Below are 144179 nucleotides of genomic sequence, written 5' to 3'. Positions count from 1 at the left end.
GCTAGTGAATCAGGAGAAGCCTCTATCCTGATCCACAGACTTGAGACATTCCAGCCTCTACAATCATGTGAGTTGGTTCCTTGATATAAACCTCTCTCTCTCTATATATATGTATGTATTTATACGCTTTACTGGTTTTGCTTCTCTAGAGAGCCCAGCCTAAGACACCTACACACACACACATATACATAGACACATAGACATACACATACACTGGACTGTCACAGTAGATTACCATGTCAGAGGCGGTAGCTCTGGTGTTAATAAAGCAGAAGATATCTCTGTAGAACAGAATGCTCCAAAGAAGTTTTCTTATCAAAGACTTTATGTATAAAGTCAAATCTTAGCAAGGCCTTTTCAATTATCCCATATCTTCTTAATCAATCCGTAACCAGAGAAGTTCATACCTGGTAACGTTGGGATTTATTTTGATCTTGGGATATTTCTCAAAGGCAGTTCGATTTTGCAAAGGTGAAAATACCTCATAGCTTTAGGTTCTTTTTCTAGGTAGTATTACATTCCTTTTTGTTAATAGGTGAACCAAAGATATAGAAAGTTAAAGTGTCTTATCAAATCTGAACAGTCACGTTTTGTTTTATAGAGATGACACTGGTCAAATAGTTGGCTAGTCTTGGAAGGAAGATAAATTCTGACATCATCCTCTGCCAAATAAATACCCATAGAGCTCTCAGCAACATGCAATTATTTGAAGAGTTAATACTTTGAGCAAAGGCCTGAATTAATTGAAAAGATGAGCCATGCAGAGATATAGAGAAAAGATTATTCCAGAATGAGAAAACAGCAAGAGCATACTTGTTGTTTTTAAGGAACAGCAATATGGGCAGTGTGGTTGGAGTGCGGTGAGAAAGGAAAAGAGTGGTGGGCAGTGAGGTCAGAGAGGGAGCTAAGATCAGATTGTGTAGGGCCTTGTAAGGTTTGAATTATAATATATTTTGAAGGTAGAGCTGACAGAATTGGATGGATTGAATGTGATGGTGAGAAACACAACAATCAAGGACAAGTTATACTTGAGATGCTCAGAGATTTCAGAGTCATTTCAGACCTAAAGTCAGCAGGACTAGTTGGATTGGAGTTAGGAAAGAGGGGAAAAGCAGAAAGAATCTGTGTCTTGAGCTTGCTATGTTTGGCACCCAGATGATCAATTCTTAATACATTCAGGCTTTATCCAGACACATAATCAATACAACCAGGACTGAGAATCTCTGATTTACAAGATTACTATGTACTCAGACTATTCCCTATAGTAATTATAATAAGTTGAGTAAAGACAACTTGTTCATATTAAACTATAATTTCTTACTTAACTGAATAAATAATCCAAACCAAACCCGTTGCCGTCCAGTTGATTCCGAATCATAGTGACACTGTAGGACACAGCAGAACTGCCCCAATAGGGTTTCCAAGGCTGTAAATCTTTACGGAAGCAGACTGCCACACTTCCGCCCCTGATGGATTCAAACCACAGACCTTTTGGCTAGCTGCCAAGTGCTTAACCACTGTGCTACCAGAGCTCCTTTTTAAATAAATAATAGCCATTAGAGAACACATCTTTTTTTCTTTCCAGAGGTAGTCACAGTTTCTTTTGGATTATGTCGCTAAAAGACAAATATTGTATTAAAATCACTGCCATCATAGTTATCTCATATTTACTGTAGGTCCTGAGTGTGTATAAGCAACAAATATTGCAATAAATATTCAGTGAGTGCAATACACATTCAGTGAGCAATTATTATAACTGTCATGAATCACTGTGGGAGAATGACAAACAACAAAATAGTTCTTGCCGTAAATTACCTTACAATCAAGTTCAGAGGCCAAGAATAGGAAACAATTAGAAAACAGACTCTGAACTGTGTGGCATTCAGTACATATTAAAGTACAGTTCACTGATGAGCAAGGATAGTGTGGGATGCAGTAGCTAACGAGGGCCTCATGAAGCAAGTATGTCTTGAATTAGACATTGGAAATGGATAGGCGAATGGGAGGCAGATAGTTTATTTCAGACAAAAGTGTGGAAATACATTAGCTTGGAGGGCACTGGAGCCTTGAGGAGATGGGACTGACTAGAAAGAAGATTATATTCATGAGGGTCAAGAAGAGTAAATTTAAATGCCAGAAGCAGAAAAGTATAGGCAGTCCCCAACTAGCAAGCAACCCGTAATTACAAATGTCCACCAGCTTCTTTAATACCACACACATATACAGATATCTCAGCTGATGACCTTGCTTCTCACCTCCTGAGAAACTTGAAGGAACCGGAAGAGAACTTCCCTAACTTACTTCCACATCGCCCAACCTACCGGCATTTGCACCCGAACTCAGCCTTCTTCCTGTCCTGAGGATGAACTGGAGAGGTTCCTGTTTAAGGCTCATCTCCCCATTTAAACATCAGATCCCTTCCCCTCTCTTCTACTCAAGGTCGTTACTCCAACAATTCTCCCTGTAGAGGATATCTTCTATTTGCCCCTCCAGATCCATTTTCCTTCCTTGTCTTCTCTGCTCTGCTGATAGGAGCCTAACCTAAATCAACAGGCTCTCCTGCCCTCTTACTTCTAGATTGGTTTGGCCAGTGAAAAGGACTGGGGATAAAAAAAAAAAAAAAAAGGGGAGGGGGGAGGCTAGGGATGCATAGGAAGATAGAGAATGAGATTGGGACATTCATTTCCCCAGTTCCCTCTCCATGAGCTAGCTCTGACCATCCACCAAATGTCTCAAACAGGCCTCTGCACAGCCTCTCCAGGTTCTGGTAACCTTTCCTGTCCCCTTTTCCTTTGGGGCAAAATATAGTATTCATGCAATGCTCATGCTAACCCTGGTGTACTGCACCACCCCTTGTGGTTTCCTTACACCCTGACCACAACTTTGCGTAATAAATAGTCCCTTTTAAAACTCTCCTCAAATTACCCAATTGTGTGTGTCATCTGCTTTTTCCCCTTTTCTGATACATTGGCCTTTTCTCTCCTACACTGTCAATTTTTATCTCTCCATTGAGTCATTCCCATCAGTAAACACGCATGCTGGTATTTCTCCAATATTAAAAACAAAAAAGGGGTGCTAACCCTACTTTATGTGGCCCTGGTGGCACACTGGTTAAGAGCTCAGGCTGCTAACCAAAAGGTCAGCAATTCGAATCCACCAGACACTCCTTGGAAACTCTATGGGGCAGTTCTACTCTGTCCTATAGGGTTGCTATGAGTCTGAATCAGCTCAATGGCAATGGGTTAACCCCACTTTTTCCTATAGCTACCACAGCATTTCTCTGGTCCCATCTATAGCAAAACTCTTTGAAAGAGATGTCTTACCAGCAGTCTTAGTTCCTCTGTTCCTCACCTGTCAGGCTTTCACCCCCACCACTCCACCAGAACTGCTCTTCTCAGGTCACCAATTAAATCTACATTCTTAGCCTTCATCTTACATGACATATCAGCAACACGTCAGATGATCACCCTTTCTTCTTAGAGACACTTGCTTCCCTTGTCATCTAGGACACAGTGCTCTGTTTTTCCTCCAAACTTGCTGGCTGCTCCATCTCTGCTTCCTTTTCCTTTATCCCAGCCTCTTGATGTTGAAGTGCTCCAAGGCTGACATTTTGAACCTCTTCTCCACATGCATTAGAGTAGAGAATGTCATGAAATTTTTCACACCATTAATAAGATCCAAACCAAACCCATTGCTGTCAAGTTGATTCTGACTCATAGCCACCCTTTAGGACAGAGTAGAACCACCCCATAGGATTTCCAAGGAACAGCTGGTAGATTCGAACCGCCGACCTTTTGGTTAACAGCCTGACACTTAACCACTGCACCACCAAAAAAAGACCCCATTAATAAGATCAGGACTCCCAAATTAATATCACTGCTCCAGACCTCCACACTGAAACCAGATTCTTGTATACAACTGCCTCTTCACAATTGTAGGGTAATGCTATTCAGCTATATGCATCCCCTCCTAATGGAATCAGCTTTGCTCTTCCCCAAAGCATGCTGGGGATGAATTCGGGATGGACTCAGGCTAAGGTACAATGCTGGAAGTGGCATGACTGGGCCAGGGGCCAAGGCCGAGGAAGGCCTTAGCAACAGGAAGGAAAACACTGGGCCTAGACGTGAAGTCCCTGGGAACACTGACTGCCCAAGGATATAGAAGAAAAACAGTGAGCCTTGGTCCCAGCTCGAATGTTATAGAAGCTTGTGTCCCTTGCTAGGTGGTTGGGGAGCACTAAACTGGGCCACGGTCCTGTAAGTAAGCTTCCCAAATAAACCATATTTCTTGATCACTGGTTCCAAAGTCTTTCTTTGGTCTCTTGGAGATGAGGCTGGCCTTGGGTTCAAGTGCCGCTGGGTTGTTGCTCAACAACAATCCTACCTGCAATTCTAATATATATTTTAAATTTAGTATGTCTAAAACTGAATTTATTTTCTTCTGCTAACCTGCTCCATCTATAATTTTTCCCATTTCAATTAACGGCAACTGCATACTTTCAGTTTTTCAGGCTCAAATTTCAGTATCATCCTTGACTCCTCTCCCTTTTCACATCCAATCCATTAGGAAATCAAGTTGACTCTACACCCATAGGTACCCATTGTTGTTGAGTCGATTCCAATTCATAGAGACCCTAAAAGAGTAGAACTGCCCCATAGGGTTTCCAAGGCTGAAATCTTTACGGAAGTAGACTGCCACTTCTTTCTCCCACGGAGTGGCTCGTGGGTTCAAATCGCTGACCCTTCAGTTAGCAGCCGAGTCATTAACCACTGTGCCGCCAGGGCTTCTTCATGTTGACTCTACTACCTTCAAAATATAAACAGAATTTGAACCCTCTCACCACCTCTACTGTTACTATCCCAGTCAAATGCACCATTATCTCACCTGGCTTGTAGTGATATCTGGATTATAGTGATAGGCTCCTAACTGGTCTCCCCTGCTTATACCTTTGCCCTTCTGTAGACTATTAACAACAAAGTAACCACAATACTACTGTTAAAACACAAAGTAGATCCAGTCACCCCTCTGTTCAAAACTCTGAAATGGTGCTCTGTTTTACTCAGAGTAAAAACCAAAGTCCTTTCAATTGTCTACAAAGCTCTGCACAGCCAGGTCCATTGTTTCTTCTCTGACATCCTCTCCTATTCTGCTCCAGCCACGTTGGATGCTCATACACACCTGACATGCTCCTGCCTTAGGACTTTTGCCCTGGCCAATTCCATTTACCTGGTATACTCCTCCCCGACATGTGAACCTGGCTCACTCTCTCCTCACCTTCAAGTCTTTGCTGTAATGTCACCTTCTCAGTGAGGCATCCCCTGACTTTCCCATTTAAATTGCACCCCACCCCTACCCTCCGCTGGTATTCCCAAAGCTCTTTACATTACTCCCTCATTACCTTTCTAACACATTACATAATTGAATTATTTATGGTATTTATCATTTTTATCTTCACCCATCGGAATGTAAGATCCACTCACTATAATGTAAGCTTCATAAGATACATCCCCACGGCCTAGAAAAGGGCATAGCACATACTAGGTAATCAATAAATATTTGTTGAATGATTGAATGACTAAACAGTTGTTGAGCACTGTGCTGGATATTTTCCATTTGCCTCTCCAGATCCATTCTTCACCTTACTCTATACACCAAGAGGCAGATTTCTGCAGACTGCCTCAACAAGTGCCACACACATGCCTACTTAATCCTTTCCACAAAGCTATGAGGGAGATAATTTTTATCATTTCCACTTTATCAATGAAGAAATAGAGGCCTCAAAGGGTTAAATAACTTCTATTTGAACCCAGTCAATTCTAAAGCCACTAATTCACAAGCCCTGCCCATGAGTATCAGTGAGTTTTGTAAGGAGACATAAGGAACCCAGAAGAAACAGAAATATTGCAGGGAACAGAAAGAAACATAAAAAATATTCAAAGAAATAAAAAGTATTCTGTTAAATAAAGAAAATACATTGATGTGAATAAGGAATAAGAAATAATCCTTGAATTTAAAAATATTATAGCACAAAGTAAACATTTTAAATAGAAATTTTGGAAGATGAAGTAAAAGAAAAAAGAACTATAAGAAAGCAGGACAAAAAAATCAAGCAGATGGAATATATATGGAAGAACCAATAAGAGATTCAGAGGATTGAGTTAAAGGATCCAATATTTAAGTAATAGGAGGAGAAAGAGAGAGAGAGCAAGCAGTGAAAATACAGATGAAGGATATTCTCAATAAATAAATAAAATAACGTAAGCAAATTGCTCAAAACCAAAGCTCATTAATCTCCAGATTGAAATTGGCCCATCAAGTGCTTGCCACAATGACTGGTCCCAGGTAGATTGGTTATATTTCTTTGGACAGTGTTCAGGTTTACCAGCAACCTGTCTTGAGAAACATGTCAAATAAAGGCAGCCTTCCTTTTGTCCTTGTAAAAATGGCATGGAGGCGGAATCTGACCTTCTCTCTCTTCACAAAGGGGAAGGAGAATCAAGATCAACAGCCCAAGGCTGATTCTTATGAGGCAGAGGTCAGACATGCCTCCTCTCTCCACCATCTTTACCAATTCTGACACCAACCGTCCCTCCCACAGCACTCTCTACTTCTCTGCTGGGTTTGGTAATTTATTGCAATGGCCACACAGAACTCACAGACAATGCTCATGATTACAGGGTTTATCAGGGAAGTAACAGGTTACAATTCAGGTTCAGTAACACTCAGGATGCAGTTCTTCATCAGCACAGCCTCTTTTCAGCTGTGCTCGCAGGTACACCTCTCTCTCTGGCCCTAGGTCTCTGCCTGTTCAGTCAAGTGATACAAAGCTCTATTAGCTCCTGCCAATAAGTCCTCAGGGGCACCCCAGGCACTCAGCTTTCTCACTCTGTGGGCCTGGAAGCCCACTGCGCTGTCTCCTGCCACCACTTCACACCATCTTCAGAGCTACAGCTTGCGCTCTCTCTCTCAGCCTTCTGGTTCCAGGAACTTCTCAGCCCAGGGATTCTGGGTCCAAAAGGACACAGTCTCTGCTCCTGGTCATTCTTCTTTGGTGGTGGTAAGAGCCTCTCTTTCTCGCCTCTAAGGTGGCTCATTTCAAACCCAGTGGGATGGCAAAACTGACCAATCTCTTTGATGGGTCACAATTACCCTATCACACAGTTCTACCAAATCACTTGGATGGGAGTTACAAGGCGATGGCTAGAAAGGCCACACAAAAGTGATCCATTGCACCACAGTTCTAATAGTGGTCCAGGCCTACAACACCTCCTCCAAGTTGAGTTTTTCATCAATTGGCTCACAGGCCACCAACAAAGTCCTAGGCTCTGTCTCTTTATCCATCTTCCCAGCTCCTTCCAAGAGAGCCTCAGGAACTTCTGTATCGTCTTCGACTGAATATGATACAAAATTTTCCCCTTCTTCTTCTTAGGCATACTATATCATATCCTCCTCAAGCCCCACAGGCCTGGCCTAGTCCAAAGGAACTCCCTTAGAAATCTCTAAACTAGGCATCAGTTTTTATATTTATGTTTGCCCCAAACTACAAGGGACACAAGCCAAACTCTCCAACATATTCTATTACATATTTCCATCATAGCTTCAAAATGGTTCTACAGGTTCTGCAGTTCAGCAAGCATCTAACTGAGAAACAAGATACTGATCTTTACCTTCTTGCAGGCATACCAATCTTTTTTTCTAACTCTCGTAGAGCAAGTAAATTTTTGCTTTTAAGTGTGCACACATGCATGTGCACACACACACACACACACACACATATAATCTTCACTGCAGGGCAACTCTGCACTCCACACAGGACTGCTTCTACTCCTCACAAACTGTCTCTGACAAAATTCCACCCCTCCAGTCTTCCTTCAAACAAGGGCTTCAAACTAGTTCATTCAGATTTGAACCCCAGCTGAAAGTTTGCATTTCTAACAAATTCCCAGGAAATTATACATAAGAATCACCAAAGGAACTTATTCAAACATAGATTTTGAATCTGTATATCTGGGGTGGAAATGCAAATTACCAGCAGGGTACCTGTTAGAAATGTAAATTCCCAGCAGGGTTCAAACTGGAAAGAATCCATTTGAAGCCCTACTTCAAACCCTAGGTGGCAGGTATCTAGCCTAGTTGAGGGCTTCCTTTAGAATATGGAGAGCTTAGTGCCTCTTGTCCTCATATCTGTGCCTTATCTGTAAATCTAGGACAAAAAGAAAAACTCTCACTCAACATCCTTTTACAGCTGAGACCCAGAAAACAGAATTTATCCTAGAATTCCAGCAGGGTAAAGTCCCCCATGACCCCTGTGAAGCAGGCTTAGAAGGTGCTTAGTCCTGAGTGGAGAGAGGAAAAAGAGTTCCAGGAGAGAGGTCTCCAGGAGCAAAATGGTGACAGGAAAGCTGCTGGTATCATTGAAGGATAAGTTTGTAGGATGTGATACCATGTATTTCTTTACAGAAATACATTAAATGCTTAAAACTGACTTCACAAACTTTTCAAATAAATTTTCCAGAAGTCAGATATGATCAAGGGGATGATGAGTTAGAGGGAGAGGCCAAATACACAGGTGGAACTTCCGGCCTTTCATTCTCACTTGAGAGCAGTTCTAGTTGAATCTGGATAAAAGGGTGCTCTGCCATAGCTTAGTTTTATTATTATCAGCATTATCATTTTGACTGCCCTGTGCTTGCAGATGGAGCCCTGGTGGCATAATAGTTATGAGCTACTTAACCAAATGATTAGTAGTTTGAATCTACCAGCTGCTCTTTGGAAACACTATGGGGCATTTCTACTCTGTTCTGTAGGGTCTCTATGAGAATTGACTTGACAGCAAGTGGATTTGGTTTTGGTGCTTCCAGAACAACAGGGAATAGGAGATAATCTTGGAAAGGATGACCTTTGCTCTGCAAAGTCAATTGAATAGCCTATTTTAGCTATGTACCTATAAGGCCAACATGCTCTTAGTTCCAGAGAAAAAGTATGTGAGAACTCATTATTAGCTTAGCAAAGTCAGACTCTCCTCTTAGTAGATCTGTGGGGAAGAAAATTGTGCTTATGGAAACTTAAGACTTTCTGTGAGGGAAAAGATTAGTACCCTATCCCCTTTACTTTGTGATTTGAAGTTAGAGAGCCTGGATTTAGACTAGTCAGGGAAAGTCAGAGAGTTTTCTGTAATAAAGTTATCATACAAGGATAAGGAGGAAACCAATGCCCGGCACAGAGCCCAATACTGAGACAAAGGAGGGGAAATATTGATGTTTGAGCCCACGAGGCTGTGCATGATAGAGTCCACCCTAATCCAGCTCACCTGAGGAAAACATGCGCACAGGTGGAGTAACTATGTGTTATTTCAAAGAGTTAGTCACTGAGGTTTAATATTTACAGACCCAGGCTTACTGCAACAGGATGTCCATGAAGTAGCAGACACCAAAATCTGAATCGACCCCACTCTCCTGGATGTTGTTGTTGTTAGGTGCCATCGAGTCGGTTCCGACTCATAGCGACCCTTTGTACAAAAGAACCAAACACTGCCTGGTCCTGCGCCATCCTCACAATCATTGTTATGCATGAGCCCGTTGTTGCAGCCACTGTGTCAATCCATCCCGTTGATGGTTTTCATCTTTTTTGCAGACCCTCTACTCTAACCAAGCATGATGCCCTTCTCCAGGGACTGGCCCATCCTGATAACATGTCCAAGGTATATGAGATGAAGTCTCATCGTCCTGGCTTCTCATGAGCATTCTGGCTGTTCTTCCAAGAGAGATTTATTCCTTCTTCTGGCGGTCCACAGTATATTCAATATTCTTTGCCAATACCGTAATTCAAAGGTGTCAATTCTTCTTCAGTCTTCCTTATTCACTGTCCAATTTTTGCATGCATATGCGGCGATTGGAAATATGATGGCTTGGGTCAGGTGCACCTTAGTCCTTAAAGTGACATTTTTGCTTTTTAACACTTTAAAGGGGTCTTTTGCAGCAGATTTGCCCAATGTGATGCATTCTTTGATTTCTTGACCGCTGCTTCCATGGGCATTGATTGTGGATCCAAGTAAAATGAAATCTTTGATAACTTCAGTCTTTTCCCCATTTATCATGATGCTGCTTATTGGTCCAGTTGTGAGAATTCTTCTTTTCTTTATGTTGAGGTGTAATCTATACTGAATGCTGTAGTCTTTGATCTTCATAAGTAAATGTTTCAAGTCCTCTTCACTTTCAACAAGCAAGGTTGTGTCATCCGCCAATCCTGATGCCCGGTTCTTCTTCATATAGTCCACTTTCTCAGGTTATTTGCTGAGCATACAGATTGAGTATGATGAAAGGATACAACCCTGACATACACCTTTCCTGACTTTAAACTATGCAATATCCCCTTGTTCTGTTCGAAGAGCAGCTCATGGATACAAGTACAGGTTCCTCAGGAGCACAATTAAGTGTTCTGGAATTCCCATTCCTTGAAATATATCCATAACTTGTTACGATCCACACAGTCGAATGCCTTTGCATAGCCAATAAATATCTTTCTGGTATTCTCTGCTTTCAGCCATGATCCATCTGACATCAGCAATGATATTCCTTGTTTCATGTCCTCTTCTGAATCCAGCTTGAATTTCTGGCAGCTCCCTGTTGATGTACTGCGGCAGCCACTTTTGAATGATCTTCAGCAAAATTTTACCTGTGTGTGATATTAATGATATTGCTCAATAATTTCCTCATCCTATTGGATCACATTTCTTTAGAATGGGTACAAATATAGATCACTTCCAGTAAGTTGGCCAGGTAGCTGTCTTCCAAATTTCTTGGCATGGACGACTGGGCATTTCCGGCATTGTATCCATTTGTTGAAACATCTCAATTGGTATTCCATCAGTTTCTGGAGTCTTATTTTTCGCTAGTGCCTTCAGTGGAGCTTGGACCTCTTCCTTAAGCACTAATGGTTCTTGGTCATACGCTACCTTCTGAAATGGATGAATTTGACCAATCCTTTTTGGTACAATGACTCTGTGTATTCCTTTCACCTTCTTTTCATGCTTCCTGCACTACTTAGTATTTTCCCCGTAGAATCGTTCAATATTACAACTTGAGGTTTGAATTTTTTTTTAGTTCTTTCAGCTTGAGAAATGCCGAGTGTGTTCTTCCCTTTTGGTTTTCTAACTCCAAGTCTGCACGTTTCATTATAATACTTTAGTCTTCTTGAGCCACTCTTCGAAATTTTCTGTTCAGCACTTTTACTTCATCATTTCATCTTTTTACTTTAGCTAGTCTCCATTCAAGGGTAACTTTCAGAGCCTCTTCTGACATTGACTTTGGTCCTTTTTTTCTTTCCTGTCTTTTTAATGACTTCCTGCTTTCTTCAAGTATGATGTCCTTGATGTCATTCCACAGCTCGTCTGGTCTTAGGTCATTAGTGTTCAATGCATCAAATCAGTTCTTGAGATGGTCTCTAAATTCAGGTGGAATATACTCAAGGTCATACTTTGGCTCTCATGGACTTGTTCTAATTTTCTTTAGCTTCAACTTGAACTTGCTATGAGCAATTGATGGTCTATTCCACAGTTGGCCCCTGGTCTTGTTCTGAATGATGATATTGAACTTTCCCATTATCTTTTTCCACAGATGTAGTTGATTGATTCGTGTGTGCTCCATCCAGTGAGGTCCAGATGTGTAGTCATTGTTGATGTTGTTGAAAAATGGTATTTGCAATGAAGAAGTCATTGGTCTTGCAAAATTCTATCATGTGATTTCCAGCATCATGTCTATCACCAAGGCCATATTCTCCAACTACTGATGCTTCTTCTTTGTTTCCAACTTTCGCATTCCAATCACCAGTAATTATCAATGCATCTTGAGTGCATATTTGAGCAATTTCAGTCTGCAGAAGGTGGTAAAAATCTTCAATTTCTTCATCTTTGGCTTTAGTGGTTGGCGGGTAAATTTGAATAATAGTTACATTAACTGGTCTTCCTTGTGGGGTATGGATACTACTCTGTCTCTGACAGCGTGAACTTCAGGACAGATCTTGAAATATTCTTTTTGATGATGAACATAATGCCATTCCTCTTCAATTTGTCATTCCTGGCATAGTAGGCCATATGATTGTCTAGACACAAAATGGCCAAAGCCAGTACATTTCAGCTCACTAATGCCTAGGATATCAATGTTTATGCAGTTCTACTTCATTTTTGATGACTTCCAATTTTCCTAGATTCATTCTTTGTTCATTCCATGTTCCTAGTATCAGTGGATACTTGCAGCTGTTTCTTCCCATTTTGAGAGTTGTGCCAAATCAGCGAATGAAGGTTCCGAAAGCTTGACTCCATCCACATCATTAAGGTCAACTCTACTTTGAGGAGACAGCTCCTCCCCAGTTATATTTTTCATGTCTTCCAACCTGAGGGGCTCATCTTCTGACATTATATCAGACAATATTCCACTGCTATCATAATGTTGGAAACTCTGGTGGCGTAGTGATTAACTGCTACAGCTGCAAACCAAAGGGTTGGCAGTTCGAATCCACCAGGCGCTCCTTGGAAACTCTATGGGGCAGTTCTACTCTGTTATAATGTTTTCACTGGCTAATTTTTTTTCATAAGTAGACTGCCATGTCCTTCTTCCTAGTCTTTCTTAGTCTGGAAGCTCAGTTGAAACCTGTCCTCCGTGGGTGACCCTGCCGGTATTTGAATACTGGTGGCATAGCTTCCAGCATCATAGCAACATGCAAGCCCCCAAAATATGACAAACTGACAGACATGGTGGTGGGGGGGGGGGACTGTCCTGAATAGATCTGATAAATTCAAAGCCTAGAAAAGTGGTTGGAGGAAAAAAGGAAAAGAATGATGCTTCTGGGGCTATAATCAGTTTGAATGGACACTAGATTAGTGAGATTGTCCACCCTCAGAAAGCAGCTACTGCTGGTCCTCTGAACCCCTTGGCAGCCCTGAAGTAGGGAAGTTCACCCCAGTTATGCAAGGGAGACTGTCCAAAATGAGGATAGGGTATCTGCACTGCAGACTTTTCACCAGGATAGCATCAAGCTGGCCTGAGTCAATCTCACGGTCACTCTCACTTGTTCCAAGGGGCTGATAATAAGTGCACAAAGATCCTGGACAAATAAAAGGAGGGCCTTGAGGAAAATTTACCAGAATTACTGCTCATATAGGTAGATTTTTGTAGACTACTGTAGATTCCTATGGTCTATGTTCTGTAACATTAATGGGTGTTATTTCCATCCCAAACTGTAAAAATACTCATCTCAAATATGATTGTTTTAAATATTAGGGTTTGAAAAGAGAGTTTCACAACTAAAAATAAATTGGCCAACACAGTGTTCTTCCACACCCTCAGGCAGGCTCCATCCATTTGATACAGCTGTCTGCTGAAGTCTGCCAAGAAAACAGTTAAAAATAGACTGCCAGGCTACTTTAAAAGATATGCATGATTGATTTATATAGTCTTCCATATTTATTTGTCCTAGGTCAGTTGTCTCTAAACTTTTTGTGTCCCACAAAATGAAATATTGAAGTCCTAACCCCTGGTACCTGTGAATATAACCTTATTTGGAAACAGGGTCTTTGTGGACATGTAGTAAAGATGAGGTCATTAGGGTGGGCCCTAATCCAATATGACTACTGTTTTCATAATAAGAGGAAAAGAGACAAGGACACAGACATGCAGGGAGAACACCATGTGAAAACAGAAGCAGAGATTGGAGTTATGGTACAGCTTCAAGTGGAAAATGTCAAGGATTTCCAGCAACACCAGAGGCTAGGAGAGAGGTACAGGACAGACTCTCCCTCAGAGACCTCCAGAAGGAACCAACTCTGCCAACAAATTGATTTCATTCTAGCCTTCAGAACAATAAACTTCTGTTTTTTTAAGCCACTCAATTTGTGATACTTTATCAGAGCAGCCCTTAAAAGAATTTTGAAAAACTATGTATCCTTCACAAATTTTTTTAATTGACCAACAATACTTTTAATATGTTCAAATAGTTGCAGACAGCATAATTGCTGATATGCTGACATTTTAAAATAAAGCCATCATAACACTTTTTTTAAATATAATAGAATCTATATTCATAATGATTCAATAACTTCAAGGATTTCATTTTAGTTGGACCCACAATCAATGCCCACAGAAGAGCAGTCAAAAAACAAAGGATGTATTGCTCTGGGCAAATCTGCTGGAAAAGACCTCTTTAAAGTGTTAAAAAGCAAAGATGTCACTTTAAGGACTAAGGTGTACCTGACCCAAGCCATCATATTTTCAATCACCACATATGCATGCAAAAATTGGACAATGAATAAGGAAGGTCAATAATTTGAAAAATACATAAACAAAATGTTAAATGTAGAGTTACCATATAAATCCAGCAATTCCATTCCTAGGTACGTTGCGTTGTTGTGGTTAGGTGCCATCAAGTCAATTCTGACTCATAATGACCCTATGTACAACAAAATGAAACTCCGTCCAGTCCTGTGCTATAGACACAATCGTTGCAACGTTTGAGCCCATAGTTGCAACCACCGTATCCATTGATCTCCTTGAGTGTCTTCCTCTCTTTTGCTGACCTTCTACTTTACCAAGCATGAGATTCTTGTCCAGGAACCGACTGCTCCTGATAATGTGTCCAAAGTAAGTGAGACAAAGTCTTGCCATCCTTGCTTCTAAGGAGCATTCTGGCTGTACTTCTTCTAAGACAGATTTGTTCGTTCTTCTGGAAGTCCATGGTATATTCAATATTCTTTGCCAACACCATAATTCAAAGATGTCAATTCTTCTTCACTCTTCCTTATTCACTGTCCAATTTTTGCATGCATATATGGTGATTGAAAATATGATGGCTTGGGTCAGGTGCACCTTAGCCCTTAAAGTGACATCTTTGCTTTTTAACACTTTAAAGAGGTCTTTTGCAGCAGATATGCCCAGTGCAACACATCCTTTGTTTTTTTGACTGCACTTCCATGGGCATTAATAGTGGGTCCAAGTAAAATGAAATCCTTGACAACTTCAGTCTTTTCCCCATTTATCATGATGTTGCTTATTGGTCCAGTTGTGAGGATTTTTGTTTTCTTTATGTTGTAGTGTAATCCCTGCTGAATGCTGTAGTCTTTGATCTTCATCAGTAAGTGCTTAAAGTTCTCTTCACTTTCAGCAAGCAAGGTTGTGTCATCTGCATATCACAGGTTGTTATAAATGAAATGGAATGCTTGAAATACCCTAGGTATTAGGCAGCTGAATTGGACGGTGTTGGCCACTTTGAATAGGGCAATCGTATGGCCTACCGTGCTGGGAATGACAAATTGAAGAGAAACAGCATTGCATTCATCATCAAAAAGAACATTTCAACATCAATTCTGAAGTACAACACTGTCAGTGATAGGATAATATCCATACACGCACAAGGAAGACCAGTTAACATGACCATTATTTGAATTTACCCAATAACCACTAAGGCCAAAGACGATGAAACTGAAGACTTTTACCAACTTCTGCAGACTGAAATTGATCAAACACGTGATCAAGTTGCATTGATAATTACTGGTAACTGGAATGTGAAAGTTGGAAACAAAGAAGAAGGACTGGTATTTGGAAAATATGGCCTTGGTGATAGAAATGATGCTGGAGATCTCATGACAGAATTTTGCAAGACCAACAACTTCTTCATTGTAAATACCTTTTTTTCAACAACATAAACGATGACATATGTGTAGACCTCACTGGATGGAATACACACGAATCAAATCAACCACATCTGTGGAAAGAGATGATGGGAAAGCTCAATATCATCAGTCAGAACAAGGCTGGGGCCAAATGCAGAAAAGACCATCAATTGCTCATATGCAAGTTCAAGTTGAAGCTGAAAAAAATGAGAACAAGTCCATGAAAAGCAAAGTACGACCTTAAGTGTATCCCACCTGAATTTAGAGACCATCTTAGGAATAGATTTGACACATGGAACACTAATGACTGAAGACCAGACGAGTTGTAGGATGACATCAAGGACATCATACATGAAGAAAGCAAAAGGTCATTAAAAAGACAGGCAAGAAAGAAAAGACCAAAATGGATGTCAGAAGAAACTCTAAAACTTCCTCTAGAACTTAGAGTAGCTAAAGTGAAAGGAAGAAATGGTGGCCAAACATTGTCCAAAAATGTTCATAGCAGCCTTATTCATAATAGCCAATAAGTGGGAACACCCCAAATCTCCAACAACTGAAGAATAATTAAATGTGGTATATTCATGCAATGAAATATTATTCAGATAAAAAGGAATGAAGTACTGATACATGCTGCAACATAGATGAACCTTGAAAATAGGCAAAGTGAAAGAAACCAATCACAAAAGATCATGCATTACATGATTCCATTCAAATGAAATTTCCAGAAAGTAGATTAGTGGTTGCCTAGGGCTATGAGCGTATGATGGGAATGAAGAATGACAGCTAACTGGGTATGTGGTTTATTTTGGGGATGACAAAAATGTTCTAAAATTGGACTGTAATTATGGCTACGCAATTATGTAAATATGCTAAAAGCCATTGGATTTAAACAGTACAATGAATTGTACATTTTAAATGTGTGAATTATATGGTACACAAATTGTATCTCAATAAAGCTATTAAAAATATTTGTACAAAGATTTTGAATTGGAAGGAAAAATTGTGTACCAATTATCATTGGTACAGTGTGGCTAGCTGCCTCCAAGAATAACTGCCTCCTTTGCCATGAGACCAGAACTAGACGGTGCCCAGCTACCATTACCGAACACTTTGATCCAAGATTCTAGAAGAATCCTGATCAAAAGGGGGGAAATGTAGAACAGAATTTTAAAGTTTCATAGAATCTACACTTTCTGTAGCCATTGAGGCTGAATAAATCCCTGAAAATATTGTGCTGAGATAATCTTTAAACATTAAACAAAAATACCCTCTGAAGTCTTCCTAAAGCCAAACAATAGTTTAGCTTTACTAGTAAAGAACGTCTGCCTTGAGCATTGTGCTGTTTTAAGATCTATCTGTACGGGTTCAAACTGATAACAGCAACTTTACAGGTTAAACAGGAAGCTTAAGGGACACTGAGTTTATGTTAATTGGGGAGGAACAACTCAGAAAAGGAGGGTGAGAATGGTTGTACAACTTGAATGTAACCAATGTCACTGAGTTGCACATGTAGAAACTGTTGAATTGGTTTATGTTCTGCTGTGTATATTCTCAACAAATCATCAAAAATAAATTATTTTTTAAATTACCATTAGCCCTAAGGTAATTTTTTTTTTACAGCAACATTTAAAAAAAAAAAAAGAAGTTGGCTGGCATAGCAGCACATGTAAAAATACCTCACAGGGGAGGAAGAGGTTGGCAAACAGCCATACGAGTCATGTGTTATTTGTGTAAAAATATGGAAATAATGTAAATATGAATATTTAATAAATTCTAAACAAAAGGTAAAATTAACTGGAAATTAATTCCTTAATGATATGGAGTTGGGTGGGGTTTTTGCCTCCAATTACTTCATTTAACTGTGGGTTAATACCACTTTCTTGTCAGAATGAGTTGAGATTTAGCTATTTTTGTTTATTATTTATAATTGCAAGTGCTAAAAAAAAACAAACTTGCTCATAAGTAGATGAGAATGGAAGAAATTTTATTAGCAATATTACTCAACTCTTTAAACTCCTTCTAAATTAAGTATCAAGGATCACATAGTGATCAATTGTCAAAAAAAGTTTTAATGATCTATTTAGATAACAGCTTAGTTAGTTCCACTTTAAACTTTTATACAAGCAGGGAATCGGAAACCACCTGACTTGCAAAATTGTTTATTACCTAGCCATTCAAATCATTTATTTTCAAGTTTCTGGGAAATATACAAGAAATGTTTTATCAAGACTTATCCAAAGACTATGATTTGATTGTTTCTCTTTTACTTAGAGGTATCTTGTTAAACAAAAATATATAAGAAATGTTTTATCAAGACTTATCCAAAGACTATCAATCTGATTGTTTCTCTTTTACTTAGAGGTATCTTGTTAGAGCACTAAAATTAGACGAAACTGGTGTAAAAATAATCTCTTGAATTAGAAATTGTACATTTCTGTATTTTTGTTATTGGCTGAGAACAAAGTATATATATTTGGGACAAACTTCAATCTTAGGTCAATTTTAGCGCTTTAGAAAGGAGTTACATCATTTTTTAGGAAGCACTGAGTGGCTTTTAATGGTGATGAAAAATTTGGCAATGGATACAGGTAATGGTTGTACAATGTGCTTGAAGTCACTGAATTGTACGTGTAAAAAAATGTTGAATTGGCAAATGTTACACGTATTTTACTACAATTAAAAAATTGTTGGCAAGATGAACAGAACAAGCAATTGAAAGACCTGTGTTATGTAGATACAGTCAAAATTTCTTTTTATGACCTTTTATGATTTAAAATGATTAAGTCTGGTCATTAGAATAACATATTAATATCTGGGAAAGAAGAATAATCTTAATAAAGCTGGTTTTCTAAAATTTAAGGCATTATCTCATAGGTTGTATTTTTGGAATATTGTATTCTACATCTCATATATATTATTATACAAACCAAAAAAAAAAAAACCAAACCCAGTGCCGCCAAGTCGATTCCAACTCATAGCGACCCTATAGTGAGCAGGGATGATTATCCAAGAGGCAAGGTAAGCACAGTGCTTACCAGATATGGCAAATCCCAGGTGAAATTTTTCACTACAGATTAGTAAGTAAGCACAAATAAACCTGTGCTTACCTTGCTTACTGGGTCATCCACCACTGTCAAGGACTGTAAATTTGAAAAGGGGCTTTGATTCTGCAGGAAGGTGCTGCGGGGTTGAGAGAAAGACAGATGCCAGCCATACCTAGAAGCAGAATCTTTGATGTGGTGAAAAAATTTTCACTGCAGATGAACTGGTTAAAAAAAAAAAACCCAACAAAAAACACCTTGCCTATTGGATAATCTGCCCCTGATAACAAGAGAAAGAGGGGGACAGATTGAGAGAGAGAGAGAAAAGATACCAAGCCCAGGAATGGTGTCTTACTTATCTAGTGCTGCTATAACAAATACCACAAGTGGGTGGCTTTGACAAACAGAAATTTATTTTCTTATAGTTTAGGAGGCTAGAAGTTGGAATTCAGGGTGCTGGCTCTAGAGGAAGGCTTTCTCTCTCTATGGCTCTGGGGGAAGGTCCCTGCCACTTCTCAGCTCCTGCTCCTGGGCAATCATGGTGATCTTCATGTGGCATGGTGTCTGCCTCCCCCAACCTTGCCTGCTTGCTTGTTTAATCTACTCTTCCATATTGTCAAGGAAACTGATTTAAGACACGCCCTGTACTAATACTGCCTTATTAACATAACAAAGAAAACCTATTCCCATATAATACCCAGATCAGGATATAATTTCCCTTCCCACTCTGCATGTCCAAACTCTTCAAAGCCAATCTTTTTTTTTTTTTCTTTTAACTAGAAAATTTTAACAAAACATGAATTTCAAATTTCTTGTTAAGGGGAAACAATGATCTAATTCGGGTTTCAAAACCTTTATAAACATTACAAAATAAACTTTTATTAAAAAGTCATAAAATACAAGTTAAAATCAGCCAGATATTTTGAGTAAATCTTGCACTTTACTGAAAAGATCAACTGTTACAAATGCTTGTGGATTTTTATTTACAGTAATTCCCTGAGGATTTTGTTTCTACATATATCAAGCCCTTTCTTCACGTCCAATATGAATTATTTACTAAAAAAAAAAAAAGCAGTTCTCTGCTAAGCATTAAACCTTCAAACATTTTAAATTGCTGGCCCACAAGCTTCAATCTAGTGATAGCTATTTATACAAAAAGAAGGGAAATATATTTGAACATAGATGCTTAAGAGAAAATAGCTCCCATCATTTAGATTTTGGAAAGAAATGTAGCTTTTTAGTAAGCATTGGGGCAAAGCAGGGAACCTGTTTCTTTCCAATTGCACTTGGGTCTTTGCAAAAGTCCACCCAGTGCCGAGGAACTTATCTGTTCACCAGCGTGAGTTCTGTGAACTCTAAGGAGGAAACTATTTTCCCAACACGTCAGGCAAATCTTGAACGTGCTGTGACCTGGTCACAGTTTCTGGGTGAGAATAATAACCTTCTGCAACACAGGAACACATGAAGAAGTTTGCTCCAGCAGGTAGCCTGTAAACAGAGGCCGCATCCACCTCAGTTACGTTCGTGTCCAGCTTGTCTGTCTGTGGATTCACAACATCCAAAGCAATGACTGGCACATCGTGCTGGTCTCCTTGACCCGCCTGAATAATGAGTATCTTGGGTTTTCCAACCAGGCTCTAACATTTGTCCCTTTTGAACAAACCAGTCAATGTCTGAATTTCCATTTTTGTATCGTATGCATAAATGTGCCTGCCTTCACCATGGCTCAGGAATACACATAACAAGCAATCAGTTTCTATAAGGTCAGAGGTCAATACCTCTTGAATTTGGAGCAGTAGTCCTTCCACTTTAAGGTCCTTAAAGCGTTTCACTTCAAACCCTAGGTCTCAAAGCCTTTGTTTAAGATTGTCTGCACTGGTGCAACACCCTTCTGGTAGTGTTAAGCTCCAGAAGAACCTCTCATGATGGAAAATTAAAGCGATTCCTCTTTTCCAGTGGTCCATTTACACTTTTCTGCTAAATCAAATGTTTCACTTCTATAAAAGGCATGTGTTTCTGTCATGTTTTGTTCCCCATCTGCAAGCCAAGTTCCCTTCAAAGCCAATCTCAAAAGCCTCTTTCTATGAAATTTTTGACAGACTCACTGAAGTGGAAATGTTTTCTCCTTCCTTTGAATGATACTACTTTATCAATACCTCTTCAAGACTTCAGATTTTTTACATTGAATTATCATTGGTTATGTGGCAGGGTTCTTTCTGAGTTTATTAATGTCAAATAATTCACAGTTATTCAAAGAAAATCAGTGACCTAAGTGTCAGATAAATATTCTCATATACATATATGTATATACTTCTTACATATTCATTGCAGGAATTTTAATTTTAATGTATTGTCCAAATTTGTAATATTTTAACTCAAAGACTGTAACTTCACTGATTTGGTTATAATTAAATCAATCAGCATAAAATAATGTTAAAATTCTTTTTGAGTTAGGAAATCACCTGTTTTTCTCCTTTCATTAGTTGTGAAAGTAAAAATAGTAACTACAGGTAGTCTCTGACTTACGACATATTTGAGTTATGACGAACCACACTTATGACTGCCCTCTATTTTTTTTTTAACATCAGCATATTACATGCTGCATCATTGTATGTAGTACATATTGCTAACCAAAAGGTTTTCAGTGTGGACAAAACAGGCTAGTTTTGGAAAAAGATACCAGAACAGACCTATATTCACAAAGAGGTGGAGTCAATGCCTGGTTTAAAGGCATTTAAAGATAGAATCATGCTGCTGCTTGGAGGAAATGCTGCTGGATTTAAATTAGAACCTTTTCTTGTCTATTATTCTGAAAACCCCGAACATTCAAAACCATTGACAAAAATAAGCTGCCAGCCTACTACAGGGGTAACTCCAAGGCCTGGATGATGTTACTGTTATTCGAAGACTGGTTTTTACATTGTTTCATCCCAGAAGTGCACGCCTACTGCCTTGAAAAGAGCATTCCTTTCAAGATTCTGCTGCTACTTGATAATGGCCCAGGACATCCTCCTCATGTAGGTGATCTAAATCAAGATATGAAAGGGGCGTATCTACCGCCCCAAACAACAGCTCTGATTCAACCTATGGATTAAGGTGCAATCACCACCTTCAAGGCATACTACCTACAGACAACATTTGCTCAGGCAATAGCTGCAAGAGATGGAAGTATGGTAATGGTATATGATTTCTGGAAGAATTATAATATCCTTCAGTGTATCTGGAACATTGAATTTTCCTGGAGGAAAGTTATAGGAAAATGTGTGCAGAGGATATGGAAAAAATTTCTGAGTTATGTGAACACACTGCAAGTATTTGATCAACATAATATGATGGAAGAGATCAGTGGGAAAATCATCCATATGGCAAAAACTCTGAATTTAGAACTTGATATTGCCAATGGTAAACAGCTCACAAATCACGAAGAAGGAGATTTAACAGATCAAGACTTGATGGATTTTGAAGAAGAAAGAAATAATGAGGAAGAGGAAGAAAAGAATTTGTCAAAAAATTTTTATGGTGAGGAGGTGAAGCCAACGTGGTGCTCTGGACAGAAGCACCATGCCGTCCCTCTGTAGCAAAGACCCAAAAAACTAAGTAAAACAGATACAAACATCAATCCTGGAACCATAAACATCAAATGAAGGGATAAAGAATTGTATCAAACATCAAATGGAAGAAGAAACTGACAGAAAACAGAGAACAAGGAGAGATACAGAATGGAGTCCCCTGCCAACTATCAAGGCACAGTATCACCGTCTTGAAGCACAACCAGCAACAACCCAGAACAGGGAGTATGGGAAGGCAACTTAACAGAGCTCCCAACAGGAGACAGAGCACCCAGTAACCAGAGAAACATGCTTTCTCACCCCTCACCCTTCTGCCCCCATACGCCACCTACCCCCCTTCCTACTGGCCCCTGCCATGCTGCCACAGCTAGAGCATCCCTGGCACTCAGGCCCACCACTGCACCAGGCTCAAACCGCATCTCTCTTTCTGCCACTCAACTAGCTGTGGAATGGAGAGAAACGAGCCCATACCGCTTCCCATCTGACACACCCACCCATGTGGCAAGTGGCTGTGAGCACTCCCATACCACTGCACCATCAACAGGCAAACAGCACCCACCCAGTCTTCCCTCAGCCACTTTGCTAAACCAGTATACAGCAAAGGAGGAACATCCTGCCTGCTGCAGCCCTGCGCACCTGGACAAGGTGACGAGAACTACTGTGCCCACAGATGAGAAAGCAGCCAAACAGGCCCAGCATCCCCACCCACCTACCCACCCGCCCGCCCGCCCTTACATATCAAAAAAAAAAAAAAAGCAGGACAAAACAAATGAACATACAATCAACAACAACAACAAAAAATACCTTCATGTCTCAGAGACAGCAAACAATGTCAAAACATATAATAAAGCAGGACAACATGTATCCAGCAGAATTCTGCCAAACATTCAGAACACAGCTTGTACCAGTACTACTCAAACTATTTCAGAACATAGAAAAGGAAGGAACACTTCTGAATTAATTCTATGAAGCCAGCATAAGCCTGAAACCAACATCAAGCAAAGATATCACACAAAAAATGAAAATTACAGACCAATATCTCTCATGACTATAGACACAAGAATTCTCAACAAAATTATAGCCAACAGAATTCAGCGACATATCAAAATAATACTAATAATATGCCATGACCAAGAGGGATTCATACCAGGTATGCAAGGATGGTTCAACATTAGAAAATCAATCAACATAATCCACCACATAAATAAAAGAATCACATGATCATCTCAATCAACACACAAAAGGCAGGCAATAAAGTCCAGCATCCATTCCTGATAAAAACTCTCAATAAAATAGGTATAGAAAGGAAATTCCCCAACATAACAAAGTGCATCTTTACGCAACCAACAGCCAACATCATTCTTAACTGAGAGAGGCTGAAAACACTCCCCCTGAGAACAGCAACAACACAAGGATGCCCTTTATCACCACTCCTGTTTAACGTTGTGCTGGAAGTCCTAACAAGAGCAATAAGGCAAGAAAAAGAAATAAAGGGCATCCAAGTTGCTAAGGAAGAAGTAAAACTATCCCTATTTGTGGATGGTATGATACTATACACACAGAACTCAATGTACTCCACAAGAAAACTACTGGAACTAATAAAAAGATTTAGCAGAGTGGCATAATATAAGATAAACATACAAAAACCAGTTGGATTCCTATACACCAATAAAGGGAACTACAAAAATGAAATCAAGAAAACAATACCATTTATAATAACCCCTTAAAAAATATAAAATACTCAGGAACAAATCTAACCAGGGACATAAAAGACACATTCCTGATAAAAACTCTCAATAAAATAGGTGTTAGAGGGAAATACCCCAACATAATAAAGGGCATCTACACAAAACCAACAGCCAACATAATCTCAATGGAGAGAGGATGAAAGCATTCCCTCTCAGAAGGGAAATAAAACAAGGATGCCCTTTATAACCACTCCTAATTTAACATTGTGCCAGAAGTCCCAGCAAGAGCAATAAGGCAAGAAAAAGAAATAAAGGCATCCGAATTGGAAAGAAAGAAGTAAAACTCTCCCTATTCACAGATGGTATGATACTTTTTATGATACTATACGTAGACAACCCCAAAGATTCCACAAGAAAACTACTGGAATTAATAGAAAGGAAGATTCAGCAGAGTGGCAGGATACAAGATCAACGTACAAAAATCAGTTTGATTCCTATACACCAAGAAAAAGAACTATGAAAAGGAAATAAGGAAACAATATCACTATAAATAGCCCCTAAAAAAGATGAAATACTTAGGAACAAATCTATTCAGGGACATAAAAGACCTATACAAAGGAAACTACAAAACACTATTTCAAGAGATCAGAAGAGACCTGCATAAATGGGAAACACACCATGCTCATGGATAGGAAAATTCAACATTGTGAAAATGTCATTTGTACCCAAAATGATCTACAGATATAATGCAATCCCAATCCAAATACCTACAGCATTCTTTAACAAGATGGAAAAGCTAATCGTTAACTTTGTATGGAAAGGAAAGATCCCAGATAAGCAAATCATTATTGAAGAAAATGAACAAAGTAGGAGGCTTCACACTACCTGATATCAGAACCTACTATATAGCCATGATATTCAAAACAGCCCAGTACTGGTACAGGGTCAGGCACATAAAACAATGGAACAGAATTGAGAACCCAGACATAAATCTATCCACCCATGGTCAGCTGATCTTTGGCAAAGGACCAAAATCCATTAAACGGAAGGAAAAGATAGTCTTTTTAACAAATGGTCCCAGCAAAACTGGATGGCCATCCGTAAGAAGATGAAACAGGACCCATACCTCATACCATACACCAAAACTAACTCAAAATGGATCAAAGACCTAAATGCAAAACCTAAAATTATAAAAATCATGAAAGAGAAAACAGGGACAATATTAAAAGAAAAAAAATTTTTTTTTTCTTTTAAGGGGCCTAATAAATAGCATAAATACAATACAAACTATAACAATGTCTGGACACCAGAAGATAAACTAGATAATTAGGGGCTCCTAAAAATTAAAAACTTACGTTCATCAGAAGGCTTCACCAAGAGAGTAAAAGAGAACCTACAGACTGAAAAAATGTTTGACTCCAACATATCTGACAAGGGTCTAATGTCTAAATCTATAGAATACTTCAACAACAAAAGGACAAATAATCCAATTAAAAAATAGGCAAAGGATATGAACAGACACTCCACCAAAGAAGACATTCAGTCAGCTAAGAGGCACATGAAAAAATGTTCATGATCATTAGCCATTAGAGAAATGCAAGTCAAAACTACAACAAAATACCATCTCACCCCAACATTACCGGCACTAATCAAAAAAACCCGAAAATAACAAATACCGGAGAGGTTGCAGGGAGATTGGAACTCTTATGCACTGCTTGTGGGCATGTAAAATGGTACAACCACATGGAAAACAATATGGCACCTCCTTTAAAAGCTAGAAATAGAAATACCATATGCTCCAGCAATTCCACTCCTAGAAATATATCCTTGAGAAATAAGAGTCATCACACGAATAGACATATGCACACCCATGTTTATGCAGCATTATTCACAATAGCAAAAAGTTGGAAACAACCTAGGTGCCCATCAACTGAAGAATGGATAAACAAATTACGGTATACACACACAATGGAATACTGTGCAACAATAAAGAACAACGATGAATCTGCAAAACATCTCACAGCATGGATGAATCTGGAGGGCATTATGTTGAGTAAAATAAGTCAATCACAGAAGGACAAATATTATATGAGACCACTATTACAAAAACCCCAAGAAAGGTTTACACAGAGAAAAAAATTTTTTTTTACAGTGAAAGGAAGAGCCAGATTTTTTTCCAAACTAAATAAGGTGCTTTAGTTGTTTAAAAACATGGACCCAAACACCACTTTGTTAAAATCGATAGTAGATTTGGGAAGCAGTGCAATGTTACTGCAAAATATATGAAGAAAAAAAGAAAAGGACCATGTAGAAAACTCTCACCAATTTTCTGACTAGAAATGCCATCCCCCCGTTTCTAGGGACAATCCAGAAGATTCAGAGCCTTCCACAAGGGGAGTTATTACCGCAACTGACAAAATGCCAACATTGTCCATCTCTTCTTCATCGTCAGAATATGTTTTTATAATCTGTGTATTTTTTACACTTGTATGTATTAAAATACATCTGTAAGTATACACGTAATGTTTCCGACCCCAAAGACTAATAATAAAGATCAAATTTATGAAGATACTGAAAATAAAAGGCAATTATAACGAAAACTAAAAAAAAAAAAAAAAATGAGTTATCCGACTTAATCCAGAACCAACTTACAATGCAGCCTTCAGAAAGAAACCCCGTCCTAATTTGGGGACTACCTGCATAGGAGAATCGTTTTTTAGACAAAACGAATCTCTAGGTTTTTGTTTTTGTTTTTAGAATCTCCACTTTTTTTTTGTCTACACAAATGGTCTGTAGAATTTTTTTTAAATATATTTTGCATTTATATAGCATTTGTTTTTCCCAAACACTTTAATTTGTACATTACTGTGACATGCCTACTCTGTATCAGACACTGTGTTGGCACTGAGAATAAAATAATGAGCAAAAACAGCAAGAAAAATGAAAATTAAATTTGTTGAAAATTACAGGGGACACTTACGTAGTGCTCACTGTGTTCCAGGCACTGTTCTAAGCATTTGATTTACATTAAATCATTTAAAGTTAAATTCTATTACTATTCCCTTTTAAAGATGAGGAAATAGAGGCACTAAGAAGTTAAGAGCCAGGATTCCAAGTACAATCCCTGCACTTACAACTATACTGTATTCTACTGCCTCCCTAATCGCACAAATATAAAAGCATGACTGTGCTATGTAGTATGAAGGAGATGTCCAAAGGCCTTTCAAGGCCTCCATAATGGGGATTGGACCTGGTCAGGAAGATTGGGAAAGGCTTCCCTGACAAAGTCTGCTTGAGATGAGATCTGAAGGATGAGTTAAGCCGGCATACAAGGGTGAGGGGAGTGTTGTAGACAGTGGGTACAGCAGGTGAAAAAGCCATGTGGTGGAGAATGGTGAGGACATATGACAGAACAAAGGCTCATTGCCTGGAGTAGTAATACAAGAGGGATCTGTACAGAACAAGGTTGATGATGGTGGAGCCTTGTGGGAGGTAGGCCCTTCCAGACTAAGTTAGGAAATATTGTTATCATCTTTACATGTATTATTCTGATTAAGAACTAATTTTCTACTTCAAAAGGTAGAAGTGGAAACAGATTTTCTCTTCCTCTAATGGAGAGGGCCATTACATAAAGACTTACAAGATATGGATAAATTATTGCATCCAGCTTTTTTTGTTACTGTTGGTAGGATCGGTCTCTTTACCATCCTGAGGCCACTTCATCATGGCTCGTAACAGAAGTATAAAGATGGAAATTAAAGCCCTGGATGTGGATAAGGTTTCCAGGTGGCAGAGTATGTGCCTAAAAAGGAGGTTTTTAAAAAGGAAGGAAGGAAAGAAGAAAGAAAGGGAGGGAGGGAGGAAGGAAAGAAAAGAGGGGAAAAAAAGAACAATTTGAGAAGTTGAACGAAAATCAAGAGAATGTTAAGTCATTGGAGCCAAGAGAAAAGTGTTTCAAGAAGAGGGTGTTTAACAAAGTCAGAGGCCAGTGAGATTTCAAGTAAGATGAGAAATGAGATTTAGCATGGTGAAGGTCACTGGTGACCTCGCAGGTGCAGTGGATATAGAACGGTGGTTCCCAACCGGAGGTGATTTTGCCCCACAGAGGCCATTTAGCAATGTCTGAAGACATTTCTGGTTGTCACAATAGCGAGGAAGGGATTGCTACAGGCATCTAGTGGGTAGAGGCCAGGGATGCTGCTAAATAAACATCCTACTATGCACAAAACAGTACTCCACACACACACACAAAATCTGGCCTAAAAAGGCAATAGTGCCTAGGCTGAGAAACCCTGAGATAAAGCAATGCAGGCAGAAGTCAAATTGGGAAGAGTTTACAAATGAATTAATAAATGAGTAAGTCAAAAGAAGTAGAAAACAGTTAAGTACAGAAAACTTTGACTGTGAAAAGTAAAATAAATTAAAAAAATAAGACAGTAGCTAAAAGGGAATGAGAAAATAAATTGAGGGCTTTCTTCCTTTCTCTCCCTCTCTTTCTTTTCACTGGAGAAAGTTCAGGCTGTTTCTTTTTTTGGAGAAAATCGAGCTTTTCAGCTACAATTGATGGAGAGTTTCAATATTCATATTAAAGAAAAGATAATCTATAACTTCAAGTCCTTGAAAAAGTGGGAGGAGTAAAATAAAAGGAGAATTTAGCTGTAAGAGAAATAAACACACCTATATTGACTTTTTATATTGACACAGCAATTGCAACAATGGGCCTAAACATGGCAACGATTGTCAAGATGGCTTAGGACCAGGCAGTGTTTCCTTCTGTTGCGCGTAGGGTTGCTGTGAGTAGGAACTGACGCCATGGCACCTGACAACAACAACGTATTGTAACAGAAGGCAAACAGAATACAGGTAGTCCCCATGGGGTTCCTGTTCTGACCACTACTCCACCGTAAGTTGTTTCTGATGTAAATCAAATATCTCATTTTTTTTTAAGTTTCATTATTATTGCCTTTTATTATCAGTATCGTTGTAAACCCTATCTTTATTTGTCTTTGCAGGTTGGAAACATTACATCTGAAAATAACATCAGCAAATTACATGCTGCAACATTGTAGGTAGCACACATAAAGCAAAAGCAAAAAAAAAAAAACACAGTTGTAAGTGCTGCTCATAGTAATTCATACTATGGAAAGGGGACAGATGAGGGAATTCCCAATTAATGGCTCTTGTTTTTCTCCACAAAACGGGAATAAAAATTATCTTCTGAGAATCATGGAGGATGAGATGAAGAGGCTTGAAATAATCATTGGGAAAAGTGGAAAAGAAAGATGACTGAGAATCGTTCCAGGATAGTTGTGCAATGTTAAAGGCCCATTTGAAGTTGTTTTAATTTATCTGTAAAATCACCATGCGTTACTGTATTACTCTCTCCAGCGGCGCTCTGTTGCTTAGGTACAGAGAAAGCAGAAATTTGATTTTTCCATGGTTGGGGTTTTTGATAGATGTCACAAAAAAAAAGATGTCAAAAAAAAGGTAGAAGGGGGCCAACAAGCACATGAAAAGATGCTCAATGTCATTAGCCCTTAAACCATTGCCACAGAGTTGATTCTGACTCATAGCTACCCTATAGGATAGAATAGAACTGTCCCTTAGCCATTAGTGAGATGCAAATCAAAATGACAATGAGACATCACCTCAGCCCCATTAGAAAAGCAAAGAGCAAAGAAATAAAAACCAACAGGTGTTAGCGTGGTTGTGGAGAAACTGAAACCTCATCCATTCCTGGCGGGAATGTAAAATGGTATAAAAAAATGGTATAGCCACTGTAAAATGGCAGTTCCTCAGAAAGCTGAACATAGAACTACCATATGACCCAGCAATTCCACCCCCAGGTACATACCCAAAAGAAGTGAAAGGAAGAATGCAAACAGAAACCTGTACACCAATGTTCTTTGCAGCACTTTTTACAACAGCCAAAAGATTAAAAAAAAAAAAAAAAAGTCCATCAACGAATGGATAAACAAAATCTAATATATATATATACATACAATGGAATATTGCTTAGCCATAAGAGAAATGAAGTCCTGATGCGTGCCACAATGTGAATGAACCTTAAAAACATTACGGTGAGCGAAATAAGTCAGTCACAAAGGACAAATACTGTACGATCTCACTTATATGAAATAAGTAAATATAAAGAAACCAAATATTATTCAGGGTTGGAGGAAGAGGGTAAGGGGGAGTTTTTGCTTAAGAAGCATCGAGTTTATGTTAACGGTGGGAAATAATTTGGAAAAGGATAGGGATAATGGTTGCATAACATGAAGAATATAATCAATGTCACCAAAATTTACACGTAGAAATTGTTAGGGGAAAACGGCAGAAGGGGAAGGGAGCTTAACTTGTTGGCAAAAATGGTATTGAACATGTCATGGCATCTTAGCTGGTTAAGGAGGGATGTGAAAAGGGGAGACTGATGGACTGGAAGAAAATGTATGAGTTAATGGACATATCTTATCCAAGAAAAAATATGAATATGACCAGTGACTTCAATCCATGTCACAAATATGCAAATGGAGGGTATAGGGCAGTTAAATGAACCACCCCCCAGCTAATGAATGGCAGAGTACCCAGACCAAAGCTTTGATTATCATGAATAAATGTGGTGTATAAGATTGGTCCCTTTGTAGTGGTCACCTGAGGTTCACCAAGACTCAGGGCGCTTTTTACATGATCACTTTGTAAGGGTTAAGAAATAGAGCTTATTGCAGAAATTCAAGAGGTTAGCAAAAACAACAGTTACAGGTTCTTTGATTCTCCCATTTTTCCCATGAAGTGGTATGAAGGGTCCAGGACAATCTGATGGGCAATAAAGTCCAATATTGCAAGGAAGAGATCCCATTCTCCTTTCTTATAGGGTAAGCATGATAGCAACCTTATCTGTAGAAAAAATCAGACAACCTGAATGTTAGACAGTCTGGATTTGTATGTTAGCTATTTAGAGGAGGTGACTATGAAAGCCAGTTGCCCAGCACCTGAGGACAACAGGGACCATTGAAAGTTGTAGTTCTTGCAAGAGGATGAAATAATGCCATCAGTCTTATAGTAAGCTGAGTTTGGGTTTAGCTTCTCCTGCTGGTTGAATGATAATTCCTGGTCTCAGATGACTCATTGGTTCAGATAACCAAGAGTAAGCTCCAGGGTCACTTTCAGATAGTCCTGCTCCTTGAAATTCTGTATATCACTCAATAAAGGACATTGAGAACAGCTTGTTGTAAGTATATTTCAGAAGATTTTTTTCACTTTATTTCTTCATCATCCTGTGTGGTTTTTAAAGAAAAAGAAGAAACAGGGGCTATGGTTTCAAAGTAAAGAGGGTTATTATGAAACAAACCATAAACTAAAAAAGGTTAAAGTGTAACTCACAGAGAATGTTTCTAAATGTGACTTTTGATACATAAGCCAAAATATTGTCTACATATACACCTTAATTTCAACATGGCAACATATTCCATGAGGTGTTTTTTACTCTTATAACAAACTGGAAGAAAAGAATAGAAAACAAAGCTGAGAGAGCAAAGAGGAGTAAACATCCAGTAATATTTTTCCCTTTATTGGTTTAGAATTCTAGAATAAAACAGCAGAAGACCTATGGCTAAGTCAAAGAAAATATAACTGCTGCTGGAAGAAGTATAATTTCTGAGTTTTAAGATTTCTTTAAGATTGTAAAAAATCAAAGAAAATAAGTTGCACACAACAGAAAAAGCTATCAAGTGATTCCTTTAGGTATTTTTTTTTTTTTAATGTAAAAGGTACTCTAAAGCTAACTAAAAATATGCAATATTCTTTTTCCAATAGAATACAACTGTAAACAGAACCTCAGTACATCAATATCATTGAGGGAGATGCCATGAGAAAAAAAAAAAGTCTATGTCTTCTGAAATCTAGAGGTGATGCTTTGTTTCCAAAACCAAAAATCATCAACGGGAAAGAGATAAAAAACAAATAAATAAATAAATAATACAAAATAAAAGAAGTTCCTCTTCTCTGACAAAATAAGGGAAGGACAGCTTAGGTTAAGAAAAGCATCCAGCTGAATTGTTTAGCTGATGGCCTGCAGATTTTGGAAAATTAGGAGGTAGACGATCCCTAAAAATGGAGGTTTAGGAAGACATGAATTTGAGGCACAAATACAACTCATGCTTCTCAAACTCGAATGTACTTCAACGTGCTTACAAACTACCTGGAGATCTTAAACTGCAGACTCTGATTCAGTAGGATGTCAGCTGGATCTTCACTGAAAGCAGAGAACACCAGAAAAATGTTTACCTGTGTTTTATTGCCTATACAAAGGCATTCAACTGTGTGGATCATAACAAATTATGGATAACATTGCAAAGAATGGGAATTCTAGAACACTTAATTGTGCTCATGTGGAACCTGTACATAGACCAAGAGGCAGTCATTCAAACACAATGAGGGGATACTACATGGTTTAAAATCAGAAAAGGTGTGTGTTGGGGTTGTATCCTTTCACCATGCTTATTTAATCTGTATGCTGAGCAAATAATCCAAGAAGCTGGACTACATTAAGAAGAACTCACCATCAGGATTGTTGGAAGACATTAAGAACCTGTGATATGCAGATAACACAACCTTGCTTGCTGAAAGCAAAGAGGACTTGAAGCACTTACAGATAAATATCAGGGACTATAGCTTTCAGTATGGATTACACCTCAGCATAAAGAAAACAAAAATCCTCATATCTGGACCAATGAGCAACATTATGATAAATGGAGAAAAGATGGAAGTTGCCAAGGATTTCATTTTACTTGGATCCACAATCAAAGCCCATGGAAGCAGCAGTTAAAAAATCAAATGATGTATTGCATTGGGCAAATCTGCTGCAAAAGAGCTCTTTAAAGTGTTAAAAAGCAAAGATGTCACTTTGAGGACTAAGGTACCCCTGCCCCAAGCCTTGGTATTTTCAATCTCCTCATGCTTGTGAAAATAGGATGATAAATAAGTAAGACTGAGGAAGAATTGATGCCTTTGAATAATTGCGTTGGTGAAAAATATTGGATATACCACGGACTGGCAGAAGAAGGAATAAATATGTCTCGGAAGAAGTGCGGCCAGAATGCTCCTTAGAAGCAGATGGTACTTTGGACATGCTATCAGGAGGGACCAGTTTCTGGAGAAGAACATCATGCTTGGTAAAGTAGATGGTCAGTGAAAAAGAGGAAGACGCTCAACAAGATGGATTGACACAGTGGCTACAACGATGGGCTCAAACAAAGCAACGATTATGAGGACGGCACAGGACCTAGCAGCATTGCGTTCTGTTGTACATAGGGTTGCTAAGAATCAGAATCAACTCGACGGCACCTAACAACAACAAGAGTTAGGCCTGAGAGTCTGCATTTCGAGGAAGCTCCCAGCTGATGCCAGTGCTGCTAATTCTTGGATCATACTTTGAATAGCAAAGTACCGATAACATAGCACCAGGGAACCCAAAGAGAAAATCTCCAAGTATTCATTCAGCCAAAGAAACTGACAGATCTTCACAAGGTTAGGAAATAGTGGCATGGGGAAACAGAATTTGCTAGCTTTACATACCAGCTATTGAATTAATTTTTCCTTTACGCTAATAAAACGTATTAACATAACCCTGTGATAAGAATACCTGTGCTATTTTTCAGATAGTCCTAGAAACATCGATAAAGCACTATATACTCATCTGGCAACATTCCATGAAAATACACCTGGATTATAAAAACTCATTTGACATAAGAAACATGTGGAAACTTCACTGTAATGTAAATCCGTAGCCTTACTTGAGCAGAGCTTTTCATTTAAGTCTCAGGTAAAGCACATGCCTTGTAAACCGAACCCAGTGCTCAAGTGCTAAATGAGCACCGTTTTGTAACCCTGCCTGCCACTTGTGTGCTGTCCACAGGAAGAACTAAAGACATTTGATCAGCAGATTGAACCCTGCCAGTGAGAATCATGCCTGGAATATATTAAAGGATCTAGAACTAGCTTCTTTTCCCTGTTTCACTTCTGGGGTGGCATTTCCCAACCTATTAAATAGCAGCAGTCTCCTCTCCAAACCTCACTCAGTTCCCACTGTGCTTCACTAACCTTTTAGACTGAGAAATTTCCCAGTCTTGACTGTGTTCCAGTTCTGCAACTAAGACTAGAGCCTGGCAAAGACCCCCAGACAGTATGGCCTCTGGGGCCCTGATAATATGCCTTGTCCTGGTAGACCTCTTTCAACCTTCTTACTGTAGCTGCTATCCGTATCTGCTCCCTGTGGTCCAACTCCCACTCCCAGGAACAAAGATGCTGTCATTTGACTAAAAGTAGTGTAATTAAGAGGAGCCCTGATGGTGCAATGGTTTGGTGCTCAGGTGCTAACTGTTGGGTAAAAGACCTGGCAATCTACTCCCATAAATATTTCAGGCTAGGAAACCCTATGGGACAGTTCTACTCTGTCCTATTATGAGTCAGACTCAACTCGACGGCACACAATAGCAACAGTGTAATTAAGGCTACAGTTACCATGTCTCACGCAATCAGGTTGAATCCTTGTCTGTTTATGCCAGACTGGAGATCTGAGAAGCCCTGGTGGCTCAGTGGTTAAGCACTCAGCTGCTAACTGAAAGGTCAGTGGTTTGAACCCACCAGCCGCTCCCCAGGAGAAAGATGTGGCAGTCTGCTTCCATAAAGATTTACAACCTTTGAAACCCTATGTTCTATAGGGTCTCTATGAATCGGAATCAACTCAACAGCCATAGGTTGGTCGTTGGTTGGGTTGGTTGGAGGAGATCACTGCCCTCTCTAAAATTGTGTTTTTATTCTCCAAAACATTAGTTTCAGGGCCTGTACATAATCCCATAATACCTTGTGCCCACACATAGACATAAGAAAACCTGATCTTTAGTCCCACTTTACTATTTACTAGCCACACTATGATACCCAATCATTTTACATTTCAGGAACCTCATTTTTCTCATCTATAACATGGAGTTCATGGTAGCTACCTTGCCTTGGAGCTCTGGTGGCACAGTGGTTAAGAGCTACAGCAAGCTACGACTGTTAACCAAAAGGTCGGCAGTTCAAAACCACCAGCCGCCACTTGGAAACCCTATGGGGCAGGTCTACTCTATCCAATAGGGGCACTATGAGTCGGAATCAACTCAACAGCAATGGGTATCTTGTCTTCTTCACAAAATTGTTGTGAAAATTAAGTAGAATCATGAATACTGAGACACTTCAAAATCTGTAAAGTACTATATAAGAATCAAATATTATCACTGAAATTACAAGCTTAATTTAGCAGATCAATAAACTACTTTCAAAGGTTACTTCTCCAAGCCTGGAGTAATATAGTGGCAGTTAACATCACATTCTACGTCTGGAACTCCAAGAACTAAGGGGACAGCTTGATCTGTAGTTATGCCTCCAAAATAAAATACAATTAATTTGCATAGGTTTAAGCACTCTTGTGGGTACTGAATAACAAAAAATTGACTTTGTAGAGGCCACAAATCCTGTGGTTCACTTACTCATTGTAGGAAAAGTAATTCTGTGCTTCCTAATTTTGTCTTCTCATTTTTGATATTATAAGCTAGGTATCATTTAAAGATATTATAAGAAAATTAGATTATCTTGCACTAAGTAGGTATTCAACAAGTATTCTAAATAAAGTGTCAAAGAACTTTGTCAATCCAGAGATGATATAACCTATGTTAAATCTAACTATATGAATAACATAGTTTTACTGTATAAAATTTGGAAAATATATATAAAAAGTATAAATTAATTCCGCAATATTCATACACAAAAACAGCACATTGGAACACTACATATTTCTCAGGGTTGCTGAGAAATTCCATTTTGTCCAAGCACACATTGTCTCAAATGAAGAGATGGATGCAAATTAACCTGGGAGGCTGGACACTAAACTTCACAGCTTTGAGAGGTGACGAGAGAGGACAGGTGTGAAGAGAATCCTTAAGCTTACCTGGAGCAGTGCCTGGAGCAGTAAGACCAGCTCCTAACAGGAGTATTACATAGCAGGAAGTGCAATGCCAACACTGGGCTGAGGATCAGACCTCTTTCCTATGTTGTTGACCCCCATGTGGTCCCCCAGGATTCCTGTAACCTCTGTGGAAGAGAGACCTAACAGGAGTCTCAACATCCCTGGAGGCTCTCCTCCCCATTGCTATCCCAAGCCTCTTTGCTTCCCTGAGTGAGAGCATGCCAGGGCTTCCTTGATTCACTGCCCAAAAGCAGCAGTCTCACGAGTTGTGTCGTCCGAAAGCTCTCCAAGGCTTCCTGCAATGCAATGTCATATAACATCATATCTAGCAGAAATTCTTTGGATTTCTGAAATATGAAGAATACCTAACCCTGAATTCTGGTGCTAATGCAGATTTCCCCCCATTTATGTATTCTACATTAGAAATCATTTTATTAACACAAAATTGAGCTCTGAGAGTGACTTCTCTATACAACTAGTTAATGGCTGAGCAGGGTCTACAATCGTATTTCTTGTCACAGACTCTAGTGTTCTTCCTTCTACGTCACACTGCCTCCTAAATAGTCCAGAATTTTGAACATAAGAATGTTTGACACCTTAATTATAATGTTACAATTGAGATATACTAATGTTACTATATAAGACATGAAAGAACTAGAAAATACCCCAACTAATCATTCCTCTGCAATCTTTTTAAAATACCAATCAATAAGCCTAGGGAAGGAGAGAGAAAATTTAACATGAAACCTAGAGAATACACTAAATAAAGATGGCATGATTTACAAAATCAGTTTAAAAGCTAAATATTGAATCTGTTTCTGAATTTAGTGTATATTTCATATATTTGCACTTCAAAATAGCATTATTATCAAAGTTAAGCTTCATACATTTTTTCAATGTAACTTTATTATGTTTTACTCACTACATAAAATATTTCCAGAAAAACTTTTTTTTAATAGACTTTATTTTTTAGGACGGTTTTAGGTTTATAGAAAAATTGTACAAAATATTTTTTTTACAAAAGAAAATGAAAGATTATTAGTATTTTTCTATGTAACCAAAGAAGCAATCATTTGCCTTGACAGGACATGGAATAAACTTTCCAAATGTGCTGATTAATTTATTTTAACCTTAATGTTTTCCACTATGTTGTATTCATGATATACGCAACCCCTTTATCACTGTGTAAGCAGGAAAATGACTCCCAGAGTCACTGTAAATTGAGAAGAGGGCTTTTTTTAAACCCTAGGTAATTAAAATAGATTGGCCTTTGTAGTTATACCGTTGACCTTTCTGCCGAGTCTACTTGATTGGCACTGAAACACTTCCATCAAGTGTTCTGGTAAATTGGATTAGCTTTGGACACCAAACTGGAAATCTATATTGTAAGTATCATATATAGATTATACGTCATCTGATTTATTTTTCACACACTGTGCTATCTGATGCTGTGTATATAATAAAGGTCTACTTTGAGGGGCCAGTCAAAGTGCTTCTATTTTCCAGTTCTGGCTCTCTATTACTGTTGGGTCAGATGTCCTCAGACAGTCTATCAATTTAACTATTGAGAACTGAATAAAGCATGAGTCTCTATAACTTTGAAGAGAGAAATTCATCAATAATGACATGGTAAAAAGAGTTCAGTCCTCTCTTAATACCAAACTCCAAATCTTTCGATTCAACCATCCTGAGTTGAAACAACATAATTTACAGAACTGGGGTACTTCCATATTTATACTTCATGGTAAATGGACTATATGGAAATTACTGAGTTTAATGAAATCTTTCTTGGGGAAGGGATAGGGGAGAAAGGGCAAGGGATACGCTGGTGATTTTGATTCCTTCCCAAGTTGTTGTATTAAGTGTTGGCGATACACTTTTTTTTTTTTTTTTTTTTGTATACACTAGGCACTGTTCTCAGCACTGGTGATTCAGGGGAAAAGATATTTTCTCCCCTTAAGGAGCTCACTCTCTGGTAGGGGAAACAGACATATAACTGTTATTGTCGGCATGTCTTATGAATTCTTACAAATTCTTCCACTTTGAGAGCTTTGAGAGTTTTATTTCTCAAGAGGTTTGAACTGGGCAAAAGACCCACCAAATCAGCTATCCTATCAACTCCTATTCATAACTGAGAAAATAAGAAACCCAACCAAAATTAATGAGAAAAAGAGTGCTACTTTTGAAAAGACAGCAAGTGCAGCATTGTGAGTACTATGCTAACCATGGGCTTACTGTACTGCCATGAGATAGAACAAAGTCATGCTAACCATGGGCTTACTGTACTGCCATGAGATAGGGCAAAGTCATGCTAGCCATGGGCTTACTTTGCTGCCATGAGGTATAGCAAAGTCATGTCCCTTGGTTTTGTGACATTTCAAATATTAAAAAGGAATGAATGTTCTCAAAAAAAAAAAGAAAGAAATGTACCTCACAGTGCTAGTTCTGTAAGCCCTGTGTTGTGATATATGCAACTATTTATGTGAGAGGGTGAAAAGAAACACAAGGAAAAATATTTAAGTCATCAAAAAAAAAGTTAGCCTGAGTAAATTATTCATTAAGCCAGAAACAAAGCTATATGAATTATAATACAATTCATTCCCTTATTCATTCCTCCCATCTTCCATAAAAAAAAAAAATTTTTTTTTTCTATCTTCCATTCATTAATTATAGGCACTACTGAATGCTTGTAAATGCCAGGCATTATACAAGGCAATGGAGATAGAGATGTAATAGGGATAATATTTTTAAAGATATTAGTATGTTTTTCTCATTTGCCTTTCCAACATATAACACCTTCTCCACCCAGTCTGGAGACACCCATCTCCCTCAGTGGGGGATTTGGATCGTTACAGAATGATGCAAACAGAAAGAGTTCATAATTAACATTTGACATTCAAAATATGATTTTGCAGCAAGATTATAGGCATTTTCTAGAAAGAAAGGATTTTCTAAATTATCTTCTTTCTCATTTAACATAGTAGGGGCTAGGTCTAGTGGACTAGTCCCTGGTTCCTGCTAGGAAGGAAGGGAACCCTATTTTTTTCTGGGCATAAGAGATTGTGAAGATGAGACAAAGAAGAGAGGGAGGGAAAAGAAACAGTCTCATGTGTCCTGATGGAAGCAAGTGAGATAGGTTGAGGGGATTACTACAATACAACCTCCATGGGGGCACAGATTTCTCTGTTTTATTCACTACTGTATGACCAGTGCCTGTAACAGTGCTTGGCACATAAACAAAAACCAGATCTGTTGCTGTCGAGTCGATTCTGGCTCACAGTGACCCTATAAGACAGAGTAGAACTGCCTCATAGGGTTTCCAAGGAGCGACTGTAGATTTGAACTGGCCACCTTTTGGTTAGCAGCTGAACTCTTAACCACTGTGCCTCCACAGCTCCACCTGGCACATAACATAAAAAAAAAAAAATAGTAGGTACTAATTAATATTTGTTGAACGCCTGCAGGGCTTTTTGTTTTGCTCTCTGTTCTGAACTCTGAGCATATGGTGCTATGCTAGGCAGCCTTGTTCCAAGAAGGGGGGTCTTGGAACCTGGTTAAGAGGGTAAAACAATGAGATTAGTCACAGGCAGGGCCTGGGTTTCATTCCCTGCACATATTTCATGGGACCCATCATGGCAGAGGCAAAGCCTTAGGAAGTGGATGCCTTGGGTCAGGGACCAGGTGGAGAATATTTCAGATACTCAGAGTATCTGAGTGAAAGTAGGAACTCAAGGAAGCCCAAGGCAGTTGAAGGGTCTTTAAAGTCCGACCAAGCTAAGAATGGCAGGAAGTTATCAGCTACAGACAGCAGTACCTTATGTCAACAGGATAACCAAGACAGGACTAGACATACCTCAGGTGATGCCAGCCCCTTCACAATGACCAGCTCAAGGTCAGAGAGTTCAAATTCCCCCAATGCAACAACTTCATATGAGCCCCTGCTCTGTATGCCAAACACCACCTTAGAAAGTAGAGAAAAGAAGGGGTATCGGAATGATAGAACAATTGTTGCAATGAGGGTTAAAGAGATTAAATGATTGGATCAGAGCTAGTTTTAAAACAGACTAAAATTATTTTTGTTTTTCCATGCTTACATAGTGGTTAGAGATGATCAACAATTTTTAAAAACAAAGAAAATATATTTTTCTTCTCTCCCCAAGTGTGGCGTGAATAATTTTACAGCTCTGCCATCAAGCAGCAGGAAACAGAGTCCTTGTCTCAAGGACTCTAGTGGGAAAAGGAGAAAAAGAAAAAGGTAGCTATCATCCAACATGATGCAATATATCGTACAACAAAATAAGCACAAAAAGCTCTAGGAACATAAAGGTTCCAGGAGCACTAACCCAGACCCAAGGAATGGAGGGCAGGAAAGTTCCTGAACATTACCTGAGTTGAATGCATATTAGTAAACAAATTTATTGTTGACACCAAAACCCAAAAAGCCTGTTGCCATCAAGTCGATTCCAATGCATAGCAACCCTATAGAACAGAGTAAAACTGCCCCACAGGATTTCCAAGGAGCTGCTGGTGGATTTGAACTGTCGACCTTGTGGTTAGCAGCTGAGTGTTTAACTGCTGCACCCATATACAAAGTCAGCAACTCTTAAATTCAAGTTATAAAGCCATTATTGATTACCAGGCTGTGGGTATGCCTCCATGCCCTCGCATTTAGGATTTACTGAACAGAATCACTGAGAATGTAATTGAAATCACATTCTCTAATTGAAATCACATTCCTCCATTTGATGAATGTAAACAAATTACTTAATCTTGGAACCTCAGTTACCTTAAGTTAAAACCCACCAACCAACCCAGGGGGTAATAATAGTGTTGTTTCGGGAACTGAGTATATTAACGGGCTTACAACAGTGCCAATTGCCTCATAGATGCTCAATAAATATCAGCTGTTATTAACTAAAGGAAACCCTGGTGGTGTAGTGGTTAAGTGCTACAGCTGCTAACCAAAAGGTCAGCAGTTCGAATCCACCAGGTGCTCCTTGGAAACTCTATGGGGCAGTTCTACTCTGCCCTATAGGATCACTATGAGTCCGAATCGATTCGATAGCTCTGGGTTTTTGGTTTATTATTAACTATTTTATAGGGCACAGATTAATTTTCGAAATATTCCACACATTTAATTTTTGCATATCCTTGGAAGATAGACTGTTGTTGTTGTTGCTACGTGACACAGAGTCGGTTTCCAACTCATAGCGACCCTATGTACAACAGAACAAAACACTGCAGGTTCATTCCCCATCCTCACAAATGTTGTTATGTTTGAGCCCATTGCTGCAGCCACTGTGTCAATCCATCTCATTGAAAGTCTTTCCACTTTTTCGCTGACCCTCTACCAAGCATGATGTCCTTCACCAGGAACTGGTCCCTCCTGATAACATGTCCAAAGCGTATGAGACTAAGTCTTACCATCCTCGCTTCAAAGGAGCATTCTGGCTGTACTTCTTCCAAGACAGATTTGTTTGTTCTTTTGGCAGTCCATAGTATATTCGATATTCTTCGCCAACACTGTAATTCAAAGGTGTCAATTCTTCTTTGGTCTTCTTTATTCATTGTCCAACTTTCACATGCATATGAGGTGACTGGAAACACCATGGCTTGCGTCAGGCACACCTGAGTCCTCAAAGTTACATCTTTGCTTTTGAACACTTTAAAGAGATCTTTTGCAGCACACCTGATCAACGCAATGCGTTGTTAGATTTCTTGACTGCTGCTTCCATGGGTGCTGAATGTGGATCCAAGTAAAATGAAATCCTTGACAGCTTCAGTCTTTTCTCCGTTTATCATGATGTTGCTTCAATAAGTTGTAAAGATCTTTGTTTTCTTTATTTTGAGATGTAATCCATACTGAAGGCAGTGGTTTTTGATCTTCATCAGTAAGTGCTTCAAGTCCTCTTTACTTTGGGCAAGCAAAATTGTCGTCTGCATATCGCAGGTTGTTAATGAGTCTTCCTCCAGTCCTGATGCTGTGTTCTTCATATAGCGCAGCCTCTTGGATTATTTGCTCAGCATACAGATTGAATAAGATGGTGAAAGGATACAACCCAGATGCACACCTTTCCTGACTTTAAACCACACAGTATCTATCTCCTTGTTCTGTTCAAATGACTGCCTCTTGGTCTAAGTACAGGTTCCTCATGAGCACAATTAAGTGTTCTGGATTTCCCATTCTTCGTAGTGCTCCCTAATTTGTTATGATTCACACAGCTGAATGCCTTTGCATAGTCAATAAAACACAGGTAAACATTTTTCTGGTGTTCTCTGTTTCCAGCCAGGATCCATTGGATATCAGCAATGGTAGCCCTTGTTCCATGTCGTCTTCTGAATCCAGGTTGAATTTCTGGCAGCTCATTGTCGATGTACCGCTGCAACTGCTTTGAATGATCTTCAGCAAAATTTCACTTGTGTGATATTAATTATATTGTTCGATAATTCCTGCATTGTTGGACCTCCCTTCTTTGAAATGGGTACAAATATGAATCTCTTCCAGTTGGTTGGCCAGGTAGCTAGCTGTCTTCCAAATTTCTTGGCTTAGACGAGCACTTCCAGCTCTGCATCTGTTTGTTGAAACGTCTCAGTTGGTATTCTGTCAATTCCTGGAGCCTTGTTTTTCACCAGTGCCTTCAGTGCAGCTTGGACCTCTTCCTTCAGTACCACTGATTCTTGATCATGTTATCTCTTGAAATGGTTGAATACCAACCAATTCTATTTGGTAAAGTGACTGTGTTTATTCCTTCCATCTTCTGATGCTTCCTGCGTCATTTAATATTTTCCCTTAGAGTCCTTCAATATTGCAACTTGAGGCTTGAATTTTTTCAGTTCTTTCAGCCTGAGAGATGCCAAGCATGTTTTTCCGTTTTGATTTTCTAACTCCAAGTCTTTGCATATTTCATTACAATACTTTGTCTTCTTGAGCCGCCCTTTGAAATCCTCTGTTTAGCCCTTTTACTTCAACATTTCTTCTTTTTGCTTTGGCTACTCTGCATTCAAGAGCAAGTTTCAGAGTCTTATCCGATATCCATTTTGGTCTTTTCTTTATTTCCTGCCTTTTTAATAACTTTTTACTTTCTTCATGGATGATGTCTTTGATGTCATTCCACAACTCTTCTGGTGTTTGGTCATTAGTGCTCAATGCATCGAATCTATTCTTAAGATGGCCACGAAATTCAGGTGGGATATACTCAAGGTTGTACTTTGGCTCTCGTGGAACTGTTCTAATTTTCTTTAACTTCAACTTGAACTTGCATATGGTCTGTTCCACAGGCAGCCCCTGGCCTTGTTCTGAATGATATTGAGCTTTCCCATCATCTTTTTCCACAGCTGTAGTTGATTTGATTCTGTGTATTCCATCTGGTGAGGTCCACGTGTATAGTCACCATTCATGTTGTTGAAAAAAGGTATTTGCAACGAACAAGTCATTGGTCTTGCAAAATTCTATCGTGGTATCTCCAATGTTGTTTCTGTCACCAAAGCCGTGTTTTCAAAATACCAATCCTTTGTTTTCAACTTTCGCATTCCAATCACCGGTAATTATCAATGCATCTTTATTGCACGTTTAATCAATTCCAGACTGCAGAAGTCGGTAAAAATATTCAATTTCTTCATTTTCGGTTTTAGTTGTTAGTGCATAAATTTGGATAACAGTCCTATTAACTCGTCTTCCTTATTGGGTTATTATCCTAACATTGACAGTGTTGTACTTTAGAACAGATCTTAAAATACTCTTTTTGACAATGAATGTAATGCCATTCTTTTCAATTTGTCATTCCCAATATAGTAGACCATATGATTGTCTGATTCAAAATAGCCAATACCAGTTATTTCAGCTCACTAATGCCTAGGATATCGATCTTTACGAGTTCCATTTCATTTTTGATGACTTCTAATTTTCCTAGATTTATACTTCATACATTCCACATTCCGATCATTAATGGATGTCTGCAGCTGTTTCTTCTAATTTTTAGTCAATTACAGTTTAGGAATTAGGGCACAAATGAGGCTAAATGACTTGCATACTATAGGAAAAGAAATGTTTTTCCCCAATTCCTGTTTTCTTTGGGAAGAATAACTTGAGTAAGCTTGACTCACCTCTGTCCTTCTTCAATGATTTCCCCAATCTTGCTGTGACCGGGAGGGTAAGTTGGCCCTGTTCTGGAGTTTAGTTTTAGCAAACACATTTGGCTAACAGGCCTAAAATTACATACTCTACCTGGACTTTTTTGAATGTGTTTGCTTAGTTTTCTGTGTGCCAATTATTCATTCACCCCCAAGTTTTCTGACAGACCTCTAAAATAAACGTCTGTCAATGTAGTCAAGCACATTAAAAATTCAGTTCCTTTTTTTTATGGAGACATCCCTTCTGGAGCCTTCCATCCTCCTGCTCCAAATTACTGTCATGTGTCACTTAATGTCCATATGTTCTGTGAAATAGGAATTATGTGATTTGGACATTGTGCGAACACCATACTATATACTTAGGAAAGCTATGTGGGATACTTTTGTTTTACTTCCAAATCTATACTTCTCCTTTGCCTCTTGCTGCTGATATCATCAGCACTGATTTTGCTGCTTTTGGGAGCCATGATGCACTTCACGGTAATATTTCTGAAAGAAAATTAAACAGAGAGATAACACTACAACACTCAAGAGACATGTGATACACAAGATTGGATGCTGTTGCCTACGAGTCAAAACATACACTGTTATACGGTAAGCTTTTTATTTGTAAGTAGGAAAAGTTCACATTAAAATAACAATAGAAAGTATAGTACAGTACATACTTAAGCCAGTAACATAGACATTTATTATGACTATCAAGACACGTGTTATATTTTGTACTGTGCCATCATATGCCTGGCAGCACAATCACTTTGTATACAAGAGACATGAGATACACCTGTTGCATGTGGGAAGCTGTTGCGTTTCCTATGCCCAGTTATGTCCACTACATCCCATTCTCAAATTGGGATTTCTGAACTCTATTATAACCCTATCGAACCACAGATGTACATGTGGTTGGACGCTATGTGGAACATGACTATATATTACTTTGCCAACAGCTAAAAGATAAAAATAAGCACCATGAAATTTGGGGCAGAGACTAATAGTTGCCTAACAATATCCAGTCTCTCTTTTCTTTATCTGGTCTCCTTGCTGTCCAGATAAAGGCTACTTCTGTGTGTTCCCTGTGACTAAATTTTGGCTAACAAAATACAAGAAATGTGTGGTATTGCCAGGAATTTTCCTTAATGGGAGGATGTTTACTCCTCTATTCCTCATCTTCCTTCCTGCTGCCTGAAATTGGATATGATAGCTGGAGCTCTGGCAGCCTTATTGAAACATGAAAAAGAAGTCTACACAGTAAGAGGGTGGAGGCAGTGGACTGGAAGGAGCCTGGGTTCCTGATGACTACAGAACTGCCACACCAGCCTTGAGGTGAGAAAGAAACATCTGTCTTGTATAACCCATTGTTTGCTTTATTTTATTTTTGTTTTTCTCTTATATGCAATGCAGTAATCCTAACAAACATAGAAAATCATCTTTAAGCCTCTCTTCCCTAGTTCTTTCTTCCCAACCAGGCTGCCAACCGTAAGCCCTCCTATATAAAAACTCTGCAGCCCCCCACTGCAAAGGCTCAAAACAGGAAATTATATTTATTTGCAAAGTAAAATGATTTTGTTTTAAATTTCAAATGATCTTCCCTAAAAAAAAAAGATCACCATTAACAAACCCTCTTGAGTTTCTTCTTGCTGTGATTTTTAAGCATTACAGAAACTGTTTTTAGTTATCAATGCCTAGGAATTTTTTTTTAATGGCTTTTTCTATGCAGGCTCTAAGAGCCCAAATTTTTCAAATAGATATACAACTATTTTTACCTCAATATGTGTATTTCAATAAATTTTCTAACAAACATGTATCATACACCATCTAACCCTCTCTGTTGTAAGCTCTGCCCTTGCCCTGTTTCCTGTGATTTGGTCTAAAGCCCTGGGTTCTGGCTTTGCTCTCTGAATTGATCCTTACACCACCTCTTCACAGAGTAAGAGATCTTCCAGTTTTGTCTTTTGTCTCTGCCATGCCCTGAAGTCTCTTCTTTGTCTGACTGCCATCCTTGACCCAGCAAGGACAACTGGACGTCACCTCTTCTTTTTAAAGCTATTATTTATTAAAAACCCACTATCTGCTAAGTGCTATAATAGACAATTTCTTTATTTCATCTAATCTTCACACCAGTCTTGCAAGGGAGGTGCTGTTGTCTTCATTTTGTTGATGACTCAACTGTGATTCAGAGAAACTGAAACTAACTCAAGGTTTGTTTATCTCCAAAGTCCATTTTCTTTATGCTGTACTATCTTCTGGAAAATCTCTTTCTGATCTTCAGGTCCTCCTACTTCTCTGACTTCAACTTTATTTTCTTTCCTATCTTCCCTGTCTTTGAGGAGGCAGCTCTTCCCCAGTCATCTTTTGAGTGCCTTCCAACCTGGGGGGCTCATCTTCCAGCACTATATCAGACAATTTTCTGCTGCTATTCATAAGGTTTTCACTGGCTAATGCTTTTCAGAAGTAGACAGCCGGGTCCTTCTTCCTAGTCTGTCTTAGTCTGGAAGCTCAGCTGAAACCTGTCCTCCATGGGTGACCCAGCTGGTATCTGAATACCGGTGGCAGAGCTTCCAGCATCACAGCAACACACAAGCCCCCACAGTACGACAAACCTTAATGACATGGATGAAATAAAGCTTTCAGGACCTTTATTTGCTAATGTGGCACCACTCAAAATGAGAAGAAACAGCTGCAAACATCCACTAATAATCGGAACCTGGAATGTATGAAGTATGAATCTAGGAAAATTGGAAATTGTCAAAAATGAAATGGAACACATAAACATCAATATCCTAGGCATTAGCGAGCTGAAATGGACTGGTATTGGCCATTTTGAATCAGAAAATCATATAGTCTACTATGCTGGGAATGACAACTTGAAGAGGAATGGTGTTGCATTCATTGTCAAAAAGAACGTTTCAAGATCCATCCTGAAGTACAACGATGTCAGTGATAGGATAATATCCATACGCCTACAAGGAAGACCAGTTAATACGACTATTCTTCAAATTTACACACCAACCACTAGGGCCAAAGATGAAGAAATAGAAGATTTTTATCAGCTGCTATAGTCTGAAATTGATTGAACATGCAATCAAAATGCATTGATAATTACTGGCAATTGGAATGAGAAAGTTGGAAACAAAGAAGAAGGATCAGTAGTTGGAAAATATGGCCTTGGTGATAGAAACAATGCCAGAGATTGAATGATAGAATTTTGAAAGACCAACGACATCTTCATTGCAAATACCTTCTTTCACCAACATAAACGGCGACTATACACATGGACCTCGCCAGGTGGAACACACAGAAATCAAATTGACTACATCTGTGGAGAGAAACGATGGAAAAGCTCAATATCATCAGTCAAAACAAGGCCAGGGGCCAACTGTGGAACAGACCATCAATTGCTCATATGCAAGTTCAAGGTGAAACTGAAGAAAATCAGAGCAAACCCACGAGAGCCAAAATATGGCCTTGAGTATATCCCACCTGAATTTAGAGACCATCTCAAGAATAGGTTTGACACATTGAACACTAGTGACCACAGACCAGACGAGTTGTGGAATGACATCAAGGACATCATCCACGAAGAAAGCAAGAGGTCACTGAAAAGACAGGAAAGAAAGAAAAGGCCAGGATGGATGTCAGAGGAGACTCTGAAACTTGCTCTCGAATGTCGAGCAGCTAAAGCAAAAGGAAGAATTGATGAAGTAAAAGAACTGAACAGAAGATTTCAAAGGGCCTCTCGAGAAGACAAAGTAAAGTATTATAATGACATGTGCAAAGAGCTGGAGATGGAAAACCAAAAGGGAAGAATACGCTCAGCATTTCTCAAGCTGAAAGAACTGAAGAAAAAATTCAAGCCTCGAGTTGCAATAGTGAAGGATTCTATGGGGAAAATATTAAATGAGGCAGGAAGCATCCAAAGAAGATGGAAGGAATACACAGAGTCATTATACCAAAATGAATTAGTCGATATTCAACCATTTCAAGAGGTGGCATATGATCAGGAACCAATGGTACTGAAGGAAGAAGTCCAAGCTGCTCTGAAGGCATTGGCAAAAAACAAGGCTCCAGGAATTGATGGAATATCAATTGAGATGTTTCAACAAACGGATGCAGCACTGGAGGTGCTCACTCGTCTATGCCAAGAAATATGGAAGACAGCTTCCTGGCCAAATGACTGGAAGAGATCCATATTTATGCCTATTCCCAAGAAAGGTGATCTAACTGAATGTGGAAATTATAGAACAATATCATTAATATCACATGCAAGCAAAATTCTGCTGAAGGTCATTCAAAAATGGCTGCAGCAGTATATCAACAGGGAATTGCCAGAAATTCAGTCCCGTTTCAGAAGAGGACGTGGAACCAGGGATATCATTGCTGATGTCAGATGGATCCTGGCTGAAAGCAGAGAATACCAGAAGGATGTTTACCTGTGTTTTATTGATTATGCAAAGGCATTCGACTGTGTGGATCATAACAAATTATGGATAACACTGAGAAGAATGGGAATTCCAGAACACTTAATTGTGCTCATGAGGAACCTTTACATGGATCAAGAGGCAGTTGTTCAGACAGAACAAGGGGATACTAATTGGTTTAAAGTCAGGAAAGGTGTGCATCAGGGTTGTATTCTTTCACCATACCTATTTAATCTGTATGCTGAACAAATAATCCGAGAAGCTGGACTATATGTAGAATGGGGCATCAGGATTGGAGGAAGACTTATTAACAACCTGCGTTATGCAGATGACACAACCTTGCTTGCTGAAAGTGAAGAGGACTTGAAGCACTTGCTAATGAAGATCAAAGACCACAGCCTTCAGTATGGATTGCACCTCAACATAAAGAAAACAAAAATCCTCACAACTGGACCAGTGAGCAACATCATGATAAACAGAGAAAAGATTGAAGTTGTCAAGGATTTCATTTTACTTGGATCCACAATCAACAGCCATGGAAGCAGCAGTCAAGAAATCAAAAGATGCATTGCATTGGGCAAATCTGCTGCAAAGGACCTCTTCAAAGTGTTGAAGAGCAAAGATGTCACCCTGAAGACTAAGGTGCACCTGACCCAAGCCATGGTATTTTCAGTCACATCATATGCATGTGAAAGCTGGACAATGAATAAGGAAGACCGAAGAAGAGCTGACGCCTTTGAATTGTGGTGTTGGCAAAGAATATTGACTATACCATGGACTGCCAAAAGAATGAACAAATCTATCTTGGAAGAGGTGCAGGCCGAATGCTTCTTAGAGGCAAGGATGGCGAGACTGTGTCTTACACACTTCAGACATGTTGTCAGGAGGGATCAGTCCCTGGAGAAGAACATCATCCTTGGCAGAGTACAGGGTCAGCAGAAAACGGGAAGACCCTCAACAAGGTGGATTGACATGGTGGCTGCAACAATGAGCTCAAGCATAACAATGATTGTAAGGATGGCGCAGGACCAGGCAGTGTTTCGTTCTGTTGTGCATAGGGTCGCTATGAGTCAGAACCAACTCGACAGCACCTAACAACAACAACAACAACAACATCTTCCCTGTCTTAGGCTGGGTTCTCTAGAGAAGCAAAACCAGTAAAGTGCAAAAATATATAGAAAGAGTCATATTAAGGAAATGGCTCACACTGTTGCAGAAGCTGAAACGTCCCAAGTCCATGGGTCAGGCTCGAGGATTCAGCTGATTCATGTAGCCACAGGCCTGATTCATGTAGGCACAGGCTGGCAAACTTCAGATTGGCAAGTCAGACAACAGGGCTCTGGCTCACAGGTTGTGAAGACTGACAAATCCCATGATTAGCAGGCAAGACAGCAGGTAAGCTGCTAGCTCATATCCCAAGAACTGGAGGTCAGACAAACAGAAGCCAGTGGCAGGATCCAACATGAGCAAAGCCTATGAGCCTTGCCAGAAAGTCCACCTATATTGGATGCAGGCCATGCTCCCAAGGAAACTCTCTTTCAACTGATTGGGTACTCACAGCAGATCCTATCATGGATGTGATCACATTATATCAAATCTCATCATGGAAGTGATCACATCATTATATGACTGCCCAGCTACATCATAACTGTCAAACCACTGAGAATCATGGCCCAGCCAAGTTGACACACAACCTTAACCATCATATTCCCTTTTTCTTCTCACTAGCTATACCTGGATGTTTCAAAAAGTGAAGAACAAACTATTCAACTTAGAAGAGATTTTAGAAACACAATTCTAAATTTTACAAAATAAAATTAATAATGTTAGTTTATGCCACTACAAAATAAAATACACAGAAAATAAGGAAGAGTATTAATAACCAAATAAGACATCCCAGTGCATTTCAAAACCCAGAAGCACACAGGATTCAGACTTAACTATGCGCAATACCTCAAACAATTCCTTTCCTTTCTGAAAACATGCATACACATACACACACAAACCCAAACCTGGAGAAAGCCTCTCTGACCATAGGCCTTCCCTTCCAGTCTCCCAAATGTATTAACATTAATGTTTTAGAAAACACTAGAGTTACTGCCAAATAGCTAAATGGTCCATTAAATGTTCCTCGAGGAGATTCTCAGGCTGACATCTATAGCATGAGATTACTGTGTATATATAGATCACTGTCATGCACAGGACGGGCACATGACAAGAGTTCACTGAAATGAAGGCTGCACATGGCACCACTGTAGCCCTAGACTCCAAATTTATTGGCATTTCAAGAACTTTACAAACAGCACACTGGGGAAACCTTTTCTTTTTGAAAGGACACTGTGTGGCTTGTAAAATCAATCTGAGAGGCACACCACATTAAATCATAGTGCTTCCATTACTTAACATTCTTTCTTTCACAATGTGAAATCTCCAAAGTTAAGGTCATTTGGATTAACACATCCTCTTTTAAAGTTCAAGAATTTATTTTTAATATGGATATGATAGCTGGAGCTCTGGCAGCCTTATTCTCCACTGAAAGAATTCATGTGGTTATCTGTTTTACTCCTTATATCTAGCTGAAATATTGGGCGTTAAAGTGAGAGTTTTGCTGGAGAAAGGACAGCAGGAAGGGCTAGTTTTGGAGTCCTAGATAACAGTGATCAACATGAGGGCAGTAGCATAAGATGGTCTCAGGAGGGACTGAAATTGGAAGGGGTTACTGAAAGGATGGCATGAAGACAAACATAAATGAGAACTGTGTTTCACAATGTGCTCAGGGTCCCACTGGCTAATATTTCGACTTGCACAAGCAATTGGTATGTATCAGACACACTTTTTAAGCCCTCATTTGATTAATAATAGGTACTATTCTATACCCATTTTGCAGTTGGAGAAGTGAAAGCACAGAGAGGTTAAGCACCTTCCAAAGGTTCACAGCTAGTTAGTACCAGAACTGGGGTTCAAACTCTGGCACCACCTCACAATCATGAATTATGATTTTACACAGCACACACTCTAGAAGAGTGCCTTTCAAACTTGTTTTTAATTATGACTGTCAGGAGGAATATACGGCCTAGTACATCAAAATATACGTAATAGAAACAAGTTTCACAAAGAAGGCTCTTACCAAGTATAATGCATTCAGATCTGTTCTATTAGAAAAAAAAATTGTTGGTTGTATCTAATAAATTGATTTTATAATTTCCCAATGGGTTATGAGCCATAATGGAAAAACACTGCTCTAGAGACCAGGCTACAAGTGCTAACTTGGATGTTTGACAGTTATCTCAAATATAACATGTCCAAAACCCAACTTCCAATTTTCACGCTCCAATTCTGCTTCTTTCCTTTTTTCCTCTCTCAGTAAATGCCAACTTCTTCTGAACTTTCCAGAAGGTAGCCACTAGCCACATGTAGTTACTGAGCATTTGAAAAGTAGCTGTTGGAATTAAGGCATGCTGAAGTATAAAATACCGCATTTCAAAGACTTAGGATGAAAAAAAGCATGAAATAGATCGGTAACAAATTTTTATATTGATTCTATGTTGAAATAATGCTTTCTATATATTGGGTTAAATAAAATGTATTATTAAAATTAATTTTGTCTGCTTTTTACTTTTTTCAAGGAGGTTATTCCAAAAATTTTGATTACTTGTGCAGCTCACATTATATTTCTATTGGACACCACTGTTCCAGTTGCTCAGGCCAAGAACTTTGGAACAGTCCTTGACTCCATTCTTCCCATCAGCAAATCCTATAGGCTCTCCCCTCAAAATATATCTAAAATTCAACAACTTCTCACCACCTTCACTGCTCACACACACACAATAACCCAGTGCCGTTGAGTCGATTCCAACTCATAGCGACCCTATAGGACAGAGTAGAACTGCCCCATGGAGTTTCCAAGGAGCGCCTGGCAGATTCAAACTGCTGACCCTTTGGTTAGCAGCTGCAGCGCTTAACCACTATGCCACCAGGGTTTACACACACACATAATAGGCACTATTATCTCTTGCTTGGATAACTGAAATAGCTTCCTAACTTGTCTCCTTGCTTCCCTTCCTTGCACTCCACATTTACTGAGTTATTCCCCATACAGTTTCCAGAGTGATTTTTTTTAAAATGTCAATCAGATTATGTCACTCTTCTGTTCAAAGTCCTCCCATGGCTCCTTTTCATCCAGAATAAAAGCCCAAGTCCTTGTTATGACCTACAAAGCCTTAATGATCTGGCCACCAGTATCCCTCCATCTGTCTATCTTAATCTCTTACCACTGTCCTCTGCACTCAGTTCCATCGGCCTCCTTTAATTTCCCACATTTGCTCATGCCTCATGGCCTTTGCTTTGGCCAGACCTGTGCTTGGATATCCTCTTCCCAGGATATCTTCTTTCTTTCCCTCAGTTTGGGCTCAAAGGTCAGTTTACCAGTGAGTAGTTTCCTGACCACTCACTGTGTTTAAAATTGTAAACTTTCCTCTCTTGACTTTTTCACACTTCTTGGCTTTATTTCTTACAACCTTTTACCATCCTATATAATTCATTTATTTTTTTCTACCTCCCACCATTAAAAGATAGGAGCCCATGAAGGTAGTGAGTTTGTTCTTTCACTGCTGCGTTTCCATCACCTATATGCTTAGCAAACAGTAGGTGCTTAATAAACAATGGTTAAATAAATAAATGAACTGTGGGTTCCCAAACTCAGTTTTGGGCCATTTTTAACTAGCCAGTCTCAGAAATCGATGAAAAAAAAAAACCAAAATTTCCAATATCTTTTTGTTTTTAACCCATTACCCTTAACATTATTGTTAGCTGCCCTCAAGTCACCCCCAACTCACGATGACCCCATCCACAACGGAAGCTGCCTGGTCCTACCAAATCTCTTTCAGATCAGGTCATTGTGATCCATAGGATTTTGATTGACTAAACTTCAGAACTAGTTCGCCAGTCCCTTCTTCCTAGTCTGTCTTACTCTGGAAGCTCTGCTGAAACCTGTTCGGCATCAGAGCGACATGCAAGCCTCCACTGACAAGGCGTGATGGCTGCACATGAGATGCACTGGCTGGAACCTAATCTTAAATAGAACTGGGTCTCCCACGGAAGGCGAGAATTCTACCGCTAAACCACCAACGCCTCATTTTCCTTCTTGGACCTGCAGTAATTTCACAATAAAGAAAACCAGATTCTCCTCCACGCTCCACCAGCTTAATCCAAACCCTTTGCCCAAACTTCATGACAATTAGGCGCCCTCGAAAAAGCCCTGGAAGATGAGTTTTCCTTTTCCCTCAGGTATAAACTCAGCTTTGGCATCTGCACCGACTCCTGGATTTCTGGCCTAATACATGAGCAGCTACAGCCAATATAAATCCTGAGACCTCCGGTGATCTTCATGTCTATGCAGTGTATGTAAGGTACAACCTGACGACGTACATACTACTGGTATCTGCACTCTCAACTGTTTGTAGACTGTTCACACTCCACCTACCTAGTCCTACAGTGTCTGCATTCAGGAAGACGTGGTGTGTTTGCGTGAGAATTAGAGACAATGAGCACGTGATGAAAGGCACGTCAAAGAGTGTGGCCAGGCCCCTTATTTTAGAAAGGAGGCAATTAAAGCTCCAAGAACTTGATTTGGGCAACTCAAAAAACAAAACAAACACACACACAAAAATACATGGTGGTAGGACGGCACTGAGTTTTTCTTTTTTTTTCAGGAAAGGAACCGAAACCGGGTTGCCCAGCTCACAGCCTCGGTCCTGTCCACAAAAGCACCCTGCTCAGTACAGCTCAACCTAGCTCGAAGCCCTTTCACCACACAGTTTTAACGTTCTACCAGGACTACGCAGGCCGGTAAAGGAGGCGCGCGCCTCGGCCGCCAGGGCTTCCTTGTGGCAGGCGGAGGACAGCCAACAGCCGCCTAGCCCCTCAGAGGTTGCCCAGACCCTAGCCCAGCAGCCAGAAGCTTAGCGTCCACCTCACTCTCGCGAGACTGGCGATGGGCGCGAGCAAGTCCGAGGCCTCCCGGAAGTGGGCGAGGGGCCGTGTCAGTACCCACCCCTTGCGTGTGCGCGCCCGGCCCCGTGGGGTCCGGGGTCTCCTGTGAGACTCGCGCGAGACGGAGCCGCGGAGAAGCGCCCCGCCGCTCGCGCACGCGCCTTGCGAGTTCTCCACGCCTCCTCGGCCCGGCCCTCACGGCCCCTCCCTTTGCCCTTCACGGCGTCAGCTCCTCCTGGGCTGAGGCTGCTGTCCACCGCTGGACAGCCAGCGTTTGCCCTTTTGCTTTCCTTCCCCTTCCCTCCCTTGCCTCTAGCACTAGTGTCGCGGGCACAGCAGTGTCCCAGAAGCCGCACGTATAACTTGCTCGGTGTAAGTGCTAGGAATGCCGCTGGCCTCTCGGGGAAATGCGTTCTTTCTATCTATAGCTCTCTCTGTACATCGTATGTCTGCGGCAGCTATTCCAGGGGCAACAACTGTTTCCCTATGTTCTCATCTCCTCATTGGTGGCTTCCAACCCGAATTTGGGAATGGGGAGATCTCCCACCTGTTATCTTTGGGCCGACTAATCTCTTGTAAGCAAGCGTGCCATTTGGACTCTTCAGAGCCCTTTGGCTTGGGGTTGGGAATTTTTCCCACCAACTCCAAGCTTTACCTAAACGTATTGCTCTTCAGAGAATGCTTTAGTGTTTTTTTTATTGTCAGAATCTATAATTCAGTGTTTTTGCTTCGGTCTTACTCATTGTGCTGGAAGGGAGGAAACCGATTATCAATTTTGTATTTATTAAGATTCATTCTTTTTCATTGCTCTTCTAAAATAATCTAGAACATGTAAGTGTAGTTGTCAGCTCTGGAGAGTTTAAGGTAACAGTTATTTTCTTTATCTTAATTCTTTTTTGTTTCACAGGGATAACTCATTTGATTTCGGAGTTCTTTTAATTCTTCTGAAAGGTTTCAGCTCCTCAAACAGCCAAAATGGAACACAGTAGACAGATTCGAATTTTATTTCTAAATGAAATGGAAAAGCTGGAAAAGACCCTCTTCAGACTTGAACAAGGTCAGTAGCAAGTTGCTCATTAGCTTGTCTGTGTCCTTTACATTTTTAATTCATTGATTGTTATATTAAATTAAAAAAAAACTTTAAGGTATATGTACTATAATTTTTAAGGACTTTTCTAAAACTTGGTTAGTGCGAAGACTTGTAGTTTTCTAAACACATTACTCAAGAAAATTGATTTTAGCTGAAAGTATTTCATATCTGTCATTTTAGGACAAGGATAAAATAATAGTTTTCCTTGCATGCTAAGTTTCCTGCTTAAAACAAGTTACATATATGATCAGGAAATTCACCATACCATTTCTAATAGCATTTATTATTATTAAACTTGATAAATTACTTCATTTTGTTTTGGGTATAGTTTTGCCATTTTACGTTGCTTGTACTTTTATTGTACTGAACCTTTGAATTAGTAAAATTGATCACAGAAAAAAGTATAGTAAACTTTTTTATGCTTACTCAAAACTCTTGAATATGAAGAAGATAGAAACTGAAAATATTATTTTTTGGTGAATTAAGTGAAATAAGTGATCAGTTATGTTGAAATATATTTGAGCTGTGATTTAAAAAATCAAATTACATGTCTATAGGAATAATTAACTGCTTTTACTTAGACTATATAAAGGTATTCAGCATTTAAAAATGCTTCAGTTATGTTAATATAACTTGCAAAATAATTAATGTATGAAAAATAAAAAATCCAATTCTTTGTATTAGTGTACCAAATGAGCGTTGAGAGTGCTAAATATTTTTAAGGAGTTTTTTTTTTCTCAATATTTCAGGAGTTAAATTTTGGAAAAAAAAAAATGTCAGCCATCAAATGTGTTAGCTCCATGACAAATCCCCATCTTCTTCCAACTTTATTTGGCATTTAAGATCACTAAGTACTTACTCCATTTTTGGCTTCCCTGACTCTGCACTTTCTGAGTTTTGAACACTCGTGTCAACTTGGTGTCCCTTGCTGGGCTCTTTTTCTTCCACATTTTAATTAATTGTGGGTGTCCCCTAGGAATCCTTAAGTTTTCTGATCTCTTGCCCTGCAATAATTATTCAGCCTCCTGGCCTCAGCTGTTGCCTCTGTGCTAATGACTCCTTTTGAAAGAAGGGTCTGGAACAGTGCTTTCTTCTTGGAAGCCTACGAGGATAATGGCAAGAGTAGGGAACCAGAATTCTGAAGACATGGATTCCAATTCTGGCTCTGCTGCTAACAAACTGTTTGACTTTGGGAAAGTCACATTAATTCTGAGCATTAATTTCCTTATTTGTTAAACAAGGGTAATATTTCTGTTCTACCTTCCTTATTGTTGAGGATCAAAATTTGTAATTTAAAATGTATGGCTTTACAGTGATAAAAGAAGCCCTGGTGGCGCAGTGGTTAAACACTCAGCTGCTAACCAAAAGGTTAACAATTTGAACCCACCAGCTACCCGTGGGAGAAAGACGCAGCAGCCTGCTTCCATAAAGATTGCAGCCTTGGAGAGCCTATGGGGCAGTTCTACTCTGTCTTATAGGGTCATGGTGAGTCAGAATCAATTCGACAGCAATGGATTTGATTTTGGGGGCTTATAGTGGTAAAGCCCTAAATAGATCACTCTGTATGTCTAATCCAGCCTGGATTCTGGGCTTCATCTCAGTATTGTGCATTAAGATATCCTGTAAGGTATCTACACTTAACAAAACCAAACCAAACCCATTGCCGTCCAGTCGATTCTGACTCATATCTACACTTGGATATGCTTAAGTCTGACATATCCAAAACCAAACTCAGTGCTTCCTCTCATCTCTTTCATATTCCTAACCCTCATTTATACCCAGGCTTCCTTGTTTATTTTAGTGATGTGTCCATTTTCCTAGATACCAAGGCTAGAAACCTTGTATTTTTCTTCGATGATTTCTTCTCTTTAACTTCATTCTCTCCTTAAGCCCTGTATTTCTTTACAAATATCTCTACTTGCCTGTCTGTCTCTTCTATAACATCTTCCTTACTTGACGCTAGAATAATTTTCTTGTGCAACCCTTTCTGCTTTTATTAATTGCTGTCTATACAGTAAGATCTAAATACGTCTGTCTGATTTCCAAGACATTCTGTAATGACTCCGCCTTCTCTAGGCAAGATCATATCTCACTGTTCCCCATCATTAGTGTCCTGCATCCATATAGTCCCCCATTCATTTCCTGCTCATTCCCTCCACAGTGGCTTTTCTTATGCCCATCCTGACACCGTATTACTCCCTGCCAGATTCCTATATGCTCCATATACCTATTAAATCCCTTTTACTATCATTCTGTGTGTTACCTTCCTTTCAGGTTTCCGTTAAAATTCCATCTCCTTCATGAAGCCTTTCCATAATTGTTGTTTCTTTGATTTTGAATTACACAATGAGCCGAGAACAGTTATAGGATGAACAATGTAGTGGTGTCTAAAGGCTTATTACTCTTATAGTGTCCAACGAGAATTTAAGGTCTTTGACATTAGGAACAGTCTTACAAACCTAGTGCAGTGTACAGCAGTTAATAAGTACTGCTGGCTGATTATTGGAAACCCCGGTGGCATAGTGGTTCAGTGCTACAGCTGCTAACCAAAGGGTTGGCAGTTGGAATCCAGGCGCTCCTTGGAAACTCTGTGGGGCAGTTCTACTCTGTTCTATAGGGTCGCTATGAGTCAGAATCGACTCGACGGCACTGGGTTTGGTTTTTTGCTTTTTGGTTGATTATTAAACCCCAATTAAAAATAGCAAAAATTGTAAATTCAACTAAGCTATTTGAAGAGGGACCTTTGAAGGGTTTTTGAAAGAAATGTGATATGATTGATTCTGTAACAGTAGTTGAAATCAGTAAATTCATCCAAATGGTAAAAATGGGAATGTGTCAAACTTTTTTGTGCAGTAATGATGTAATCATATCATTATTAAAAGGTAGTTTGTAATGTGAGAGGTTAATCGAAGAGAAGGGATCTTAGAGACAGAAAAGGCTTTTTAAAAAAACAAATCAGATAAAAGATAAGGATTTAACTACATCAGAGTAAAAAGGAGGGGACAGAGTATGGGACATTTCATAATTCATAGGATTTGGTAACCCTTTAGATTTGAAGAAAAATTCTGGATAATTTTTAGTTCTTTCATATTTAATTGGTTACCAAGCCATTCTTCATTCTTCTTTCCTTTTCTCTTTAAGAAAGGATTCCTCCTCATTTTCAAGACTAATGTCTGTGTTGTTAGTTGCTGTCAAGTCAATTCTGACTCATGGTGACCTCATGTGGGCAGAGTAGGACTTCCCTGTAAGGTTTGGAGCAGATTGCCACATCTTTCTTCCAAGGCACTGCTGGGTGAGTTCAGAGTGCCAGCCTTTTGGCTAGTCATCAATCACTTAACCGTTTCTGCCACCTACGGACTCCGGTATCTCTCTAAATTTTTATAATTTACATATATAAAAATAAAATAGTTGTATATTCTAACCAAACCCATAGACTTTTTTTTGTGCTTTAAGTGAAAGTTTACAAATCAAGTCAGTCTCTCATACAAAAACTTACATACACCTTGCTGTGTACTCCTAGCTTCTCTCCCCCTAATGAGACAGTACACTCGTCCTCTCCACCCTGTATGCCCCATGTCCATTCAGCCAGCCTCTGTCCACCTCTGCCTTCTCACCCGCACTCCAGACGGGAGTTGCCCACATAGTCTAATGTGTCTACTTGAGCCAAGAAGCTCACTCCTCACCAGTATCATTTTCTATTTTATAGTCCAGCCTAATCCCTGTCTGAAGAGTTGGCTTTGGGAATGGTTCCAGTCTTGGGCTAACAGAAGGTCTGGGGACCATGATCTCCTGGGTCCTTCTAGTCTCAATCTGACCATTAAGTCTGTCTTTTTTCAGGAATTTGAGGTCTGCATCCCACTGCTGTCCTGGGCTATCAGGGATTCTCTGTTGTAGTCCCTGTCAGGGTGGTCATCAGTTGTAGCCGAGCGCCACCTAGTTCTTCTGGTCTCAGGCTGATGTAGTCTCTGATTTATTAAACCCGTAGACAGTTTGAATCCACCAGCTGCTCCTTGGAAACCCTGTGGGGCAGTTCTACTCTGTCCTGTAGGGTTGCTATGAGTCAGAATTGACTCCACAGCAGTGGGTATCTATATATAAATTTTACTTATAAAAAGGTAATTAAATTTTGCTGTTACCTGCATTGACACTGATGCCCTCGGTTTCTATGTTAGATGAGCTCTGAACAGCAACAACAAAAAGATGTACTCTGGAGGAGTAGTGGTGGTGTAAGTCCAGGAGGGGTCAAGAATTACACCTTCACTTGCTAGTTTTCCCTAAATTGCCATGACTTGCTGTTTTACCTAAACCAGGTTGCAACGCTATTGGACAGAGTAGAACTGCGCCACAGGGTTTTCAGGGAGCAACTGGTAGATTCAGACTGCAGACCTTTTGATTAGCAGCCAACTCTTAACCACTGTACCACCAGGGCTCCAGATACACAGGTCATATTATCTTAAATAGTAGAATACTTAACGATACTTTGTAACAAGAAGTCCAGTAGCCGTGAACATCTCTTTCTCCTCACAGAAGTTGTCAAACTTAAAGATGAATTATAAAATGTTTGAAATTTACTGTTCTTTTCAGAAAGGCAAGTGGCTTAGAAAATATTTCCCCCCCCAAAATAAACACACTTAATTTGACTCTCTGAGGTAAATACAAGTGAGAAGTTAACTGCTTTTTGAAAGTAATCGATGCTGTAGAGCAAAGGTCAGCATATTTCTTTTTTTTTTTGTAAAGGGTCAAATGACAAATATTTTCAGCTTTGCAGGCCATACAGCTACTTAACGTTGCCATTGTAGCATGAAAGCAGCTACAGACAGTACATAAATTAATGGGCATGCCTGAGTTCCAATAAAGTTTTATTTATAAAAACACCACGCTGGGTATAGTTTGCCAATCCTTGAGTTGTGATAACATTTTGAATATGGGTTTTTAGAAGTGTTTCCATCATGATATATTTTTACCCATATAAGTTCATATCAACCCACTTTAAAAAGTTAGTGACAAAATTTTCTATTTAAAATCTGCCGAATAAAAGATTTAGTTGGTTTTCTAATCATCATTTAATGTATAAATATGAAACATCTTCTGATTAGTTTGTTAGAGTTGATGGATATCAAGGAGGATTTAAATTGACTAGCCACATTTGAACAGAAATCCTTACATATTTTGGAAATGCTTGACTTTTTTTTCCCCCTGAAGGGAGACCGCTGATCCAGATACTGTTTTAAAAATTTTAGAAGCGTTTTCATCTTTGTACTGCAATTTCTCTGGATCCTTGTGTAATTACAAAAACTGTGTTTATATAAACTTAAATGGGGAAAGGTTATTTAGATATCCTCAGGCAGTTAATCTCTGATATTTATACTTGTTGAAAATGACGCCATTTCTCTTGACAATAATTGGAATGATTTTTGTAAAGATGTAGATATGATTCTCATAGTCACCATGTACTTTCTTTGGGGCGGTTATTTTTCAATGTATACCTTTGTACTGGTATCTCTAATGTAAAGATGATGTTTCCCCAATATTAGAAATGTATGAAAACCCTTTTTATGTGCTTTTTGTTTTAATACAAAATTGGAATTACAGTATTTAAAGTATTTTGAAACCTCTTTTTTTCCTACTTACAGTTTTATGGTGTGTGTATTTTACCTTCTGCTTGCTGCTACCTTTCTTTTCAGCCATGCCTTTTTCCAGAAAGTGTTTCAGAGGATCTATAATTTTTTATTTTTAAATAGATGCATAAAAAACTACAAAGCAGTTCAAAAAAGCGAAAAAACTTGAGATATTGCCCTAAGATAACCTCTGACTTGAAACTGAAGACACCCCTGGAGGCCACCTTTCAGCCAAGTAATGTTGTTAGGTGCTGACAAGTCAGCTCCAACTCTTAGCGACCTTACGTACAACAGAATGAAATGCCGTCCTCAGAATTGTTGCTGTCCTCACAATTGTTGCTGACCCCATTGTTGCAGCCACTGTGTCAGTCCATCTTGTTGAGGGTCTTCCTCTTTTTCGCTGACCTCCACTTTACCGACCATGATGTCTTTCTCCAGGGACTGGTCCCTCCTGATAGCATGTCCAAAGTACATGAGATGGAGTCTCACCATCCTTGCTTCTAAAGACAATTCTGGCTGTACTTCTTCCAAAATTGATTTGTTCCTTCTTCTAGAAGTCCATGGTATAGTTTCTATTCTTTACCAACACCATAATTCAAAGGCATCAATTCTTCAGTCTTCTTTTTTCCTTGTCTGACTTTCACATGCATATGAAGTGATTGAAAATACCATGGCTTGGCTCAGGCACATCTTAGTCCTCAAAGTGACATCTTTGCTTTTTAACACTTTAAAGAGGTCTTTTGAAGCAGATTTGCCCAATGCAGTGCATCCTTTGATTTCTTGACTGCTGCTTCCATGGGTGTTGATCGTGGATCCAAGTAAAATAAAATCCTTGACAACTTCAGTCATTTCTCCATTTATCATGATATTGCTTATTGGTCCAGTTGTGAGGATTTTTGTTTTCTTTGTGTTGAGGTGCAATCCATACTGAAGGCTGTGGTCTTTGATCTTCATTAGTAAGTGCTTCAAGGCCTCTTCACTTTCAGCAAGCGTCATCTACATAACACACGTTGTTAATCTTCCTCCAATCCTGATGCCATGTTCTTCTTCATATAGTCCAACTTCTCAGATTATTTTCTCAGGATACAGTTTAAGTATGGTGAAAGGATACAACCCTGACACACACTTTTTCTGATTTTTAACCGCCCAGTATCTTCTTGTTCTTTTCGAACCACTGCCTTTTAGTCTATGGACATGTTCCTCATGAGCACAATTAAGTGTTCTGGAATTCCCGTTCTTCAAAGTGTTACCCATAATTTGTTATGATCCACACAGTTGAATGACTTTGCGTGGTCAATAAAACACAAGTAAACACCCTTCTGGTATTCTCTGCCTTAAGCCAAGATCCATCGGACATCAGTGATAGCCCTCGTTCTACATTCTCTTCTGAATCTGAGTTGAATTTCTGGCAATTCCTGGTCGATGTATTGCTGCAACCATTTTTGCATTATCTTCAGCACCATTTTACTTGCATGTAATATTAATATTGTTTGATGATTTCCACGTTTGATTGGATCACCTTTCTTTGGAATCTGCACAAATACAGATCTCTTCCAGTTGGTTGGCCAGGTAGCTGTCTTCCAAATTTCTTGCCATAGACAAATGAACACTTCCAGCATTGCAGCCGTTTGTTGAAACATCTCAATTGGTATTCCATTAATTCCTGGAGCCTTGTTTGTTATAATACCTTCAGTGCGGCTTGGACTTCTTCCTTCCATACCATTGGTTCTTGATCATATGCTACCTCCTGAAATGGTTGAACATTGACCAGTTTTTTTTGGTACAGTGACTCTTGTATTCCTTCCATCTTCTTTTGATGCTTCTTATGCCATTGAGTATTTTATCCATAGAATCCCTAAGTACTGCAACTCGAGGCTTGAATTTTTTCTTCAGTTCTTTCAGCTTGAGAAATGCTGAGTGTATTCTTCCCCTTTGGTTTTTTAACACCAGGTCTTTGCACATTTCATCGTAATTCTTTATCTTCTTGACCTGCCCTTTGAAATCCTCTGTCCAGCTCTTTTACTGATCTTTTTTTTTTTTCTATTTGCTTTAGCAACTCTTTGTTCCAGAGCAAGTTTCAGAGTCTCTTCTGACATCCACTTTGGTCTTTCCTTTCTTTTTAATGACCTTTTGCTTTCTTCATATACGATGTCCTTGATGTCATCCCACAGCTCATCTGGGGTCCAGTCATTAGTGTTCAGTGCATCAAATCTATTCTCGAGATAAGAATAAATTTAGGTGGGATATATCCAAAGTCCTACTTTGGCTATCCTGACTTGTTATAATTTTCTTCAGCTTCAACTTGAACTCGCATATGAATAGTTGATGATCTATTCTACAGTCATCCCCCGGCCTTGTTCTGACTTGATGATATTAAACTTCTCCATGGTCTCCACAGACATAGTCAATTTGATTCCTATGTATTCTATCAGGTGAGGTCCATATGTATAGTTGCCATTTATGTTGTTGAAAAAAGGTATTTGCAATGAAGGAGTCGTTGGTCTTGCAGAATTCTATAATGGAATCCCCAGCATAATTTCTGTCACCAAGGCCATATTTTCCAACTACTGATCCTTCGTCTTTGTTTCCAACTTTTGCATTCCAATCACCAATAATTATCAATGCATCTTAATTGCATGTTTGATCAATTTCAGACTGCAGAGGTTGATAAAAATCTTCAATTTCTTCATCTTTGGTTTTAGTGGTTGGTGCATAAATTTGAATAATAGTTGTACTAACTGTTCTTCCTTTAGGCCTATGGATATTATCATATCACTAGCAGTATTATATTTCAAGATAGATCTTGAAACAGTTTTTTTGATGATGCATGCAATGCTCTTCCTCTTCAATTTGTTATTCCTGGCATAATAGACCATATTATTGTCTGATTCAAAATAGCCAATACCTGTCTACCATGGGTGACCCTGGTGGTATTTGAAATACCAGTAGGATTGCTTCCAGCATCACATCAACGCACAAGCCACCACAGTGCGTCAAACTGACAGACAAGTGGTGGAGCCAAATAATAGACAGGCTATAAAATAATAACACCCGTAAAGAATGTGCTCCTTAGAACATTCAGCTGTACAAGACCAAAGGGCAACATGTGCCCCAAAACCAAAGATGAGAAGGCAGAGAGGGGCAGGGAGACTGGACTAGTAGAAATGGGGAACCCAAGGAGGAAATGGGGAGAGCACTGGCGCATTGCAAGGATTGTAACCAATGTCATGGAGCACATTTTTTTTTCAAGAATCATTGATTGGAAAACTAATTTCACTTAAAGCACAATAAAATGTTCAAAACAAAATTGAAAAAGCAGAGTATGTTACAGGTGGCCATGTTATTAAGTATCTCTTGATAATATGACTTATGCCTTTATAATATTTCCTCTTTCAGATGTGGCATAATCTAATCATTCCCAATCATTAGGTATTTAGATTCATGTCAGTTATTATAAATGAGACTGTGATGTATATTCTTATAAATAATCTATGTTTACATCTCTGATTATTTCCTTAGAAAAGATATCTCTGAAATTAGTTGATTGAAAATATAAACTTTATTAACACTCTTAATATATTAATGCCAAATTGTTTTATAGAAAAGTTTATGCATGTAGGTACTTGGAAAATAAATTATTAGATTCACTGTGCAGTGTCAGAAGTAAAAGTTACCTAATAACTCTATTTGAGTAATCTTTTTCTTGCCCACTAAAGCCATTTACTATGTCTTCGTATAGAATTGTCCCCTTTATCATTATGTAATGCCTTTCATTATTCCAGATAATTTACCTTGCTCTGAAATCTGCTTTGTCTGAAATTAATATGGCTACTCCAACTTCCTTTTGATTAGTGTTAGCATGGTATACCTTTCACCATCTATGTGCTTTTAATCTGTGTCTGTATATTTAAAATGGGTTTCTCGTAGACAACATTTGGTTGGATCTTATTTTTCAGTCTATTCTGATGGTCTCTGTGAGTATTGAGATACATGAATTAATATCTACCATGTTTTTAACTGTTTTCTATTTGTTGCCCTCGATCTTTTTTTTCTCCCCCCACCCCCGCCCCGATTCTTTGGGTTTAATTGGGCATTTTGTATGATCCCATTTTCTTTTTTCTTTAAGTACATTCACTATACTTCTTGTTAAAAAATTTTTAGTAGTTGTTCTAAAGTTTGCTATAGATATTTACAACTGATCTAAGTCCACTTCGAAATAACACTATACCACTTCATGAGTAGTATAAGTACCTTGTAACACACTATCCTGAATTTCTCCTTCCTGTCCCTTAGAACATTGCTGTCATATATTTCACATACATATAGACTATAATCATTCAGTATATTGTTGATATTATTATTTTAAACAAACTGTTATCTGTTAGATCAGTTAAGAATAAGAAAAACAGATTATTTTACTTTCATTTATTCCGTCTTAGATGCACTTCCTTTCTTTATGTAGACCTGAGTGTCTCGTTACCGTTTTTCTTCTCGTGGAAGAACTTCTTTTAAAATTTCTTGCAAGGCAGGTCTACTGGCAACAAACTTCCTCACTTTTTATTTGTCTGAGAAATTATTTTTACTTCACTTTTGAAGGATAATTTCACTGGGATCAGAATTCTAAGTTGATGGTGTTTTCTTTCAACACTTTAAATATTTCATTCTACTCTCTTGTCTGCATGGTTTCTGAAGAAAATTATAATGTATAATTCTTGTCCTCTTCTTTTATAGGTAAGGTATTTTTTGCCCATCTGGCTTTTTTCAAGATTTACTTGCTGTCTTTGACTTCCTACAGTTTGAACATAATATGCCCACATACAGGTTTTTTGATATTTATTCTACTTGGTTTTCTTTGAGCTGCCTGAATCTGTGCATTGGTGTCTGTCAGCAATTGTGGAAAATTCTCAGCCATTATTACTTCAGATATTTTTTTTTTCTTTCTCATTTTTACTTCCTTGTATTCCCATTATGTATATGTCATACCTTTTGTAATTGTCCCAGAGTTCTTGGATATTCTGTTTTGGATTTTGTATGTTTGTTTCAGTCTTTTTTCTCTTTACTTTTCTGTTTGGGAAATTGCTATTGATATATCTTCAAGGTCATTGATTATTTTCTTGGCCATGTCTAGTCCACTGATGAGCCCATCAAAGGCATTCTTTATTTCTGTTACAGTGTTTTTGATTTCTAGCATTTCCTTCAAGCCATTTACTATGAATAAATTTATATACATATTTTATTCCAGTCCAGGAATATGATTAGCAGTACTTACCAGTAGACTATAGTTTTTTCCAGGAATGCCTAGAACTTCCATTCCCTCATAGTATTCATAGTATTCGTATTGCAGCATGCAAAGCATATTTCTCTAGGCAAATATTGAAGTGTTTAACGGGATAGAATAAATTGGAAGCATCAGCAGTCTCTTAGTATTTTTTTGCTGAAATTCTGTGTTCACAGAGAATATCTTACCTGATGTTTAATACTGTGGTGTAGAAGAATTTACAGCTGTCAAACATCACTGTAAGGGATTTACTTCCACCACAGAGCAATTTTAGTCATGAATGGAGCATATCTACATATTCTGAATTTTAGGATTTGCCTTGAACCAAACCCGCTTTCTTTAATAATGAGGAAGAAAACAAGGCTAGAATTTTAATTACATGTATGATTTAGGCACAAAAAATTGATTAAAAAATAAAGGCAGTTCTCTCTGGAACTAGATTAAAAAAAAAACCAAACCCAGTGCCATTGAGTCGATTCCTACTCATAGTGACCCTATAGGACAGAGTAGAACCGCCCCATAGAGTTTCCAAGTAGTGCCTGGTGGATTCGAACTGCTGACCCTTTGGCTAGCAGCCGTAGCGCTTAACCACCATGCCACTGGAACTAGATGGGTCCTTTTTATCCCTCTGGTTCCTGCACCTGTTATCTTGTTCATTGAGGCAATCGAACTTAAGAAATGGAACATTCCACTCTCTGGAGTCAGTTTTCTCATGTATCACACTGGGTGTTAGGAACCTCTGGAATCTCTTTGAATCTTGGTTTATCTGAAGAAAACACTTCAGATCTCCAAAGCATTTTAAAAGAACAGTCCCCATCCTTACTCACAGGTATTTTCTTCACCATGAACTGTATGGGTAGGCAATCAGTAATTGTTTCTATCTTGACTAAAGGCTGCCTGAATTTTAGGAGAGACTATAGGTTAATATATTCATTAAATGGTGCTTTAGCCTCAAAATTTGTGGGGAATGAGTTAGGTATAAGGAAGTATTTAAATAAATAAAAACTCGTAAGGAAAAATGTTTCGTAAATTTGTCGTCTAATAGAATGTTTATCTTAGGAATAATGATTTCATACTGCAAAAGTACAGTATACCAAAATAGTGTTAAGTTGGAAAAATAAATATGAATTCATGATTTAAAAAAATAAATGTATTTTCCCAACGTAGAGAGGAGGAGTGTGCTGTCTCGTTAAAGGGAGAGCAGCTAAGAGTACATAGCAAAGTGTATGTAAGTTTTTGTATGAGAGACTGACTTGATTTGTAAACTTTCACTTAAAGCACAATAAAAAAAATTAAACTTTTCCAAGTTGTTAAAACTATAAAAATTAGAAGGCAAAGAACTGGGAAAAAATATTTGCAACGCAAAAGAAAAGAGTAAAGTAAAAAATATGGGGCTAAGGCTGAGAGCTGGGGACCGTGGTCTTGGGGGACATCTAGGTCAACTGGCATAACATAGTTCATAAAGAAAATGTTCTACATCCTCCTCTGGTCAGTAGTGTCTGGGGTCTTAAAAGCTAGCAAGAGGCCGTCCAAGATAATACCTATTAGTCCCATTCCACCTGGAGAATGAAGAAAACCAAAGGCACAAAGAAAATATTAGTTCAGACTACTAATGGACCGCATGAACCACAGCCTCCACCAGCCTGAGCCCAAAAGAACTAGATTGTGCCCAGCTACCACCACTGAAAGCTCTGATGGGAATCACAATAGAGGGTCCTGCACAGACTGGGAGAAAAATGTAAAACAAAATTCAAATTCACAAAAAAGACCAGACTTACTTGTTGGCCCCTGAACACCCTGCTAACTCAGCACTGAAGCCACTCCCAAAGCCCACCTTTCAGCCAAAGATTAGACAGTACTGTAAAACAAACAATAACTTAGTTTTAGCTCAGTCGAGTATATGAGACCAAAAGGGCAATACCTGCTCAAAAAATCAAAGATGAGAAGGCACGAAGGGCAGGAAAACTGGACGAATGGACACGGGGAGCCCAGGGTGTAAAGGGAAATGGAAGAGTGCTGATACATTGCAGGGACAGTAACCAATGTCATAAAGCAATTTGTGTATCAGTTTTTGAATGAGAGACTAATTTGCTCTGTAAACGTGCACCTAAAGCACAATAAAATTTAAATAAATAAATGTATTTTCCAGTATTGCTAGAGTGCTAGGATGTTTTCAAGGATGTCAGGGAAGTATAGAAAGGACAAAGAAGACGGTTTAAAGTGGCTTCCACTCTCCAAGTTGTGGTGATTTGAACATCGTTGATAAGAAATGTAAACTAAAATTACTATTACAGTTAACTGAAATGTTTTTGAAAAGCCTTGAGTTCAGAATAATATTCAGAAACAGAAAACTAATGGGAAGTATACAGAGCGATTGTTCTAAGACAAAAAAAGAATGAATAATAAAATATGTTTAAAATATAACAATTTAATAAATAAGAGTATTATATCGTTTTTGTTTTGCAACTTTCATCTATAACTGATACAGTGAAGTGCACATATAAAAAGTGCATGATTTGATGTTTTGTCATATGAATACACCAGTGAAACCCTCACCACGATAGGAGTGAACATACCCGTAAACATACTCATCACCCTCGAAATTTTCCTCCAGCCCCTTTGTAATCCTTTTCTTTCTCTCCCGGCCAACATTATAATTGAGTTTTTGAAAGTTGTTTATACATTCTGGATATAAGTCCTTTTTCTGGTACGGGATTTACAAATATTTGCCCCCAGTTGGTGGTTCCCCTTTTCATTGCTTTAACAGTTCCTTTTCAGAGTAGATTTTAATTTTGTTGAAGTCTGATTCATTAAATTTTTTCTTGCATGGGTCATACTTATGGTGTCATATCTCAGAAATCATTCCCCAAGTTACAGCTGTGAAGATTTTTTCCTGTGTTTTCTTCCAGAAGTTTTATAGTTCTAAGTTTTGTATTTAGGTATGATCCATTTTTCATTCATTTTTGTGTGTGGTGTGTTTTAGGTAAGGGTCAAATTTTATTCTTCTGTGTGTTTATCTAGTGGTCTGCGACCAGTTTGTGAAAAAGACTTTCTATGCTCGTTCAGTTATCTTGATACCATTGCCAAAAATCAGTTGACCATATATGTGTGGGTCTATTTCTGGACCCTGTTCTGTTCCACCGATCAATGTTTGTATCTTCATGACAGTTCTATACTGTCTTGGTTACTGTAGCTTTACAGTAAGCTTTGAAATTGAGTAGTGTAACTCTTCCAAATTTTTTTTTCCAAAGTAGTTTTGAATATTCTAGGTCATTTGCATTAATATTAGGAATTTTAGAATCGACTCATTAATTTCTGCAAAAGAAAAGCTTTCTGAGATTTCGATGGGATCGTGCTGAATCCATAGATCAAATGAGAATTGACATCAACAATTTTGAGTCTTCTCTATGAACACAATATGTCATCCCATTTGTTTAGGTCTTCTTTAATTCCTCTCTGTAGTATTTATAATTTTATATAATTTTATAATTTTAGTGTACAAGTCTTGCACATATTTTGCCAGATTTGTCTCTTTATTTCATATCTCTGATGCTATTGTAAATAGTATTTTTTATTTCAATTTCTGATTGTTCCTAGCATATAGAAATATAATTGATTTTTTTATCTTGTGTCCTGTAGTTTTGATCAACTTACTCATTAGTTCCAGTAGCTTTTTTGTAGATCCCATAGAATTTTCTACATAGACAACCCTGTTTCTTGCAGATGAAGAGAACTTCTCCTTTCCAATCTGGGTGACTTTTATTTTAGCACTATCTAGAACCTCAAATATAATGTTAAATTATATTTTAACAGTCTTTTACCATTAAATTATGGTGTCAGCTGTAGGTTCCCCATAGATACTTTGTTTTCAAATTGAGCTCCCTTGTATTTGTAGTTTCTCAGATATTTTATGCAGAATAGATGTTTAGTTTTGTTACAGGCTTTTCCTGCATCTGTTGAGATGATCGTATGTTGTCATTGTTGCTTTCTTTTAGTCTGTTAATGTGGTGACTTGCTTTGATTGATTTTCAAATATTAAACCAAACTTGCATTCCTCAAATGAGCCCCAGTTGGTCATGATTAATTCTCTTTTTTGTGTATTGTTGGATTCTATCTGCTAAAACTTTCTTGGTTTTGCATCTATGTTCATGAGGAATATTGGTCTGTAGTTTTCTTGTAATGTCTTTGTCCGATTTTTATATTAGAGTAATGGTGGTTTCATGGAATGAGTTGAGAAGTATTCCTTTTTCTTCAAGTTTCTGGAAGCATTTGTGTAGAATCCACCAGTGAAGCCATCTGGACATGAAGTTTTCTTTCTGGGAAGACTTTAATTACCTATTCAGTTTTTAAAATAGATACAGGATTAATTGGGTTATTGATATCTTCTTGTGTGAGCTTTTGATAGTTGATATCTTTAAAGGAATTTATCCATTTCACTCAATTTGTTGAGTTGGGTGTCAAATTTATTAGCATAAATTTGTTGATAATATTCTTTTTTATGTCCTTTAGTATCTACATGATTTGTAACAATGGTACCTCTCTCATTCCTCATATTGGTAATTTGTGTTTTCTCTCTTTTTTCCTGATTAATTTGGCTAGAAATTTATTGATTTTTTTTTAATCTCTTAAAAGAACCATTTTTTTAAATTAACTTTTATTGAGCTTCAAGTGAACGTTTACAAATCAAGTCAGTCTGTCACATGTAAGTTTATATACATCTTACTCCTTACTCCCACTTGCTCTCCCCTTAATGAGTCAGCCCTTCCAGTCTCTCCTTTCGTGACAATTTTGCCAGCTTCCAACTCTGTCTATCTTCCCATCCCCCCTCCAGACAGGAGATGCCAACACAGTCTCAAGTGTCCACCTGATATAATTAGCTCACTCTTCTTCAGCATCTCTCTCCTACCCACTGTCCACTCCCTTTCATGTCTGATGAGTTGTCTCGGGAATGGTTCCTGTCCTGTGCCAACAGAAGGTTTGGGGACCATGCCGGCCGGGATTCCTCTAGTCACAGTCAGACCATTAAGTCTGGTCTTTTTATGAGAATTTGGGGTCTGCATCCCACTGATCTCCTGCTCCCTCAGGGGTTCTCTGTTGTGCTCCCTGTCCGGGCAGTCATCGATTGTGGCCAGGCACCAACTAGTTCTTCTGGTCTCAGGATGATGTAAGTCTCTGGTTCCTGTGGCCCTTTCTGTCTCTTGGGCTCTTAGTTGTTGTGTGACCTTGGTGTTCATTCTCCTTTGCTCCAGGTGGGTTGAGACCAATTGATGCATCTTAGATGGCCGCTTGTTAGCATTTAAGACCCCAGATGCCACATTTCAAAGTTGGATGCAGAATGTTTTCATAACAGAATTATTTTGCCAATTGACTTAGAAGTCCTCTTAGAGCATGGTTCCCAAACCCCCGCCCTTGCTCCGCTGACCTTTGAAGCATTCATTTTATCCCGGAAACTTCTTTGCTTTTGGTCCAGTCCAATTGGGCTGACCTTCCATGTATTGAGTGTTGTCCTTCCCTTCACCTAAAGCAGTTCTTATCTACTAATTAATCAGTAAAAAACCTCTCCCTCCCTCCCTCCCTCCCCTCCTCGTAACCACAAAAGTACGCGTTCTTCTCAGTTTATACTATTTCTCAAGATCTTATAATAGTGGAAAAGAACCATTTTTTTAAAATTTTACTGATTTCCTCTGTTGGCTTTCTCTTTTCTATTTCATTATTTTTATTCGGATCTTTATTATTTCCTTTCTTCTGCTTACTTTTTTTTTAACTTGCTTTTCTTAGTTATTTAAGGTGGAAGCTGAGATCATTGATTTGAGGGTTTAGTACTGTCAATGTTTATATAGTACTTAAGCTACATTCTTCAGATTTTACTATGTTGTGTTTTCATTTTTATTCATTTTTACAATATTTTCTAATTTTCTTTTTGAAATCCTTTTTGACCCATGGATTATTTAGAAGTGTACCACTTAGTTTTTAAATATTTAGGAATTGTCAAATATCTTTTTGTTATTGATTTCTAATTTAATTTTATGGTCATTAGAGAACATCCTTTGTATGATTTGAATATTTTTAAATTTACTGACACTTTATGTCTCAGAATGTGGTCTGTCTTAGCAAGTATTCCATGTGCACTTAAAAAACCAAGCCAAACCTGTTGCTATCTAGTTGATTCTGACTCATGGTGACCCTACGTGTTACAGAGTAGAACTACCCCGTAGGGTTTTCTTGACTGTAATTTTTTATGGAAGCAGATCGCTAGGCCTTTCTTCCACAGCAGCACTGGGTGGGTTCAGACTGCTACCATTTAGGTTAATAGTTAAGCACAAACCATTTGTACCACCCAGAGACCTGTGTGCACTAAAAAGGGTATGTATTCTGTTTTTTTGTGTTGGAATCTCCAGTAAGTGTCAGTTAGGTCAAGTTGATCGATAGTGCTGTCTTCTCTATACATTCTGTCTACTCGTTCTATCAGTTATTGAGAGAGAGTGTTGAAATCTCTGACTATAATTGTGGATTTGTTTATTTTCCTTGTAGTTCTATGAGTTTTGCTGCTTGCAGTTTTTTAAAGCTCTGTTATTAGGGACACAAACTTTTTGGGTGGTTATGTTGATGACTTGACTCCTATATCATGAAATAACCTTTTTTGTTCCTGGTAATATTTTTTTGTGAAATCTATTTTGTCTGATATTAATAGTTACTTCAGCTTTCTTTTGATTTGTGTCTAAATGGTCTGTATTTTCCATCTTTTTGCTTTTAACATATTTGTGTTTTTATATTTAAAGTGGGTGTCTTATGGGCAGTGTATTGTGAGGTCTTTTTTATCCAATCTGACAATCTTTGCCTTTTAATGGGGTGTTTAAGTTATTTACATTTAATGTGATTATTGACATGGTTAGTGTTATGGATTAAATTGTTTCCCCCAAAAATATGTGTCAGTTTGGCTAGGCCATGATTCCCAGGATTGTGTGATTGTCCACCATTTTGTTATCTAATGTGATTTTTCTCGGTGTTGTAAATCCTGCCTCTATGCCGTTAATGAGGCAGGATTAGAGGCAGTTATGTTAATGAGGCAGGAGTCAATCTACAAGATTAGCGTTTTCTTAAATCAATCTTTTTGAAATATAAAAGAGAGAAGTGAGCAGAGAAGCAGGGGGACCTCACATCACCAAGAAACAAGGGCCAGGAGAATAGCACATCCTTTGGACCCAGGGTCGCTGTACTGAGAAGCTCCTTGACTGAGGAAGATTAATGACAAGTACCTTCCCCCAGAGCTAACGGAGAGAGAAAGCCTTTCTCTAGAACTGGCACCCTTAATTCAGACTTCTAAAGTGCCTGTTAGACTGTGAAAGAATAAACTTCTGTTTGTTAAAGCCATCCATTGGTGGTATTTCTGTTATAGCAGGACTAGGTAAACTAAGACGGTTAGGTTTAAGTCTGTCATCTTGCTATTTGTATTTGTCAAATCTGTTTTTTTTTTTTTTTGCCTTTTGGATTAATTGTACATTTTTTTTATTATTGCATTGTTTTTCTTTATTCTGCTCTGCATTTTTTTTTCCCTTAGCATTTATCCACTTCTTAACATACTATGACGGCACTGGGTTTTTGTTTTGTTTTTTAACATACTATTTTATTTATTTGTTCATTCGTTTATTGTATTCATTGTATAATGGCTGCCTTCACCACTTTAGGACTCAGGCTTCACAAAGGGCAAGAGCAGCATCTATTTTATTCCCTATTACATAGTAGGCACTTAGTACAACATTTTTAATTACTTTGTTGAGTGAAGTTGTATGTTTAATAAGTCAGGCATTAAAAGTATAAATACTAGTATGTTCTTCTCAAAAAGTTCTTTAAACATTAAAGATTATATTCAGCAAAACTAAATTTTCCTGCCTTCCTCAGTTATTATTGCCTGTCATTAATTGAAATACTACACCCATGTTTAAAATTTATATGCCTTATCTTTCTAATTGGGCACAGTGATTAAGAGATCAGCTGCTAACCAAGAGGTTAGCAGTTCAAATCCACCACCTGCTCCTCGGTAAACCTGATGGTACAGTTCTACTCTGTGCCATAAGGTCACTATGAGTGGGAATTGACTCGATGGCAGTGGGTTTTGGTTTGTTTTTTTTTTGGAGGGGGGGTTATATTTCTAATAGGCTTAACTATTGTCAGAATTTTTACATTCTAATATTTATAATCAAGGCTTAAGGTCTACCTTAAACCAACCAAAAGTTTCTTTCACAACTAAGTTATAACTATAATGTGTTATTTTTCTCCTTCATGGAATAATACTGGTGATCCAATGTGCAAGTCTCCTATGTATATTAATAGAAATAATGTAACTTACACAAAAAATGGGAATGTGTGGCGCTCTCAGAACTTCAAGAAAGGCTTGAATAACTAAACCATTAAGGGTGGGGATATTGGCAAAAAGTGCTGGAACTGCTTGTTAATGAGCTAATAAGAGCTTATTGTACAAATCTCTCCCCAATTCCATGTTCAGTGGTGTCTCACTGTTAGCTTGAGAGTGACCATGGTGGAATTGTTTACACCAGGAGTCAGCAAACTACAAATCGGGGCCCTAGCTGGTTGTTTAGTATGTATCAGCACACCACTGGATTTGAGTGAGAATAAGGAACAAATGGAATCAAGGACTAAAATGCTTCCAGCACTCTTGTCAAAAATCTGCCTCTCTGAGGTTAACTTCTCTTGCTGCAGACTTTCTCTATGTAGCCAGAGAGGTGTTCCATAATTCTGCTGAAGTTTTGTATGCTATCCTCTCTGATACCCCAGAGAAACTCACTTTCTGTACTGCAGCTTGAAAAATACTAGAAAAGATCCCTGGTCCCACCTCTGAGCAATCAGCTCAGGGTGTGTAGGGAAAAATCAATTTCTAGGGAAAGGGGGAGGGGACAGTACAGAGCAGAGAGTTCTGTGATGTTTACTATTGATTTTAAAAAATAAAATTCTGCTAAATTTGAATGCAAAGTAGTTCCAAAAGTAGTATTGTTTGGTGTTTTTTTAAACATAATTGAAACATCATAGTTTTTTAAATAATTTAAATACAACATTTTTATATGATAACTTAAGACCTTCAATGAGCTTATTAAAGCGTGCTTTTTGTTTAGGATTTGAACTACAGTTCCGATTAGGCCCAACTTTACAGGGGAAAGCAGTTACTGTGTATACAAATTACCCATTTCCTGGAGAAACATTCAATCGAGAAAAATTCCGCTCCCTAGGATGGGAAAATCCAACAGAAAGAGAAGATGATTCTGATAAATACTGTAAACTTAATCTTCAACAGTCTGGATCATTTCAGTATTACTTCCTTCAAGGGTAAGTCAGGTGTTCTGTATGTAAAAAAAAAAGCCAAAAAGTTAATTTATTCTAAAACCTGAAGTTGTTACCTAACGTGTGAAGAGTTACTGTATGAACCATGACCATACAGTATTTACAGGACTTTCTGGCCACTTAGCTCAGTTGGTTAGAGCTTGGTGCTAATAACACCAAGGTCATGGGTTCAATCCCTGTATGGGCCACGTCACTTTTGGAAACCCTGGTGGCGTAGTGGTTAAGTGCTACGGCTGCTAACCAAAGGGTCAGCAGTTCGAATCCACCAGGCGCTTCTCGGAAACTCTATGGGGCAGTTCTACTCTGTCCTATAGGGTTGCTATGAGTTGGAATCGACTCGACGGCACTGGGTTTTTGTTTTTCTGGACATGCAAATGGACTGTGTTTCTTCAGTTTCAATAAATATTCTATAAAATGTTCAGTAATATACTAGGAGATGATTATATGGCGCACTGCAAATTCAAAGAATTAATGTAAATATTTTTTGAAGTAACAGTTAAAACAGTCTTTTTGTGCAACCCGATTATGTGATGCCATTTATTTGGGTGCCCCGGTTACTACTGATAGATTTTAGAACACTTATTTTTTCATTAAATGAACATTATTGGCTATTACATATATTGTGTTAAGCAATCGTGTAGATTGAGAAAGGGTAAAAAGGGGCTTTCCCATTAACTTTTGTTGCAACTCTTTTAAACTGATTTAATATGATTAGAAATAAATAGATATTTTTAATGAGACAGTTAGTTCATCTTCCCATTACAGAGTCAAACTATTGGATAAGGACTTTTTTCCCCCTGTCATTAACTGAAACTTTTTTTTTGTTTTTCCACTTAGAAATGAGAAAAGTGGCGGAGGTTACATAGTTGTGGATCCTATTTTACGTGTTGGTGCTGATAATCACGTATTACCCTTGGACTGTGTTACTCTCCAGACATTTTTAGCTAAGTGTTTGGGACCCTTTGATGAATGGGAAAGCAGACTTAGGGTTGCTAAAGAATCAGGTAGTATCAGTTTTCTTTCTTTATATTTTTCTTTGTAAAAATAATTGTACCCTCTGTGATACCAATTTGAAAGATTTTGATTCTCCTTTTATTTTTTTTAGTATATTTAGCAATATGTATAGATTGAACCCTATGAAATTGCTGATACTTGACCTTTTTAACCTACAAAAATGACAGATTATGTGGTCCAACTTAATCAGTTAAGGAACTCTGTGGTAAAATGAGATCATTATCTTTTCAAAACTCGACCTTGACATATAAAAATAAGTAGTAAACTCTTAAAATGTATTGGAAAATGCATTATTATATGTTTTTTTAATTCAGCAAACATTAACTTTCTTCCATTTAGAAGGTATGTGCTGCCACGCATACCATGAGAAAATGCAGCTTAGGGTGTATTTTACTCTTTAGTAAAGAGCGTTATTAAGTTCCTACTTTTTCAAGTTGAATATACAGTAGTGTGAAGAGAGGAATGAGAAGTTTACTACAAAACAGAATTAAAGTATTGTGGAACATTAAAAAGTGGAAGAGAGACATGTATTGATATATTTGCATAGGATATATTCTCTACATGTAAATATAACCATTCAACAAATATAAATTGAACGTCTAATATAAGCTAGGCACTGTATGTGACATTTTCAAATTCATTTTGTTATTATCTTTGTCTTTTGCATGAGGATGCTGATATCCTGAAAGATTTAAGTAGACTTGCTTGTAGTCATTTGTGGTACAATGAGGATTTGAACCTAATTCTTTTATTTCTTTTCTAATTGTAGTATAATTGCCTCACTATTTAGAATTATTTAAGAAACTTTAAATTTGTATTTTGCTTAGTTTTTGTTTTCTTTTTTTTTTTTACAATGGTCTTTGTTTTTTTGCTTTGCAGGTTACAACATGATTCATTTTACCCCATTGCAGACTCTTGGAATATCTCGGTCATGCTACTCTCTGGCTGATCAGTTAGAATTAAATCCTGACTTTTCAAGACCTGGTAAAAAATATACCTGGAATGATGTTGGACAGCTGGTGGAAAAATTGAAAAAGGAATGGAACATTCTTTGTATTACTGATGTTGTCTACAATCATACTGGTATGAGCTTCATTAACTATCTCCATTACTTTTTCTAAGAATATTATTATTTCATTTCTTGCTGTTTATATAACATAAATTTTGAAAACACAAATGATGCTTAGGTGTCCTTCACTTTAAAAAATTATTTTATATATTACCACTTTTTTCTTCCAAAGAAAACAGTATTGATTGAGGGTATAATCAATGTATAAATATTTTGTGGGTGAGGCGTATAAAAGCAGGAGAGTGACCACAGAAGGAACATAATGATCACATATTTCAGTTTACAGTATTAATACTTTGGAGATCAACTAATGAATCCCGTATAGTAGTAACTCTGGTACTGTAGCATATGTGAAAAAACAAAACGACTTGCTTAGAGACAAAATTATTGTTAAATTCCCAGAACTTAAATCTGAAAATTACATCTTTTGTATGTTAAAAGAGCTTATTAAAGTTAACCTGTTTTGTTTTCCAAGAATACTAGCCAATATGCGATTTTATTAAATATATCAGAGTCTCGGGGAGATGATTCCTTCCCTCACTTCATCAGGGCAGTGTGGCCTGCCTGGCCTGGAGCAATCTCTGGCCATGAGCAGCCTTCAGTTTAATCTAGTGAACCTTACAAATCTTATCTTCTACGTGTGCCACAACGTAGAAAAGCTTGGGAACCACTGATTTACGTGTGTAAAGTACAAGAATTATGGGTGGTACAAAATGTTTCATGATAAAAAAAAATCATCTCTGGTGTTTCATAAAGTAATTTGTCCAAGTAACTGTAGGAACTGTGAAGATATTTAAAAGCTCAGGGATTTGGTTCATTCATCATTATAGATGATAAGTTGTCAATGATAATGCCAAACAATCAAATTTAGGTAAAGAACTTCCTCAGATTTGGTGTTTCTGCATAACCTGGACACCAAGCATCAAAGTCTACAGTGAAAAATTCCTAATATCCAAGAATATTCAGCATTGTTCATTTGAAAATTCAACAGTATTGATAATTCCTTTGACATCTCTCTTACTCACATCAAATGTATTCTTCTAAACCAAATAATGGTATTCATTAGAAATTTTGTATGACCTAGGATATGGCCCAGGCAGCTGTAACAAACGGACAAAAATACAGTGACTTAAACAAGACCAAAATTGTATTTATTTCTTATAAAAGATTAGGTTGTTTTTCCAGGACTAGTATGGAAGCTTGATGGCAATAATGAACTAGGTATTTTCTTTGTTGTTACTTTGCCATCTCCAACATTTTGCTTCTGTCTCATATCAGATATGGCTACTCCACCTCCTGTTACCACATTGTACCCAGCAGAAATGGGAAAAGGGAAAAGGAAGTCATGCCTTTTAAGGGCGTGATCTAGAATATAAATTACTGCTGCCCTCTTTGCATTGTATAGGATTTTGTCCCATGTCACACCTGGCTATAATGGAAGCTGCAGCTATAGTTTTTAGCTTGTCAGCCATGTATACAACTCAACCTTGGGAGTTCTATTACTAAAGTAAGAAGGGGAGAATAAAAGTGGGGTACAGTTACCAATCTGTGCCACAGACATATATTTCTGAAGCATTTGAGAGATTCTGTGTAATATAAAAGAAGTGAACTTTGCCTCAGCCTTACTCGGAAAAAGTTGTAAATCATAACGTACTTTCTGTTAAATAGATTTTCATTTAAAAAGTTATTATCCAGGGAAAGTTGACTTCTGGAATAGTGGCATGAGGGGCTTCACAGAACCTTAGCCCAATGACACAACTGTAACTGTTGAAAAAATTATTTTTTTAAAAAAAACAACCATCTAACCAAAACCAAACCCGTTGCCATTGAGTCGATTCTGACTCATAGGGACCCTATAGGACAGAATAGAACTGCCCCATAGAGTTTCCAAGGAGTGCCTGGTGGATTCGAACTGCCGACCTTTTGGTTAGCAGCCATAGCCCTTAACCACACCACCAGGTTTTCCAACCATTTAAAGTCTCTGGAAATTGTCCTAAGGTTAGCAGCATGTGGAGAAACATTTATTCAAGAAAGCCTACTAAATCTCATTCATAACCATGAGAGTCTGTGGTATTTGAGCCATAATTTTCTATCCCAACCCTCACCCAGCTCCCATCCCTCAGTTCAGCATAATATTAGCTGTGCTACTGGCAGTTGCAGCTAAAAATACAAGGCTCCAAGTAGGGCTACAGTTGAGATAGGCAAGCTACTAGCATTTCTCATCTCTCCAGCTCTCTGTTGGAGATGCTTTGTTCAAGACAAAAACAGCTGAGAAGTCTGGGGCTCCCTTTCTCCACCCAGCCCTCACTCACAGAGAGAAGGCTTTACCCCAGTTATGGCAAGTCATGGATACTGGGCCCCATTTGCTTTTGCCCCAGCTCACTTGTAGGATGGAAGTTCTACACCTTGAGAGGCAAGCCAAGAAAACCAGAGACTGTTGTTTCTGCCACCAACTGTGGAACAGTGACAGAGGTATTCTGCCCAGAGGAAGGAATTTATAATAATAACAGAGAGCTTCATAGTTCTGCCCAACAGAATTGCCCCTTATTTTGAACAGCACATGGGAAAAGTTCAAGCATATGGGAGGGATACTTCCTAATTCATTCTGTCAAGCCAGCATTACCCTAATATCAAAACCAGAGACATAACAAGGAAAAACCACAGACCAATATCTCTCTCATGAGCAAAGATGCAAAAATCCTTAACAAAATTTTAGCAAATCAAATCCAGCACCATATAAAAAGAATTATATACCACAACCAAGAATGATTTATTCTAGGTATGCAAGGCTGGTGCAGCTTTTGAAAATCAGTGAATGTAACCTGTCACATCAGTAGACTAAAGAAAAATCATATGATGATATCAATAGATGTAGAAAAAGCATTTGATAAAAACATCCATTTATGACAAAAATTCTCAGAAAACTAGTAGAGGGAAACTTCTTCAATGTGAAAAAGAACATGTGCAAAAAACTACCACCGACATCATGCTCGATGATGAAAAACTAGGTGTTTTCCTCCTAAGATCAGGGGCAAAGCAAAAAGGTCCCCTCTCATCACTCCTTTTCAGCGTTGTACTGGAAGACTTAGCTAATGCAATTAGACAAGAAAAGGAAATAAGAGGTATTCAGATTATGAAGGCAGAATAAAATTGTCTTTGTTCACAGATGACATGATTGTCTATGTAGGAAATCCCAAAGAATAAAAAAAAAAAAAACCTCCCAAAACTATTAAGCAATTATAGCAAGGCTGCAAGATACAAGTTAATATATGAAAGTCAACTGCTTTCCTATACACTAGCAAACCCTGGTGGCGTAGTGGTTAAGTGCTACGGCTGCTAACCAAAGGGTCAGCAGTTCAAATCCACCAGGTGCTCCTTGGAAACTCTATGGGGCAGTTCTACTCTGTCCTATAGGGTTTCTATGAGTTGGAATCAACTTGTCGGCACTGGGTTTTTGGGTAGCAATGAATAATTAGAATTTTATATTAAAAACACAGCACCATTTACATTAGCACCAAAAAGAATGAAATACTTAGGTATATATCTAACAAAATATGTATAAGATAAATATATATGAGGAAAACTACAAAACTCTGTTAAAAGAAATCAAAGATCTAAATAAATGAAGAGATACTCCATGTTCGTGGATAAAAAAAAAAAAGGAAGACTCAATATTGTTAAGATGTCAGTTTTCCTTAACTGGATCTATAGATTCAATGCAATCCCAATGAAAACACCCACAAGTTATTTTGTGGATATTGACAAGCTGATTGAAGGTTTATGTAGAAAGGCAAAAGACCCAAAATAGCCAACGCAGTATTGAAGAACAACAGTCAAATGACTGACACTACCCAACTTCAAGACTTACTATAAAGCTACAGTAATGAAGACAGTATAGTACTGGTGACAGAATAGACAAATTGATCAATGGAACAGAATAGAGAGCCCAGAAATAGACCCATAAACATACACTCAACTGATCTTTGACAAAGGAACAAAGGCAGTTCAATGAAGAAAGGGTGGTCTGTTCAGCAAATCATGCTGTAACCCACTGGACATCCGCATGTTTAAAAAAAAAAAAAAAAAAGTGAATCTAGACATAGAACTTACACCTTTCAGAGACATGAGTGTAAAACACAAAACTATAAAACTCGTAGAAGATAACAAGAGAAAATCTAGGCGACCTTGGATTTGGCAGTGAGTTTTTAGCTACAACACTGAAAGCATGATCCATGAAATACGAAATCGCTAAGTAGAATTTCACTAAAATTAAAAAATTCTGCTCTGTGAAAGACACAAGAAAATGAAGAGACAAGCCACAGACTGGGAGAAAATCCTTGTAAAACACATGTCAAATAAACATATGTCTTGTATCCAAGACATAGAAAAGACTTTTAAAGCTCAACAATAAGAAAGCAGTCCAATCAAAAAATGGGCAAAACCTGAGAGGGGGCACAACAGAGAACCCCTGAGGGAGCAGGAGAACAGTGGGATGCAGACCCCACATTCTCATAAAAAGACCAGACTTAATGGTCTGACTGAGACTAGAAGAATCCCAGCAGTCATGGTCCCCAAACCTTCTGTTGGCCCAGGACAGGAACCATTCCAGAAGACAACTCATCAGATGTGGAATGGACTGGACAATGGGCTGGAGAGAGATGCCGATGAGGAGTGAGCTACTTGCATCAGGTGGACACTTGAGATTGTGTTGGCATCTCCTGTCTGGAGGGGAGATGGGAGGGTAGAGGGGGTTAGAAACTAGCAAAACGGTCACGGAAGAAGAGACTGGAAGAAGGGAGCGGGCTGACTCATTACGGGGAGAGTAAATGGGAGTATGTAGTAAGGTATACATAAGTTTATATGTGAGAGACTGACTTGATTTGTAAACTTTCACTTAAAGCACAATAAAAATTATTTTTAAAAAATGGGCAAAAGATCTGAACATACAACACACCAAAGAAAATACACAAATGAGACATAAGCATATGAAAAGATGATCAATATCATATGTCATTAGGGAATTACAAGTTAAAACAATAAGATACCACTATACATCTGTTGTTGTTGTTAGGTGTCCTTGAGTCAATTCTGGCTTATAGCGACCCTGTGCACAGCAGAATGAAACACTGCCTGGTCCCGCGCCATCCTCACAGTTGTTGCTATGCTTGTGCCTATTGTTGCAGCCACTATGTCAGTCTATCTCGTTGAGGGTCTTCCTCTTTTTCACTGACCCTCTGCTTTACCAAGCATAATGTCCTTCTCCAGGGACTGATTGCTCATGATAACATGTCCAAAGTATGTGAAACGTAGTCTTGCCATCCTTGCTTCTGAAGAGCATTCTGGCTGTGCTTCTTCCAAGACAGATTTTTTCATTCTTTTGGCAGTCCATTGTATATTCAGTATTCTTTGCCAGCACCACAATTCAAAGGCGTCAGTTCTTCTTCGGTCTTTTTTATTCATCATCCAGCTATGCATATGAGGCAGTTGAAAACACTATGGCTTGGGTCAGGTGCACCTTAGTCCTCAAGGTGACGTCTTTGATTTTCAACACTTCAAAGAGGTCTTTTGCAGCAGATTTTCCCAATCAATGCATCTTTTGATTTCTTGACTGCTGCTTCCATGGCTGTTGATTGTAGATCCAAGTAAAAAGAAATCCTTGACAACTTCAGTCTTTTCTCCAGTTATCATGGTGTTGCTCTTGGTCCAGTTGTGAGGATTTTTGTTTTCTTTATGTTGAGGTGTAATCCATACTGAAGGCGATGGTCTTTGATCTTCATCAGTAAGCGTTTCAAGTCCTCTTCACTTTGAGCAAGAAGGTTGTGTCATCTGCATAACTCAGGCTTTTAATGAATCTTCCTCCAATTCTGGTGCCCTGTTCTTCTTCATATAGTCCAGCTTCTCAGATTATTTAGAATAGCTAAAATACAAATCACTGACCACACCAAATGCTGCAAGGATATGGAGCAACATGAAATCTCATTCATTGCTGGTGGGGTTGTAACTTGGTATAGCCACTTGGGAAGAAAGTTTGGAAGTTTCTTATTTGCCCCAATGAGTTGAAAACTTACACCCACACAAAACCCTTTACACAAATGTTTATAGCAGTTCTATTCATAATTACCAAAACTTGGAAGCAACCAAGATGCCCTTCAATAGGATAAGCAAACTGTGGTACCTTTGTACTACGGAATATTACTCAGTAATAAAAAGAAATGAGCTAACAAGCCACAAAAAGATATGGAGGAATCTTATATGCATATTGGTAAGTGACAGAGCCAGTCTGAAAAGACTACTTATTATGTGATTCCTACTACATAACATTCTGGAAAAGGCAAAACTATAGAGACAATGAAAGTGTCAGGAGTTCAGGGAGAAAGAGGGAGCCATGAATAGGTGGGGCACAGGGGATTTTTATGCAGTGAAACTATTCTATATGATACTATAACAGTGCACATATGATATGTATTTGTCAAACCTCATAGAACTGTACAATACAAAGGGGGAGCCCTAATATAAATGATGGACTTTAGTTAATTATGTTCTATCAGTAGTCACTCATCAATTGCAAAAAATGTACCACACTAGTACAAGATGTTAATAATAGGGACAACTGAAGGGTGAGCCTCGGTACATGGGAGCTGTCTGTACTTTCTGCTCAGTTTATCTGTAAACCTAAAACTGCTGTACAAATTAAGTCTTTTTGTTTTTTTTTAAGTGAATAACCACCATGAAAAAGTCACTAGAGGGGTTCAACAATAGCTTTGAGCTGGCAGTATAAAGAATTAGCAAACTTGAAGATAGATCAATAGATATTATGCAATCTGAAGAATAGGCAGAAACAGAATAATGAACAGCGCTCCAGAGAAACATGGGACATCAGTAAGCATGCTAACATATGCATAATGGGAATACCAGAAGGAGAGGAGAGAAAAGAACAGAAAAAATTATTATAAGAAATAATGTCTGAAAGCTAACCGGACTTCCAAATTTGATGAAAAACATTATACATCTTAAAGCTCAATAAACTCCAAGTAGCATAAACACAAGGAGATCTAAACTCAGATGCGTCATAGTAAAATTGTTAAAAGCCAAAGACATAGAGAAAATCTCGAAAGGCAGATTGTCAAACTCAATTAAAAGAAAAATAAAAAAAAAACCAGATCCAACTATATGCTATAGAAGACACACTTTAGATTCAAAGATAAATAGGTTGAAAGTAAAGGATGGAAAAAGATATATCAAAGACTAGTTGCTTGGAGGTTCCCTCTCTGCTCCTGAGAAGATGCAGCCTTGCACATAGAACACAGTATTCCAGACTTCCAGGGATGCATTTGATTTTATTATGAAGTTTGGCTTCCTAAGAGTTGCCCTGGATCAGAATAGTTCATTGTCCAGTCAGTGTTTGGTTAGGGATTATGTTTAAGTCCATTGTGCCAGTAAGATTTCTGCCCTGTGTGAATGGATCTGTATGTGGTTTAAGGAATGCTGTCAAGTCTTTCTCAGGGGAGTACAGCCTAGTGCATGTACCCGGCCTTACCAGCCCCCAGAGATCTTAGGATTCCAGGAGGGCTCTCCTTGGCTGTCTCTTTCTCTGATTCTGTCTGTTAAACTTCTGGCTGTTCTGATCCTAGTGCATGCACCCAGCCTTACCAGCCCCCAGAGTTCTTAGGATTCCAGGAGGGCTTTCCTTGGCTGTCTCTTTCTCTGATTCTGTCTGTTAAACTTCTGGCTGTTCTGATGTGCTTGTATCAAAGAGCTACCAGCCTTCTCTTAATTGCTCCCTACCAACGCCTTTAGGTATGGAGTTCTCTATTCCAAATAAAATCAGATCCCTCAGGCATAACTACAGAGCTCTTCATTCTTAACGGCCTTTTTTCCCCATGAGTAGAACACCTGTGCCATTGCTTCAGAGTTGGGGGTCCAAACCTATTGCCACCGAGTCAATTCTGACTTACAACAACCCTGTAGGACACTGTAGAACTGCCCCATAGGGTTTCTAAGGCTGTAATCTTTATGGAAGCAGACTGCTACATCTTTCTCCCATGAACGGCTGGTGAGTTCAAACCACCGACCCTGTTTAGCAACCAAGCACCTAACCACTGCATCACCAGGGCTCCTAAGTTGGGAGTGGAAACTTACTTTTCTCCCCAAGTGCCACCCCCACTGTGGAGGCACTAGGGGCGGGGGATGGTAGTCCCTGGTGGTCTCAGCTTCACCCTCCCAGTGTGGAGCCTCCACTCTAAGAGCAAGCTGGAGCAGGGCAGTTGGAGTCTGATATTCTTTACCTGCCATACCTGGGGTAGGACTTCCACCTTATGAGTGGGGGCTGGGTGGAGGAAGAGAGCCCCCGTTTTCTCTGTCTGCCTGCCTGGACTAGAGCTTCTGCAACAAGGGGAGTGAGAAGCGCAGGAAGCCTGACCCAGACTGGGAGCTGTTGGGAGAGGGAGCCCCTATCTTCTTGGCAACACCTACCCAGAGTAGAGCACCTGGGATAGAGCTTCTGTAACAACTAGTTAATGGGGGGGATAAGGAAACAGGTCATGGCTCAAATGTCACAGGTTCTTGCTGTTCTTACCAAGATTTAGTAATTACCTGGAATGAATGTTTCTCCATTTACTGTATGCCCTTAGGACCATTTACAGAGACTTTAAATGATTTTTGTCTTTTTCACCGGTTGTTTGCTGAGTTCCTTACTTTGCCACTGCAGAAGTCCATGTGTAGTTTTTAATTTTGATATATCTTAAAACATAGATTGTAATTTGACTCCTGTTTTATACAGAAATAGAAAAAAAAATTAGTTTCATTACCTAATATTTAGAATTCTTTCATTTTACATTTAATTTTCTAAATGTTAGGATAAGAGACAAGATTTCAAGATATTTTACAATTTAAAAAATGTGGGCGGCATTAGTATTTAGTCTTAACACATGAAAAATGAAATTGGATGTAATTATTACTATTTTTAACAAACGAATGTCTTTTGAATTTTAATGAATGATGATCAATTTAGTGAAAACTATCTTGATGCACTGCCACAATGGGCTCAAGCATGACAACAATTATGAGGTTGGCGCAGGACTGGGGTTTCGTCATGTTGTACATAGGGTCATGAGTTGGAACCTCTCGACAGCCGCTAACGACAACAGTATTATTGATGCAAATTTGAACAATTATCAGTCTAACTTTGATTACATTTTTGCTTCTATGTATCCTGTCTTTATCCAAGTGTTTGGTTTTTGTGCGTGTAAATACTAAATAAATGGATGACTTAATAAGTAACTGAAATTAAAAATAATAATGGTTTTAAAACCTTATAAGGGTTTAAAGGTTTAAACTTTGTAAATGGCTTACAGGGGTGCTTACCTTGAGTGAATGGGGTATGAACACATTGATCTGAGCAGCAGAGTTAAGTGGTTAAGATATCAGATTTGCAAAGAGATTTACCTGAGTTAATTCCTGGCTTTGAATGACTTTGGCCGAGCTACTTGTTTTTTGGTACCACAGTTCCCCATCTCTTAAAGGATTGACAAGATAGTATGCCCTACACCATATAGCTAGGACTTGGGGATTAATGTTGTTGTTAGTTACCATTGAGTGGATTCCCACTTACTCATGATGACCCCAGGTATACAGAGTAGAGCCGTACCATCGGGTTTTTAGGGCTGTGACCTTTCGGAAGCAGATTGCCAGGCCTGTCTTCAAAGGTGCTTCTGGGTGGGTTCAAACCACCACCATTTCAGCTAGTAGTGTAGCGCTTAACCATTTGCACCACCTGGGGACTCCTCTGCGGATTAATAAATTCCTGCGTTTAAGTGCTTAAAACAGTTCTTGGCATGTAGTAGACATGCAATAATTGTTTGTACTTTTTATTTCATGTGCACTAACCAATCATGCTTATCATTATGAAGTCAGAGGGCATCAGTCCATTTTAAAGGTCAGACAAAATGTGTGTAACTTTTATTTGATGATTTAGGAAATTCAAACAGATTCTCTTCAATGTTGTCAATACTTGGAGTATTTTGCAGAACTGATTCTGTTTCTGAACTTAGTATACAAATGGATAGATATAAGTACACTTGTTCTTTGAGTATATTTCTTTGAATAGTTTCTCAGCATTGCCTTTGCCAGTCTTATCAAAACAACATATCTTTATTTATTAACCTTTTATGATTAGATATACAAAGAGCTTACCTATGAGAAAACTGATTTTATTCTGATCAGCATTATCTAAGCAGAATTTTTTTTAAGTGATAATATACAGTGAAGTAGAAGGTAGGATAGTATAACCAAAGAAAATTTTTTTCACGTTACAGCATCATTATGAAATACTGATGTTTAATGTATAAAGAAATAAGTGGTAGATGTTGACGTTTTATTTCACCTTTAAACTTAGCATAAATACTAATATCAGTCGATTTAATTACAATATTTTCCTTTATGATTCCATTTTCTTTCAGCTGCTAACAGTAAATGGATCCACGAGCATCCAGAGTGTGCATATAACCTCGTGAATTCGCCACACTTGAAACCTGCCTGGCTCTTAGACAGAGCTCTTTGGCATTTATCCTGTGATGTTGCAAAAGGGAAATACAAAGAAAAAGGATTACCTGCGTTGATTGAAAATGATCATCAAATGAATGTTAGTATGTATAGAGGAGTACCACACTAAAACAGAATAACAAAATTTCTGAAGCACATTAAATGTATGGTTGAAAATGATTTAGAATCTGTATTTTAAATATAAATAGTATTTAGTAAAAAAGGATTTTAAATACTTATTTTTAACTATTGAAATTTTTCAGTGCATTCGAAAAATAGTTGGGGAGGATGTTTTTCCAAAGATTCATCTCTGGGAGTTTTTCCAAGTAGATGTTAACAAAGCAGTTGAGCAATTTAGAAGACTTCTTACACAAGGTAAAGGGTATACACTATAATGTTCCTATCAATTTTAAGATATTTGATAAGTGATCATTAAAGGGATTATTCTCCTTTATTCTTGCTTAATATCATTATTAAATCTGTTACTATCATATGGTATTTGGGTTATTTTTTATAGTGTAGAACTGTGTTTCTGGAAGCATGGGAGAGTTAGCAGGGACATCCAAAAGGCATCTCGTAATAATACATGACATAATTATTTACCTTGGGAACTGTCTTACTTTTAGTCTCCGAACACAATGCTCAGAATATGCTAGGGCTCATATATTTGTATATATATCTGTTTAATGAATGAATATGAGGTAGGCAGAGCAAGTTGCTTTAGCTAAGAAAGGCCCCAAACAGGCTTTGAAACTGAGATATAATTGTCTTCTGCTGACTGTAATAGGGATATTAACTGAGGTAGACAGGCTTCCAGACTGATGTGACCACCATTAAAGCTGTCTAACACTGGTGACACTGAATCCAGATATTAGCCAGTACCAAAAGATAAATGAATCATCAGGTTAAGGGTGTAATTAGTCTTAAGAAGTTAACCCATCCCAGACAGATCAAGAGAAAAATGTAGAACAAAATTCAAATTCACACACACACACACAAAAGATCAGGTCTGCTGTTCTGGCAGAGACTGGAGAAACTCCAAGAATATTGCCCCTGGACACCTTTTTAACTTAGTATGGCAGTCACCCCTGAGGTTTACCCTTCAGCCAAAGATTAGACAGGTCTATAGGGCCAACAATAATACACATGAGGAACGTGCTTTATAGTTCAATCATGTGTATAAGACTGATGAGCACACCAGTCTAAAAACAAAGATGAGAAGGCAGAAAGGGACAGGAAAATTGGCCAAATGGAAACAGGGCATCAGGGGTGGAGAAGGGGGGAGTGTTGACACATCATGGGGTTGGCAACAAATGTCACGAAACAATTTGTGTATTAACTGTTAATGAGAAACTAATTTGCTCTGTAAACTTTCACCTAAATCACAACTTTAAAAAGTATGTAATAAAGAAGTTAGTGCATGTGCCACAAACAAAATAGGATAGGAAGAACTATACTAGGAGAGAAATTAGGGTTTTTAGGAGACAACGTAGAGAGGACTATAACAATCAGCCTGTATTCACCTTGAGCAACAGAGGAAGAAGAATGTGTGGCTAATTGCCCCCATGAACGACTGCCTTCTTTGCCATGAGACCAGAAGAACTGAATGATACCTGTTTACCATTACTGAACGTTTTGATCAAAGATTCCATAAAAGAATCCTGATCAAAAAGGAGAAAATCCAGAACAGAATTTCAAATTCTCATAGAATCCAGACTTTCTGGAGTCATGGGGGGTGGATGAACCCCTGAAACTAGTGCTCCAAGATAATCTTTAAACCTTAAACCAAAAAGATGCCCTGAAGTTATCTTAAAACCAAACAATAGTTTAACTAATAAAAAAGGCCTGACTGGAGCATTATGCTGTGTTAGGAACTGTTTGGGATCAAGTTGACAACAGCAACTAGAAAGTTTAAACAGGAACCTTAGGGGGTGGAGCAGCAAATTTGTGTTAATGAGGGATGCACAACTCAGAAAAGGAGGGTGAGAGCAGTTGCACAACTTGAAGAATGTAATCAGTGTCACTAAATTGTACATGTAGCAACTGTTGAATTTTGGTATATGTTTTGCTGTGTATATTCCCAATGACAACAAAATAAATACAATTTAGGAGAAAAAAAGTGTGATTAGTGCAGGACAGCTTAGTGGGGAGAATCTTTGGGGGCTCTTAAAATAAGGAATTCTCTTCTTACATCCAGAAACCAGAACTAGAGTAGCACCCAAAAATACTGCCTTCGAGGTAAAGCCAGTATGGTCCAGGAAACTCAGGGTCACATTCACATATCAGCTTTTGTAATAGTGTAACACCTTAGTACATGAATTTTTGATACTGACTTTCATTTATATTTCATTTCAAAAAAGGGCCTTGTCTTCTCCTCCCTCTGATACTTATAAGCTGTGTTGTTGTTGTGCAATCTTTGAAGAAAAAGAACTCCAGAAGTTAAGGTATTTGGTAGCACTTGGGGAAAAAAAATGTGTTTCACCACAATCCCTAATGTGCTAAAAAAAAAAAAAAAAAATGACTAGAATAAATGAAAGCTATCTGAGGCTGGGGTTGAACTGATTGGAATCCCTGTGTTTTTCTTCTATAATGTTGTTTTCTGTGTACATGTGTACCTGTGTACATGCGTACCTGTGTACATGCGTACCTGTGTATATGCGTACCTGTGTATATGTGTGTTATGCAGATGATATGCAGGAGAATGGGGAGGGGAAGATAGAAAGAATGCTTGTGAAATAAACATGTTTTATTTTTCTATGAAAATATGTAGACTAGAAAATTTGAAAGCAATAACAGATAACAGTCTCCTCGTAGATATTTGCCTTGAAGGTATTGTCTTTTTTTTCAGAACATAGGAAAATAACTAAGTCTGACCCAGTGCAACATCTTAAGATTATTCAAGATCCTGAATACCGACGGCTTGGCTGTACAGTAGATATGGACCTTGCACTAGCAACTTTCATACCACATGAGTATGATACGTACTTTTCTATGAAATAAAGAATAATTTTACTTATAAACCTTTATAGCTAGTATAATTTTCATACTATTTATTAAAACTCTTAATAGAAAATGAACTAAAGCAATTCACCACATAATTCTACCACCTTGACACATGACATTTTTCCCCCTTTTTCTGTTTGCCAGACCATGTTCCTATCTACGTCTTTAAAATTTTTTATAATGGAAAACTCCTTAAGCCATCATGAAAATTCTGATGAATATGTTTAGTTTTTGTGACCCTCATTAGAAAGTTTTTAAATGTAGAATTTGTAAAACCATTAAATCATAAGCTTGTGTTGATTTCTCTGCTCTAGCAAAGGGCCAGCTGCAATTGATGAATGCTGTAATTGGTTCCGTAAGAGAATTGAGGAATTAAATTCAGAGAAGCGTCAACTCGTGAACTATCATCAGGAACAGGTTTTACTTACTTTGAACTGCCGCTTTTCCTTGTGTCTTAATCCTGGTTTTTTCCTTTGTTGAAGTAACATAATTTAATGTTTTCTAGGCTGTTAATTGCATTTTGGGAAATGTTTTTTATGAACGACTGGCGGGCCATGGTCCTAAAGTAGGACCTGTCACTAGAAAATATCCTTTAGTTACCAGGTACTTCATTTTTGTTTTATTCGCATTGAACGTTGAAGATTGTATTTAACTTTGCAAATTTACCTAAACATTTCCTTTAACGTGTGACTTCAGTACATTTCTTAAATTGAAATCGAAGTTTTTGTTTAGGAACTAGGCTTAATATTAAATAATTTTGTTAAACAGATCTTTCGTTAGAGAAACTGTCATCAATAGGAGCCAGTTTATAATTATTATTTGTATTAATACTTCAGGAGGGCTGCATACTACTAATAAACTCTGTGTTAATCAGATTGAGCAAGTATTTGGCACCTTACTTTATGAGCAATGTGCCACATAGATTATTAGGTAACTAGATGGTAGTTAATAACATCAGTCCTTCAGGGATTTTCTTAGTAATTTTATGAAGTTTTTTGTCTTGTTTTAAAATATTCCTTAAAATGTTAGCTGGACTTGCTGTAATGCTGCCTCTACATTACTCATAGCCTTCTACTTGAACTCAAAAAGCCTGCTGCTGTCTCAGATCTATATTGCAGTTTATTTCATGTAAACAAATCTTATTATTCTACTCATTAGGGAATGGAGATTAATTTTCATATTGCTAATTCAAAATCTCCCCAAGGAATTTCTCTACAGGGGTTTAATATTTAGTTGTCTGTCTGTAGATATTTTACTTTCCCGTTTGAAGAAATGACCCTCTCCGCAGAAGAATCTATGATTCATTTCCCCGATAAAGCTTGTTTTCTGATGGCGCACAATGGCTGGGTCATGGGAGATGATCCTCTTCGAAACTTTGCTGAACCAGGTCTGTCAACTTTGTAACTTCTGTGTGGTTAGTAAATGGTAGGCTCACAATACAAGCTGTTTTATCGAAACCCCTTCCCTCCCAACTAGGCCAGTGTTTTCCAAACTGTTTCTTCTCAGAGGTGCCATAGCAGGTATATAATTTGAGAGAGAAAAGAAGGGATTAACCACTAGGGCGGGACTCATCTTTGTCGCTGGTGGTGATAATACACCACAACTCCTTTCCTCTTCTTTCCCTTTCTCTCACTCACACAGAATAGCTTTTATCTATCTATTTTGTATATGGTGCTTCTACATAAGATTTTATTTGGGCAAAAAAAATCATTCTATTGGATTTTTAAGAGAAATTTGAAACTACTACTATAAGATTCTGTTGCTATAATAGATACTTCCATGCATTGACCAGAGCAGTGTTAAGGTATTTGAATGGCAGTTAAACAAGAAACTAATTGTTTTTAGGTTTCTCTATCCTTACAGTCTCAGGGTCTTCTTTTTCTGTAGGTACTTAACTGCCAGGAAGAATTTAGCAGGGGACTCATCAATATATTTATTTTTCAGCATTTCAGAACTGGGAGTCAAGTTTAGTGGCATTCAATTAAATTCAGAAATCTTACACTTTTTTTTAAAACTGTAACTGGGTTTAAATACACCCTCTCCTTTCTAGCCATTTTACGTGAAAAAAGCTATACAGCTCTATGCCATGGATTGAATATAACCTATGGCAAAAAATAAATAGAAAGGTAGAGATGGAGTTTTAAACGCTTTTCTTAGAACTATAGTTTTTAAAAGCTGGTAATACTACTATTTCTGTTTTCCTTTTTTTTTTGTTCTTCTCAGGTTTACTATTTCTCAAGATCTTATAATAGTGGTCTTATACAATATTTGTCCTTTTGCCTCTAATTTCGCTCAGCATAATGCCTTCCAGGTTCCTCCATGTTATGAAATGTTTCAGAGATTCGTCACTGTTCTTTATCGATGCGTAGTATTCCATTGTGTGAATATACCACAATTTATTTACCCATTCATCCGTTGATGGACACCTTGGTTGCTTCCAACTTTTTGCTATTGTAAACAGAGCTGCGATAAACATGGGTGTGCATATATCTGTTTGTATGAAGGCTCTTGTATCTCTAGGGTATATTCCTAGGAGTGGGATTTCTGGGTTGTATGGTAGTTCTATTTCTAACTGTTTAAGATAACGCCAGATAGATTTCCAAAGTGGTTGTACCATTTTACATTCCCACCAGCAGTGTATGAGAGTTCCAATCTCTCCGCAGCCTCTCCAACATTTATTATTTTGTGTTTTTTGGATTAATGCCAGTCTAGTTGGTGTGAGATGGAATCTCATCGTAGTTTTAATTTGCATTTCTCTAATGGCTAATGATCGAGAGCATTTTCTCATGTATCTGTTGGCTGCCTGAATATCTTCTTTAGTGAAATGTGTGTTCATATCCTTTGCCCACTTCTTGATTGGGTTGTTTGTCTTTTTGTGATTGAGTTTTGACAGAATCATGTAGATTTTAGAGATCAGGCGCTGGTCGGAGATGTCATAGCTGAAAATTCTTTCCCAATCTGTAGGTGGTCTTTTTACTCTTTTGGTGAAGTCTTTAGATGAGCATAGGTGTTTGATTTTTAGGAGCTCCCAGTTATCGGGTTTCTCTTCATCATTTTTGGTAATGTTTTGTATTCTGTTTATACCTTGTATTAGGGCTCCTAGGGTTGTCCCAATTTTTTCTTCCATGATCTTTATCGTTTTAGTCTTTATGTTTAGGTCTTTGATCCACTTGGAGTTAGTTTTTGTGCATGGTGTGAGGTATGGGTCCTGTTTCATTTTTTTGCAAATGGATATCCAGTTATGCCAGCACCATTTGTTAAAAAGGCTATCTTTTCCCCAGTTAATTGACACTGGTCCTTTGTCAAATATCAGCTGCTCATACGTGGATGGATCTATGTCTGGGTTCTCAATTCTGTTCCATTGGTCTATGTGTCTGTTGTTGTACCAGTACCAGGCTGTTTTGACTACTGTGGCTGTGTAATAGGTTCTGAAGTCAGGTAAGGTGAGGCCTCCCACTTTCTTCTTCTTTTTCAGTAGTGCTTTGCTTATCCGGGGCTTCTTTCCCTTCCATATGAAATTGGTGATTTGTTTCTCTATCCCCTTAAAATATGACATTGGAATTTGGATCGGAAGTGCGTTAAATGTATAGATGGCTTTTGGTAGAATAGACATTTTTACTATGTTAAGTCTTCCTATCCATGAGCAAGGTATGTTTTTCCACTTAAGTATGTCCTTTTGAATTTCTTGTAGTAGAGCTTTGTAGTTTTCTTTGTATAGGTCTTTTACATCTTTGGTAAGATTTATTCCTAAGTATCTTATCTTCTTGGGGGCTACTGTGAATGGTATTGATTTGGTTATTTCCTCTTCGGTGTTCTTTTTGTTGATGTAGAGGAATCCAAGTGATTTTTGTATGTTTATTTTATAACCTGAGACTCTGCCAAACTCTTCTATTAGTTTCAGTAGTTTTCTGGAGGATTCCTTAGGGTTTTCTGTGTATATAATCATGTCATCTGCAAATAGTGATAACTTTACTTCTTCCTTGCCAATCCGGATACCTTTTATTTCTTTGTCTAGCCTAATTGCCCTGGCTAAGACTTCCAGCACGATGTTGAATAAGAGCGGTGATAAAGGGCATTCTTGTCTGGTTCCCGTTCTCAAGGGAAATGCTTTCAGGTTCTCTCCATTTAGAGTGATATTGGCTGTTGGCTTTGCATAGATGCCCTTTATTATGTTGAGGAATTTTCCTTCAATTTCTATTTTGGTAAGAGTTTTTATCATGAATGGGTGTTGGACTTTGTCAAATGCCTTTTCTGCGTCAATTGATAAGATCATGTGGTTTTTGTCTTTTGTTTTATTTATGTGATGGATTACATTAATGGTTTTTCTGATATTAAACCAGCCTTGCATACCTGGTATAAATCCCACTTGATCAGGGTGAATTATTTTTTTGATGTGTTGTTGGATTCTATTGGCTAGAATTTTGTTGAGGATTTTTGCATCAATGTTCATGAGGGATATAGGTCTATAATTTTCTTTTTTTGTAATGTCTTTACCTGGTTTTGGTATCAGGGAGATGGTAGCTTCATAGAATGAGTTGGGTAGTATTCCGTCATTTTCTATGCTTTGGAATACCTTTAGTAGTAGTGGTGTTAACTCTTCTCTGAAAGTTTGGTAGAACTCTGCAGTGAAGCCGTCCGGGCCAGGGCTTTTTTTTGTTGGGAGTTTTTTGATTACCGTTTCAATCTCTTTTTTTGTTATGGGTCTATTTAGTTGTTCTACTTCTGAATGTGTTAGTTTAGGTAGGTAGTGTTTTTCCAGGAATTCATCCATTTCTTCTAGGTTTGCAAATTTGTTAGAGTACAATTTTTCATAATAATCTGAAATGATTCTTTTAATTTCATTTGGTTCTGTTGTGATGTGGTCCTTCTCATTTCTTATTCAGGTTATTTGTTTCCTTTCCTGTATTTCTTTAGTCAGTCTAGCCAATGGTTTATCAATTTTGTTAATTTTTTCAAAGAACCAGCTTTTGGCTTTGTTAATTCTTTCGATTGTTTTTCTGTTCTCTAATTCATTTAGTTCAGCTCTAATTTTTATTATTTGTTTTCTTCTGGTGCCTGATGGATTCTTTTGTTGCTCACTTTCTATTTGTTCAAGTTGTAGGGACACTTCTCTGATTTTGGCTCTTTCTTCTTTTTGTATGTGTGCATTTGATATAAATTGGCCTCTGAGCACTGCTTTTGCTGTGTCCCAGAGGTTTTGATAGGAAGTATTTTCATTCTCGTTGCTTTCTAGGAATTTCCTTATTCCCTCCTTGATGTCTTCTATAACCCAGTCTTTTTTCAGGAGGGTATTGTTCATTTTCCAAGTATTTGATTTCTTTTCCCTAGTTTTTCTGTTATTGATCTCCAGTTTTATTGCCTTGTGGTCTGAGAAGATGCTTTGTAATATTTCGATGTTTTGGACTCTGCAAAGGTTTGTTTTATGACCTAATATGTGGTCTATTCTAGAGAATGTTCCATGTGCGCTAGAAAAAAAAGTATATTTTGCAGCAGTTGGGTGGAGAGTTCTGTATAAGTCAATGAGGTCAAGTTGGTTGATTGTTGTAATTAGATCTTCCGTGTCTCTGTTGAGCTTCTTACTGGATGTCCTGTCCTTCTCCGAAAGTGGTGTGTTGAAGTCTCCTACTATAATTGTGGAGGTATCTATCTCGCTTTTCAATTCTGTTAAAATTTGATTTATGTATCTTGCAGCCCTGTCATTGGGTGCATAAATATTTAATATGGTTATGTCTTCCTGATCAATTGTCCCTTTTATCATTATATAGTGTCCTTCTTTATCCTTTGTGGTGGATTTAAGTCTAAAGTCTATTTTGTCAGAAATTAATATTGCTACTCCTCTTCTTTTTTGCTTATTGTTTGCTTGATATACTTTTTTCCATCCTTTGAGTTTTAGTTTGTTTGTGTCTCTAAGTCTAAGGTGTGTCTCTTGTAGGCAGCATATAGATGGATCGTGTTTCTTTAACCAGTCTGTGACTCTCTGTCTCTTTATTGGTGCATTTAGTCCATTTACATTCAGGGTAATTATAGATAAATAAGTTTTTAGTGCTGTCATTTTGATGCCTTTTTATGTGTGTTGTTGACAATTTCATTTTTCCACATACTTTTTTGTGCTGAGGTGTTTTTCTTAGTAAATTGTGAGATCCTCATTTTCATAGTGCTTGACTTTATGTTAGTTGAGTCATTACGTTTTTCTTGGTTTTTATCTTGAGTTATAGAGTTGTTATACCTTTTTGTGGTTACCTTATTATTTGCCCCTATTTTTCTAAGTAAAAACCTAACTTGTATTGTTCTATATCGCCTTGTATCACTCTCCATATGGCAGTTCAATGTCTCCTGTATTTAGACCCTCTTTTTGATTATTGTGATCTTTTACCTATTGACTTCCATGATTCCCTGTTACGTGTATTTTTATTTATTTATTTTTTAATTAATCTTGTTTGTTTTTGTGATTTCCCTATTTGAGTTGATATCAGGACGTTCTGTTTTGTGACCTTGTGTTGTGCTGATATCTGATATTATTGGTTCTCTGACCAAACAATATCCTTTAGTATTTCTTGTAGCTTTGGTTTGGTTTTTACAAATTCTCTAAACTTGTGTTTGTCCGTAAATATCTTAATTTCGCCTTCATATTTCAGAGAGAGTTTTGCTGGATATATGATCCTTGGCTGGCAGTTTTTCTCCTTCAGTGTTCTGTATATGTCGTCCCATTCCCTTCTTGCCTGCATGGTTTCTGCTGAGTAGTCAGAACATATTCTTATTGATTCTCCCTTGAAGGAAACCTTTCTTTTCTCCCTGGCTGCTTTTAAAATTTTCTGTTTATCTTTGGTTTTGGTGAGTTTGATGATAATATGTCTTGGTGTTTTTCTTTTTGTATCAATCTTAAATGGGGTTCGATGAGCATCTTGGATAGCTATCCTTTCGTCTTTCATGATGTCAGGGAAGTTTTCTGTCAGGAGTTCTTCAACTATTTTCTCTGTGTTTTCTGTCCCCCCTCCCTGTTCTGGGACTCCAATCACCCATGGGTTATCCTTCTTGATAGAGTCCCACATAATTCTTAGGGTTTCTTCATTTTTTTTAATTCTTTTATCCGATTTTTTTTCAGCTATGTTGGTGTTGATTCCCTGGTCCTCCAGATGTCCCAGTCTGCATTCTAATTGCTCGAGTCTGCTCCTCTGACTTCCTATTGCATTGTCTAATTCTGTTATTTTATTGTTAATCTTTTGGATTTCTACATGTTGTCTCTCTATGGATTCTTGCAACTTATTAATTTTTCCAGTATGTTCTTGAATAATCTTTTTGAGTTCTTCAACAGTTTTATCAGTGTGTTCCTTGGCTTTTTCTGCAGTTATCCTAATTTCATTTGTGATATCATTAAGCATTCTGTAAATTAGTTTTTTATATTCTGTATCTGATAATTCCAAGATTGTATCTTCATTTGGGAAAGGTTTTGATTCTTTCGTTTGGGGGGTTGGAGAAGCTGTCACGGTCTGCTTCTTTAAGTGGTTTGATATGGATTGTTGTCTCTGAGCCATCACTGGGAAACTAGTTTTTCCAGAAAATCCGCTAAAAAAAAAAATGCAGTCAGATCCCTATCAGAGTTCTCCCTCTGGCTCAGGCTATTCAGATGTTAATGAAGCCGCCTGGGGAGGGTGGGGGAGGGAACAGAGAGATAGGAGAGTAGCACCTCAGAATATAGCCAGAGTTGCTTGTCTTGCTTGGAATGGCTATTATATCTGAGATTCCCGCGGGCGCGTCGCCTATGTGTGCTGGCTGTGTGGAGATTTCCCCCGGGGGTTCTGGCCCGCTGGAGTCACGGTCAGATCCTCCGCTTCCAGCCCCACGCCCAGCGTCAAGGCTCCCCTACTTGGGCGGTGCACTCTCGACTCCAAAATCAGTCGCTGCCTCCCGGGGACTTCTCGTCCCTCCAGCCGCGTGGCCGTGCCGCCCCGAGAACCAGTTGAACCTCCTCCCGGGGTTAGTTCAGATGGGTGGAGCAGGTCCCCGTGCTTGTGCCGTGACCGAGTGTCCCAGCTGGGACGCTGTTCTCCCCACTCCAATACCAGTCGCTGCCTCCCGGGGGTCTCTCCTACCGGCTGCGTCCCACGCCGCCCGCGCGACCCGGCTGGTCCCCTTCCCGGGGTTAGTTCAGGGGGGTGGAGCAACTCTCCGTGTTTATGGCGTACCTGCGTCCAGGCCAAATCCCTGCGGGATGGTTCCCCGGCTCGGATGCTGCTCTTTCTGCTCCAAGACCAGTCACTGCCTCCTGGGGACTTCTCCTACCGGTTGCGTCCCACGCCGCCCGTGGAACCGGCTGGTCCCCCTCCCGGGGTTAGTTCAGGAGGGTGGAGCAGGTCTCTGTGCTTGTGCCGTACCTGACTGGTACGCTGGCTCCAGGCTCTGGAAACAATCGCTGCTTCCCCGTATTAGTTCGTTCTCCGTCTCTAAATCTGTGTTTGTTGTTCAGGGTTCGTAGATTGTTATGTATGTGATCGATTCACTTGTTTTTCCGTGTCTTTGTTGTAAGAGGGATCCGAGGTAGCGTCTGCCTAGTCTGCCATCTTGGCTCCGCCCCCTCTCTGTTTTCCTTTTAAATACAACTTGTCATTTTGAAGTGGAGCACACACTTTTATAAGAGATTAGGTGGAATTTTCCCAAAATAGATGTGAGGTATAAGTTAATGCTAATTCTTTAAAACTTTATCCCATACCATTTTAGATATCATTTTAACCAGTATATACCTTGTGGAAGCAAAATAATCATGTGATTTTTAAGTGACGGTATTTCCATGAAGTAATTGTTTTTATTTTATTTCTTAAACCACTGAAAGCAAGCTCCTTTCTTAACAGGTTCAGAAGTATATCTAAGGAGAGAACTTATATGTTGGGGAGACAGTGTTAAATTACGCTATGGGAATAAACCAGAGGACTGTCCTTATCTCTGGGCACACATGAAAAAATACACTGAAATAGCTGCGACTTATTTCCAGGGAGTACGTCTTGATAACTGCCACTCAACACCTCTTCATGTAGCTGAGGTACAGAAAAACAACTCATCTACATTACGAAAAGAAATTCAGTGTTTTTTCCTAGCTTTTTCTAAGTGTGCAAATAATGTTTTCTTCTGCTTATTGGACACCACGTCAAACCTTACTTTGGTTAATTGATTTGGAGATTATGTTTATCCACTTTTGCATAATTCTAATGGAATCTTTTGTTGCAGCTATGTAAAACAGAACACCAAAACCCATTGCCATCGAGTGGATTCCAACTCATAGCACTTCTATAGGACAGAGTAGAACTGCCCCATGGACTTTCCAAGGAGCGGCTGGGTGGATTTGAACTGCCGACTTTTTGGTTAGCAGCAGTAGCGCATAACAACTGTGCCATCAGGGCACCAATACAGCTGTATGAAATACCCAGAAACCAGAGCGCACTGCTGTTGAGTTGATTTTGACTCATAGTGACCCTATAGGACAGAGTAGAACTGCCCCATAGGGTTTCCAAGGCCGTAAGCAGACTGCCACATCGTTCTCTGATGGAGCAGCTGGTGGGTTCAAACCGCTGACCTGTACCACCAGAGCTGCTTGTGTGGAATTTTTTTTTTTTCTTGAGCTATAAAATGCTCAATAAGGTAACGTTTTACTCTTCTATTTAGGGAAGTAGATTATATTGCCTCTGATGTTCATATATCACAGCCATATTACCTTTTGATATATAAAGTATTAATTTTTTTATTTTTACTATATTTAGGTCACTTTCAGTATGTTACTAGCAACTGTGAAGTTGGGTAGCATATTACATATTATAGCGATTACTTAAACACTAGCATTAAGGCATATTGAAGCTAATTTAGCCTCATTGATTCAATTTTTCATTAATCATTTATAAGAATATAAATGTAAACGTATCATCTATATGTACTTCTTTGGGCTTTTTATAGTAACTTTTGAGTCATTCCAACATAACATTGTCTTCTATCTGATACAGCTTCGTAAATATATAAACACTTAGAATTTTCATCCAGTTTATAAAATCTTTGATAGCTTCCGGGTGACAACTTAGTGTTCCTTGGAAATGTGTGCTTATCTGGAAATATCTATTTTTATAATCTTAAAGTAGTACTTATAATATATAATTAGGTTTCATATCATATGGTGAAAATTTGATTTAATTTGAAGGGATTTAGTGAACATTACCAGTTAAGGTGGTAGAACATGGTTTAGCACTAAAAAATGGCAGATTTTTGTTGGTATTTTTAGCATGCCTTTAACAACAGTAAAGAATATGTGTACTTGTAAGAATGTTATGACGTTACAGCAAAACAGAATTTAAAGCTAAATTTGCATAATTTTAAGTTACAAAATCCTCAGTGATTTTACTTGTTATCCAATAGAATTTAGGTATTTTATTAACTTTTTGGACTGATCCGATTTTTGATTATAGGTCAGTATTTTCTGATCTCAGCTAAATAGCACCATTGTAGTTTAAAAGCTTACTACAATCTGTAGGAAATACTGACTTTGGTCAAATCAGTCAGGGCTAATCTTTGCACTAGCTAGATTCTTCACTTCACTAGCAGGGACTTTATCAGTAGTGATTTAGTCAACTGCCTGAAAATTAACAGTCCAATTAAAGTTTTAAAAACAAACAAACAGTGAGGAAAGCGTGGCACAATTGCTGTTATGATTTACTTTTTTTAATGTGACACTAACATTTTTCTTCTTCCTTTTCCCCCGTTTGTGTTCCTTTATCTTTGTAAAATCTAATTTTCCCTTTTAACTGTTTTATTCTCTTCATTAATTCTCTTGTTGACTGTGCATGTTGTTCTGTTTGACGTTTCTTACTATGCTCCAATTTTTTTTGGAAATTCTTTCTGAATTTCCATTATGCTACATGATTTTTTCCTGTATCACAACCATGCCTAGTCTTGCGTTTTTTCCCCCCTTTTCTTCCTTTTCCCTTTTTGCTCCATTTGTAACTGTGCTTTTTGCAGTACATGTTGGATGCTGCTAGGAGATTGCAACCCAATTTGTATGTGGTAGCCGAACTGTTCACAGGAAGCGAAGACCTGGACAATGTCTTTGTTACTAGACTGGGCATTAGTTCCTTAATAAGAGGTAGGCTTGTTGAAGTGTATTTCTGTCTAAAATTTTAGCTTTTGTTTAAATAGATTAAAGGACATTTGATGGCTTTGTATATAATGCATAATGATTTTTAATACCATTAATACTCTTTTAAATATTCCCTAATTATCTAAATAAAAATTCTATTTTGGGGTAAGATATCTCATTTTAAATTGGAAGACCAGTAGAATGAACTGATGGCTCACAAACAAAACCAGTTACTTTTCTTGAAAATATATAAATCTTCTTTGATCTCCCAACTGGATATCTGTTGTAACCCTTAGGTAATTTTCTATAAGTTTTGTATAGCCAATATCCTAATAACCACGTTAGCCATCTCACCGGTTAAGTTATAAAGAAACTTTTCTTGTTATTTAGACTGATGGATATTTGTTTAAATTTTTAAAGCAGCCTTTTGTTGTTGGTTTTGTATCATGTTTACATGGCCTTTATTTTGAAAATCAGTCATGATAAGAAATCTCACCTTTTCTTGGACATTAATAGTGGTGACTGTTAAAATATTCTGTTATGCTTTGCAGAGGCAATGAGTGCACGTGATAGCCATGAAGAGGGCAGGTTAGTTTACCGATATGGAGGAGAGCCCGTTGGATCGTTTGTTCAACCCTGTTTGAGGCCTTTAATGCCAGCTATCGCACATGCCCTCTTTATGGACATTACCCATGACAATGAGTGTCCTATTGTGGTAAGCATCGAATCTGTTTCTTGTATTTACTTATTTTGCTAAACTTTTTGAAATTTAATTCTCTGATGTTTAGTGGCAACACTGTCCACATTCTTTTAAACACTGTCTTAGATTTATAAGTGGTTGTGGTTCATAGTTTTTAGAATGTTTTCTTGTTTGTTTTAAAACGACGTACCTTATAGGATGTATTTATCTAATTATTATTTTACTTCATTATGCTGTAGGATCACTTTGCATTTGAAGGAAAGTAATGATTTATTGTTATTGTTTTCTAGCGTAGATCAGCGTATGATGCTCTTCCAAGTTCCACAATTGTTTCTATGGCATCTTGTGCTAGTGGAAGTGCTAGAGGCTACGATGAATTAGTGCCGCATCAGGTTCGTATATGTATTGTTTTTTAAAATCCATGTTGCTGAAAACTTTGAGCATTTTTATCACAAGTTCTTGTTGTAATTTAAAATGTATATGTGGCTCAATTATAACTTTGTGCAGATTTCAGTGGTTTCTGAAGAACGGTTTTACACTAAGTGGAATCCTGGAGCATCTCCATCCAAGACAGATGAAGTTAATTTCCAAAGTGGCATTATCGCAGCCAGATGCGCTATCAATAGACTTCACCAAGAGCTTGGGGCCAAGGGTTTTATTCAGGCAAGAAACTTTTCTGAGTTTCTTTCTTCGGGTTCAATTTCAGAGTCTTTACCGTTTGAGTACTAACCCATTTTGTCTTTGTTTTTCAGGTATACGTGGATCAGGTTGATGAAGACATAGTGGCGGTTACAAGACACTCACCTAGTATCCATCAGTCTGTTGTGGCTGTGTCTAGAACTGCTTTCAGGAATCCCAAGACTTCGTTTTACAGCAAGGAAGTGCCTCAAATGTGCATCCCTGGTAATGCAGTCTAAAAATTGTTATTGTAATTATATTTTTATATTAAATTACACTATATTGTTATAAAAAAAAAAAAATCCAAGCCAAACCCATTGCCATCTAGTTGATTCTGACTCATAACGATTCTATGGAACAGAGTAGAACTGCCCTATAGGGTTTCCAAGAAGCAGCTGGTGGATTCAAACGGTTGGCCTTTTGGTTAGCAGCCCAACACTTAACCACTGTGCCACCAGGGCTCCATATTGTTATACTTAGTTGTTATCATATTATGTATCATGTGTTGTAACTGTAAGTGTGGAGGTAGTTGAGGAAAAAAAATTAGACATTTCTGGTAACTTAATATTTTTCCTGTATGGAATAAAACCTGAATGGATATACTCTCAAATGTTAACATTTTATGAGTTGTGGAATATTTATTTCCTTTACTTCCTAATTTTTATAAAATTAACATGTATCTTTTATACCCGGGATAACGTATATGCGTATACTTGTAGTCATATACACACATGGATATATGTGTATGTGTGTATATATGTGTATAGGTGTGTACACGTACATACATACATATACACAAATACTTATATAAACTAAACTGGAATGTAAATAGTTTAACCCAATATTTAAGCTCTTCATAATCCATTCTCATCTACCTTCCTAGCCCTATATCACCCCATTATTTCAGCCAAATAGATAAATTAACTGTTCTCCAGGTAATCTTACTTAAATATGAAATATGTCCTTGAGATACATGCTTATTAATGCTTGATGTTTTTCTAGCTGTGTGTATTTTGTTTTCTTACCTTCAGATGGATGTCATAACCTATAGCATAGCATTCTCCTGCAGTTAGCAACAGTCCACACCCATTGCTAAGTCAATTCCAACTCCTAGCTATCCTATAGGACAGAGCAGAACTGCCCCATAGGGTTTCCAAGGAGTAGTAGGAGGCCTCGAACTGCCGATCTTTGGGTTAGCAACCAAGCTCTTAACCACTGTGCCATCAGGACTCCAAGTTTGTTATTAAAAAAAAAAAAAAATTTTTTTTTTTTTATAATTAGCTAAATAAGCCTTTAAATAAGCATAACACCAATTTTTCTTAAATTGTCAACCTACATAGCTTTAGGATTAAATGTTCATTAATTTCTTTAACTGTTTACAAATTTATATTCAGGAATCTTGCCTGTAGGAGCCCTGGTGGAACAGTGGTTAGGTGCTCAGTGCAGTGGTTAAGTGCTCAGCTGCTAGCCAAAAGGTCAGTGGTTTGAACTCACCAGCCGTTCCATGTTAGAAGGATGTGGCAGTCTGCTTCCATAAAGATTACAGCCTTAGAAGCCCTGTGGGGCAGTTCTGCTCTGTTCTGTAGGTTGCTATGAGTCGGAATCGACTGGGCAGCAACAGGTTTGGTTTTGTTTTTAATCTTGCCTGATCTTTGCTAATGTACATATATAGTTTTATATTGTTGCAAAATCAGGGTGTACAATATTATCTCAGGTTTTGTTTTGGCAACTGATCACTGTTAAAACCTGTCCATTTGTCAGTACATTTGTCAAGCCACAAGATCGTGACTGTTATTGTATTAAACATTTCATAATTTTGTTACATTAATATTCTGTTTTTAATATTCTTTAGTGCATAACAGTGTTTTTATATTCTGAATATACACTAGGGTTAATGTTTTTTTTTAACTATTTTCTTGCTGTATATTTCCAGAAGTAGAATTTCTTGATGTAAGGGTACTGTTATTAATTGCCAGATTAATGGAATAAAAGCTTAAATTATTTACATACATAAATTGAAGATTTACATATCCTTTTACTCAGCAGTTCCCCTCCTAGGTTTACATCCAAGAAACTCTCGTATACTTCCATTAGAAGACATGCACAAGAATAGAGAAAAATTAGAAACAACTTGATAAAATGAATAAATTTTGGTATATTTAGACAGTGAAATACAAGTTGGCAGGTGAAATAGAGCATATGTAGCATTGCGAATGAATCTAAAAAAAATACCGTATTGTCCAACAGAAAGCAAGCTGCAGAAGAATATATATAACTTGAATCCACTTTTATAAAACTTGGAAATATGAAAAATAATACTATATGTTATTTTGGGAAATGCTAACCCAAAACTCATTGCCCTTGAGTCGATTCCTACTCATACTGACCCTATAGGACAGGGTAGAGTTGCTTCAAAGAGTTTGCAAGGAGCACCTGGTGGATTTGAACTGCTAACCTTTTGATTAGCAGCCATAGCACTTAACCACTACACCGCCAGGGTCTCCTTTGGGAAATATACACATGTAATAAAAATGAAAATAGTAATGAATGCCAAACTGTGAATAGGGATTACTTTTGAGGGGGACGAAGGGTATACAGGGGCTTCAACTGTGTTTGTATTTATATGTTTTAACCTGAGTAATGGAACTTACATTTAAAAAAAATTATTTTATACTTTGCTTATTTCTGAAATACTACTTTTTTTTTTAATGTAAGCCTTTGAAGTAAGATTTACTTTCTCTTTCCTCAAAATTAGGAAGGTTATATTTTTTGCCATGGGTGAACCATTATTGCTTGATAAGACCTCTTTTCAAGAAAAAAACCTTGCTAATTAAGTTGTGATTCAAGAAGAAAGCAGTATGTGAAAAATGTACCTTCGGCAGAATTATCTGTTTTCAGACTTCAGTGCTTTTTGAAAAACTCATTGCTGTCGAGTCGATTCCGACTCATGGTGACCCTATAAGACAGAGTAGAACTGCCCATAGGGTTTCCAAGGAGCAGCTGGTGGATTTGAACTGCTGACCTTTTGGTTAGCAGCCAAGTTCTTAATCACTGCCCCACCAGGGCTCCTTATTTTCAGCTTTAAGTTGAGTGATTTAAAACCCATTGTCATCAAGTCGATTCTGACTCACGTCAACCCTGTGGGACAGAGTAGACCTGCCCCATAGAGTTTCTAAGGTTGTAATTTTTACAGAAGCAGACTGCCACATCTTTCTCCGAACATAGCAGCTGGTGGGTTTGAACCGCCAACCTTTAAGTTAGCAATTGAGCACTTAACCACTTTGCCACCAGAGCTCCTTAAAAGCCCTTTAGCAATTTCTAATTTCTGATGGTTTGGTAGGAAATTTTGTTAAAATTTTTATATATTCCTAGGCAAAATTGAAGAAGTAGTTCTTGAAGCTAGAACTGTTGAGAGAGACACAGAACCTTATAGGAAGAGTGAGAATTCAATCAATGGAATGCCAAATATCACAGTAGAAATTAGAGAACATATTCAGGTATTTGGAGTTCTCATCTTACTACTTTCTGTATCTAACATTTTAAGGACATTAGAATTATTTGTTGAATCATTTTTTTTAATTTTTTTTCCAAGCTCAGTGAAAGTAAAATTGTTAAACAAGCTAGAGTTGCCAAAAAGGGACCCAATGAATATATTCAAGAGATAGAATTTGAAAACTTGTCTCCAGGAAGTATCATTGTATTCAGGTATGTTAATTAGAGTTCACCCTGTTGCCTTTACTTACATTTAAAATGGTTTGCTTATTCTGCTAATTTTTAATAAATTACTCCCAGAAATTAACCATTTTCTGATAACATTTTCAGAGTGAGCCTTGATCCGCACGCACAGGTTGCTGTTGGAATTCTTCGAAATCATCTGACACAATTCAGTTCTCACTTTAAAGCTGGGAGCTTTGCTGTGGACAACTCAGATCCTGTATTAAAAAATCCTTTTGCTTCGTAAGTACACCTTATTTTACAGAGATTTCTCACTCTAATAACTGGTAAGTTACCACTGGCCTGATTTGAGCTTCTGAAAGGTCACAGCCTTGAAAACCCTACGAATACAGTTCTACTTTCGCACACGTGGGATAACTCCACGAGTTGGAATCGACTGGACGACAGCTGGTTTGGTTTTATATCAACTCAGTGTAGTCCACAGACTAGCAGCATTAGCATGACCTATTTTTTAATAATTTGCACTGTTCATCTTTTGTATGTGAGCTCCCATGCGTGTTCTCTCTCTGTGTATATATATGTAATCATACATGTACATATACATGCGTATGTATAAACCAAAAACCAAACCCACTGCCATTGAGTCAATTCTGACTCACAGCGACCCTATAGGACAGAGTAGAACTGCCTCATAGACTTTCCAAGGAGCGGCTGGTGAACTCAAACAGCCGACCGTTTGGTTACCAGCCAAATGCTTACTCACTGTGCTACCAGGGCTCCAGGCATGTGTATAGACACACATATACACATCTGTCTATCTGTCTATATACACACTCTCTTTTTTCTGAACTATTTGAAACTAAGTTACTACATACATCATACTTATTATGACTATTTTTTATTTTCAACATAATCTATATTATGGCTATACCATAATTTATTTAATCTGTCTCCATTTTTAGACACCTGGATTGCCTCTAGTTATTCCATATTATGTACGTCTTTGTACACTTATTTTTGCATAAATCTTTAGTTATTCCTTACTAGGTAGTACTGCCTAGTCCCAAAGAGTGTGGGTTTTGAAGGTTAGGCTGGGATTTCAACTTCACCACTGTCAGTATGATCTTGAACAATTTATTTAGACTTTACTCGTCTCAGTTTCCCTATCTGTAAAATAGGGCTTATAATAATATCTACCTCTTTGGATTTTGTAAGAATTAAATAGGATAATTGATATAAAACAGTTAACAAAATGCCTGGCATATCAGAAGAACTCAGTACGTGCTTACTGTCACTCCCAGAACCCAGTGCCGTCGAGTTGATTCCGACTTATAGCGACCTGTAGGACAGATGAGAACTGCCCCACAGAATTTCCAAGGACAGCGTGGCAGATTCAAACTGCTGACCCTTTCGTTAGCAGCCGTAGCACTTAACCACTATGCCACCAGGGTTTCGTACTGTCAGTAGTACTAGGATAAATGTCCCGAAATGGAATTGCTTGGTTAGGATAGGTGTATGTATGTGAGGCTTTTGTTACATACTTCCAGATTTCCTCAAAAAAGGCTGTATTAATTAATACTCCCAGCTGTGTGTGGCAGTGTCCATTTCCCCACATCCGTAACCAATACTGAGTACATATTATTATAATGTAGTGTTAAGAGCATAGAATATGGAACCAGACTCCCTGATTTTGAATCCTTTTTCAGATTCTTATTAGCTGTGAGAAATAAGACCTTGGGTAAGTTACTTAATGGATATAATTATAGTGCCTCCCTTATAGAGTTGTGAGGATTATTTATTTAAAACAGTATTTGACGCAAGTGATCAATGTTGTTAGGTGCCATTGAGTCGATCCCGACTCGTAGTGACCCTGTGTACAACAGAACGAAACACTGCTCAGTCCTGCGCCATCCTCACAAGCGTTGCTCTGCTTGAGCCCATCGTTGCAGCCCCTGTGTCAGTCCATCTCATTGAGGGTCTTCCTCTTTTTGCTGACCCTCTATTTCACCAAGCATGATGTCCTTCTCCAGGGACTGGTCGCTCCTGGTAACAATAAGTGATCAGTAAGTGTTAGCTAATACTGATCAAATCGGTAAATATAAAATAATTTGAGATTGCATCTCATTTTAATTTACTTTAATTATTAGTTAAGCTGAATGGTTTTTATGGTCATTGCCATTTTTATTTATTCAGTGAAAGTCATTTATTTAGCCCGTTTTTCTGTTGTGTTCTTTTTTTGTCTATAAGAGCTTTTACAATTAAGAGTATTAATTCTTTGTTGTGTGTCAAATATTTTTCTAATTTGGCATGCAAATCCAACTTTTCTGATAGACTGGAAGCTATATTTACTAATTCAAACTAGTAAATTAGTTACATTCTTTAAAAAAATCTGTGACAAACCAGATTTATATTTATAGCAAATGCTTATAAACTGCACATCCCTCCTCAGACCTACTCAGGTTATCTTGGGGCAAATCCAAGGAATCTACATTTTAATAAACTCCCAGATAATTCTTATATAAGACGTCTACTTACTACATATGGAAAAATATCTCCCCAGAATAGCACAGGGACTGAGGCTGGTGATTGACGTGGTTCAGTCAGGCTTGACTCAAACTGAAGCTGCAGGTGAATGTTCTGCACCTGTGAGGATGGAGGCTTACAGAAATGGAACAAGGCACAGGCTGGCAGTGACTTTTTAAAGCAGAGTTAAAAGAGAAAGAAGGAAGTGCATTACAAAGGATGTGTGTTCAACAGAGAACCCCTGAGGGAACAGGAGAGCAGTGGGATGCAGACCCCAAATTCTCATAAGATCAGACTTAATGGTCTGAGACTGGAAGGACCCTGGTGGTCATGGCCCCCAGACCTTTTGTTGGCCCAGGACAGGAACCATTCCTGAAGCCAACTCTTCAGACATGGATTGGACTGGACACAGGGTTGGAGAGGGATGCTGGTGAGGAGTGAGCTTCTTGGATCAGGTGGACACTTGAGACTATGTTGGCATCTCCTGCCTGGAGGGGAGATGAGAGGGTGGAGGGGGTTAGAAGCTGGCGAAAAGGACACGAAAAGAGAGAGTGGAGGGAGGGAGCGGGCTGTCTCATTAGGGGGAGAGTAATTGGGAGTGTGTAGCAAGGTGTATGTGGGTTTTTGTGTGAGAGACTGACTTGATTTGTAAACTTTCACTTAAAGCACAATAAAAATTATGTAAAAAAAAAAAAAAAGACGTGTGTTCCATAAAATGTCAGTTATATAAAATGAAATTACCTGAGCAGCTAGATGAGAAAAGAAAATACGTTTTCAATTGTGTTCAAGTGTGGTCAGTTACATGCTATCACTGCTAACTGAACAAAGGGAAGATCAAGGCCATGATAGATAGATACTTCCCCCTGATAAGTATGAAGAAGCATCTGTATCTGAGAAAATCCTGATTCCTTGAATAAGCAAACTGAGGGACATCTCCTTAGATGAGGAGAAAGGAGAGAAGGGGCAAGGGAGGTATCCAAAGGCAGAGTACCACATGATTTCTAAGGTATATACACTGTGTGTGTGTGTGTGTGTGTGTGTGTGTGTGTGTGTGTGTGTTTACCCATGTATATGCATGTGTACACGTGGTGACTTTCGATTATCCCTTTATGGTCCTTGAATTTAAGATAGCTCGCATAAAGAGTTCTTGACATCCCACATAAGAGAAGGTAAAAGGGGGGGAAAAACTAAGTTTAAACTAGAAAGATAAAAAGACAAATTTATAAGGTTAAAAGATAAAGTAACCAAAATATTTTTTTGACACATTTCTAATAAATAACATTTGGGCACATGATTATTTCCTTCCGTTGGGAGTAATAGTACTTCTAGTTACATTTTTAGCATGTTTTGCCCTTTAATTACTCATAATATATTTTTTATAATGTATATTATAATGCTAAGTTTCTAAAACATACGTTACTAAGGTATTTCCTTGTTATAATTCAGATTTTCTTCTGTTGTTTTTATGAACAGCAAGCTAAATTTTAGGGACTTTCTCTTACAGAGATATATGTTTGGAAGAAAAAAATAATGAAAATGTTAATAACATTTGCATACTATAGTATTTAGACTTAAGTATATTTAACCAGTTGCCTTTACTTTCCAATTCTTAGTATTGCCTCTAAATTAACTTTGGCTGAGCTAAATCAGTTACTTTACCGGTGTGAATCAGAAGAACAAGAAGATGGTGGAGGGTGTTATAATATACCAAACTGGTCATCTCTTAAATATGCAGGTCTTCAAGGTAAGAGAGTATAAAGATAACTAAGCTTTTTGTTTTTCTTTTAGGATCATATGATGTCTTTTATAGAAGTAAGAGCATGGACTCAGGGTTCAACTGTCGGGGTCAAATTATGGCTCTGCTGCCTACTCACTGATTGACCTTTGACATATAACCTCTCAGTGCCCCAATTTCTGCATCTATAAAATGTGAATAATTCATAAGACTTTCGTGGGATTAAATTATATAATTCATGTAAAACTCTAAAAACGGAATGTGACACAAACTAACTTGTCAGTAAATGTTATCTAGAACTACTAGATATGTATCATTTCTTAAGGTCATTTGTAGCTCTTTAAACATACTTTGACCCTAATTTTCCTTCACCTGGTTTATTATATAACAAGAAACAGAATAGGCTTATTTGAGCCCCAAATGAGACTAAGTTGTGAATATAATACATTCATCTTCCTTTTTTATCTGGTTGGAAATGTTTTTTTCTTGGCATATTTGTTTTATCCTACAAGGAAAATTTATAGTAAAATAGTATGTAGCTATTGTAGGAACTAAATATTTATCAGTTTACTCCATCTGGTTGGTGCTATTTTCTTAGATTTTTATCTAGGAATCTGGTTTATCGCGTCTGTATCCCTGGTTCATATGTTTTCCCACTTATCATGCCTCTTTTTCAACCCCTTCTTATTTGTCCCTCTGACCCATCTTTAAGGGCCAATTCAATTCTTAGTCTTCCACAAAGCTTTCCTTAACTATTGCTTTTTACAGTAATTTCTTTGTCTTCTGGACACCCACAGCTTTGATTTATTATGTCTCTTAATTTGTCCTTAGAATGTATTATCTTATTTTAGTAATTAGTATTTGTGTGTGTGTGTGTGTGTGTGAGAGAGAGAGAGAGTGAGTGAGTAAGTGAATGAATATTTCTCATTGTGGTTAAGAAGCAGGGCTGAGAACCAGATTCCCTGGGTTACACTGACTAGCCGTATAGCCTTGGCTTAGTTAACTCTCCGTGCCTCAATTTTCTCATCTGTAAAATGGGAATAATAATAGTACCTGCCTCAAAGAATTACATATAAAGCAATTAGGCAACATCTAGTTCATAGTCAAGAAGCTCAAAGGTTGGCAGTTTGAACCCACCCAGCAGCTCCATAGGAGAAGGACCTGGCAATCTGCCCCTGTGTAGATTTCAGCCAGGAAAACCCTTACTAAATGTCACATGGGGTCACTATGAGTCGAAATTTATTTGCTGGCACCTAACAATATAGTAAGTATTCATTAATTGTCTACTGTAAAACTCCACTAAGTAGATTGTAAATTTCTTGAGAAAGAAGAATGTAACTGTCCTTTTTTTTTTTGGTTCTTGTTTTTTAGTTTTTATTTCTTTCACAAAACTGATCATATACTAAGTTGTCAGTAAATACTCAGTATTTTTTATTTTCTTGTACTTCCTGCATTTTTCCCCCAGTCTCATTTTCAAAACAAAATATTTTACTCTGTGTGTAATAAAGGAGTTTTTATGTTACTGTGTTTAAGTAAATATGTACTTTCAGCTGCTGAACTCCTTCTTCTTGACTTTTGTGAGTTCCTTTTCTGGCCTTTCGTCTTCCTTAAAGTTAAGTTTGGTTCTTTATCAATTTCCTCCACCCGTCTCATGAAATGGTTCTGCTCATCCTTTCTAAATATAATTGTCTTGTTTTACTTTACAGCAATCCCTTTTCCCTGTTACAGTTTAATACTTTCAGTAGCCCACAGAATGTTTTCAGCAGGCTCTTCATAGTAACCTCAAATTAAATCAACATCAACCACTTCATTGGCTTCTGTCTCCTCTAAACAAAATCCACTTCTCTACTTTCCCATTTCTTAAAATACTACATATTCAGTCATGTTGGAATCCAGAAATCCATCTTTGATCTTACCCTTTCATCCTTAATATTTCATCCATAATTATGACTTGTGGATTCTTTTTCAAATTCTCTTTAGTGTACCATATCCTATTTTCCACGGTTAGCACCCTGTTCTGAGAGTACATCCTGTCTGCGAGACGACCTAACCAGTTTCCCAGTGTCTTGTTACCCCTTCCACAAATCATCTGTCCTGTAGGTCATGGTCAGATCTTGCTCCTAAAACACTGCTTTCATCATGTCATTCCGTTAATCGTCGACATTCACTGAGCAAGATTTGCCCTCCCTGAAAATGCTGGAGCATATGTAGAACATTATTTTATATTACCTTATTTTCTAGTTTTTTAATGTAATAAACTTTGTTTCCCAAAGAAAATTGCAAGCTCCTTGAGGAAAAGGACTATATCTTAAATTGATACGTTTATTTTTTAATTTCTCAAAATATTCTAGATATGTAGTAAAATTTGTTATGCTCTACCTAAGTAAACAAATTTAGTCAAAGTCAGTGAAGCCAGTAGAAAAGAGTACTTTATTGAGTGATGAAAGAGGTACTATTATTAGTGAAATAAGAGGATCTGCTGTGTATATACGTAGGGATTCTGATGCTGCCAATTGAGTGTTACTTGACTTTCCCTAAATGAAACTTTCCCTACTGACTTTCCCTAAAATGCAGCTATAAATTGAAATGTGTGTAAAGAGGATATGTCTCTATACATCACTTTGATACTTTATTTATTTCTTGTACCTCCTGTTATATTTCAGAAATTCTTTCCAAAATAGGCTTTATTCTTATTAGGTGCTCTTGATCTCTGAAACCAGTTCTGTGATCTTAAATCTTGCCTGAATATTAACGAATCTACCACTTTTCTATATGAGAAGAAACAACCTTCTTCCCCGAGATGCCTTAGGTCAGGGAAGTCATGTCACTTGCCTTTAAATATTATAACGTTCAAATCCAAAAGAACTAGACCAGTCTTCTAAAGGTATGCATCCTGGACACCTCTGTATAGCTCTTGTGAATGAGCTCTTGAACTGTGGCTTTTTATCCTGGTTCAAGTCAGTAATGCCACTAATCTCTAATCATGTTATTGTGGAATATGCAGCCTTGTGTTCACTTTTATACTTCTGTGTCATTAGAGCACACTAGGGGTAGCCTGGGCTATGAGAACAAATTACCTCTGCCAATAATACAGCATGGTATTTCTTTGAACTTTTAGGGTTAATGTCTGTATTGGCAGAAATAAGACCAAAGAATGACTTGGGGCATCCTTTTTGTGATAATTTAAGATCTGGAGATTGGATGATTGATTATGTCAGTAACCGGCTTATTTCACGATCAGGAACTATTGCTGAAGTAAGTAAAGCTGTATTTTAGTCCCCCAAAAACCAAAGGCACAGTAAGACCTATATTGCTGTGTTAAATAGTATTTACATTGTCTTCTAACTGGACACATTTTCCTCCCTTCATCATCTTTCAGTTTTAACAAATGGAAATCTGGGTGGATTACTAGACTAAAATTGCATGTTTGGATCTACCTCTTAAAATATACCTAACTTATAAACACATCAAATTAACTTTTTAAATTGTTTTCTTGGCAGGTTGGTAGATGGTTCCAGGCTATGTTCTTCTACCTGAAGCAGATTCCACGTTACCTCATCCCATGTTACTTCGATGCTATATTGGTTGGTGCATACACCACTCTTCTGGATATAGCATGGAAGCAGATGTCAAGGTATATCTAACAAAACTTGAATAAATAGGCCTGTTTGTGTAGAAACCATATATGGAGTCACTTTATATGTACTCTTTAAAGACCAAAACATGAGGAATTGTCATAGAATCATAGAGCTGAAAAAGTTTGTGCGTGGATAGTAAATTTATTAACATCCTTTAGTCTGGAGCATACAGAAACAAACTTAGATACTATAATCTGTCTTATAAAGCTGCTGGGAAGATTAAATTGTTTTATAGTATTTCTTTCCATGTATTCACTGACTTAAATTAATTGATCCAGTTATTAGAGTTACATGCCTACTTCTTTTTCTTATTTATCAACAATTAAAATATATTTTGCTATTCATTATGAATAAAATTTTCCTTAAATGATGACTTTCCCTAAAATGAAACTATAAATTGAAATGGACCAATGAAGAACCACCGAAATGATTTGGGCATAATTTCAGAAAGAACAAAACTCTAACCCTACCATTTGTTTCACCGCAGGCAGGCCTTGGACTTTAAGTCCAGCTAAAACGCTGGGTAAAGGCAAAGCAGTTCTAAAATCTAACCACACTGAAAATTTTTTTTCGCTGTTACCATTGTTACATATTTGTGTAGAGAGACGATTTGAAGGGAAGAAACCAACTAAATAATACTGCTAAAATTATATTTCTACAAAGACCAGTATTTTAAACTCCGTCACTTTTACTACAGCTTTGTGCAGAACGGGTCAACATTCGTGAAACACCTCTCGCTAGGTTCAGTTCAGTTGTGTGGCGTTGGAAAATTCCCTTCTTTACCACGTCTGTCACCTTCACTTACGGACGTACCATATAGACTAAATGAGATCACAGAAGAGAAGGAGCAATGTTGTGCTTCTCTAGCTGCGGGTAAGAAGTCATGTACAAGGTTAAATGTGTACGGTCGTATTATTTGAAGGGAAAAGATTGTTTTTAAATGGGAAAATGATTAGCAAAAGGAAAAAACTGGTGACGTTATCCAAGATTTTGTTAAATTGTACAGTGAAAGTGATAGTGTTGTCTATGTGATTTCCTCTCGTTAGACCCTTAAATTTTCACCTGCCTTTACTAGAAAAAAAAAGGGGGGGGGCTTAATAGTAACTAGCAATTAAAAAGGAAATTAACTTTTCATTTAGAATGATCATAGAAGCCATCTAGATGTTTTAATTCTGTAATTGTGTTTCATGTTTTCAGTTGATGGTTGGATCTTTTTCTGGTATTTATCGTTCCCCTGTGAATTCATGCAGGTGCTTAGGAAACTGAGCTAGACCATTGAGGGAAAAAAAATTGATATGCAGAATTCAGTTTTAAAGCCTACTCTTTAGAAGCCTGTTACACAAAATAGTAATCTCAACTCTTTGGATCGTGTACTGCTATTTTTAAGCAACCCTAAAATACATACATTTATTTGTAAACGATACACTGATACACTGATCTAAATTATCATACCTAATATGCTTAATATTAGGTACAATGTAAAACAAAAATTAGGATTAGATGATAAATATAAATGCAAGTTCTCGTTTTGACTTCTGGCATTCAAAGGGAGTGTTTTATATACTCTTAAGTCTGGAAGAAAGACTGTACTTACTTTTGCAGATAGTATTTTTGGATTTATTTTAAACCTATCAGATGCCTTTCTTTGGTGATAGCATTTTAAAAAAATCAATTACAGTTATACTTTGATAATAATTGAGAAGCTAGAAATCACAAAGAAGGTATGTGATGTATAAGTTGTATGTTCTTAGAGGTCAAAAAGTTAATACAAACATTTTCACATATCAGTGCTAAAGATTTTATATTTTGATTTTTTAATAAAGACAGACTGCCCGTATTTTAGGACATAGCAACTCAGACTTAGCCTTGCGTCTATACATACTCACGTTTTATACCCATCCTTATTATCATTATCAACCATAGAAAACTAACACACAAAGCGTTTGGGGAAATTTTGTACCATCATTTTGGAGACAACACAGAAAGAAATGTCTGATGTCACCTTGAGTCCTAATCTTTCTTAAAGGAAGAAAATAATATCTAGTCCCCAAGAAAGTGAAGGCCCCAATAAAGAGAAACTTAAATTGTGAAATACACTTAGGAATTGCCAACATGTTTCTCTTTATCTTAGTCAAAGTATTTTACCTCTCAGTTTATGTTTTAGCTTTAACCTTTTATTTCATTCTTTCAATATCTGTTACGTATCTATGTTATGTTTCTTTATGTATTAAATATTTGGCCTGTGGTTTTAACCTTTAAATTGTAACTTATTAAAAGAAAGCTTATCTGTGTTTAAAGGTACACACATTGAGGTCAGTACAGCTAAGCATCCCTCTCTAATAATGGCACTTAATCTCTTTTCAGTCACAGGTTCTTTTAAGAATCTGATCAGAGTATGGGACCTCATCCCACAAAATCGACGTGAAGTACAGGCATGCATTTTGCACATTATTTAAGAAGATCTACAGACTCCCTATAGCTTATCCTTGTACCTGAGGCTTAGAGCAACTGTTCTGTGGGTTTGTCTGTATTGTTAAGATTAATACATTACTTTTTTTGTGTTTTCTGTTAGGCTTACCTCATTTTTCATCTGGTCTTTTCCGCTGCTGGGGAAGGGATACTTTTATTGCTCTTAGAGGTCTGCTGTTGGTTACTGGACGCTATTTAGAGGCCAGGTAGGAGATTGGCTAAAAAACTACAGCGTAAGTTTATATCTGTATTTTATGTGCTCTTCAATCTTTCTTATCCATCTGTTCTCAAGAACATTTGGGAGAGATGTTTTCCTTGGTTTGTTTGTTTGAATGTTCATGTAATAGGATCCTAGAATTTCAAAGGGCTAATACAAAACTTTGAAAATCTTCAAAGTTTCTAAGTTTTGGTCCTTCAAGTCAGGTTATCTTCAACTTTTGCTGATTTCATTCAGTGGAACTAAAATTTTTATAATCATGTTTTCAGCATCACTCATTAAATGGTAAAATTTCTTTGCCTGAATTAAGAACTCAGGTGAACTTTTAGGTGAAGTTTGGAAATCTACCATTTTTTGTCCTTCTGTAATGTGGGCATTGCTGGCCCTTTGAGTTCTATGGAAAGAATTAGTAATCTCTTATTTTCTCCTGTTTGTTGTCAGACCTTATATCCTCCAGTTTTATGTTTTCTGCATTTAAAATGGGGTATGTTCTTATGTCACAATAATATGAGTGAATTTATCAGAAGTAGAAAAGAAAAGCTCTACCTCAGTACCACTCAGAGTGTGTTCCATAAATCAGCAGGGTCTCCACAATCTGAGAGCTTCTTAGAACTGCCCAGTCCAATCCCTAACTTCACAGATGAAAACACTATACCAGAGAGAGTAAGTTACACAGATGGTTAGAGAAAAATCCAGGGCTAGAATCAAGTTTTCTAACTTTTAATTCAAGGCTTGTTCTGTCATATTGTGATGACTTTCTATATTAAAATATAAAGAAATGAGGGCAGGAGAGAAAATACATTCAAAACAGTAGTCACCAGAAGTGACTACAGTTTTTTAAGTGATTGTTTTCATTTCAAATAATTCACTGAATTCTCTTGTTTTAGGAACATTATTTTAGCATTTGCTGGTACCCTGAGACATGGTCTCATTCCTAATCTCCTTGGTGAAGGAACTCATGCCAGATACAACTGCCGGGATGCTGTGTGGTGGTGGCTACAGTGTATTCAGGACTACTGTAAAATGGTTCCAAATGGTATAGACATTCTCAAGTGCCCAGTTTCCAGAATGTATCCTACAGATGATTCCCTTCCTTTGCCTGCTGGCACACTGGTAAAGATCATTTCTTAAAGTAATTTTTTCCCAAAAAATTGTTTTTAGCTTTTTATATAAAAACAAATATCATTAAGAATCCAAATCTTAAAAATTCTTCAAATACTATTTACTTAGCATGTGCTGGTACTGTGTGTTTTTGATTTGGTACTGTGGTGAGTGATTGCAGAGATAAGACTTGCTCCTTGCCTCCAGAGCTAGCAACATGGTAGAAGAGACGATGTATACGTAAATATGACCATTGCAAGAAGGTGTTCAGGGAGTGGTATGTAATCTCATAAAAGAGGGAGAGGAGATCTGGTAGGTGAGTCTCAGGGAGGACTTCACAGGGTAAAGTTTCCCTTAAAGTGAGCCCTGAAAGCTAAGTGGGGTTTCAGCAATGATGGGGGACGTTGTGAGGAGACATTAACGCCGAAAAGAAAAACAGAGCTCAGGTGGGTTAAGACTGTACTGCTCAGCCTAGTTTAGCTTTGCATTAGGGTACCTGCAGGGTTGTGAGAGGTTGTGGAAAAGATGAACAAGGTTGTGGAGGAGCTTGACTACCTATCCAGGGAGTTCAGGGTTTCCCTTACGAACAGTGAAGAATGAACAAACATTTTTGAGGATTTTTCCCAGTCAAGCATGTATAATAATTTTGTACTTTTGCCACTTACAGCGTGCCTTTATGTTACCGTTTGTTTGGTATATGACTGTGTGGGGATTGTAAGCTATTCCAGGGCTAACGTATATTTGTGTCCTATGATTATACCATGAAGTACTTAAAGAACATTTGTCCAAAAAAAAAAATGGACTTCAGAAATACTCACCCATCTTCTGCTGTTGACTGATACATTTCAGTTATATGAATATAGGCTCACGTTTTTAAGCAGGTATTTATTTTGAACATAACTGTTTTCTCTTTGTTCAAAAAAATTTTCTACAGCATTATAGAAAAGCTCAAAACTTTTATAATTACTAATAGAATTTTTATAAGATAAGCTTTTAGTCTTCTGCAGAATTTTTTTTTTGAGTGAAGCATAATAAACATATAAGGACTCTAAACATTTGTTTCTGTATAACATTGTTTACCTATTTTTTAAAGATATGATTATTTCAGATGTCTCCCAATATATCATTTGTGAGTATCACATTTATTATTTTTATGGGTAAAGAATATGACTTAAGGACACTTTACATTGACTGGGAATAGTTTCCAAAGTCATCATAGATTCCCAAAGCTAAGCGTACCACTTTAGTATGTACTTTATTCCAGTTAACAGCAATGCCAATTTAAAATATAGATATTGGGTAACAAGCTAGGTTCATTTACTGGCCGATCAATTCACTTTAATAGCAACTGTGCAAGCTTAGAAAATTCATTTTCATACCTCAGCAAAACTGTAAGTTATTTCGTGTCACAGACTTGAATAATCAGAACTATAAATGTTAAATACTCATATGCCAAAGGTTGACTGTATTCTTTGACTTATAGGACCTGCTGCTTTCACTGGCCCCACCCCCTGATCCTTATTTCTTCCTCCAAAAGAAAATATTTGTTTTCACATGACTCGCGTTGTGGGATTTTGGAGAACATAAGAAAAATGTGGTTTCTAAGAGAGTAACTTCCGTTATGTCTCAAACAGGATCAGCCATTGTTTGAAGTAATACAGGAAGCTATGCAAAGACACATGCAGGGCATACAGTTCAGAGAAAGAAATGCTGGTCCACAGATCGATCGAAACATGAAGGACGAAGGTACACAACTTTAGCTACATAGTAAAGATTTACTGGTGAGGTGAAATTAAACTTTGTAATCGTTCGTTGATTTGACAAATATTTATTGGTATGTGAACCCTCAGGATATGTCAATAAAAAAGGATAACATAGTTCCACATCTCACCTAGTTTAATTTTTGCTTTTGGAGGAGAGACAAGTTTTTTTTTTTTATATCATTTATATCTTTTATCAACCAATTTGAAAGATAATTTTGGTGGTTACATTTATAATCGTAATAATAACTTTCATTAATTGAATGCTACGCATTGTGCCAGCTGCTCAGCCTATGTTAGTCCCACTTAACACTCCCAAGAATTGAAGCAGAGTAGCTTGCCCAGAGTCACACAGCTACTAAGGGGAAGACCTAGGATTGGATCTGTTGTCTATCTGTCTCAGGAGCCTGGACGTTTAGAAAACACTTTTTTAAAAAAAGGTTTTTTATTTGTATAAAAAAAAGACCCAGTGCCATCGAGTCGATTCCGACTCATAGTGACCCTATACGACAGATACACAAAGTTAAAATTCATACACTGTTTTTTGTATAACTGGTAAGTTTCAATATTTTATTCAAATACACATCAGCCATTGTTAACCAGGAATATGTTACCGTTGTCATCCCCTCCCCACCAAAATACGCAGCATGACACAGAGGGATACTTTTTAAATCTCTTCTGAGTTAATTGTGTTCCTTATCTTATGGCACACATCATTGCTAGCCAATGCAAGGCTATTAATTTATTTCATTTTATTCCTCATTTGCCTTAGCTATTCCATTGGGTTTGTTGTTTATTTATTTGTGTTGTTTACTTATTTATTGTCTCTAAAACATGTATTGCTTTATGTATATTTATATTTTTTTAACTTTAATGTTAGAAGAATTAGAGAAGAAAAAAAGAGAATTAGAGACTCATAGGCAGTTTGAGAAATGATACATGGAGTCCCAGGAGTCCTTCACCCAACTTCTCCCAAATGGGACATATTTTATAACTGTAGTACAGTATCAAAATCAGGGAAAGGACATTAGATTGCTACTGTCCAGCTGCTAACCAAAAGGTTAGCAATTCAAATCCATCAACCGCTCCTTGGAAACCCTATGGAGCAGTTCTGCTCTGTCCTGTAGGGCCGCTGTGAGTCAAAATTGACAGCAGTGGGTATATAACTTCATGTAACCACCACCACTTAATCAAGATACTGACTTGTTCTATTACAGCAGAAAAACTCCCTTGTGATATTCCTTTCTAGTCACACCCATCTCCTCCACCCCATTCCTGGTCTCTGGTAACTACTAATCTGTTCTGCTTCCATAGAACAGATTGTCGTTTTGAGGCTGTTATATAAATGGAATCATACAATATGCAATCTTTTCAGTGTTGTTTTTTTTTTCCCACTAAGCATAATGCCCTCGAAAGCCATCCAAGTTGTTGCATGTATCAGTCGTCTGTTCTTTTTTATTGCTGAGTAGTATTCCATTTTATGGACATACTAAATTTCGAATCCGCTAGGCGCTCCTTAGAAACTGTATGGGGCAGTTCTCCTCTGTCCTATAGTGTCACTATGAGTCAGAATCGACTCAGCGGCACTGGGTATATAGTTCTTTAATCATTTATCCATTGAAGGACATTTGGGTTATTTCCATTTTTTGGCTAAAAAATATAAAGCTACTGTGAATGTTCATGTACAAGTTTTTGTGTGAGCATAGGTTTTCCTTTCTCTGGGATAAATGCCAAGGTCATATGGTAAATACATGTTCTCTGTTTTATAAGAAACTGTCGAACTATTTTCCACAGTGATTATACCATTCTACATTCTCACAAGCAAACTGGAGAGGTCTAGTTTCTGCACATCGTCATCAGCATTTGATATTATCATTTTCTTTTTTTAGTCATTCTGATTTTAATTGTGTAGACCTTTTAATTTGCATTTCTCTAACAGCTGATAGTATTGAACATCTTTTTGCGTGCTTATTTACTATTCATATCCCCTCTTCAGTGAAATGTCTTTTGGTGAAACAATTGAATTGTTAGTTTTTTGACAATTGAGTTTTTAAAGTTCTTTATATATACTAGGTAAAAGTAATTGTCAGTTTGTGATTTAGAAATATTTTCTCCCGGTCTGTCACTTTTCCTTTCATCCCCCTAATAAGGTCTTTTGCAAGCAAAAGATTTTAATTTTGATGCAACTCATTTTACCCATTTTTCTTCTTTTATGGATCATGCTTTTGATGTCATATCTAGGAACTCTTCACCCAGCCTCAGGTCCCAGATATTCTCTCCTGTGTTTTCTTTTCAAAGTTTTATGTTACACATTTAAATCCATGATTCATTTAGAATTAATTTTGTATAAGATGTGAAGTCTAGGTCAACGTTGATGTTTATCTTTTTTTTGGTCTATGGATATCCAGTTACTGAAGCTCCGTTTATTGAAGAGACTGTCCTCCCTCCACCTTTTGGAGTTTTGTTAAAAATTAGTCAAGCATATTTGTGTAGGCCTGTTTTTGAGTTCTCTATACTGTTCCATTGATTTATATGTCTGCCCTCTACCAATAACACACTGGCTTGATTACTGTAGGTATATGGTAAGTTTTAACGTGAGGTGGAGTGATTCCTCCCACTTGTCTTTTTCAGAACTGTTTAGCTATTCAGGTTCCTTTGCCTTTTCATATAAATTTTTGAATAAACTTGTCTGTATCTGTAAAAAACCTTGCTTGGATTTTGGCAAAAATTACTTTAAAACTATAGCTCAATTTGGAAGAAGCATCTTTACTGTGTTGGATCTTTCAGTTCATAAAATGTGTCTTTCCTTTATTTAACTTTTCTTTGATTTCTTTCATCAACATTTTATAATTTTCAGTGTATAGGTCCTTTACTTTTTTTTTTTTTAATACTGTGTTTTAGGTGAAAGTTTACAGAGCAAATTAGTTTCTCATTCAACAAATTGTACACAAAGTATTCCATGACATTGATTGCAGTCCCCACACTGTGTCAACACTTTGCCCGTTTCTGCCTTGGGTTCCCCACTTCCTTTTGTTTGGTTTTCCTACCCTTCCTGCCTTCTCATCTTTACTTCTGGGCAAGTTTTGCCCTTTTGGTTTCGTATAATTGTTTGTTCTATGGAGTATGTTCTTTTCGGATATTTATTGTATATTTTATAGGCCTGTCTATTGCTTGGCTGGAAGGTGGTTTCCAGGAATGGCTGGAGTCCCAAGTCAGAGGGGTGTCTTAGGCCCATAATCCCAGGGGTTCCTCCAGTCTCTATCAGGCCAATAAGTCTGGTCTTTTTTTATGAATTTGATTTTTTCTTCTGCGTTTTTCTCCCACTCTGTCCAGGACCCTCTATTTTGATCCCAGTCAGAGTAGTCAGTAGTGGTAGCTGGGCACCATCTTGTTCTTCTGGTCTCGGGGTTATGTAGGCTGTGGTGTATGTGGTCCTTTAGTCCTTTGGATTAATTGCTCTCATGAGTCTTCGGTTTTCTTCACTCTCCTTTACTCTAGATGAGAAGAGACTGTTAGTTGTAGCTTAGATGACCACTCACAAGCTTTTAAGACCCCAGACGCTACTCACCAAAGTAGGGTGTAGAACCTTGTTCTTATGCACTACGTTGTGCCAATTGATTTAGATGTCCCCCAATCCAGTACATATTTTGCTGGATTTATACATATTTTCTTCTTAGAGGCATGAATATAAATGATATTCTCTTTATTTCACTCTCCACATATTCTCTGCTAGTATATAGAGATATGATTGATTTTTCTGTGTGTGCGTTGATCTCGTATCCTACAACCTTCATGGAATGACTTTTTAGTTTTGGGAGCGTTGTTGTATGTTTCTTGAAATTTTCTACAGAGACTGTTATGTCATCTGTAAACAGAGATGGTTTCATTTCTTTCTTTCCAATCTGTATTCCTCTTTATTTCCTTTTCTTGTCTTATTGCACTGGCTAGGACTTTTGTATTATGTTGAATAAGAATGGTTAGAGTAGACATCCTTGTGTTGTTCCTGATCTTAGTGGGAAAGCATTCAGTCTTTCACCATTAACTATGATGTAAGTTGTAGGTTTTTGTAGCTGCTCTTTATCAAGTTGAGCAAGTTCCTCCTCTGTTCCTAGTTTGCTGAAAGTTTTGTTTTGTTTTGTTTTTTGAATGGGTGTTGGATTTTGTCAAATGCTTTCTCTGCATTTGTTTATGTGATCATGTAATTTCTCTTAGCCTGTTGGTATGGCCCATTGCATTGACTGATGTTTGAATATTGAAACAACTTTGCATACATGGAATAAACTCCTCTTGGTCATGGTGTATACTTCTTTTTATGTATTGCTGGATTTGATTTGCTAATATTTTGTGGAACATTTTTGCATGCATGTTCATGAGAAACATTTCTCTATCATGTTCTTGTACCGTCTTTGGTTTTGGTATCATGGTACTATTGAGTTCATAAAAGGAGGTAGTGGTCTCTGCTCTTCTAATTTTTGGAATTGATTATGTAGAATTGGTGCCAATTCTTCCTTACATTTTTGGGATATAAAGGCCTGGAGATTTTTTTCAGAATTATTAATGTAGTTTCTTTAATAGTTACAGAGCTATTCAGATTATCTGATTCATATTAGGTAAGTTTCGTCATTTGTGGTTTTTGAGAAATTGTTCACTTTCATCTAAGTTTTCAAATTTATGTGCATAGTGTTGTTTGTAGTACTCCCTTATCCTTTTACAGGCTGCTTAATCTGTACTGATCCTCTGTTTTGTTCCTGATATTAGTAATTCGTGTCTTCTTTTTTTTTTTTTTTAACCTTTTTCCATCTTCCTAGGGGTTTATCAGCTTTATTGATCTTTTTTCTCTATTTTTCTATTTCAAGTTCATTGATTTCTGCTCTTATCTTTTTTGTTTGTTTCCTTTCTTTTGCTCTTCTTTTTCCAGTTTCTTTATGTTGGAGCTTAGATTATTGATTTCAAACCTTTTCTCTTTTGTAATACAAGCATTTATTGGTACAGATTTCTCTCTCAGCACTACTTTAGCTGTATCCCACCAGTTTTGATGTATTTTCATTTACATTCAGTTCTACATATCCCACCCCCCCTCCCCAAGACTCCTTTTTCACTAATGGAATATTTAGAAGTGTTTTGTTTAATTTCAGATATTTGGAGATTTTCCTACTAATGTTTCTGTTATCCATTTCTAACTTGATTCCGTTACGGTCAGAGAACATTCTCAGAATTACTTTAATTTTTTCAAATTTGTTGAGGTTTGTTTCATGACCCAGAATATGGTTTATCTTTTTTTTTTTTAACTGGGTAATTTTTTTATTGATAATCTTACATAGTTTTAATACAAAGACGTGTTATATTAGCCCCAAACATAGTATCAACAACATGACTATGTAGCCTTTTATGATACCTTTCAATATTTTTTTATTAACTTTTATTGAGCTTCAAGTGAACGTTTACAAATCAAGTCAGACTGTCACATATAAGTTTATATACACTTTACTCCGTACTCCCACTTGCTCTCCCCCTAATAAGTCAGCCCTTCCAGTCTCTCCTTTCATGACAATTTTGCCAGCTTCCAACTCTCTCTATCCTCCCTTCCCCCCTCCAGACAGGAGATGCCAACACAGTCTCAAGTGACCACTTGATATAATTAGCTCACTCTTCATCAGCATCTCTCACCTACCCACTGTCCAGTCCCTTTCATGTCTGATGAGTTGTCTTCGGGGATGGTTCCTGTCCTGTGCCAACAGAGGGTTTGGGGACCTTGACTGCAGGGATTCCTCTAGTCTCAGTCAGACCATTAAGTATGGTCTTTTTATGCGAATTTGGGGTCTGCATCCCACTGATCTCCTGCTCCCTCAGGGGTTCTCTGTTGTGCTCCCTGTCAGGGCAGTCATTGATTGTGGCCGGGCACCAACTAGTTCTTCTGGTCTCAGGATGATGTAGGTCTCTGGTTCATGGGGCCCTTTCTGTCTCTTGGGCTCATAGTTGTCATGTGACCTTGGTGTTCTTCTTTCTCCTTTGCTCCAGGTGGGTTGAGACCAATTGATGCATCTTAGATGGCCGCTTGTTAGCATTTAAGACCCCAGACGCCACATTTCAAAGTGGGATGCAGAATGTTTTCATAATAGAATTATTTTGCCAATTGACTTAGAAGTCCCCTTAAACCATGGTCCCCAAACCCCCGCCCTTGCTCTGCTGACCTTTGAAGCATTCGTTTTATCCCAGAAACTTCTTTGCTTTTGGTCCAGTCCAGTTGAGCTGACCTTCCATGTATTGAGTATTGTCCTTCCCTTCACCTAAAGCAGTTCTTATCTACTAATTAATCAGTAAAAAACCCTCTCCCACCCTCCCTCCGTCCCCCCCTCGTAACCACAAAAGTATGTGTTCTTCTCAGTTTATACTATTTCTCAAGATCTTATAATAGTGGTCTTATACAATATTTGTCCTTTTGCCTCTGACTAATTTCGCTCAGCATAATGCCTTCCAGGTTCCTCCATGTTATGAAATGTTTCATAGATACATCACTGTTCTTTATCGATGCGTAGTAGAATATGGTTTATCTCGATGAATATTCTGTGGGCCCTTGAAAAGAATGGGTGTTGTGCTGTTTTTGTATGAAGTGGTGTATGAATGTCAATTAGATTTATTGGTCAATGGTATTATTCAGTTCTTTAGTCTTGCTGATTTTCTTTATATTTTGGTATCAGTTGCTGAAAGAAAGGTCTTGAAGTTCCCCACTATAACTATGAATTTGTCTATTTCTCCTTTCAGTTCTATTAATTTTTGCTTAATGTATTTTGAATCTCTGTTTGGTACATACACACTAGGTTTACTGTGTCTTCTTGGTGAATATATACCCTTTTTATTATTATGTAATTCTTCTTCTATCCTTTTAATTCTTCTTCTATCCTTTTAGTTTCAACCTATCTATATTTTTTTATTTAAAACTGAGTTTCTTATAGACAAAATATAATTGAGTCGCCTTTTTTAGCACTCTGCCAATCTCTATCTTTTAATTGGTGTCTTTAGACCATTTATATTTAAAGTAATTATTAATATGTTAGGGCTTAAGTCTGCCATTTTATTATATTTTTTTCTGTTTATTTTGTTTCTCCTTTTTTTTTTTTTGCTTTTTCTTTCTTGTGGATTACTTGAACTTTTTTTGGAATTCTTTTTCGATTTATTGACAGTGTTTTTCACTTTATCTTTGGGATAGCTTTTTAGTGGTTGTTTTAAGTATTACGATGTATATGTAACATCATAGTCTATAGTGATAATGATATTTTACCAGTTCAAATGAAGTGTAGAAACTTCAGAACTCAAGACAAGAAAGAAAGTCTATTATATTTATCAATGTTTTAATGTTTTATATCATTCTTTCTTCATTCAAGTTTTCATCTTTTATTGTTTCTAAAAGTTCTGTTTGAAGAACTACCTTTAGCTGTTGCACTAGAGTAGATTTACTAGCCACAAATTCTCTTAGTTTTCCTTCATCTGAGAATTTATTTCCACTTTATTTCTGAAGAATATTTTCACTGGTTTTAGAATTTGGAATTGAGGTTTCTTTTTTTTTTTTTTCCCCCAGCACTTGAAAAGTTTTGTACCCCTTCTTCTGATCTCCTTGGTTTCAAATAAGAAATTCACTGTCATTCGATTTGTTTGTTCCCCTAAAAATAAAGCATCTTTTCTCTCTAGCTGCTTTTAAGACTTTCTTTAGTTTTCAGTTTGATTATGATGTTTATAATTTGACATGGTTTTCTTTTATGCTTTTCATCAAATTTGGAAAATTTTCAGCCATTCTTTAGCTCCACACTTTTTTCTGTCCTTCTGAGACTCCATTGTCATAAATATGAGAACTTTTATTATTATCTCACAAGACTCTGAGGATATACTTGATATACTATAACATAATGTATATGTGTATATGTGCTATATATACTTGTTTTAAATGTTTTACAATTTTACACAAATATTTTCTTGTTGTTGTTGTTATTAGGTGCATCAAGTCAGTTCCGGCTCATAGCAACCCTACGGCAGAACAAAACACTGCCTGGTCCTGTGCTATCCTCACAATCTTTGCTATATTTGAGGCCATTTTTGCAGCCACTGTGTCAACCCATCTTGTTGAACATCTTCCTCTTTTTTACTGACCCTCTACTTTACCAAGCATGATGTCCTTCTCCAAGGACTAGTCTCTCCTGATGACATGCCCAAAGTACATGAAACTGAGTCGCACCATCATTGCTTCTAAGGGGCATCCTGGCTGTACTTCTTCTGAGACAGATTTGTTCATTCTTCTGGCATGGTATATTCAATATTCTTCACCAACACCACAATTCAAAGGCATCAGTTCTTCTTCAGTCTTCCTTATTCATCGTCCAGCTTTCATGTGCATATAAGGCAGGGGCACCTTAGTCCTCAAGATGACATCTTTGCCTCTTAACACTTTAAAGAGGTATTTTGCAGCACATTTGTCCAAGGCAGTACATCATTTGATTTCTTGACTGCTGCTTCCGTGGGTGTTGTGAATCCAAATAAAATGAAGCCCTTGACAGTTTCAGTCTTTTCTCTGTTTATCATAATGTTGCTTATTGGTCCAGTTGTGATAATTTTTGTTTTCTGAATGTTGAGGTATAATCCATACTGAGGGCTGTCGTCTTTGATATTCATCAGTACGTGTTTCAGGGCCTCTTCACTTTCCACAAGCAAGGTTGTGTCATCTACATATTGTAGGTTTTTAATGAGTCTTCCTCCCGTGTTGATACTATGTTCTTCTTCATATACTCCAGTTTCTTGGATATTATATTGTCATATTAGACATAGCCATATGGACATATTTTGTTGTTGTTACTACTGTGATTTTTGTTGTTAGCTACCCTCAAGTTTTCCTGCAACTCATGACAGCCCCATGCCCAACAGGATGAAACACTGCCTAGTTATGCAATTCCCATGATTCATTATGGATCAGAGAGTTGTGATCTATAGGGTTTTCCTTGGCTGATTTTCAGAAGTAGATTACTAGGCATTTCTTCCTAGTCCATATTAGCCTGGAAGTGCTGCTAAGACTTGTTCAGCATCGTAGCAACATGCAAACCACCGCTGACAGACAGGTGATAGCTGCACATACTTGTATATATCATCCTCTGTGTTTTATACTTTTACAGAAAAGGCATCTTATTATACATATCCTTTTGTAACTTGTCCACTTAGTCATTTTGTTTGGGAGATTTATCCATTTTTGATACATATAAATTCAGTTCATTAATTTTAAATGCTATAGAGAGTTTTCCATTATATGAATAAACCACAATTCATTCCTCTATCAAGGGGCAGTTAAGTTGTTTGATTTTCTTTGGGGCCCAGGGGGGTGCTTTGCTTATACAAGCAGCATTGCAATGAATATCCTTGTACATGTCTCCATGTTCACACAGCAAAGGTTTCTCCACAGAGGAAGTGAAATTACTGTGTGGTAGAATATGCACATCTTTAACTTTTTAGATATTGCCAACTTTCTCTCCAGAGTGGTTGTCCTACTTAATATATTCCTTTGAAATTTTATAGATGTTTTATTTTGCTTTTTTTAGGTTTTAATGTAACTGCAGGCGTTAATGATGAAACAGGATTTGTTTATGGAGGAAATCGCTTCAATTGTGGTACATGGATGGATAAAATGGGAGAAAGTGACAGAGCTAGAAACAGAGGAATCCCAGCCACTCCAAGGTATTGTTTATTTTATAGTGCTGTATAATTATACCCTTTCAAAAAACCACATACATGTAGAATCTTTTATTGTATTAGTCATGAATTCTTCATAGTAAACCAATTAAAATCTTTACCTCTCTCCCTCTCCTTTTCTCCCTCTTTCCTGCTACTTCTTCCACTCACCCCCCTCTCTCCCCATTATATACACACACAATCAGCTTGGCGTAAGTTATCAAGCGAAACTGTGTGTTCTGGTCTTCGTGTTCTCATGGGTTGATTCTGTGCAAGCACCTCAAAGAAAAGTTTTGATTCATTATCCCAGTGGTTAAGACATTTTCTTAACCTGAACTGCTTTCATTGTAAACATGTCATTATGCCCCATCTTTTGTAGATATGGAAAACAACTAATTGTCCTGTCCTTTATGAAATTATTTCACTCCCTGCTGAATCTTTTTTATTCCCTGATTTTCCCCGTCGTCTGTACCAGCATTTGTCAGTCAAAGAGTGTTCCTTTTTGTTGATTTGAAATGCCTAATACTGTCTCAGGTCTGAGACACTGTTTTCTTATTTTAAATTTTATCTTCAATCATAATTGCCCCCAAACATAATTATGTATTAGTATAGTTTTAATATGCTTTGCAAATTCTAATAAATACCTGTTTATTTTGGTATATTATTAGCTCTTATTCTTCCCTTTTCCCCCCTTAAAGATGAGCTTATAAATATTATGTAAAATTACGTTCACCTTTCCTGGCTTTCTCCACCCGTGTATCCCATACTTGCTCTCTTTTCTCTAGTACTCCCGTCTCACTGTGCTCTGATTCTTTACTCCTGCCTCCATCCAGCTTTCTTCTCCTTTTACTCCATAGTCCCCATTCTACTTCAGAGATTTTTTTTTTAAATATGTTAAGAAAGTAAACGATGGCAAAATAATAAGAGGAGAGATTTCTTATATATACACATTACTATAAAGTGACTTGTTCTGTAGGTAATTGTTTCTATAATACATTACTTACTTAATCCATCAAAATATTAAGCATTTATGCTTTTTAAGTAGGCTTTAAAGACTCCAACTCACCGGATACAATTTCTTTTTAATTTTAGAGATGGGTCTGCTGTGGAAATTGTGGGCCTGAGTAAATCTGCTGTGCGTTGGTTGCTGGAATTATCAAAAAGAAATATTTTTCCTTATCATGAAGTCACAGTAAAAAGACATGGTAAACTGTTCATTTTATTTACAAAGAACTTTGAATGAACTTTTTATATTCTTAACCTACTTAATCATTATTTGACAAAATAGGCTAATATTAGATAATCCTTAAGATTAAGAGGAAAGAAAAGCCATAAATTTACTAAAAGGAAAGCTGTAAAAGGCTACTAACCATATCTTTATAGCAGCATTGACCTGAAATATGGACAGCACCATAGTGTCAACTTATTATGCTTCTCTCTTTCCTCAGTATGACTATGAGCAAGTTGTGTTTCTGTGAACAGTTAATGAAATCTTTATACCTCTTTTTCTAGAACAGTCCTGTCCAATAGAAATATCCTGTAAGCCATATACATAATTTAAAATTTTTAGTAGCCACATGAAGTCCCTCTGTAGCATGGCTGCTGACCTAAAGGTTGGGAGTTTGAACCTACCCAACAGTACAACAGAATTAAAGTCCTAGCAGTTTGCTTCTGTTAAGATTACAGCCAAGAATACCCCAAGAAGTATTTCTACTTCATCACACATGAGATCGTCATGAGTCAAGATCTACTGATAGCAACCAACAACTCCCAACAAAGGAGCCACACTAAAAAAATGAAAAGATACAGAGGAAGTTAATTATAATAATATAATTTATTTAACTCAGTATATGCAAAATACTGTTCCAACATGTAATCAATATAAAATTACTCATGAGATATTTTACATTCTTTTTGGAGAGCACTAAATCTTCAAAATCCAGTCTGTATTTTACACTTACACCACATGGCAGTTCAGACTAGTCAGATTTCAAGTGCTCCATAAGAGAATTTTATCGAACATGTAAGTAATACTAACAAAGACAAGTCAGAGATAATTTTGCTAGAATCTAACACTTTTTTTTTGGTAATGTAATGAAAGATCATTTTTAATTTCAGGCTAGTGTCCTTCAGAGGACTGATGTTTCAAAAAGTTAATGATATATTGCCTTCTAATAGATAAAAATGGGTAAACCAAATATCACCCTGGCTGTAGCTAGATGTATGGATCACTTTCAGTGTTTAAAACTGCCGTGTCTTTTATCATGTTTCAGGAAAGGTTGTAAGAGTCTCCTATGATGAATGGAATAGAAAAATACAAGACCACTTTGAAAAGCTATTTTATGTTTCTGAAGATCGTTCTGACCCTAATGAAAAGCATCCTGATTTGGTTCACAAACGTGGCATATACAAAGATAGTTACGGAGCTTCAAGTCCTTGGTGTGACTACCAGCTCAGGCCTAATTTTACCATAGCAATGGTTGTAGTAAGTGATTTATTTGTAATTTTTAAATTTTAAAAATGTTGTGATAGCATTTACTTAGTTCTTTATTCCCATTTGTTTTCAAATCCATTTAGTTGCTTAAAAGCATACTGTTTACTAACAACTTTTTTTATAGTCTTTCCTAATTAATAAAGTATTATGCTATCACCCTAAACGTGTAACAGTCAGTATTTAAAAATAGAAAATAATGGATATTGACTAATGAAGTGCTTTCACATCATGGCACACGTAGAAAGTAGTGATATCTGCACGACGCTGTGCCAGATCCAGCTGCTTCACTTAACTGCAGACCCTACCAACTGCCTTGGAAGCTGAGGGTATCTGGATTGCGGCGCACCTGTACTCAGGTTTGCCGTGCTAGTGTTCCACAGTGGGTGCCTCAGTACACTAGCTGGGACACCCTGGGCTAGTCAGCTAATTTGGTAGCTTAAACGCACACCCCATTGTCTTTGCTGTATTGCACTAATTAGTTTTATCTAGCCAAGAATTCTTGTCTCTCTCCTTCTTTCAACTCTCCTTAATCCAAAAATAAACTACCAGGGCAGTAAATAGAAAAGGTGTATGCTCTTCCGTTCCTGCTTAACTCTATCCACTTTGTCAAAAAGAGTACTAAACAATAGTGCTGTAATTACAGTAGAATAAAAAATTCAAAGGTACACAAAGGTAGCTTCAGTTCAGTGTCCATTTGATTTCATTTAACCCTTAAAATTAATGTAGTCACCAGTGCATTCTCTCCTTGTCCATATGGCAAGTAAGTTTATTCATACTTTTGACAGCAAATTCTCCTGTGTTGTATGGTGACCCTAGAAGCAAAAAAATGGGTACCAGATTTTCTTAAAGGAAACTATAGTTAATCTTCTGAAGAGTGAATTAGATCTTTAAGTGTATTCTGCCTTCGTTAAGTTAAGCGTGTGGTGGCCTCCTTTTGGAGCTGGTAGATTTTCTTGAAGTAACACACAGAAAGAATCACCTCTAACAGCTTCCCTAACTTCTAAGGCCGAGAAGTGTTCCCAAGCGTGCCTCGTATAATTAGATGTGGTTATGTACATGCGCTCAAATTTCCACCTACATTCTATTTTTAAATAGTTTCATTCTTTTTCAGGTTTATGAATAGTTTAACTAATAGCTTATATTTCACTGTGAATGGGGACTAATTCTTCTGTGATCTTACAAAGTTCGTGTATTTGTTTTTGACATTCACTAGGCCCCTGAGCTCTTTACTGCAGAAAAAGCATGGAAAGCTTTGGAGATTGCAGAAAAAAAACTGCTTGGTCCCCTTGGCATGAAAACTTTGGATCCTGAGTAAGTTGGGATATGAGTATTGAGAATGTTGTTGAAACTATATTTAGTCCAAATACATTGATAGCAACCATGATTTTTTTGCATATGAATAAAATCTCTAAAATTGCATTCACACTGAGTTTTTAAAAAACACCTTCTTTATCTTCATTGGTATCAAAGAGCCTTTGGCTTATCCTGTATTCAGTGGTCAGTTAAAATTTCATGTTCATGAAATAAGTCATGAATATTTTCTGATGCTTATTTTATTCTGATTATAAAAGTAATACATGATTATTAGGGACATTGGAAAGTACAGACATATATAAAATAAAAGCAAAATTTCTGATAATTCCTTCATCCAGAGATAAACATTATTGCCATCTGGCACATTTCCCCAGTTGTTTTGATTTTTGTGCATTTTCGTACAAGTTTGGACCGTACTGTATGCAGAAATAGGAGCCCTGATGGCACACTAGTTAAAGTGCTCAGCTGCTAACCAAAAGGTGGGTGGTTTGAACCCACCAGCCGTTCCTTGGGAGAAAGATGTGGCAATCCGCGTCTCTACAGATTACGGCCTAGGAATCCCTAGGGGGCAGTTCTGCAGTCCTGTAGGGTCACTATGAGTCAGAATTGTCTCAACGGCAACCGGTTAATATATAGAACTGTATATTCTTTTTAACTTAATGCTTTATCACTTAAATTTTCCTATGTGAATAAAAAATATTTGAAAATATTTTTTCTGCTGCATTTTTTTCATGTCAAATTTGCTGTTTTAAACACTTAAGTTCTATGTTTATTGCTAAAAATATTATAAATAAGGCTGCAGTAAACATCTTTAAGCATAAAAACTTGTCTTTAGATTGGACTAATTTTTTAGGATAAATTTATAGAAGAATTATGAAGTTTAAGATAATGGACATTTTTATTTTCATCAAGGTAATGTGTGCAGATACCCAAAAGAACTTAACATAAAAAAATCAGTCCCTTCCTCCATTTTTACTCCTCAGAGACAATTGCTATTTTTTAAGTTGTTTTTCCTAGTAGTTCCTTCCATATTTCTAAATAATAGGTATACACAGCTCTTCCACTGTTTATTTAAATCAAATAAATACTGCCTTTTTATTTTATGATCATGTGCATATATACCATATTATATTTCCTTTTCCAATTTTTTTTTTTGAGTTTCTAATGACTTTTCTGTTTTTCTTCTGCTGTTTTCCTTGAAAGCATGATACCCATCATCAGCTTGCTTTGTATATCAATACATGGGAGAAGCCCATCTCTGCGGTACCCCAGTCTTTGTAGATTTTTCTACTTTACTTTGTCCTCATTTCTGTCTTCAGATGGCACAGACCGGGCAGGGTTTCGTTCTGTTGTGCATAGGGTCGCTTTGAGTCGGAATCGACTTGTTAGCACCTAACAACAACACAACACATAGGTCTGTGGACATTCTGAGGTGTTTCAGTGGAGTCGGTCAAAACTGAACTCAGAGTTACAGTTCACTGATGTGGCAAGCTCTGTCTCTCTCACTAAGAAAAAAGAAAAATAATTAAACCAAAAGAAAAAACTGTCTTGTAATATTTATTACAATAAATTTGTAGTATTTTATCTAGTTTATAAATGTGTTATAAATTCTGTGTGTTATTAGCAATATGTATATTTAGTTTCTCATTGTAATCTGATAATCTGCCCATGTTAAAAAAACAACCTTCCCAGTCAGTAATAATTTAAAAAACCTGATCTTTAATGTTCACTAATTCAAATTATTCAGTGTATATTTTAACTATTAGAAATACTTTAGAGGCCTCATTAAATAGTTGCCTTTAAACCAACCAATGTTTAGTCTCAGACCAACTCTTTGAAGGCAGTATCTCTGAATATTTTTTCGTATTAGCCTGTAAATCTTTGTTAATCATTTCCTAACACATTATTAAAGTCCTCTAAACTCAATATATGAATGTACTAAATGCTGAGCTTAATCCAAAGATTGAAGGACAAAATAATTTCACTATTTCTCTCATCTTTGGTATTGAGTAATTTTTCTGATGCTTTCTGTATAACGTCTATTTTTCATTTAACTTAAACTTTAATCATTTTGCAGTGATATGGTTTACTGTGGAGTTTATGACAATGCCTTAGACAATGACAACTACAATCTTGCTAGAGGTTTCAATTACCACCAAGGACCTGTAAGAATTTCTTCTTTTCTGAGTTTTCGATTACAGTTATTTTTCAGTAATTTTAGATATTAACAGCTCTTTTTTTTCCCTTTAAATCACCTTTTTTAGGAGTGGCTGTGGCCTATTGGATATTTTCTTCGTGCAAAATTATATTTTTCAAAATTGATGGGTCCAGAGAGTTACACAAAGAGCGTATTTTTGGTTAAAAACGTTCTTTCCCGACATTATGTTCATCTTGAAAGGTAAGTTGTCAGGGCCATGAAATTTCCGTAATAATGTTTAGTCAGTTTCTTAGATAATTAGGTAAATAACATTTCCTTAGGATTTATTTGTGTCTACATTAGGTATCTTAGTGAAATTTGCAAGCTTTTCTCTTTTTAGTTCTTTCTTTTTACATTTATTCTTCTGTGTTTTAAATGATAAAATACATGGAGAAATCAATGTAAAATAACTATTTTCAAAGAAGAAACTTCAAAATTGTGTAGAGAACAAACAAAAGTATACAACTCGTCTCCTTGTGTCCTGGAAGAAAATATATTGTAATTTTTCTGCGGGTTTTACTAGTTTAAATCAAACTATAAAGTAAAAAGCCATGAGAACTAGCAGTATCATTCTCTTAACTAAAATACATTCTGCAGAATTATATAAAACTGCTATACTTTCCTTAAATGAAGATTACATTTCTATTAGTTATAGGCTGCTTCATTCAGAAATATAGCTTCCCAATTAATCTTCACATAATGATAGAACTCTAGAATCGGTAACCACTACTCATTTCCAATTTTACCACCCTTAACAGATACTCAGTACCCAGTAAGTAATATCCTCATTTCTCTCTCCTACCTGCACCTGGTAACCACTAATAAACTTTGGTCTTCATGCCTTTACCTATTCTGGGTATTTCGTGTAACTGAGACCATACAATATTTGTCCTTTTATGTCTGATTTGTTTCACTTAGCATAATGTTTTTCAGCTCTGTCAATGTTGTAGCATGCATCAGAGTTTCATTTCTCTTTATGGCTGAATAACATTCCATCGTATGTATGTACCACATTTTATTTATCCGTTCATCTGTTAATGGACATGTGTCTTGTTGCCACCTTTTAGACATTGTGAATAGTGCTGCAGTGTACCTTGGTGTACAAGTATCTGAGTTCTTGTGTTCAGGTCTTTTGTATACATACCTTAGAGTGGTATTACTGGGTCATGTGGTAGTTCCATGTTTAAGTTTCTGAGGAGCTGCCATAGTGTTTTCTGTAGCAGCTGTACCGTTTTACAATCCTACCAGCAGTGGATGAGGATTCCAGTTTCTCTACATCCTGATCAATACTTACTATTTTCCATCTTCCTGATAATAACCATCCTAGTATAGGGTGAACTGATATCTATTGTGGTTTTGATTTGCATTTAGCTAATCATTAATTACATTGAACATCTTTTCATATGCTTATTGGCCATTTGTAAAACTTCTTTGGTGAAATGTCTATTCAAGTCCTTTGCCCATATATTCCTTGGGTTGTTTGTCTTTTTGTTTTTGAGTTGGAAGCTTTATTTAGCACAACAGCTTCTATGATGTAGTTTTTACCTTCATTTCATTATTTTAGGTAGTTATTTATTTTGTCAAGAACTTGATATTGTGTGATTTATTTTAGAATTCTGTATTTTTATTTTTAAAAATTTTGTAATTAAGGGATTACATTGAAATTAAGTGTAAATTCAAAATGCCAGTAATGCTGCGTTCTGAGGGCAAGACCTGAACAAGTTATTTCACCTCTCTTTGTTCTCTGTTGCCTAGTGTCCAGTGACTTAGAAATTTTTGTTTCATATACTTTGTCAGGTTCTTTGATTGTGGAGTCCTGGTAAGGTAGTGATTAAGAGCTTGGCTGCTAACCAAAAGATTGGCAGTTCAAATCCACCAGCTGCTCCCTGGAAATCCTATGGGGCAGTTCTACTCTGTCCTATAGGGTCGCTATGAGTTGGATCGACTCGACAGTAACGTGTAACGTGATTGTTCAGAGCGGGGGGAAATTCAGTCTGTGCTACTCCGTTATTAGTCATAAGTGAAAGTTCTTCCTTGCTTTCTCAGCCAACAGGATATTCTAGGCTCATCCTTACTTTCCCTGCCCCAGCCCTAGAATTGGGCAATTCTCCGAGGACCCCTAGTTGTTTTTAGCAAAGCGTGTTATTTAGAAGCCAAGATCTACATATTTGGCTTGTGCATTGCGATGGGGGAGTAGTTATTACCATGGCTCCCAGTAAATAGAGCTAGGAAATATATATAATACATATACATGCATATATACATATGCACATATTTACATCTCTGTATTTCTCTGCCTATGAATTGAAAACCTGAGTTCACACCAATTCTAATCCACTACTCAGTGTTTAATTCCATTCTTCTCCTTTCCATATTTATAATTCCCTTCTTTAACAGTCATCATGAGTCTGAATCGACTCAGCAGCACCTGGTCTCCAACAGTGATGAACCTACTCCCCACGCTCAACTGTTCCCACCACATGGACTCAGCTCACCCTGCTCTGGCCGTGACACCCCACTCTGGGCCACCCCCACCCTTGGTGTGAGCTCCTCCTCATCCGCCTTGGGCTCCTGTATGCCACTCTGTGCTACTGCTAACCTCCCTCCTCCTCTCTCCGATTGTGGTCATGTCCCTTGTTGTGTCCCACCTGATGGCTTTAAGAATGAATTTTTCAGAAAAGGAAGGGAACAGCAGGAACTTCATTACACCGGTATGGGTGTGTGCCGTGTTACAGTGTCCAGATCTGATTGCAAGCAGCATTTTAGTGGTTCTGTTGCCTTTTATTGTTCCTTAATTTGGGTAGTTAGGTACTCAACTTCAGTCATTTGGCATTTTACTTAGAAGTAACTTGAACACATGGAAACAAGTAAGTTTTCTATATTTTCCATTTCTCTATGACAGTTTAAAAAAAAGAGAAACCTAGCAAATGTTATTATCCAAACTATCCCCATATTTACCTGATGGCATTATTATCTTCCTACAGATGAGTATATATGACATAGCTGTGAGTTACAAAGCATAATACTGAAACAAACATGGTCCCACAACCCAGCTTAAAACTTAATAGAATTCTGTGTTTCTATTTTTTAAAGTTTTTATGTTTCACAATTAAGGGATTACATTGAAATTGAGAATAAATTTGAAATGGTAATAATGCTGTGTTCTGAGAGTGACACCTTGACAAGTTTCTTAACCTCTCTAAATGGCTTTACCTGCTCTATAAATAGGAATAATTATGGAACCTACCTTCTAGGGTTGCTGTGAGCAGTAAATGACATAATGTGTATAAAGCACTTAGTATTGGAACATAATAAGTGCCCAATAATTATTAAGTTTATTATTATTGAGTAGAATAAGAAATTAGCATATAAATTCAGGTTATTTTTAATTGACCATTTTTTTCCTAATCATAGTTCTCAGTGTTCCTTCATTATTTCATAGAAGTTTTACAGTTTTATCAATATCAGACAGAAAACATCTATATAATTACGAGTTGAATCTCATAAACTTTACATTCTTACTCTGAAAGGACTAAACTTAGGCCTAAGGATATTTGTTTGTATGTATATTACCTGAAATGATGGTGTCATGGATTGAATTGTGTCCCCCAAAAATATGTGTACCAATTTGGCTAGGCCAGCATTCCCAGTGTTGTGTGATTGTCCACCATTTTGTCATCTGATGTGATTTTCCTATGTGTCATAAATACCATCTCTATGATGTTAATGAGATGGGATTAGTGGTAGTTATGTTAATGAATAGGACTCAATCTACAAGATTAGATGGTGTTTTAAGCCAGTCTCTTTTGAGATATAAAAGAGAAAAGTGAACAAAGAGACGGGACCTCATACCACCGAGAAACGAGAGCCAGGAGAATAATGCGTACTTTGGACCCAGGGTCCCTGTGCTGAGAAGCTCCTCAACCAAGGTAGATTGATGACAAGGACCTTCCTCCAGAGCCCACAGAGAGAGAAAGCCTTCTGCTGGAGCTGGCACCCTGGACTCGGACTTCTAGCCTTCTCAACTGCATGAAAATAAACTTTTGTTTATTAGAGCCATCCATTTGTGATATTTCTGCACTAAATAACTAAGACAGATGGTTTCTTCTAGTTTTTAATACATCAAGGAATTCCTTTACATTTGAACATCTTAAATCCAAAGATTGAGTATCAAAGGAATAATTTCGATCTGTATTCTTTATATCCCACATATCATATATCTCTAGGATGTAGATATATCTGTTTTATTTTGTTTCAGATGACTGTATTTGTTTTTATACTAGACAGCAAAAAATCACCAGGGGTCTGCCTGTTTTGTTAATCCACACAAGATAAGTATTAGATTATAGCTCATTATATGTCTTCTTTTTCTTTAAGATCTCCTTGGAAAGGACTTCCAGAGCTGACCAATGAGAATGGCCGGTACTGTCCTTTCAGCTGTGAAACACAAGCCTGGTCAATTGCTACTGTTCTTGAGGCAATTTATGACTTATAGTTGATTCATGGATATTTAGTAAATATGCAATCATTTGTGTTTTGGAGTGGAAATTCATCATATAACATAAATGCCATTTTATGTGCAAGCTCACATCTTTTTAAAACTCTGATATAATAATGATGCCCAATTAGGAAGGATTATCGAAGCATTGATTTTTCTTTTTTTAATGTACAGAGGTAGCTTTTGATTTGAATCAGAAAGAAAACTTATCATTACCAATGGAATGTTTTTTTTTTTTTAATTCAGGAAGTGTTCTTCAAATGCCCAGAAATCCAGACTTTAAAAAAAGAAAAATCATGTAATCTTGTATTTGTACATAAGCACAAATAAAATCTAAAAATCTAGTAATGAAAGAAATGGAAAAGGCATCTTTAAATTGCGCTTTATATTTTCTTCAGTAACAATCATGGAATAGACTCTGGTTTGTCAGTGTTCTCACCTCTTTTCCATAGTAGTCATAGCACCTTGCTCACTGCCTTCAGGACATGATAAATGAATGCTGTATGACGGCAGTGTCCATCTACCATAGAGCTTCATAAATGGAGCACAGATATTAATATGCTTTTTCACTGATGCATTAATATATGTTTTTAATATAACGAATGTCAGAAGTATATTTAACATATTTACTTGTGCTAATGATGCATAGCATCATTGTGCAGCCATGAAGAAAAAAACCCACAAACGTTAGGAAATTTATTTCCTAAAAACAATTTGATAAAATTAGTCCAGAATTACAGTTTCCTATTATGAGATGGTTTGCATTTTAAAATTCAGATTGTTGAATATACATATGAAACTTTAAGAAATAGAAGACGCTGTATTAATTTTCTGAAACTTAGCAACTATTTTAGTTGGTGCATAAAAGTCTATTGATAGGTCATAGTAGGTACTGGTTTCCTGTTTACTAAAACCTACATGACAAGTTTAGAGAACATTAAAATAAAATTGAGAGTAATTTTAATATAATAAAAATATAATAGATGTGAATTTAGTAGTTATTGGAATTACAATAAAATCATTTGAAATATTTTTCATGTTTTTTTAAGATATCTTAAATCTGAAAAATTCATAATTGGAAAAGTATTTTAATATTTGTATGAGCTGATGTTTTTGAGTAGTACTTATTTTCTAGATGGACCTGTTTTGTACTTCAGCAGAAAACCTATTCTTAAAAAAATAGAAATAAATTTACTGTTATTATAATTTACTGTTTTTGTCTCAAGAAAACACTTAGATTATTATACCTTGAGTTGGAAGCATATAGTTGCAAAAATCCCTTCATTATTCAGTGGTATATTTATAGTTGATAAAACAATGGTATAGTAACACTTTTCATAGTTAGAATCACATACTCAATGACCTTAACTGTCATTACAAAGAATAAGCAAACAAAAACTCCTGGGTAGCAAACATATAAATGCTTCAGATGTCACATACTGATGCTCTAAAGCTCATGCAGTTTACTGTGAGATTACCCACGCGCTCTTTCTCAACACTGACTCGACTTTAGAAATAGTTTTACTGGCTTAGTTTTTGGGTCTTCCATCATAAACCAAATTAAATCCTGCAATTTTAAAGATCGTAATCTGACCACTACACTATAAACATTGGTTTCTCAATTTCCCTTCCTTCCTCATTGCTCAATGTGTAATCTCGAAACTGAGCAGTTACAAGAAATAACCTTCCTTGAGTTAATTCACCTAACTCATCAACTCTACTAACCTTCCATTAGTTCATCAATGGTTCATGTAATTATGTTGCTCTGCTCTAACTTGTGTATTAAAAATAGTAATGAAGGTAACAGAAAAGCATATTTAACGAAAGTAAGAAGAAATAGCTCACAATTAAATGAGACAAAAAACAAATAAGAAACGAATTGACAATTTTAAAAACGCATTGCGTTATCTATGGTAGGGCAGATGTCCACCCCAGAAGACTGGCTCGTGTTGCAGTAGAAAACTCAGTGGTTCATATTCCTAATGAGGAATGTTAATGAAAGAACAGTAGTATATTCTGCATGGTCTGTTTGAAAGTTTAAGAAGGCGTGTTACACATTATTCATCAAAGGTTTCAGACTTTGAGGGAATATGTGTCATTTGACTAACGAACATTTAGAATGCTTCGAGCGATGCTGGATGAGGTACTGTTATATTTCAGAAATTAAATGCTTCTGTACCTCGATTCTTCACTAATCCAAAATCAGTCCTACTGTAACATGAGAAGTAAACTTGCAGGTTTAATCAGTACACTCTGATATTTTAATAAATTTTCAAAAATAATTGAGGAAACATGAGACGTGTCATCATATCTATGAATATTATAACACAAGTGAGTTGTAATCCATTTATGGTATGTCTTCAACTGCTCTGTGTAACAGACAAATGTCGTTTTTATGTTTGTGTGCCAAGAAAATAAAAATCTTTTCTAAATGACTGTACTTTGCTCTTCATTCCATTATTAACCAGTTAATGTGTTGATGCTGACCACTGTCTTTTATTTAATACTTGCTTATTTTCAGTGCTTGCCTTTTAACTGTATCAATATTTGTAAGCAAGACATGTGACAGCAGAGAGAGGAGGAAGAATTTTAGGCTGTTTGGTCATTTATTTAACTAGCCATGTCAAAATTAGGAACAAAATAAACTTTAGATGTATAAATAGATCTGTTAGCAACTATACTCTTCCCTGGTATTTCTTGAAACTCTTTACAGTGAGTTTATCTTTTATCAACTTACAAAAGGCAAATATTAGAGGCCAAAATAGACATACGCATTTATGCTTCTTTAAGTAACTGAAAAGATTTTTTCACTTTTAATTATACTACTGAATAATATATACACCTTCCAAGGATTCTCTTTAATGACCAAAAGTCTACCCACTTAGTCTTTGCCTTAATTACTGT

General features: G+C 37.4%; 1 protein-coding gene, 1 non-coding gene and 1 pseudogene across 2 annotated transcripts; 2 read left to right on the top strand and 1 right to left on the bottom strand.

The window, feature by feature from the left end:
• Positions 1 to 19908: 19908 nt before the first annotated feature.
• Positions 19909 to 22690, bottom strand: LOC126071409 (caspase-6-like; annotated as a pseudogene).
• A 31869-nt stretch (positions 22691 to 54559) lies between these two features.
• AGL (amylo-alpha-1, 6-glucosidase, 4-alpha-glucanotransferase) lies at positions 54560 to 143705 on the top strand. The gene is made up of 34 exons (XM_049880276.1): positions 54560 to 54868; positions 55404 to 55553; positions 75611 to 75821; positions 76674 to 76840; positions 77730 to 77933; positions 88377 to 88558; positions 88722 to 88833; positions 91307 to 91430; positions 91776 to 91878; positions 91967 to 92064; positions 92709 to 92848; positions 100308 to 100495; positions 102454 to 102577; positions 103123 to 103286; positions 103562 to 103663; positions 103779 to 103934; positions 104024 to 104174; positions 107322 to 107446; positions 107542 to 107654; positions 107772 to 107906; positions 111761 to 111891; positions 115001 to 115137; positions 115383 to 115516; positions 116218 to 116393; positions 118093 to 118195; positions 119094 to 119319; positions 120942 to 121053; positions 130643 to 130778; positions 131865 to 131977; positions 133046 to 133257; positions 134480 to 134577; positions 136658 to 136745; positions 136845 to 136978; positions 141155 to 143705. The coding sequence occupies exons 2-34, from the start codon at positions 55472 to 55474 to the stop codon at positions 141270 to 141272; spliced, it is 4599 nt and encodes a 1532-aa protein (XP_049736233.1). The 5' UTR covers positions 54560 to 54868; positions 55404 to 55471; the 3' UTR covers positions 141273 to 143705.
• TRNAI-AAU (transfer RNA isoleucine (anticodon AAU)) lies at positions 75951 to 76024 on the top strand. The gene has a single exon. It is a non-coding gene; the product is annotated as a tRNA-Ile (tRNA).
• Positions 143706 to 144179: the final 474 nt, after the last annotated feature.

The sequence above is a fragment of the Elephas maximus genome, chromosome 3 (assembly GCF_024166365.1).
Source record: "Elephas maximus indicus isolate mEleMax1 chromosome 3, mEleMax1 primary haplotype, whole genome shotgun sequence".
In the NCBI taxonomy this organism is placed as follows: Eukaryota; Metazoa; Chordata; class Mammalia; order Proboscidea; family Elephantidae; genus Elephas; species Elephas maximus.
The sequence above is the reverse complement of the archived record's forward strand: the minus strand, read 5'-3'. Positions and strand labels throughout refer to the sequence as shown.

Excerpts from the sequence above, each read along its gene's own strand:
- AGL (XM_049880276.1), top strand. The coding sequence starts at position 55,472 with ATGGAACACAGTAGACAGATTCGAATTTTATTTCTAAATGAAATGGAA. Across the intron at positions 77,934-88,376 it reads TGTTGTCTACAATCATACTG|CTGCTAACAGTAAATGGATC; the intron begins GTATGAGCTTCA and ends ATTTTCTTTCAG. Across the intron at positions 107,907-111,760 it reads TTAAAAAATCCTTTTGCTTC|TATTGCCTCTAAATTAACTT; the intron begins GTAAGTACACCT and ends TCCAATTCTTAG.